At 43.9% G+C, this 134,044-nt stretch overlaps 2 protein-coding genes across 8 annotated transcripts; one reads left to right on the plus strand and one right to left on the minus strand.

The window, feature by feature from the left end:
- Positions 1 to 2,040: 2,040 nt before the first annotated feature.
- On the minus strand, positions 2,041 to 78,524 carry NSD2 (nuclear receptor binding SET domain protein 2). 4 transcript variants are annotated; one of them, XM_083502171.1, is made up of 24 exons: positions 78,160 to 78,369; positions 61,568 to 61,645; positions 60,189 to 60,812; positions 56,869 to 57,034; positions 55,024 to 55,190; positions 53,592 to 54,074; positions 48,503 to 48,647; positions 47,477 to 47,554; positions 46,117 to 46,235; positions 42,352 to 42,433; positions 40,767 to 40,882; positions 25,414 to 25,545; positions 24,802 to 24,925; positions 22,577 to 22,777; positions 18,979 to 19,158; positions 16,786 to 16,942; positions 16,381 to 16,586; positions 13,732 to 13,835; positions 12,052 to 12,321; positions 10,595 to 10,711; positions 8,453 to 8,594; positions 7,717 to 7,823; positions 4,340 to 4,544; positions 2,041 to 3,066 (listed from the first exon to the last, which is right to left on the minus strand). In XM_083502171.1, exons 3-24 carry the CDS (start codon positions 60,780 to 60,782, stop codon positions 2,804 to 2,806), a joined length of 4,158 nt encoding a protein of 1,385 aa, XP_083358297.1. In that variant the 5' UTR covers positions 60,783 to 60,812; positions 61,568 to 61,645; positions 78,160 to 78,369; the 3' UTR covers positions 2,041 to 2,803. The 4 variants fall into 4 exon arrangements, 3 of the variants coding, with proteins under 3 accessions (XP_083358297.1, XP_083358298.1, XP_083358299.1); XM_083502172.1 differs by lacking the exon at positions 78,160 to 78,369 and adding an exon at positions 77,811 to 78,046; XM_083502173.1 differs by lacking the exon at positions 61,568 to 61,645 and having other exon boundaries at positions 78,160 to 78,524.
- A 4,790-nt stretch (positions 78,525 to 83,314) lies between these two features.
- Positions 83,315 to 114,145, plus strand: LETM1 (leucine zipper and EF-hand containing transmembrane protein 1). Of its 4 annotated transcripts, none has more exons than XM_083502188.1 (14): positions 83,315 to 83,533; positions 87,139 to 87,196; positions 88,614 to 89,070; positions 93,269 to 93,412; positions 93,514 to 93,651; positions 95,598 to 95,801; positions 96,138 to 96,257; positions 97,686 to 97,817; positions 98,147 to 98,326; positions 99,495 to 99,647; positions 102,587 to 102,721; positions 104,305 to 104,495; positions 105,907 to 106,045; positions 107,054 to 114,145. In XM_083502188.1, the coding sequence occupies exons 1-14, from the start codon at positions 83,455 to 83,457 to the stop codon at positions 107,201 to 107,203; spliced, it is 2,280 nt and encodes a 759-aa protein (XP_083358314.1). In that variant the 5' UTR covers positions 83,315 to 83,454; the 3' UTR covers positions 107,204 to 114,145. The 4 variants fall into 4 exon arrangements, with proteins under 4 accessions (XP_083358314.1, XP_083358315.1, XP_083358312.1 ...); XM_083502189.1 differs by having other exon boundaries at positions 83,329 to 83,533; positions 99,498 to 99,647; XM_083502186.1 differs by having other exon boundaries at positions 83,341 to 83,533; positions 105,889 to 106,045.
- Positions 114,146 to 134,044: the final 19,899 nt, after the last annotated feature.

A 134,044-nucleotide genomic window follows, 5' to 3' on the forward strand; every position in this document is an offset into this window, starting at 1 on the left:
ATTTTTTTTCTTGTTTTCCTCCTCCAAAAACTTGGTGCGTCTTATGGTCTGGTGCATCTTATAGAATGAAAAATATGGTATATAAGTTTTAGGGTGAGTTCTTTTGGCCGAGATGGATTTGAATGGTGATTTAGACCCTAGTCCAGGGGTCTGCAACCTTTAAGACAAAAAGAGCCACTTGGACCTGTTTCCGAAGAAAAAAAACCCCCGGGAGCCGCAAAACCATTGTGACATTTAAAACAAATATATGTCCGGAGCCGCGATCTGACAGTGGGCGGGAAGGTGACGTTGGGACGGTGTGTGACTAACGCACGCACCGCCCCCATGCGACATCACAGCCAGTACAGCGCCCGCCACAGTGGGGAGTGTTGGGGCACACAATGCGCCTCCTCCCCTTGCTAGTATCCGCCCCGGAGCCGTGGCAAAGGTGTAAAAGAGCCACATGCGGCTCCGGAGCCGCGGGTTGCAGACGCCTGCCCTAGTCTCTAGACCACTGGGTATGGTTTAAACCATGTCCTATGTCCTGCACCCATTGGTTTTTAATTGTGGCCTGTAGTGTATTGGAGTAGTATTTTCTTAAAATTCTTAACAGCAGTTATTCTTAACATTTAATTAGGGTTTTACACAGATGACATGTGCAAAGTATCTAATGGTTCTTTTTTTCAACTTGGTCTGTTTTGAGTGAATGGTACACAATATTGCTACTGCTCATATTCATGTTAGCGGTGGTTCCATCTTGTTTAATTGGCACTTATTTTACTCAGACCTCTCTCTGCTTATGTTAGTAGCTGCTGCTTAACTGTTTTTCTTTTCAGCTGGTGTAACTGTATCGTAAGGAAGACCAGCCTTTCACATGAGGTAGTGACATCCACTTTGCATATTAGTCAGGCAAGCGGGACAAACCATTCCAGGTTCTCCTCCATTCCCTGCAGAAAATGGACCTTCACGGTAGGTCCAACGTAACATTCTGTATTTCTCAAGATCTCAGTCAAAGAATACCAAGAGATTTGTTCATTACAAGACAGCTGTGGTAACCCCAAATTCCGATTGTGCCAAATTAGGGTTATGTCAAATTGTGGCAGCTTAAAACTGGAACACAATGCTCTGAGACAGTCAAACTTCTCGTGTTAAAATTGCCAGTAGATTCATATGCTGACTGCTGGAAGAATCATGGAATTTCATTAAAGAAATGGTTCCCAACGACGCTGATTTGGGAAAACTATGACACTGTTTACAAATGGCATGAACCAAGATGGGCTGTCAACTTCGTTCCTTGCAATTCAGTACAAGGCTGCTCATTCCATGAAGATGAAATGGCCGCAATTTTTATTTGATTTTTTTAAAGGTGGGAGACTAGATACTGTATTTTTCTCTCTATAAGGCGCACCAGACCACAAGACGCACCTAGTTTTTGGAGGAGGAAAACAAGAAAAAAAATATTCTGAATCTCAGAAGCCAGAACAGCAAGAGGGATTGCTGCGCAGTGAAAGCAGCAATCCCTCTTGCTGTTCTGGCTTCTGTGATAGCTGTGCAGCCTGCATTCGCTCCATAAGACGCACACACATTTCCCCTTACTTTTTAGGAGGGAAAAAGCGAGTCTTATAGAGCTAAAAATACGGGATTTTTCTCACTTTAGAATTTAAATAACTAAACAACATTCAAACTGGCAGAGTTAACAGGAAAGGAACCCAATTGTCTGCATCTGCCAAAGGACTGTTGATAACAAAATTTAGAAATGCTAATTAAGAAAAATAAAATAAAATCACTCATGCCACAGGGCAACTATATAACTGCAATGCCACACTCAAAAGAACCCAAAGAATAAATCTAGGGTGGTATGGAAGTTTTACTCAGCCATGTTCATTAATTTCAGAGTCTATTCTAAGGTAGGTCTATTAATCTGAATTGGCCTACCACCCGTATTATTTTAGAAGCTGCTGGTTAACTTCTTTTTCATTATCACCTTGATACAAAAAAACCACTATTTAGCTGCTGAAGACATTCATGGCTTTTAAAAATAAGAGTAAATGAGCATTAGTATGGTTTTTTAAAGGCTTTTATTATGCAAATACAATCTAAAAAAAATGGGCATAGATTTTAATATCAATTTAAATGTGGACTTAGGTCTCGGTATCATTTTCCTTCTTTGAAACTCAACAGGAGACAGTTCTTTCTTTCAAAGCTTTCGTTGTGGTATGCTGCCTGTTTCCATCACGTTCTTGTTCCTTTGCAGAATATTACAATAAAACAAAAATAAAATCCAAAGCAAACCAGACATCCTTCTGGACAAAGCTCAATGCATATGGTTATACTGAGCTCTGTGCCTCTAAACTGTACGACGTCCATATGCCTCACTTAATGCAGGTAATATAGGCAGCTCTACGCACAACGTTTTGCTTTAAAGGCTAATCATGTCTTTCTTAAGCACTATTTAAACACTTGCTGGGTGGTGACTACTATTTCAAAAAGCTATGCATATACGCCTTAATTGGTTGGAAATTAACACACCTCCAACTAGGAAATTCTGGAATGAATTGGTTTTTCACTCCTAACAGTTCAAGTGTTGTCATTATTGCTGAAGAGTAAACCTGGTTTGTCCTGAAAGTGGCTGAACTTTGCATGCCACAGTTCATGATCAGTGCAGAAGCAACAGAACACACTGCTGCAGTTGGCTCAGTGGATTAAAAATGGATCTGCCCCAAACCCAATTCCTGCAGAATATATGTAAAAGACGTGTCCTTCCCTGACCCTATTCACAACTTATCTACAAGACAGCGTTGGCAGCAGGAACTGCAGTTTGTCATTATTTACATTCCTTCCTCTTCCATTTGTTTCTTTGTCTTCGTTTGCACTTCAGCGCGGCCAGTTTTCTAGGGGGTCTCTTCGCCTTCTTTTCAGCAAAATTCTCCCCAATGTGGTCCGAGCAGAACAACTGTCCAGTTAAGTTAGAATCAAGCACTGTCTCGTCTTGATGGTTCTTGCAAAAAGAGTTTGGGCAGAAGTGGCAGAAGGAGACAGAAGGCTTGCCACAAACGTCACAGTGGTGCCAAGGGCACTCCCATTTTCCTGCCAGCAGAAAAAGGGTACAGAGTCAATTCAGAAATAGCTGCATTCTTCTCTCAAATAATCTCAGCAGTGCCAATTGCAGTGGTACCTTGGGTTACGAACTTAATTCGTTCCGGAGCTCCGTTCTTAACCTGATGTGCGCTTTTGCTAATGGGGCCTCCCGCTGGCATGTGATTTCCATTCTCATCCTGGGGCAAAGTTCTCAACCCAAGGTACTACTTCCGGGTTAGCGGAGTTTGCAACCCAAAGTGTTTGTAACCCGAGGTACCACTGCAGATTTTAAAGTTGTGCAACCAAGTTCTCAGCTTGTAAGGCAGTCGCTAAAGCACCCTCCCCCCCTCTCATTCATATACGTGTATTTCACCAAAGCATGGGCAGATAATATCTACTCGGACTTCCTAAAAGGTAATGGCAAAAGATGGTTGGGCTATGATTTCTAGGAATTCACTTGGATCCTGGACACACCATTTCAGTGCCATGGTGGAGCACTCCCTTGGGGGCAGGTATGCCAGGGGCCACAGGTCCATTTTCTCCCTCTCTTTCTGCCACCCCTTTTCTGTTTTTAATCTCCCTTACCACGCGGGTGGCGCTGTGGGTTAAACCACAGAGCCTAGGACTTGCCGATCAGAAGGTCGGCGGTTCAAATCCCTGCGATGGGGTGAGCTCCCGTTGCTCGGTCCCTGCTCCTGCCAACCTAGCAGTTCGAAAGCACATCAAAGTGCAAGTAGATAAATAGGTACCACTCCAGCGGGAAGGTAAACGGCGTTTCTGTGCGCTGATCTGGTTCGCCAGAAGCGGCTCAGTCATTCTGGCCACATGACCCGGAAGCTGTATGCCGGCTCCCTCGGCCAATAAAGCAACCCCAGAGTCTGCCACGACTGGACCTAAAGGTCAGGGGGTCCCTTTACCTTTACCAAGCCATGTATGAGCAGGGCATGAGCCCTGGACTCCCCTGCTCCACCCCCCCCCATCTTCCTGGGAGAAGGACTTCAGCACCACCCTCTCCCCCTTGAAGTCAGCTTGTCAGAGATCATGGCTGGCTCACAAGCTCTGGCCAGCTTCCATACAAGCAACTCCAAACGACATGTTATGAAGGTGTCTTGTTCAAAACAACCAGAGTTTGCGATAAAGTCCAGACTAGGGTGGGTAGTGGTTGAAGAAGCCAGTTTTAAAAGAAAGTGAAAGTAAAGGCTGCTTAAGCTTTCCCTTTGTCCTTTTCAAAAGGAAGACAAGGAGGAGCAGGCCATAGAGTCAAGCCTTCACTTTTACTCACCAAAAGGGCGTTTCACCAAATCAAGGCACGAGAGATGATAAGCCTTGGTACAAGATTTTCGGTCGCATAATACAAGCTGGCCTCCATCACCGCAACGGAAGCAGTAATCCTCCGATTTTTTCCTTGCTTCGTTCTTTGTTTTGCGTCTCCTTGCTCTTCTTTTGGTTTTCTTTCCTTTCTCCTCCGAAGCATTAGAGGATGAATTCTTTTTTAAAAAAGAAGCAGCAGCAAACAGTTCATTGCAGAGTTACAGCTTCCCAAGAGAAATTGCAGAAATCAATACTTGCAAGCCTCGAAACACCTGCCAGCAAAGATCTGGAGCAAAAAGGAAACCCCAGAAGGAGCAGGTTGCTGGACTCAAGCCAGAGCCGCTAAACATTGGACCGCTCTAGCAGTTCAGCCACTTTTCTCAAATATTTTATATTTCTGAGCAGCGTTTGACAAACTAGATGAGGAAGAAGTGACTTAGCAGAAGTATATAAAAGAATGCATGGAGGAAGTGGCCACAGTGAAGTTTTTCTCTTGTCTCTTGCAATACTTGAACTCACGGACCTCTGGCAAAGCTAAATATTGGAAGACTGGCATGTGCTCTCGTGGGAGCCAGTGATGGCCGACTTGGATGGCTTTAAAGGAGGATTAGACAAATTCATGGAGGAAAGGGCTACCAGCAGCTACCAGCCATGATGCTTCTGTTCCAGATCCGCGTTGGAGGTAGTATGCTTTTGAATGGCAGCTGTTGGGCATCTCAGGTGGGCAGGGTACTCCTGTCCAGCTTGCAGGATTTCCAATAAGCATTTAGGTGGGCTACTGGTCCAGTCCAGCAGGCTCATATTATTTTCTTGAACTGGAGGCTAAATACAGATAGGGTCCTGCGACTGAGGTGGGCAAATGTGGCAATGTGGTCAGCGCGGGGCATTCTGAACTTTGCGGAAAATGTGGCAGTTTAGCCACGAGTAGGCTGGAATGAATTTACAAGACCAGACCTTCAAGGTAACTGCTAAATCTGATGATGTATGAAGCGCTCAGCCAAGGATGGGGACTCTCAGGCCCAGGGGCCCAAATGTAGGCCACTCTGTGTTGAGCTTCATGCTCTCTGCAGCCCAGTCCCCCCGAGCCCTGCTCTGTGATCTCCTTAAGTGTCTTTGCCCAGACAGGCTACGTCCTTGAACTGTGGTAATACATTTTGCTTGCCTGCCCCCTTTTAATAATAATAATAATTTATTATTTATACCCCGCCCATCTGGCTGGGTCTCCCCAGCCACCTGGGCGGCTTCCAACAAAGTATTAAAATACAGTGGTCTGTTAAACATTAAAAGCTTCCCTAAACAGGGCCGCCTTCAGATGTCTTCTAAAAGTCTGGTAGTTGTTCTTCTTTTTGACATCTGGTGGGAGGGCGTTCCACAGGGCGGGCACCACTACCAAGAAGGCCCTCTGCCTGGTTCCCTGTAACTTGGCTTCTCGCAGCGAGGGAACCGCCAGAAGGCCCTCGGTACTGGACCTCAGTATCCGGGCAGAACGATGGGGGTGAGATGCTCCTTTTGCCCTGCCCACCACTGGCATGTGACAGGGTGTCCATGAGGGGGGCTGAAGATTTCCCACCTTCTCTAAGCAGCTTGGACTTAGAAAATGCTGATTTCCATACTAGCCCTTCCAAGGACTGGTAGGGATCAGCCAGCCCAAATTAGCATCTAAGCACCACCAGGTAAGGTCACAGAAAGCAGAAACGGACTACCAGAGAAAACACAGAAAAAGCACCAGGTGAACAACTGCCTCCTATCATAAGCTCACTCTCAAGTTTTGGGAAATCTCTGCGCTTTGGGACTTATGGAAGGAGAGCAGAGTGGATAAAAATCAATGTTTTTTTTTTTTTTTTTAAATTGAGTTAAATCGGGGTTTTTAAATGCTTTTGGAAGAAAGGTATTTCTAAAGATAAGTTTTCTATTTAAGTTACATTATAGTCCAGAGGCTATTCATCAGGAAATAAGGATTTGTTTTTAAGTTTTTCATGTGTGCTAAAACTCAGTCTTAAGTTTTTTGTTTAAAAAAAAACCCCACAAGAAAAGTTTAACCACATCAGTTAACAAACATGGATACATATGCTATAATGTTATTGCTTTAGTTAAATAAATTGTTTAAATTGCTATGAAGGAAATGATTATTGGAAGGAGAAAAATAAAGTACCGCAAAAAGTTGTCCAAATATAAACAGTTAACTTATTAAACCTCACAATAATTTCATAATTATCTGTATTTCTAATAGTATAACCAAATCAGTAATTTTTGATAGAACTGTAAAAACTACTCTGAAAATTTATTATTCCAAAAATGAAACCTTCCTCTGGTTGTAAATATTAAGATTATTCCAGCAAGAATGAATCTTTCTGGAATAAATAAATAAATAAATAAACCAAGTCTTGCTAAGTGTGATTTATATCGTGATTTAAATCAAATCCACCCTGAGGGAGAGGGCTGTAGCTTCCAGGAGAAGCATTTGGGCAGAGTCCCTTCGACGGTGTATGGCTATGTTTGGCCAAACTATCTCCTGTCTAGTACGTACCGATCATGTCGACTGCTCTAAATGTCGCCTGTATGTAATGTCACCACATGTAAATTCTGTCTGAAAAGGTCCAAGACTTGCCAATTCCAGATGCTTTGATTGACACATTATAATTGGACCTCCCTGACCCACAGTAAACCGTCCTAATTTGGTGGCCTATCTTCGATTACCCATTTTCGTGGGTGGGACTTGTTGCCGTTTCACGCCAAGTGTAAACCTTTAACAGACAGAACAGCCTTTGTCTTGGGTTTCTCACTGCCTTTAGAGAGGTCGAATCTTTGTTGCGACAAATAGAACGATAAAAGGCTCTTTTATTTTCACTGACCGAGGAACCTAGATTCTTAAGAAGAACTCGGGTAGGGAGTTTTGGCCCTAAGTGAGCACCAATTTCCACATAACATATATGTCACCCTGAGAACTTGGGCTGGGTGAAATAGAAACTAAGTGAAAACATGAATGCATTGTATTCTTTATTCACTCTGCATGTTGTAAACTGTCCTGTGATCTTCGGATGAAGGGCAGCGTACATACCGCATTTTTTGCTCTATAAGGCTCACTTGTTCCCTCCTAAAAAGTAAGGGGAAATGTGTGTGCGTCTTATGGAGCGAATGCAGGCTGCGCAGCTATCCCAGAAGCCAGAACAGCAAGAGGGATTGCTGCTTTCACTGCGCAGCGATCCCTCTTGCTGTTCTGGCTTCTGAGATTCAGAATATTTTTTTTCTTGTTTTCCTCCTCCAAAAACTAGGTGCGTCTTATAGAGCGAAAAATACGGTATTTAACAACAACAACAACAAAACAAAATAATAACAAATAATACATACCTTTGGTCTGTCTCCAAGAAAGCCACTACAGTTTGGAGCACCGCATTTACACGCTGTTTTTTCATTCCCCAGACAGTCAAGATTGTAATTAAAAGTCAATTCTGTCCCTGAGTAAGAAAAAACAAAATAGATTTTTCACTGCAACTTCACACCTTTTCCACCGGAAACCCCCCTCCCATGGCAAAATAGGAGCAACTACAGTATAAGAGATGGAAAGGGGAACTGAAGATAAACAAAAGCAAGAACAACCATGTGATGGTTATTAGGATTTTAACATTGTATTTCAACCTATTCTTTCTTCTCTTGCCTGTTTCTGCTGTTCGTGACCCAGTGCCATATCATATTGATGTTTACATTTTCAAGTTTCACATCCTTACATTTTAGGAAAGTTGTGATCGTACAGCTAAAAAGATCTTAGTTTTTTATCTCGCTTTCTGGGAAACACTGACTGATTTCAAAGGAAATATTTTGTATGCTGTAAAAGTTCTATTCAGAGAGAGAGGGGAGATCAAAAGGCATGCAAGTGATTTACGTCGGTTCCAAAGCAAAGCTTGATCTGCTGTGGGAAGAAGGATCCCCTGTGTACTTCTGGTGACCGAGGCAGGTCCACCACACATGCGGAACTGGTCCCGGCACTGGAGTAAATTAAGAAGCCTGTGAACACTACAGAGGACACTTTTTACACAAGGCTCTGAGCAGCGGAAAACGATTCTGCCGTCCTAACGTTCGTATGTACCTGCCGGGATACTACACACAGCAAACAGTCCTACACGAGTGTCGCCATGTACAGTCCATTTCAGAGTCTCACAATTTGGTTGGCAGCTGTGGTTCATAAACCGGGAATAATTTCCTTTGGGTCCGGCGTCGATTATGCGGTCCTAAAAGTCGGGAATAGAACCAGACGGGATTTGGTTTAACGGCAAAGCAAGCGTTCCGGCAGAGCTAATCATACATGTCGAGTTGAACTTGTAGCTCTTCACGCCAACACAATGCTAAAATAGGCCGGCAAGCTCCCAACGTATCCCTAGTTGTAACTGCACTACATTTGCTGATTCTTCCCAGATTATAAAGAGACAGGAACAGCACCACTGGAAGCATCTTTCAAAAGAAGTCTTGATTTGTGTATCTTTCACATAACTAAAATTGGCGTAAAGGGTAAAGGGACCCCTGACCATTAGTTCCAGTCGTGACCGACTCTGGGGTTGCAGCGCTCATCTCGCTTTACTGGCCAAGGGAGCCGGCGTACAGCTTCCGGGTCGTGTGGCCAGCATGACTAAGCCGCTTCTGGCGAACCAGAGCAGCGCATGGAAATGCCGTTTACCTTCCCGCCAGAGCGGTACCTATTTATTTACTTGCACTCTGATGTGCTTTCGAACTGCTAGGTTGACAGGAGCAGGGACTGAGCAACGGGAGCTCACCCCGTCACGGGGATTCGAACCGCCGACCTTCTGATCGGCAAGTTCTAGGCTCTGTGGTTTAACCCACAGCGCCACCCGCGTCCCTAAAATTGGCATAGCTTTACTCAGTATTAGATTCTTCAAAGATAAATGTAAAAACAGTATACTAATAGTTTTTGAATCCTGTAAGCTACAACGTTCAAAATGATACAGAGCAGGAGATGAAAATGCAGCCAACCTATTGCTTTGCTTGGGAAGGAGGGTCTGGAGAATTTGGCAGGAAGAATTATAATGATAGCGTGTGTTAGTTCACATGTATTAAAGGAAATACTAGAATATCGGGGATATTAGGAGATCTACTCTGTAGACATTTAAAGTCTCCTTTGCTAGGTGGATCAAATGCTGCTTTGCTGTAGTCCATGGGTAGGCAAACTAAGGCCCGGGGGCTGGATCTGGCCCAATCACCTTCTCAATCCGGCCCACGGACGGTCCAGGAATAGGCGCGTTTTTACATGAGTAGAATGTGTGCTTTTGTTTAAAATGCATCTCTGGGTTATTTGTGGGGCATAGGAATTTGTTCACCCACACCCCTCAATATAGTCTGGCCCCCCACAAGGTCTGAGGGACAGTGGACCGGCCCCCTGCTGAAAGTTTGCTGACCCCTGCTGTAGCCTAAGAGGCAGGCACCCCTACAAAACAGCTTGACACCCTCAGGTAAGCTGCTACTTCAGCGGTGCTCTGGACAAGGGAGCCTGAAGTAACTGGCTGCAATAGACACACTCATATCATTTGGGCTAGGAGTCACATAACAGCAGGTTCTGCTCAGGTGACGACCAAAGAGAAGTATTAGTACAGTGGTACCTCGGGTTACTGACTCCGCTAACTTGGAAGTAGTACCTCGGGATGAGAACAGAAATTGTGTAGCAGCGGGAGGGCCCATTAGCTAAAGTGGTACGTCAGGTTAAGAACAGTTTCAGGTTAAGAACGGACCTCCGGAACGAATTAAGTTTGTAACCAGAGGCACCACTGTAGTATACTGCCTTGCATCCACAGATCTCAGGGCAGTTAACAATATAAAATTCCACAGGAGTTCCCCGAACTTCAGAGCATGGGATAACACCCAAAAGTCATATGATTTGGCATTGATATTTGGCTTTTTAAAACTGTATTATAATTTGGAATGTTTTAATGTGGTTTTTATTGGAGTGTTAAAATGGAAATTCAGTATTTTTTAAAAAACATAAAATTGCAATACTAAAAAAACACAAAATACATAAGAAAAATAAGACGAAAAAAACCCTTGAGAATAGCTTGTATACAAGAGCAGCACCAATTCCACAACAAACTCCTGTTTCAGAAGCACCCCGAGGCAGCTTTTGACAAATGGCCAAGCTGCCACTGATCACAATGGTTCACGGTAGTTGTGTTTTTTCTTTTATCTAGGTCAACCATGAGATTCAAATCATTTTAAAATACTATACCTTATCAATAGTAAGCATATAAAAGTGGGTGATATCGTTTTCCTGAGCAAACTTGATTCTTGCCATGCATTCCTCTTCATCAATTAACTCACCAACGTACTCATTCACAAACTCACCCTGAGGAATAGATAATTTTATTTATTACAGTCATACCTCGGGTTGAATACGCTCTGAGTTGCGCTCCGCGGCAACCCGTAAGTAATGGAGCGTGTTACTTCCGGGTTTTGCCGCTTGCGCATGCACTCAAAATGACGTCGCGCGCATGCGCAGAAGTGACGAAAAGTGCCGTGTGTGCGCGCAGACGTGCCGTCGCTGGTTATGTTTGCTTCTAGATGCGAACGGGGCTCCAGAACGGATGCCGTTCGTATCTAGAGGTACCACTGTATTTATTAACAGCATGCCATCCAATAATATATAACGTATCAAAATAAGAATCGTACAAAACCAAAATGTAAAGTACAGCATAAAACTTAACAGAAAAGAACAAAATCATGTATGGTCTTTTTGAAGAAGGGAGATTAAAAAATAAATAAATCTAATGAGTCTTATCCATACCTTGTCTATTCCATCTCATCTCCCTTTTTATCCCCCATTCTCTTTCCTTACGCCATCTTTGCTCCCATATATTTCATTTTATTGATTTATAAAAAATACAAGATAGAAACACAATACATAAGAAAAAAACAAGAACGAACCAAACCAATTAACTCCCCTGCCCCAAACACATTAAAAACCAGTCACAGGCCTGGTTGAAGAGGAATGTTTTCACCTGGCTCCTAAAGGTGTTTAATGGCACCAGATGAACCTCCCTGGAGAGAGCATTCCATAAACAGGGAGCTACCACAGAAAAAGCCCATTTTGAGGCCTATGGCAACCACTGATGCTCTTAGATAATCCTTTCTAGACCTCGTGTCCCCTAGATGTTCTGTATCACAACTCAAGTCAACCCATGGATGATGGAGTCCAAGATATCTGAGGGACACTAGTTTGGGAAGGTGGCCCTAGAGCAGGGGTCTGCAACCTTTAAGACAAAAAGAGCCACTTGGACCCGTTTTCGAAGGGAAAAAAACTGGGAGCCACAAAACCATTGCGACATTTAAAATAAATATATCTCCGGAGCTGCGATCTGACAGCGGGCGGGAAGGTGACGCCGGGATGGTGCGTGACTAACGCATGCACCGCCCCCATGTGACGTCACAGCCAGTACAGTGCCCGCCACAGTGGGGAGTGTCGGGGCACACAATGCGCCTCCTCCCCTTGCTAGTATCCGCCCCGGAGCCGCGGCAAAGGTGTAAAAGAGCCACATGCGGCTCCGGAGCCGCGGGTTGCAGACCCCTGCCCTAGAGGAAGCAAAATACAGAACCCAACGCTACGTGTACAGGGAAGGATTCTTCTTGTTCCAAAGCGAAGCATCACAAGATGCTCCCATGAATGGACCCAGCTCATTTAACGCCTACCTTTTTAATGTCTCTCTTTGCAACCAAGCCCCATCCTTTGCCATCAGTCTTGATGATCTTCGTTTCAGGATACTGGCGCTTGGTAAAACACTGGTTTTGGCAGCGCTCTCCGGCCGGACATACTTGTGGGTGGCATTCATACATTAGCATCCGATTTAGACACTCTGAATCTAAACCACAGGGGTTCTCATCAGAGGGTTTGCAATTGCACTTGGGAATCTCAGAAATGTCAGCAGTGTAAATCTGAACTTTTCCAAAAGGCTTATTTACCTGAATAACATATTAAAAAACAACAACAATGAAGCTATTATTTCTCAAAAAGGCAATCTATAGTCCAACTCTTTTAATCTCTAAAATTAACACACACACCCCAACTAATCTCAGAAGCAGCAGTCAATTCCATTTCAGGCAATCATCAATCAAGATGGCGCTTTGAAATATGACTTTGCTGATTTTTGGTGGGACAGGACTAAAGTGTTTAAATTTCAAACTTGGCATGAATGTTCCCCAGGTGGGAGAAGCACTTTTCATTGGTGCTGACTACCAGTTCAAATTAACCTGTAGGTCTGAAATGTAACTTTGCCTGATTCAAACTGTGCCAGTCTGGAAGCCTCTGAAGATATCATAGCCCCCTTTTGGCGGTACATTGCCAAATCTGGCATAATGAACCCAACCTGCACCAATTTGGCCAGCTCTGACAATACCGTCTCCCAGTTTGGCTTGATAGTTCCAACACACACCAATTCAGATGCCTCTGAAAATATTGTCCCTTGGCTCAGCACAAGGATCCTTGAGGAAGAACCAGCAGTCTTTATGTTTGGATACTAGGTGCCATTTTGAATCTAGATGGCGGACTGAAACATGACTTTGGCGTGACTTCGCTTTAAGTGTCCAAGCTGTGCTGATTTGTATGCCACTGAAGATATTTCCACCCAGTTTGACGTGACTTTGTCAAATTTGGTGTGACAGTTACAACCAGAACCAGCGTGGATGCTTCTGAAGTTAATGTCACCCAACTCAGGACAATGGTTCCTTCCTGAGAGATAGGCAGCAATCTTTGCCTACATTTGGATGCCAGATAGCATGTTGAATCAAGATGGACCAAATAAACCATAATTAAGCATTAGCATCCCTCAGACACAAACTGATTCAGGGCAAGGTGAGGCCTTGCCCCAGGTGAGGGACAGATTAAGAGCCCTCAGTTGGGTCTGTAAACAACCCTAAAACTCACAGATTAACTAGTCATATAAAAATCACATCCATTCCTCAAGAACAATATTGTTTTGGGTAAGGATTTGGTTTGTTCCACCTCCGTTCAAATATGGATTTTAATTACCAACAGGTTTATATATTCTTCTCTAATATTCCAATGAAATTAAAACCATCGATTTATCTGTGAACTTGTTGTCATCCCACATTAGACGGGTAAGGGAACCGAAGAACGGCCTTTTATTTCTTCAGCCTTATGACTGATGCAAGGCTCTTCAAAGTGCCATATTCAGGTCAACTGTGAACAACAAGGGCTTGAAAAATGTTTCCCAGGTGAACATCCATTGGTCCCAGTTCAAAAGGTCTTGGGACACAGCAATAGGCTGCGTGTTAGGATCCTGTCCTAAAGAACAGGTGAACTAAGCTTCCAGGGTGGATCAAATGAACAGCACCTGCCCTTAAGCACCTTACCTTGATGTGTTTGTAAGGGGGAGGTTTGCGCTCATTTTCCTGCGTTTCTTTGGCTTCCCGTTGGAACTTTATCTCTCGGAAGCGGGCTTCAGCTTCTTGCAAAGCTTTAAAAATAAACTATTTGCATGAATAGTAGGAACAAATATTTTATCCACGTGAAAATACCCTACCCTATAACGTATAATGCGCAGGCAGAGATTATGAACATGCCCACTCACAGGATTTGAGGGAAGTGCTTGGATACTTGTACCTCAATTGTTTGATCCAGCAGCACTTCATATTATCTTTGGGGTTGACATCAATGTTAAATGCCAGGTTTCAAATTAAAGAAGCTCCACTATGAGGACTTTTAGGAAGTGGAAAATCAATGCCCAAGACTCTTTTATGTAATATATTTATGTATTTGCCCATTATACCACCACACCTTCAAGAGTTCCTACAGCAATTAATAATGCAGCCTAAAAACATACAACGTAATAGTAAAATCTAATACTTGAAATGAGTAAACAGAACATACAAATGAACCACAGTGAGAGACTTCTCCATACAGTGACCATAAACACATCATTTAACTGCTTGAAAGACAAGATACAGTGGTGCCTCGCAAGACGAAATTAATTCGTTCCGCAAGTTTTTTCTTCTTGCGAGTTTTTCGTCTTGCGAAGCACGGTTTCCCATAGGAATGCATTGAAAATCAATCAATGCGTTCCTATGGAGACCGTCCGCGGACAGAGGGGAAGCGCCGCGCGCCTTCCCCTCTGTCCCCGGACCTGTTTAAAGCAAGGGAAGGGGCAGCGGGGAGAATCGCTTCTCCCCGTTGCCGCCCCTTGGTTCAAAAGGGGTCCGGGGAGAGAGGGGAAGGTGCGCGCCTTCCCCTCTGTCCCCTCTTTTGAAGCAAGGGGCGGAGGGGAGAAGATCGCTTCTCCCCGTTGCCGCCTCTTGGTTCAAAAGGGGTCCGGGGAGAGGGGGGAAGGCGCGCACCCGGAGATTGCGGGGCTGGCAATGGGGAGAAGCGATCTTCTCCCCGCCGCCCCTTGCTTCAAAAGAGGTCCGGGGTGCGGGGGCAAGCTTCGTTTTGCGAAGCAAGCCCATAGGGAAATTCGTCTTGCGAAGCAACTCGAAAACGAAAAAACCTTTCGTCTTGCGAGTTTTTCGTCTCGCGAGGCGTTCGTCTTGTGGGGTACCACTGTATTAGTCTGGCAGTAGGGACCTGCACCTTCAGAAAATTTCTGGCATCCTTAGTGTTTACAGTGCTTTCAGTTATTCAAATTGCATTACATGCATTATCTCAGTAACCCTTACAAGCTTGTAAAGCAGGTGAGTAATCACTATAGTACAGATACAGAGGCTTGAAAATAGAGTGGCTGGACTAAGGTCACCTAGCCACTGTGTGACACTGAAGAAGATTTGACCCAGAGGTTTCTGGGGAATATAGTGTTTCAAGGCATCTTCCGATCATCTCTGCTCATTCTTGTTTCTTCGTTGCTGGATCTGCTGAAGGCCACAGTTGCAGTTACGTTTTGTTTTTTTTTAAAATAATCTCTGTTAATACCATTTCTAAAACAAATATACCCATTTCCTTGGGTGAAAAGCAAGTTATAAAGCTTCTTCAAATGCATTGAAAGCAGAAACAAAGAGAGTTGAAAGCTGACCAATGCAGCCTCAGTCCATTTATAGCATTGTGGTTTGTGGCTGAAGTGCAATGGTGTTTTATTTTAAAAATGGTACTATCACTATACAGCATCTTAAAAAGCAGAGACATCACCTTGCCAACAAAGGCCCGTACAATTAAAGCTATGGTTTTCCCAATAGTGATGTACGGAAGTGAGAGGCTGATCGCCAAAGAATTGATGCTTTTGAATTCTGGTGCTGGAGGAGACTCTTGAGAGTCCCATGGACTGCAAGAAGATCAAACCTCTCCATTCTGAAGGAAATCAGCCCTGAGTGCTGACTGGAAGGACAGATCCTGAAGCTGAGGCTCCAAGACTTTGGCCACCTTATGAGAAGAGAAGACTCCCTGGAAAAGACCCTGATGTTGGGAAAGATGGAGGGCACAAGGAGAAGGGGACGACAGAGGATGAGATGGTTGGACAGTGTTCTCGAAGCTACCAGCATGAGTTTGACTAAACTGCGGGAGGCAGTGGAAGACAGGAGGGCCTGGCGTGCTCTGGTCCATGGGGTCACAAAGAGTCAGACACAACTAAACAACAACAACTATCACATTGTATTACAGTACTCTGCAGGAGTGCCAGCTTGGCTCTGCAATCATGGTGCATGACCCTGGCACAGAAATTTGTGGGTACCTGGCCCCTTCATGGGGAATTTTGTGGGTGCTTCGACACCCAGGTCCCCAGGGAGCTAGAACCTATGGTGCAGTAGAACCTCGGTTCCCGAACACCTCTGTTGTCATACGTTTCGGTTTTCGAACACCGAAAAGCCAGAAGTAAATGCTTCCGTTTTTGAACGTTTTTTGGAACCCAAACATGTGACACGGCTTCCTCTGAGTGCAAGAAGCTCTTGCAACCAATGAGAAGCCGTGCCTCGGTTTTCAAACGTTTTGGAACCTGGATGGGCTTCCGGAACGAATTTCGTTTGAGAACCAAGGTAGGACTGTACTCTGTTTTGAGCTAAATGATTAAATAGGCATACCATTTTTGAAGACTTTTCCAATTCCTTTAATTCCCTGGTACCGACTTCCCCTGTCTCCTTCCATATAGGGAAACACGCGAGCCTGATGCGTCCAGTAATAGTCTTTAGAGCCAAAGAAAAACACAGGAAACTCTCCAATCTCATGCTTCATTTTCTGGATATTTGGAGGGACGTTTTTTGGATGGCAGACTTCTGCAGGCCACCACCTAGCCCAAAAGAAGAAGGGAGAATTTGAGAACCTTGTTCTCTCTGAAGAAAACCAATAAAAGGTTGCTGAATCTCAGCCCCATCATGAATGGGCTCGTACAGGAATTCCCCCTGCTCAAGGAAAGGTTGGGATACAAGCATGCATTAATAAAAATAAAGGCCACTTCAAATAGTCATTCTATTTTTAGAAGTCCAAACCTGTAGTTTCCCAGCTTGACCCAAATAATATCCTGAAAATGGATTTTCTTTCCTGCTTTGCAGTCGTTGCAGTACCAGCTTCCATCCGGCATTTCAATGTTTAAACAATCTGGGTGAAATGCTGCAGGGCAAGATTCACAACATAAAAGGCTTCCCCCTGCAAGAAAAGAAATCCACATTTAAATAGCAATGTACTTGCTGAATGGTCGGCAGCACAAGTCACCTAACGGGAGGAGAAAGGGAGCCTGGGACAACACGCAGTGATCGGCCTGAACGCCTGGCCCCCCAGATGCCTCCGAACGGTGAACGTGATCCTTCAGGGGTAATGCAACTTTGTTTGGAACAGGTTGCACTTCTAATCCGGGGGGGGGGGGGGGAGCACCTTTTCTAGCCTGGGGGGGGGGCCGCACATCTCTTCATGGGGAACCTTCCAAAGGCCACATGGCAGTGGCAGGCAGGCAAGAGCTGCCAATAAAACTGGCTAGTCACTGCAATGGTTCTATTTCTTACGAATGCATTTTTGTCTGTGGAAAGAGGCAGGTTCCACAAACCTTTGTGTATTTGTCACCAATACATGTTTTTAATGTTTGATCGCTTTATTATTATTATTATTACTCTGTTGGGAGCCACCCAGAGTGGCTGGGGAAACTCAGCCAGATGGGTGGGGAATTGTTATTATTATTATTAATAATAATAATAATAATAATAATTACAATCCTCAAACCTTGTTGCTTGCATTTTTAACCATGCGTTTACTATGGTCAACCAACCAATGACAGAACGCGAAGGGTTTTTGTACAAAATCACAACCTCGGTGAAAGAAATTACGTAAAAATGATGAGCTAAAAGTAACAATTATAAGACACCTGAGAGAGACGTATATCTCAATGTAGCTTAGATGTGGTTCTAAGACAGTCACCCATACAGGCATAAACCAGGCCATATACCCCGGTGCACATGACAATGGGCAGGTGTTTTCTTAACTGTCCAGTACTGAGGAGGGACTCTATAGAATCTATGGCAAAGACTGAGGACAAAACCATATTCTAAGAGGATATAGAATCATAGAGTTGGAAGAGACCACAAGGGCCATCGAGTCCAACCCCCTGCCAAGCAGGAAACACCATCAGAGCACTCCTGACATATGGTTGTCAAGCCTCTGCTTAAAGACCTCCAAAGAAGGAGACTCCACCACATATATTATGCCCTCTCTAACCTCAATAAAACTGTAATAAAAGGACATGTGTCTGCGTGCCTTACTGCAAGGGCTCCACACACTGATACATTTAGACATAGAATTGTAGAGTTGAAAGAGACCCCAGGTTTCACCTTGTGCAGGCACGTCCAACTCCCAAGAGACTGTGATCTGCTGTCAGAATAAAAAAACTGGCAGTGATCTACACATTGTCACTGGAGGGAGGAGGAGCATCTGTGGGGTGGGTGGATTGCCCAGAGTTGTTGAACCCAGAGTTGTTGAGCTTCTTCGGGGGGTAGGATTGCCCAGAGTTCTTCAGCTTTTATTTGTTAACTTTTGGTAAACTTTATTTAATCCCACGATCGAGAAGGGTCCCGCCATCTACCAGGATGCCTGACCTAGGGCGACCAACCCCCTGCAATGCAGGAACATGCAAATTCCTGGGTTTAATAATAATAATAATAATAATAATAATAATAATAATAATAATAATAATAATTTATTATTTATACCCCGCCCATCTGGCTGAGTTTCCCCAGCCACTCTGGGAGGCTCCCAACCGAATATTAAAAACAATACAACGTTAAATATTAAAAACTTTCCTAAACAGGGCTGCCTTCAGATGTCTTTTAAAGATAGGATAGCTGCTTATTTCCTTCACATCTGAAGGGTGTTCCACAGGGTGGGTGCCACTACCGAGAAGGCCCTCTGCCTGGTTCCCTGTAACCTCACTTCTCGCAATGAGGGAACCGCCAGAAGGCCCTCGGCGCTGGATTTCAGTGTCTGGGCTGAACGATGGGGGTGCGGTCTCCCCGCACGCACCCTCACAACACACACATTTTGGAATGGCAAAGAAAGTTCTTTAAATAGAATAAGCGAACTTTAAGGAAAGAAAACTTACTGCAGTAATAGCTTCAATATAATCATCTTTTCAAAACTGTGAAATTTAAACGCCCGTTACTTTTATAAGAAAAAAATAAAGACACTCCTTTATTTACCTTTCGAGCATACAAAGCACCAGCTTACATTGACATGCGCGTGATGGCTCTTCCCTTTAGTGGCAATAAAGTGGTTGGTGCAAACTATGCTGCTGGACGTGATCACTGAGCACCCTGCAGCAACGCAACCGTCTCCAGCATGATAAGCCACAGGGCAGCGGATGCAACGCACCATTTTGCCTGGCAGAAACAAAAATAAAATGAAATAAAATGAATAAAATAAAATAAACATGTGCATCACCCTTTAAGAAGATGGACTGAAAACATTGGGGAATCAATGGGAAATTTCATTGCCAATGGCCATGGTTCGCATGGGAAATCTTAGGATGCAGGCCCACTGCACTCGGACAGCGCTCCATCTTAATTTGCACTGATCTGCACCGAATGAGCAAAAGCAAGAACCTCCTTTGCCTTCCCTGCTCCCAAGTCTACCCCAACTACAAGATGAGCAGCCTTTTGGCTAGTAAGGCTGCTCTGGCACTGTGATAGGAATTTTATGGTCTTAGATCTATGGTAATGTTCATAACTGCGCATACATAGATCAACACAGGAAGACCAACCTGGAACCATTTTGATTCCTAAACTGACCAAATCCTTTCTCTGCAGGGTTAAACTGGAAAAGCCTCCCCATTGTCTCTTTCCTCACAAATCCTGTCTCAAGGATATGTCTGTTTGAATAAGGTGTGAGCCTGTGACCTGGCCCAGGAAATAAGTATTTTACCACTACAAAAGAATGGCCAGGCTCCCCAGGCAATCCAATCAAGTAACTTGCCAGACAGGAGATAAACTGTGACAGGAGAAAAACAACATTTTAATTTCTGTGATGTAGGTGGGATGTATCTGAGGGGTGGTCTTAGGTTACACCCCTTCTGTGATGTATGCATGATGTTTCTGGGGGTGGTCTTGATCTAGAGAATGGGAATTTCAAAAGTCTTTATAAGCCCTTGCACAGCATTTTGGGGGGTCCTCTTCCTCTCCTGTGTGTGAGGGGAGACCCTGTTGCAAAAGATCAATAAAGATCAAGCTTACTAGCTGCTTCGCTTCTCAATATTCTCTGGTTGGCCTCTGTTATTTTCTCCTACCAATAGGGAACCTATGTAAGGACTCTATATGGGCTCTTGGATACCCCATAAGGGAAAAGAGCATATTTTTATTTACAACAGCACAGTGATTTCAATGCCCCACCCTAAGACAACCGTATCAGCAAGCAAGCACTAGGGTCTGGGCTTTAGGGTACTGTATTCCTCAACGCCAGCAAACTGATGCAAAACAGAAGTGTGGCAAAACGTTACGGGGTGCATTTCAGGGTGAATGTTGAATGCATGTTATACGTTGTCTAGCGTTTTGTTTGCATCAACTCTCAGGGCTAATCTTGCAAATTTCTCTGTTAACAGAATTAATGCAAAATGTAGGAGACTTGCCCTAAAAATTCAACAAGTTTAAGGAACTGGGCAATTTCTGCTCTAAAAGGTCTTATGTTGCATAAGGCAGTAAAGTGAAACAGGTATCTATATTGAGCATAACTATAAGAAATAAGAGTTTAAAATCCAAGTCTTATTGGTTTTAATGAAGGAGTCATTCATGTGCTGGAATTAATATGACAACTTCTGCATGTTTGCAAAACTAACACAGCTTCTAACCTTCCACCTCCGTTGAATACTTAATGATTTATGGCCTCCCTTCGGAGACTTATCCTTGCCTCATTCCACGCTGACCATTAAAAGGAAAGGATAGCTTGGTTTTGTACTGCTTTGCAAAGTAGAAACTGAGCTCATCTCAACTATTTACCACTCCCCACCGTGCCCCGACAGAATTTCTGTGAGTTTTAAGACCACACATGCAAACTATCGTCAAGTATGTTCAAGATGAGAGAAATAACATTCCACATATGGAAGTTGAAAATTATTTTCGCTCTTCCTTCAGCCTTTTTACGACCATCTTCTCCCCCATTTTATGCCCATCATCCTCACAGTGTCCTGTCCATCAATAAACTGTTCACAGCAATCAGTTATGGGACAGAAAAGTCCCATCAGGACACCAGCCCCAACCTGCGTAATGAGACCGTGCAAATAATGCTCTTTAAATAATATTGCCTAGACAGCATCTTAAAAAGCAGAGACATCACCTTGCCAACAAAGGTCCGTATAGTTAAAGCTATGGTTTTCCCAGTAGTGATGTATGGAAGTGAGAGCTGGACCATAAAGAAGGCTGATCGCCGAAGAATTGATGCTTTTGAATTATGGTGCTGCAGGAGACTCTTGAGAGTCCCATGGACTGCAAGAAGATCAAACCTCTCCATTCTGAAGGAAAACAGCCCTGAGTGCTCACTGGAAGGACAGATCCTGAAGCTGAGGCTCCAAGACTTTGGCCACCTCATGTTGGGACCCTGATGTTGGGAAAGATGGAGGGCTCAAGGAGAAGGGGACGACAGAGGACGAGATGGTTGGACAGTGTTCTCAAAGCTACCGGCATGAGTTTGACCAAACTGCGGGAGGCAGTGGAAGACAGGAGTGTCTGGCATGCTCTGGTCCAGGGGGTCATGAAGAGTCGGACACGACTAAACGACTACAAATATAATGGTTCAGTTCTGACAATCCTCCCAAACCATGGGGCGCTAGTACAATGAGCAGCGACGAGCATGAGACGCCTCTGGGTTCCCCTCTGTGTGTAGGGGAAGATTGGGCACTCAGCTTCTGTTTTATAGCGAAGAACTCATTCCGATGAAATTCATTCGACAAAACAGGACTTATCCACATCCTGGCTTCATTCTTAATGGCCATGTGGAAATTCCCAATACAGCAGAACCTCTACTTATGACCGCCTCTACTTGGGCCCAATCCAAGTTGCGACCACAGCAAACCTGGAAGTAAATGCTTCTGCCATTTGCGCATGCGCAGAAGCAGCTGCCGCCGAATGCGTCTGCGCACAACGGCGCTTCTACCAGCGACCCGGATCGACTTACGGACGAACCTCCAGAACTGATTATGTCCGTAAGTAATAATAATAATAATAATAATTTTTATTTATACCCCGCCCTCCCCAGCCAAGGGCTCCGGGCGGCTAACAAGCAATAATAAAAACAAGTTGAATGAATACAACTTAAAAACAAGATTAAAAAACATTAAAATATTGAAACATTAAAATGCAGCCTCATCACAGGAAGAGAAAGGAAAAAGAAAAAAGAAAGAGGGGGAGGGAATCAATTTTGCTCCAAGCCAAAGGCCAGGCGGAACAACTCTGTCTTACAGCCCCTGTGGAAAGAAATCACATCCTGCAGGGCCCTGGTCACATGAGGCAGAGCATTCCACCAGGAGGAAGCCAGAGTTGAAAAGGCCCTGGCTCTGGTTGAAGCTAATCTAACTTCCTTACGGCCCGGGACCACTAGGGTGTTGAGGTTCCACTGTATATGGAATTTTATCCTAGTACTAGTTATTTCTGAGAGCTTCTGCTGCTGAAATGGAAGCTCTTCATGCTTTTCGGTGAGGGTTCACATGACAAATGGCAGTAGCATCTAGGCTGTGGATAACATGGTGTGTGAATCACCTCTGCGACAGTACTCTAAATATGTAAGGTGGGGGAAGAAACAGAAAATAAATACCTTTGGATACTTTGGGATTTGAAGGGTTAGCAACGTGACAGTTCGCACAACTGTGGAGAGGGCATCGGAAACCCCTGTTCTCAAACACCGTGAGGCGAAACTTTTTCACACAAGCTTCGTGGTAGAATTTTCCGCAGTGGGATACAATACAGCGTTTCACTACTGACTTTTTCTCTTTACACACAAAACATGTGTGAACACCTAATAAAAAGAATTAAAGACAAGTTGAATATTTTTAAACTCTAAAGACTAATACAAAAACACCTTACTTCTACTGGTAATTAATTAAAACATAAGAAATTGAAATTTCTAAATTAAAAAGCCGCCACCACACTTAATAAACATTGTGACTGATTAGTCTTCACAGGTACTTCTTCACTAATGCATCTCCTGTGAATATTTAAGACCAAGATCCTAAATGCCTCTATCAGTGAAGCCAGAGTTTTCACCTTTTATCAGCCACATTTTTTCAGCAAATGCACTATTTATACATCAGTAAGCTACCTGTGGGGCGCAGGTGGCGCTGTGGGTTAAAGCACAGAGTCTAGGACTTGCTGATCAGAAGGTCGGCAGTTTGAATCCCCGCGACGGGGTGAGCTCCCGTTGCTCGGTCCCTGCTCCTGCCAACCTAGCAGTTTGAAAGCATGTCAAAGTGCAAGTAGATAAATAGGTACCACTCCGGCGGGAAGGTAAACGGCGTTTCTGTGCGCTGCTCTTGTTCGCCAGAAGCGGCTTAGTCATGCTGGCCACATGACCCGGAAGCTGTACACTGGCTCCCTCGGGCAATAAAGCGAGATGAATGCTGCAACCCCAGAGTCGGTCACGACTGGACCTAATGGTCAGGGGTCCCTTTACCTTTAAGCTACCTGTATCTTAAGTTTTCTTACATTTCATTGCCCTGCCATGATGTGCAAGCAGGGCTCAATTTCTTACAGATAAAAACATTCCCAATATTATATATAACATGAAGTATATGCACTTTCTGACACCCCACCAAAAGGCAAATGTATCCAATCCCCATGAAAGCCATTATGAGAGAAGACTGGGTGGGCCCTAACCCTGATCAGGGCAAACATTAAATTATAGCTTTCCAAAAGTACATTCAGATTCTAGAACATCTAAAATGGCTCAGGGGATTTAGGCAGGTTTTGTATCCCAAACTGAAAATGCATTTAGCACCGTAATAAAGAAAGGAACACAACGCCTGAAAAGAGTGAGAGAGATGTGATATTCTAATATTGTAAAAAGAGGCCTGCTGGATTGACATGAAAAGCTGGTCTAGTCCAATGTCCTGTTCTCACAGTGGCCAATCAGATGCCAAAGGGAAGTCCGCAAGCAGGAGATGATTGCAACAGTGCACTTTCCACTTGTGATTCGCAGCAACAACAGAGAAAGACATACTGCCTCTGTATACAGTGGTACCTGTATACAACGCCTTGTTACTTGAACAACGTGGAACCCAAACTCTGCAAACCCAGAAGTGTTCCAGTTTGCAAACCTTTTTCGGAAGCCAAACGTGCTCAGTTTTGAGTGCCATGCTTCCATTTTGAGTTACACTGAGGTCTGTCTGTTTTTGCTATTTATTTTTGCGGCTGTGTGTGTGTGTGTGTGTGACTGTGAGGAACCCAGTTCAACTACTGATTGATTGTGTGACTGCAGTACATTGTTTCTTGCTTTCATTTTATGGATCAATGGTCTTGTTACATAGCAAAATTCATGTTAAGTTGCTGTTTTAGGGGTTGCTTTTCTAAGTCTGGAACGGATGAATCCATTTTGCATTAATTTCTATGGGGAAATGCGCCTTGTTTTTGGAACGCTTTGGTTTTGGAACGGACTTCTGGAATGGATTAAGTTTGAGAACCAAGGGACCACTGTACATTTCCACAGGCAGGTTCACACAATCCATCACAGAAGCACCACAAGCAGAAAAAAAGCAACACCGCAAGGTATGTTTACTGAGCAACTTGTTCCTGATTACCCATGCAATTCAACCAAGTCCTAAACTTGCAAGAGAAGGCAAAGCTCTTTCAGATCACTAGCCGAGAAAACCAGAGGAAAGCCTTCCCAATCCCAAATAAGATTTTTTTGCAGGAGAGGGGGGAAAAAAACTTAGAGTGAACTTGATAACGGAAATCTTATCCTCCAGGTAAGCATGGCATTAAAAGATAACAATTTCTTCAAACAAAATATGCAAATATTGCTGGCATGCATGAGCGAAGACTTGCCTGAAGAGCATTCGCTGCAAATAAAGTGTTCCGAGGCCTTTCCAGAGAACCCGGTGCATCTTGCATGAAAAGCACCAAAACACCGTCCTTCACAGAGCAGCAAGTCTCCAGGCTTTTCACAGAGCTATGAGAAGAAGAAAAGTTAAAGAGTTGAAAAAGGGTACAGGATACTGATGAACTGTTTCTGTCCTTCTCAGCTACCTTTCTGAGTTTTATGACATATTTAAAACCATGTTTCTATTCCACAATTTCAATCCTGTATGTATGAGCAAAGGAACAGGAAAACCCTCCTCTCTCCACTCATTAACAACCTTTTTGATCCATCGGTGAGAGCAATTAAAATCTTGCCCAATTCTATTTATGCCTACAGTGCAGTGCATGTTACTGAGATCATTTCAGAGTACAGTCGTACCTCGGAAGTCAAACGGAATCCATTTTGGAAGTCCATTCGGCTGTTGAACGTTTGGCTTCCAAAAATAGTTTGCAAACCGGAACAGTCACTTCCGGGTTTGCGACGTTTGGGAGGCAAAACATTCAGGAACTAAGCTGTTTGACTTCCAAGGTACATAAAACTGCAACCTGTCGCCTACTCAAACAAAATGTCTCCCTTACCTGACAAACATATTCTTTCCTTGTTGCTCCTCCACGGTCCGACTTTTTGTATGACAGAGAGGCTTCTGCAAGACCTTCGTCTGCACTTTCATAAGGAGACTCTGATCTCTCGTCTCCTTGACTGTCTGAAATCTAAAGGAGAATTAATAAAAGGAGGAATACAAAGTCACATTCTTCCAAATACTGTCTGCGCAAGCACTGCAGCTTGCCAGATGCAACAACCCCCTCTCCCCTCCCTGCCCCCATGCTGTTCTAAGGGTTCCCCCAACCTCCCCAGAGCCAGTCAGGGGGCATGAGAGAGGGGAAAGCCCCATTTTGCAAGTGCAAGTCCCGGCACAGGGCTTCCTCTGAAGGGGTGTGTTAGGTGAATCCTGCCCAAACTTTCTTACATTCTCAGTTAACAAACTCCTTTTTTTGTGACAGAAGACCACTGCAAGTATGAGTGTGTGTGGCCCACTGTTATCGAATAGGCTCTACTATAAGCAAAAGGGAAATGGTCCTAAAAAGAAAAAGCATTTATGACATTTCAATGGAACATCTGTCAAATACTCAGTGAGTGAAATGTTTCCTATTCTGACATGGGTGCTTCCTAGTGGATAGGCTGTCAAAGGGTACTTAGAATGGAGCAGGAAAAACCTATTCTAGGAACAAATCCATCATTACTGTTAATAATAATAATAATAATAATAATAATAATTTATATCCTGCCCCCCCCAGCCAAAGCCGGGCTCAGAGCGGCTAACATCAAATGTATAATACACTAACATAAAATCAGACAATCAATTAAAATACATCCTCAAATCAGATCAGGATCAGAATAAAATCCAATCGGATGGCAACCCGCAGATTAGGGTTGGGGACCTTAAATGTTCACCAGGCCCAACTGTTTGTGCTGAACTTATATGGGCCTGTGAGAAAAATTGGGAGGCCACTTTCATGCAAGTTCTTATGAAAGGGGAGAGGGAGTCAGACTGAACCCTGACCAAAGGCCTGGCAGAACAGCTCCATCTTGCAGGCCCTGCGGAAAGATGTCAAGTCCCGCAGGGCCCTAGTCTCTTGTGACAGAGCGTTCCACCAGATTGGAGCCACAGCCGAAAAAGCCCTGGCTCTAGTTGAGGCCAGCCTAACCTCTCTGTAGCCTGGGACCTTCAGGATGTTTTTATTTGAAGACCGTAAGTTCCTCTGTGGGACATACCAGGAGAGGCGGTCCCGTAGGTACAAGGGTCCTAGGCTGTATAGGGCTTTAAAGGTTAGAAACTAGAAACTGGAAGAGAGAAAAGTTCCAAGAGGGTCCTGTCTGCTGAAGGTGACAGCTCTGTGGTTCTGCAAGAAATCCCCTTGTAGATTTAGCAGTGCTTCAGAATCTCTGCCAACAGCACAGAACAATATCCAGTGAAATATCAGTGGACCACGATAGAATCTGGTTCTGAGCCAAGGTAACGAGGAAATGGGAAGTGAGAGGGGAAGCCAAAGAAGCGTTAAGAGTCAGTTGATGGTGCTCGGGAGAAATAAATGCTAAGACATAAATCCAGACAGTTGAATTTGAGATCATGAAATTTAGCTAAATGTGTTTAAAACTTACAACCTGGCTGCATATACAATGTGATTCCAACATGCAAGTGTAGAAACTGATAGAGAGTTCAGAATACAGCTTTCAGAGCTTACGAAGAGCTTTCTCTCAGAGTGAGGACAGCACAGTAACTAAAGTGGCACTCTTTCCCCAGAAGAAAAATTGAATGTGCATTGCCTCAATATAGGACGCTCTCCTTCACTGAGAGTGATATCCTTAACATGCATACTTACAAACTTTGCAGAATTCAGATTTTCTTCGTGGTTATTTGACAAGTACAAAATCTACATAACCCTAAAAATTCTAGGAATTCTCTTGCACAATATTATTGTGAACTCCAAAATTATTTGCTAAATCTGCTGCATATTAGCTAACACACTAAAAAGTACTTTCTCCAGTTCATTGTACGTGGCAGATAATGTATTTGTGCTCGGTTTTAACTGCTGTTCCTCTCTTCCTTATTGTTTTTATGAAAATGCCATTTTAAATGTTATAAGCTGTCCTAAATGGTCTTTTCCATCAAGAGGGTAGGATATAAATGCTTAAATTAACATACATAAACACAAGCAGACAACAATATCAATAACTGGGTTAATAGCTAGTCTCAGCCAAGAAGGTTGAGGGTTTTAATTCCTCCAAGACACCTCCAAAATTTTGTCCCACCAAAATGCTTACATTGTTCCAGTTTCCTATATTAGTTTGTATGCTTTGTCATCATTATTTTAAATTGCACTGCCTGGAGATATAAAGGTCTAGAATATAAATTACAAAATAAAATAAAATAAACAAGTTAACTTTATTTACACAATTTATATACCACTTTTCCAGTAAGTTTCCACATATAATGGAACGTATTTTAGGCTTTTCGTGGTTTTACCCCTCTGCAGAGTTGGGGGAGTCTTGTGAAATGGGGCCCACCTCCCAAAGACTGATAAATTCCTAAGGGCTCTGGGATATTTTTTGGCAGCTATGGTTGGAATAGCTGCTGAAACCCTAGTGGCCCTCGGGTATTACTTGGGTGCTTGCCATTGATTGCTCCCGAGTGCCCTCTTTTGCTGAGCAGAATCCACGCAACATCTTGATACACACCGGAACGGAGGGCAATGAAGCAAGCAGGAATACAGCCGGGTCACAAGTGGGAAAAGGCTCACGACAGTCTGGCTGAAGTGAGAGGCTATTATCAGTCCACTCTGAGTTAGTGATGAAAGTGTAGAAACCGTTCTCTCTCTCCCCCCCCCCCCCAATTGCACCCTTTCAGTGTTGTCCGGAGGAGCTTTCCAATGTGGTGTAGGACCTTTTGAAATATGGCCCAGGGAAGATAGCAGAACCAGTGGTAGAAAGCTGTGCTGCATTTGCAAGATGCTCCGAGGATAGTTGCCTGTATCCATCAAGACTTGGGCTCCACAATTAAAGAGGCGTCAATCGTGGAAGTGTCTGATTTGGTTTTTTGGAATGATTTTTGAGTTAGTGGAGCTTGAGGATGTGGACAAGGTTCCTGGGCGAGTCGGTCAACCACTTGTATACTTGACTCTTGCCATCCATTGCTTATTTTGTCTAGCAGGGAGTCGGTCCACGAGGGCTGTAAATGTCTGATGGAGGCAGCAGTCTCAGCTTCTTTAAAGTAAGCCATTATTATATTGCCCCTGAAGAAATCTAGCCTATAAGACAGTGGTGAACATTCCCTTCCTGGCCAAGGAGATCAAAAGATCAGTACACCAGTAATAAAAAGATTTGGATTACACTAATCTCACTTTGGGGATTTTTAGTTGGGTTTCAGGGCTAGTTTTGGGGCAGAAACTATGCTTGGCATGACGTTTGTTGAGAAAAAGACAAGAGGACTGCTTCCTTATTGATTCTCCTGGACCTTTCAGCGGCTTTTGATACAGTCAGCCTTCCGTATATAGCTTTCTACATTACGTCTGGGAGACAGGAGGCACTACTTGATTGTTCTGCTCCTTTTGGGATAGCCATTTCCAGAAGACAGTGCTGGGGGGTTATTGCTGGATCCCCTGGCAGTAGTGCTTTGATGTTCAGCAGGGTTCTGTTCTTTAACCCATGCTGTTTAGCATCTCCATGAAATACGAGGTCATCTGGAGATCTGTTCTGAGGTGTCACCAGTATGCAAATGACACTCAGCTTTAATCTCTCTCTTTCATCAGATGCTGGAAATGCTGTGGTTGTCCTGAAGCAGAGCTTGGGCATGGGTTGGATGAACTGGCTAGATAAGGGTGAATAAACCAAGTTCCAATTGAGATAAAAACAATGTCTTGTTTGTTGGTGGCTCATTCATCCAACCATCCAAGTGAATGATGTCCAGTCTTTTCTAGATGGAGGTGCCATCTAGGGGTGCTTAGTAAAGCACTGATGTTGGAAGCTCAAGTAACATCTGCAGCTTGAAGTATCTTTTAGCAGCTTCAACTGATGCACCAACTGTAACCTTGTCTGGATCGAGTTGGCTTGACCACAATTCCCCACAATCTAGTAACCTACCACTTACCATAGCAATGTATTGTATGTAAGGCTGCCTATAAAAGTAAGTCTCTAGAAACTGTGCTTTGTCAGCTGTGATGGCTTCCAGTCCATTTCTGGGCCCAAAATGAAATACTGGCTTTCATCTTTAAATCCCTAAATGGTTTGGGCTGAGGTTAACTGAAAGACCACCTTCTCCCATATTTAGCTACACAAACCTTAAGGTCCTCTTTGGAGACCCTGCTTGGGGTTCATCTTCCTCGCCCCAAATGACTTAAGGCAGGTTAGCAGCAGGAAGAGGTTGGTTTTGGTAATGGCTATACGCCGTGGTCTAAACCACTTTTCCACCTTTGCACGAAGTGTACAAAGAAATGTATTAAGGGAAGGCATTATTTACACAACACTACCATGTAAACGGTATGTAGCGGATGGAACTAGGGACACGGGTGGCGCTGTGGTCTAAACCACTGAGCCTAGGGCTTGCCAATCGGAAGGTTGGCGGTTTGAATCCCCACGACGGGGTGAGCTCCCGTTGCTGGTCCCAGCTCCTGACCACCTAGCAGTTTGAAAGCATGTCAAAGTGCAAGTAGATAAACAGGTACTGCTCCGGCGGGAAGGTAAACAGCGTTTCCGTGCGCTGCTCTGCTTTCGCCAGAAGCAGCTTAGTCATGCTGGCCACATGACCCGGAAAAACTGTCTGCGGACAAACAGCGGCTCCCTCGGCCAGTTAAGAGAGATGAGCGCCGCAACCCCAGAGTCGTTCGCGACTGAACTTAACTGTCAGGGGTCCTTTACCTTTTTTTAATACCAGTTAATAGTACACAGCCTTTTCAGGGAAGCTAGCCTGGCACAGTCTGTGTGGCCATTCTGGCCCCAGCTGAAGATCTATCTGTTTACTCATGCCTTCCAAAAAAATTGTGTGCTCTAGGCCTCTCAGTTTTTAATTAAATAATAATAATCTTGAGGGTGCTGTGTGCAAATGTTTTTTCTGTATTTGTTTCGCGTTGATTTTATGCTTTACGTTTTATATTTACATTATTTCTATTGTAAGTTGCACAGCATACAAAAGCTGGAGAGATAGAGAGATGATAAATAGATATAGTAATAGTGGTGTACATAGAATAAAAATAAGAACGTGCACTTCATGGGCTTCCAGTTGTTTTTATGACCCAATTCAAAGTGCTAGCATTAACCTATAAAATCTGAAAATGGTCTGGAGCCAGATAACTGAAAGAGACCACTTGTCCCCAGTATGTACCTGTTCAGATGCTTAAGTCATCATCAAAGCCTTGCACCCCCTACTCTCTGAAATTAGACATCTTTTTTGGTGATAATATTCAGACTTCTTACGCCTCAGGGTGGTTTGATGTAATCTCAACTCCCTTCCTTAAAAGTAAGTAAGAGCTTTCATTTTAAGAAGGCTTTTGTTGTTAGGGCTAGGCGTGATTTTTATATCATTTTATTGTTACACTGATGCAATCTGGATTTAAAAAATAATATTTAATTCCACAGTATTTAAATTATGCTATATTGCAATGCTAAGCCTTATAGTTAGCCATCTTGAATTTCTGGCACGAAGCAAAGGGCAGCACATATATGGTTTAAATAAACTGTTTATTGTGTAAACAATCCTCTTTTTACTTTCAAGTGTCATCTCCGAAAGTCTACTGAATGTACTGCAAACGTAATATAAGATTTGGGCTAATGTAGGAGAACAGTGAGGGACGCGGGTGGCTCTGTGGGTTAAACCACAGAGCCTAGAACTTGCCGATCAGAAGGTTGGTGGTTCGAATCCCCACGACGGAGTGAGCTCCCGTTGCTCAGTCCCTGCTCCTGCCAACCTAGCAATTCGAAAGCACGTCCAAGTGCAAGTAGATATATAGGTACTGCTCCGGCCGGAAGGTAAACGGCGTTTCCATGCGCTGCTCTGGTTCACCAGAAGCGGCTTAGTCATGCTGGCCACATAACCCGGAAGCTGTACGCCGGCTCCCTCAGCCAATAAAGCGAGATGAGCACCGCAACCCCAGAGTCAGCCACCACTGGACCTAATGGTCAGGGGTCCCTTTACCGTTTACCTTTAGGAGAACAGTGAATATGACAAACAAGTACTGTTAAATTTTTGAAACCTTTTAAACACGCCTGGACAGACAAAGCAGCCAGCTCTAGTTGCACACGGCTAGTCATACTACTGGTTCCTGAACTGAAGATACACAACTTCACCCACATTAAGAGTTCGCTGCCAACTGGACTAGCACTAAGAGGATACAAAGTGCTGTCCAAAAGCATACGCATGAACCGAAGCCTGCATCCAAGCTATACCCATTTCCACGTCTGCTAGGGTAAAAGAAACAACAAAACATGCCAGAACTACAGTGGTGCCTTGCATGACGAAATTAATCCGTTCCGCGAGTCTCTTCGTCTAGCGTTTTTTTCGTCTTGCGAAGCAACCCTATTAGCGGCTTAACGGATTAGCGCTATTAGCGGCTATTAGCGGCTTAGAAAAGGGGGCGGGGCGGGAAAAAATCGGAACACTTGCAAGACGTTTTCGTCTTGCAAAGCAAGCCCATAGGGAAAATCGTCTTGCGAAGCAGCTCGAAAACGGAAAACCCTTTCGTCTAGCGGGTTTTCCGTCTTGCGAGGCATTTGTCTTGCGGGGCACCACGGCACCATGATTTTTCGCTCTATAAGACGCACCAGACCACAAGATGCACCTAATTCTTGGAGGAGGAAAACAAGAAAAAAAATATTCTGAATCTCAGAAGCCAGAACAGCAAGAGGGATCGCTGCGCAGTGAAAGCAGCAATCCCTCTTGCTGTTCTGGCTTCCGGGATAGCTGTGCAGCTTGCATTCGCTCCATAAAACGCACACACATTTCCCCTTACTTTTTAGGAGGGAAAAAGTGAGTCTTATAGAGCAAAAAATACGGTAAATAAAAATTAATGTCTAGTATGAATTTAAAATACAGCACCAGGAATTTATGGTACGCATTTGGAATATCTTAAACTATAGGAATTGGGAAATTTCCAGTTTGAATCTCACCTCACTGGGTGGTTTTGGACAGAGAAATGGCCCTATACCCAGCTTTCATATTTAAATCTCCAAAAAGCCTGTCATATAATGAAATACATCAAGAGAATTTTTATAAGCTAGGCCTTTGCATTTGCACAGCCTTATCGATCTCTGGAGCCAGCCAGGCTCTGAAGCAAATGTCAGAACTGTAGCGTCAACTGTAGACCATTTTAAATATACGACAGCTGGCTTTAGGATATATATAATAGCTTTCGTTATTGTTAGTAATTCAGTATTTCATATGCAATTCAACCTACAGTGAAAAGAGCATAATGGCAAAGTAATATTATAGAGATTTTAGAAATTTATAATCTCTAAATTAGGAGCCAGAAAACATTTTAATCTGCAACTATAGGAACCTAGGAATCTCCATTATACCGAGTCAGACCATTGGGTCCATCTAGGGTTTCAAAGCAAGATTATCTCCCAGACCTACCTGGAGATACCAGGGATTGAACCCAGCATGCAAAGCAGCAGGTGATCTATACTAAGCTACGACCCTTCCTATAAAACCTATGTTTAAAACCACAGAACAACAGAGATAGTTATTCCAAACAACCTGTACTAACAAACTAGGCTCCTCACCTAACCTTACCGGCCAGCCACACTCCCGGTAAATATCAATACCCTATCCAGTAGCTTTTTGCTTATGCATTAAATGCCAAGATGCATTTAATGTCTTTCTTTGGCCAGCACATTTGGTCATTAGAAAAAGAGTACTACAGAGGTGAAACCACAAAGTTCACAAAGTGAACTGAAATCTGAGGAACGGAGAGCAGAGGCAAAGTGGAGGCATTTAGGGAAACATAAGGGGAGGAATGAAGAATCACATCAGCCTGCCTGGGCATTTGGCGAAAGGGGCTACAATTATTACTATAGAAAGAAGGCTACAAAATTGACACTTGGGACACTCACAGAAGCTTTGTTGGTTCTTATTCATATTTATTGCTGGATGATGTATGTGCAGGAAAGAAAAGTACAGTACGTGTTAGATAACAAACAAGTTTTAGCATGTTGGAGAAACACACATAACTGTGCATGCACGTAACACTCATTTGGCATTTCCTATTAATATAGGAAATGATGTGGTACAGACTACTTTTCTAAAATAAGTTATCATACAAAATAATTTTCTAGCTGATCTAAAAGCAATTGGCTGATTTTACCATGAAGGTTTGCAGTCAAAACACAACTAAAATGTCATTTACAATTTGGATGCAAGATGGCATCCCTCCTACGGGATATATTGAACCATAGAACTTGAAACTCTCATTTTTCGGACACTAATGGTGCTGTTTAGCCAATGGAATTATTCAGCTTTTGCCCTTGACAACGTTTGACGCCCTGTCCCCAGGAACCTAATCCTCATATAAGATAAGATCTACCCATATAACACAAAGACAACTGTTGAAGCCGAAGGGGTTTAATGGCTTATCTTGTCAAATTCCATGTGGTATACTTTGCTACAGACAAGAATTATGTTGGCTTGAAGAGGATAGGAATATCTGAATATACCTTAAAAAAAATGAACTGCCAAATATTTTCTTTGCTCAAGATATTCAGGAAAGGAATTCTCAAAAAAACCACACCGTTCACTTTCAAGACAAAATTTAACAAGCCTTGCTGTTCACATAAAAATTGGTAGAATACACAAGATCACTATATGCTGCTGATAAAGCAAAGCAACCCAGGAGCAAGGCAAAGAAAAATATCTGTTTAGTCTGATAACCTCAAAAAGGTCATGGGAATCAAGAGGTTCACATTGCCTATTTGCAGTGCTTGTGAAACTTAACAATAGCACAGTGTATCACAACACCCAATGCAGTCGACACCTGCAAATTAGCGTATTTTTTGCACCATAACACTCACTTATCTCCTCCTAAAAGGTAAGGGGAAATATCTGTGCGTGTTATGGAGGGAATGCCTACGGGTGGCATGCCTACGGATTTTCCTCCTCTAAAAACTACGTGCATGTTATGGTCGGGTGCGTGTTATAGAGCGAAAAATACGATACCCATTTTTGAATACAGTGCCCAATACAACCCTAGGACCTTATGGTGAAGGGCAGGTGAGAAATCAAATTAACAACAGGAAGGAAGGTAGCAAGTAACTCCTGCTTTATTGATAGGAAATCTGTATTATCTGCCTAGGTGAACTATTACCTAACAGACCTAACAAGAATGAGGAAACAGATGCAAAAGTGCTAGACTGGCACAATATTCCCTTGTAATAGGGCAACTCTAGAGGCAGGCAGCCTAGAATTGATACTAACACAAGTAAGCTTCTCAATCAGACATACTTTCCGTCTTTGGAAGCCTAACCCAGAAACATGTTGAAAATTATTTTCTTTTCCTTTGTCCCCTAAAAATGAATTGCATTCTTGAGCATTCCTGCTGCTGGTGAACACTGTCTCCTGCCTGCTCAGATTTATTTCTAATGGTTTTGAAGTAGGAATGGGAGAGCGGGATGATCCAGGAGCCTTGCTCACTATGTACCACCATGGAAGCTAGCCAGAAGGAGGAGCTGCTGACCTGCTTTTCAGCTGTGCGGCAACCCCCACCGCAGGGAGAAATTGAGTCACAGCAACTAACAGGGAAGGAGGAGGAGCTGAGACAAACGGCCTCCCCCTCCCCGTCTGAGCAGCAGTGTATCACTCGGGCACAAAACGACCAGCCCTTCAAGGAGCAGATCTTGGTTTTGCAAGGAAACAGTTCAAAGCTTGCAATGAACCATGTTGGCCAAGCTTTCCCAGCTCAGGAACGATCGTAGCTGTCATACCGACTGCAATTCTAGCCACGGAGGCCACCTTGGCCACCAGCGACAGAGCTGGGTACGGAAGTACCCCCAGGCCGTGAACCTGCTCCTTCAGGGGGAGTGCAAGCCATCCAGGGCAGGCAACTGACTAATTTCTCCGACATGGGAACCACTCACCAACAGTGCCTCTGTCTTCTCAGGATTCAAAGCTCAGCTTGTTCTTCCTCATCTACTTCACCATTGCATCCAAGTATTAGTCCAAGGGCTGCCTGGCCTCTCCCGATTCAGATGTTATGGAGAAACAAGAGCTGAGTGTCATCAGCATACTGGTGGCACCTTGACCCCAAACTCCTCATGACTCCTCCCCAACAGCTTCGGACAGATATTCAATGGCACTTAAAGGAACTCTCCTACTGCTACTCTGCACCCAATTCTCATTCAAGAACACACAACGGACTACAGTATCAAAAGCCGGCAAGAGATCAAGAACCAGGAGGAAAGTCGTGCTCCTCCCATCTTGCTCTGGCCAGCACTGAACCCACACTGGAATGGATATTAATAGTCTGTGTCACCCAAGAATGCTTGCAGCTGCTCCCCCACAACCCTCTCCATCACCTTCACCCAAAAGGAGGTATTTGTAAGGGCGGATAATTGCAAACAATGTGCAATTTCCATTTCTGCAACAGTCAAAGAGATTAAATGCACTACTGGGGCAGGAGAACTGTCCTGGGAATCCCTTCTCCTTCTCTCCTTCCCTTGCTGTGCTTTCCAGGAATTGAATAGCAGGAAGCATTGTCTTCTTTCCTGGTTTTCCACTGCTGTTTGTTGCTGAAGGTTACTGCATGGGGGAGGGGTGAAGCAGCGAGGAGCAAAAATCATTTTAAAATCAATTTGCTGCATGGGTTCCATTGAAGTTTTGTTCAAAGTGAAAGGTTCTGCTGCTGCAAAATGTTTTGAGAACCACTAGCCTAAAACCTAACTGATGAAATGGAGCTCACGGAGAAAAGTTCTAACAGTATAAGAAACTTCTCTTCAGTAGTTTTAGAGATGCCGTACAGCTTTCAATGAACACATGATAACCTAGTGACCAGGCACTACGGGAAATAATTCAACCTTCTAAAGCCCAGAAAGAATAAGACCATGAAATGGAGCAGAACCAAGAGAGGGTAGGCACAGATAAGCCCTTTCTTCCCAAATGGACATAAATTCACATTAATTCACAAGAACAGAATCCTCATTTTGCCACTCAAGGGTGATAGGGCTTCTAGCACAGGTACATTTAAAAATAGCAAGGATTTCAAATATTCAGGTTGGGCATTTCCTTCACCAATTACCAAAAAGTAATACCCAACCCATGATTGTGAATTTATCTATAAAGACACATCTTTCAAGTTACACAGTCTAGATTCTAGGCTGTCATCTTCAGAGGGAAGAGACAGGAACTGCAGATCCTGCAAATTCGAAGTTGTTAGACCAAGAGTTCATGGCGTCATAGATACACGTTTCTCTTTTTCAAAAGACTAGCACTGAGTATCTCTGGCTCATTAGTTCAGGGCAAAGGAGGGACACATTACTTGGATGGGAAGCGGTCAGGAGCCGCACTCCTATATACAAGTGCCAGATCTGAATACAAAGCGATGTTCCATGGTAACATAGATGTATATTTAACTGTACTCAACTTTGCTCTTCCATTTTATCCATAGCTGTCTTTATGAAAAAGCTCTGAAACACACTTTATCTTATCATGACTGCATAACAAGGGAAAACCAACCAACCAACCAAACTCAGAAATTTCAGAATGCAAAAAATAAAAAAATGCAGAGTTGAATAGCGAGCCCTATATTGCACCTATTCAAAGCCTCAAACATTAAAATGCAGTTTGCATCCCAATAATTGCATATATGCAATTTGCAGACTGCAAGGGTGTTTTTTGTGTATTTTCAAGAAACGCAAGTATACCTCTATGCTGGGATGTTTCCTCTCTGCTTTTATCATCTTCCAGAGGAAGGAGCTGCAGTTGCACACTTTATGCTCCCCACTTAACAGCTGATGGGTGGGGAAGGGATACCAAGGGCTCGCTAAAATCTAGCAGTTGGACTTATATGGTCTGTGATCCAGGGGTTGCCCACAGGACAGAATGCTTTACTGTGGTTTGTCCATTGATTTCCACATTCCAGAAGGCACCCTGGCTTCCTTACTCACAAGTGCTGCCACCTCAGGGCTCCCCTGAACCCTGTGTGTACATCTTCACACATTAGGAAACTGATTGACGGGTTTATGCATTTCAAATGGTAATGTATGTCCTAACCAAAGATCCAGAAATGCCATGGGTACCTCTTTTGCCAAGGGCCATTTTAAAGAGATTTCTGTTAATTAAGGCTTTGCCCCGTCAAATCAGTTCTGTAGCTCCTACAGTGCCCTTCCGTCTAGAAAAGGACTTAGATCATGTACTTTATCACCAGTGTCCAGAAGAGACTGCTACACGCATTCTAACATAATCCCAATTATATTGTACTATGCGGATTCTGATGGTAAACTACCCTGACAGCCAACCTTGGTTAAAAAGCAAAGTATAAAAATAAATCTCACTATGTTTAGCGTACGGCCACACTTTTGTAGTGAAGTAGGCCATGAGCAAGTATACTGTCCTTTGGTATAGGCAGAGCAGGACGGAAATTCACATACACAAATGTAAAATTTTAACAGCTTGGAAAGAGCTTTGGCTAGTGCCCACAGAACAATGATAGACAAGGACTATACAAGCTGTGGGAAGAATGAGGAACACTGTTCTCAGAAGCCAGTGCACATGAGAGTGGGAAGCTGGAGTAGATGTCAAGGGGCCTACAATGTTAGCCAAAGCTGAAGCCTATCTGCAAAATGTGTTAAGACTGTCCTGCAGAAACTCCAGGACTTCCAAAACCCCTTCTATAAGAGATCTTACTAGACCCACCCAACCTGCTGATGAATCCTTTCTTGCAATCCCACGAACTATTGGTCACAGAACAAGCCAGAAATGTACCAAAGACGTGTTTGGAGTAATCATGGGTTAGGGGGAGGTTCTTTTCAACCTCCAAGCGGTTAAATGCTTATACTTTTGATTCTAGTGCATGACAGAGCCACGAGGATGTTGGAATCTGAGAACCATGGTCTCCTCAGCACTGTGCAGCAATAAGGAACATCCCTATCTGCTGCTCACAGAACTTTATGCTAGCCTAGGAGATATAAAGAAATGGAGGAAAGGTGTTTATGAAATCAACTGGCCAATCTGCCCTTAGTTGTTTGACTGTCTCTTACTACTTCTCCTAATGAAAAAAGTATCAGTGGATTGCTAAACAGAGAAGAAAAAGTCACATCACCACTTACCCAACCTTGGTCACTACTCTAAGGATATTCTCTGGAATTCAGAAACCAATGGATTGGTGTTTGTTCATTAAGTATTTAGGGCCACTGCTTGCAGGACCCCAGAAGAGCAGAAGGCCTTCATTTAGGAGAGATTGTGACAATGATCTTTGCTGTCTGTCTACATGATGCAACACAACGTCCCTCCATTTGCCTTGAGAAGTACTAACAAGCTGCCACCACAATCTCCCTCAGCTTCAGGAAATTGTCATTATAGAATCCCTGTGAGACCGAGCAGTTTCCTTCTCAAAACTACTTCCCCAGCTACCAAGCCAGGAATCCATGATCATCTAGGCTAGGTTATTCTCATCTCAAATAGGTGACATATCCAGCACTGGAGTAATTGAACTGATCATGGAACTGATCAGATCTTCAGACATTTCACCTGTAGGGCCACTGCGAGCTGCTGTGTCTCCCAGAATAATTTGTACCCCCACAAACTTCAGTATGCCTGAAGTGTAGGCTCTTTCAAATGCCCAAAGGGAAAAGGAGTCAGAGGAAGGGAAGGTGCAATCGAAAACCATGCCAGATGTAGTTCAGTCAACCAAGTCTATATGAGTATTTTTCAGACCTTCAGACTTGCTACACTGAAAATGCTACCTGGCACTGTGACACTGAAGATAGTTTTCCTGTCCAAAAGGAGGGCCTGGACACCAAGAGCTGAGTGGGGGATACGAAGCAACCAGAGCCAGCCCAGACTCCAGCTAAGAGAGGCTTAAAGTTGCACGGCCCAAACTGAATATTAGTTCAGTGCGTTTATAGAATTATCTAAAAATAATGACTTGGATCCAAACAGTACACTTCTACATGTCTGCTGAGAAATAGGTTCCCGCCTGATCCAGCAACAACCTGAGCCCTACCCCACCTTGTTCAAGAGCAACAATCCAAATCCAAAGGAACGTTTTAGGAATCGCAGGGATGAGGAGGGAAGCTTCTGTTACTTCTCTCAGGAGCCATATTCATTATCCAGACATAGGATCAGAGTTGGAAGGACCCCCCGAGGATAATCTAGTCAAACCCCCTGCAGTGCAGGAATATGCAGCTATCCCTTATGAGATCAAAACGGCAACCTTGGTGTTATCAGCACCGTGCTATCCCGGCTGGTTACACCGTGTCTGTATTTACAGCAAATTGCAACCATACATGCAATCTGTGATTTACATTGTTGCAACAATAATTACACAGCTTTCTGTGTAGCTGAAATAAACTATAATCTTGGAACAGAGTGTTTAACTTTTTATAGAGATTATTCAATCTATGTACACTTACACTGTTGTATACATTGTGATACATACCTTAGTTATTCCAATTAGTTCCATAAAACATGGATATAAACACAAGATGGCATAAATATATGATACTATTTAATGCGAAATTATGTAACAATTTACCAGAATAAGATGCATTTGGAAGTAAAGCAGTTCCTTAGTTGGCTGGTTTTTTTTTCCTCCTTCGGGTTAGCTTTGAGTATATCTTATACGCCAACATGCAAACGTATTCTAAAATGTTCAGAGAAGTTGCCAAACTTTGATTTTGCAATTTTTACACAGCATTTTAACTTGCGTTAGTCCTACTACAGCTTGAATTGTATGTACATTCGAAGTGTTATCTACTGACTTGGAAGCTTGGAGTATGCTCTTCCGGGTGCTTTTCAATTCATTCTTCTACCTTTAATAGTTTTAAAGCAACACAGAGTTCTACACAGAAGGGGCTGACCAAGGAAGAAAGTCACGATAATCATGGGTGGCACAGAGTTATCCAGAGTGCTATTTCAGGAGACACTGTGCATGTGATAGGAGCATCTCTTCCCGAGCATTTGGGTATCAGGAATGCTTTTGTTGGACGCATCTGAGATGAAGTTTCTTTCTGAGCCAGATATTCACCAGCCCTTCCTCCTCTCCCTGCCTTGCACAGCTCAGTCTACCAGTGTGTAGCAAGAAGAGAGGCGGTGAAGTGCAGGAGAGGTGTTCACAGAACAGAAATGCCTCGCTCTAAATTTCATCGCCTTGTTTTATGTGGATTTTGTGAATGGTTTTTTAAAAAAGAAGTTATGGTGTTTTATCTGAACGCCACTATTCATTCATATTTTTACCTCGTTCTCAGTTAAGGAAGCAGAAGGAGATGAAGTTTTGCTATAGGCAAGATCTGACGATTCTGCTGCTGAAGCCCGATTTCGCTTCTTCAGGGGTTTGCATGCATCTGAAAGACCTGTCATTGCGGCAAAATAATTTGTTTACAAGGTGAACTTGGAATTCTAACGCATTTTCTCGAATTCTGTAGATAACCTCCCCTCAAATGTGTGGGAACCTTTTGCACCGGACTTTTTAAACTACCGCAGTACTGAACTGTAGAGCACTTTCAAAAGGCACTCATAGTTAAGAAACACTTCGGTTAAACAAGTCTGCACATTTGTCACTTGTTAATTAATTTGTATTCTATGGAACGTGGAACAGCACGTATTGGATTTTCCTCAATTTGTCCATTAAGTAGAAACTGGGGTTTAAAAAATACTAGCAAATTTGTTTTCAAGGATAAAATAGTTTCAAAAACAACCTCATGGTGGGAGTAGTTATGATGAAACATGCCACACTACAACAGCCAGATTTCTTTTTTAAGCAACAATCCTATACATTCTTACCTTGAAGCATGTTCCATGAGCACAGTGGGGCTTACTTCTGAGCTCACATTTCTAGGATTGCACTGTCACGGAAGTGTATCTAGACCAATAGCTTTTAGAGACTGGTTCTCTACCTCCCAGGGACGCGGGTGGTGCTGTGCGTTAAACCACAGAGCCTAGGACTTGCCGATCAGAAGGTCGGTGGTTCGAATCCCCATGACGGGGTGAGCTCCCATTGCTCAGTCCCTGCCCCTGCCAACCTAGTAGTTTGAAAGCACATCAAAGTGCAAGTAGATAAATTGGTAACACTCCGGCGGGAAGGTAAATGGCATTTCTGTGTGCTGCTCTGGTTCGCCAGAAGCGGCTTAGTCATGCTGGCCACATGACCCGGAAGCTGTACGCCGGCTCCCTCGGCCAATAAAGCGAGCTGAGTGCCACAACCCCAGAGTAGGCCACGAGTGGACCTAATGGTCAGGGGTCCCTTTACCTCTCTACCTCCCACTCCTCATCACTGCTCTGTCGAACTAAATCTACCAAAACGGCATGGAAAAACGCAATGCTAATTGAATGACAAAGGTCTGAATTTGAATTCTAAGAACTGCAAGCAGAACAGGTTTCCGGTCTCGTAAAAGCTGTTTCAGGGGGTCAGGGTCTCTCCAATACGGCGTCTGGTGTGGCGTAGCACCGTAGATGCAAGGGGCCAAATGGGCAGTAAGATCCCACTTTGTGTAAACACAACTGGTCTCTGTTCATTACCAAGTGCGCCACCAGGTCCAAGCCAAATAATCCTGTGGCATGTTAAAAACTAGCCCATAGAATGACTGAGGGGTGGGGTTCACTGTACTATACTTTACCAGGTATGTCTAATGAATCCCATTCTTCACAATATTAGAAGAAGATATGGGCCAACAACAGCAATACAGGAAAACAACAACTCATGCCAGCATTCAAACAAAGCCACACTTTTCCATCAAACTAGGGAGTTGGCAATCTTCAACAACTGGAATTTATAAGAATTTAATTGAAAATGTTACATCAAAGCTTGTTCTGACCACATTACCTGACTGGTTCTTTTGTGAAGAAGAGGTTTCTGTGACTTTAGCTGAGTTTGTTTTTGCTGTTTTGTCATTGCTTGTCTCCCTCTGTTACGAAATAAAAGTAAAAATGAAATGAAATGAAAAAATAAAAAACCTAATCTGGATAAATGTGGACATTACCAGGCAAATGTCTTTGTAATACAAAACTACAGAAGATACTACAAAGGTAAAAAAAAACCCCACATCCATCTCATTTATATGGAATCTCTTGAAGGTGAGAAACTATCAGTCAAAACGATCATTTATTAGTATTATTAAAGGTGTATTAGTATTATACAAACCTGTTGCAGGCATGGTCTATCCAGAACTCAGTATTTTTGTAACCATAAATCTGACTGGTGCTTATATCAAGGGTTTCTATAATGAATTTTAGAAGGTGCTAAACTGTGTTTTGACTAAGTCAAGTTGATAAAAGTATGAAATGTTCCATTTATGCATGAAATTACATTGTGTTCACTAAGTTAAGGCCACCCAATTCTATTCTCAATGAAGACTGGTTTTTTTAAAAAACCATGTTATAACCACATGCTTTGATTTCATAAAAAGGGGACAAAGCGAGTATTGTGGCAGAGACTGCATCGCAAAAAGGTGCTCACTTATTTCCAGTGTATGGTTGCCAGATTGTGAAGAGCAAAAAAGAGGATGCTATGATGACTCTCATTTTAAATATGCCTACTGGTCATGTTCTGCGGATACCTGATTATCGTCTTCCAGAGCAAATACTCTATTCCGAATTTAAAAATAGAAAGTGTAATGCTGGTGGTCAACAAAAGAGGTTTAAAGACTGTCTCAAGGCAATTTTTTTAAAAAGTAGTATAAACACCCATAATTGGGAAACATTTGCCTGAGAGCGCTCCAACTGGAGAACAAACAGCCTTTACCAAAGGTGTAATGGGCTTTGAAGACACTCGAACTCAGGATGCAAGGGAGAAATGTGCTAAGAGAAAGCCATTACTTGGCAAATCCACACTGTGATCAACTCCCGCCCGGAAACCTATGTCCCCTCTGTGGAAGGACGTATGGATCCAGGATTGGCCTCCACAGTCACTTACAGACTCATTGTTAAAACCGTGTTTATGGAAGACAATCTTACTTGGCTACGAGTGATCGCCAAAGAAAGAAGAATAGAATCTGCGATATATTGCTGAGGGGGGCAGGAGAAGAGAAGAAGAAAGCATGAGAAGAGAACAAGAAAGCAAGTCTTCAACCAGCGTTAAAAAAATGCTTCCAGTAGCACCTTAGAGACCAACTAAGTTTGTTATTGGTATGAGCACACAAAAGCTCATACCAATAACAAACTTAGTTGGTCTCTAAGGTGCTACTGGAAGCATTTTTTTTTATTTTGTTTCGACTACGACAGACCAACACGGCTACCTACCTGTAACTTCAACCATCAGTTACGTCTATGTCTCATCCAGAAAGTATAGCCAGAGACGTTTTGGCAAATTTAAAAAAATCCACCCGGACATAAATTTTACCCCTGAGAAAGAGAATGTGTCCTGGAAAAAGAGGACACATGGACACCCTAATCCAGTGTAAAGAACAGCACAAAACTGAAACCAAAGGAAAGAATTTCCCTCTCTCACACACCGACAGAAACACCAAGACGTTGCAATGTTATCCACGATGCTGCACTACCAGGGACAGTATGATGTTCTTAATGTGGCTGGTTACAGAGGCTGCTTCAGCCCATTCAAAGCCCTGGAGGGCTCCCTGCCTGCAGCCGCACCATCCGTCAGCGAAGGCTAGGAAGCACTGAGCTCGCTCAACCTGTACTTCCCCTTGCCACCTCCAAGTATGGCAAGCTCACAGCAGCAGCTCCTGAAGGGGTTAGGGCTGGAGTTCTTCCCTGGACAGGGGAGGAGCAGGGAAAGACTGGTGGCTAAAAAATAAAATAAAAAATGGGTTAAGCAAGGGGGCAAAAGCCAGTTTGTTCTAGGCTTTCCTTCCTATTGGGATTCTTGTGGAATGGAGCCCTTCAGCATTCTGAAGAGGCAGAGGCAGCTGGCCTCTTGGAAGACAAAACACTTACAAGCAAGGCTCTTAAGATTTGCGGGCTGTTTTCCCAACATTATGCAACAAATCTTTTATATTGCTTTACTGGGCAAATCATAGACACAAGCTGCTGCTGGAGCAAAGTGACCAACAGCATTTTTTAAAAGAAAGACAGTTGCACTTGTTGAAAAGGACAAGCTGGTGTTGAAAAGCTCCATAGTCAAGAAAATGAGGGCTATCCATCAGTTCCTAAACCTTCTTCTCCCCTTCCAATTGTTCAGAACGCTGTTAGACAGGAACGGAATCCTCAAATTCCAAACAAGCAGAACACCCCCCCACACACCCAATTTGCACTCTTGAAAGATGTCTGAATCAAGCCTTAAATATACTAAGTTATAAGTTTATGGTCTAAAAGATTCTTCCATGAATGATTAACACTGAAATTCTGAGTACACATTCAGGTAAGAGTCTCATTTGTTTAAGATTAAGCTTTACTTACGTAAAGTGTAACTTAACCAACAGTTCTGCAAATTCTGGGCTACCTTGAGTAAGAACAACAAAGCCCACCTCATGCATTTTTTCAATTTATGTGCAAATATCTCCATCATGAACAAGAACTGAGAAATTGCTGCACTCATAGAATCAAAGAGCAGAAAGTCAATGCACTCTAATCCAAACCGAGAAAACACCAGCCCCACAATCAACAGGAGCCCACAGAAACCTACTTTATTGTATACTGATTTCTGATACTGAATTGCACAACACTGAAAGCAATTTTAAGCATGCATGTCTTACCCTCAAAATTTGTTTTTAAAGGTTGTTATAAAATATATCCCATGATCTATGTATTAAAGATGGCCACTGGTGTTCACATGACTGTAGTGTACAATTACATTTTGCATAGCAAAATATTTCAGAAAGTTGCCCTATTGCTCTGCACTGCACAAACTGGGATGCATTCAGAGAAGAGCAACGAAGATGGTCAGAGGTATGAGAAAGGGTTAAAAGATCTGGGTATGTTTAGCCTGGAGAAGACATTATTAAAAAACTGAAAGGCCATCACACAGAAAAGGGCAAAGATGCGTTCTCTTCTGCCAAAAGGCAGGACTAGATCTAATGAGCTTAAGTTCCAGGAGAGCTAATTTTGGTTGAACATTATTAGCAAGTGAGCGTTTAAACCCAATGTGGAAATGGTGTGTGGTCTAGCTATGCTCGTTCTTTCTCACTTATTGGTGTCCATCTTAATTCTGGAATTGAGGCCTATTAAAATTCAGTGTTTCTGCCCCTTTGCTCATTGTGAAGGGTAGTTAGATATGCAAATAGGTCTCAGGTGGAAAGAGGATTAGTGCTCCAGGAATGCTGCATTAAAAAAGCAGCGATGGCTCTCTAAAGCAGCGATATTCCTATATAGTGTTCCTGAGGAAAAGAGCCATGTGAGTTATTTGTTTTCCCAAATACAGCCCATTATTTCCCCCCCTGGCTTCCTGACACCTTTCCCACTTACTTGGCAAAAAGGTCCAGGAAGAGTCACATTCAATGATGCATATGACATCCTAGAGGATGTATTCAAATACACCCCAAACTTGTCTTCTAAATTCATTCTGAGTAACCACTTCATAGCTAATGCATTTGTTTGCAGTGAAGTAGAACATTATAGAAACTCTGAAAAACTGAAACATATAATCAAGCCTGGTGCTATTATAATGTACCAAACAAGCCAACAATGTAGTTACCTTTAGGTAATTCTTCTTATCCATCCTGAGCCTTTTCCTAGGAAATTCCTGAAGTTCAAAATCTTCTTTAGGTTTCCTTGTCCTCTTTATTGGTTTCCTTTTATTTCCATGTAAGTTACCTTGGAGCAGGGGGATGGGGGGAAACTTACATGAAAAAGATCTAAAGCTCATTTAGAAAGTATCTTGAACTCATCTAGTTTTCATCAGTTTTAATATGCTTTATTAACCCTTAAAAGCCTGGGGCTTGGAAGTCCTGTTTCTAAAACTAGTTTTACAGTACAAATCTTTCAGGGCTAAGCTTCTTATCAAAACACACCACATGGTTATTGCGCAAGTTAACATTCGTTTCCTTGTTTCAAGCAATTTACCAATGGACCCGCAATTTGAAGTCTTACTCTTGGTTTAAAATAATTTCTTCCGGGAATTAAGGTCTTATACAATAGAAGGCTTCAGTTACCCCTGTCTGTGAGATCACTAGTGCCATTTCTCCCACAATTTGGCAGACGTATAGCAATATATGTAGCATGTGAATTTATTTTGTACGAAGGCCAAGAAAACCCCGTTTTAAATGTTCTGTCTCAATCAAAGCCTAGAAGAACAGATGCCATCAACACCCTGAATGTTTACATATTGAGGGGAGATGAAGTAGTCAAATTCCATGTTACAGAGAGGTAGCTCCAAGACAAAAGGATCAGCAGCCAAACTATGTTTCAACAGCTCTGCTCTGGTGTAAAGACTTACTTTAAAAAAAGGCAAACTTCTTAGCAGTCTGAATCTATATGGAAAAAGTAATAGTAATGAACTTCATCTCAGCTGCTTTCCCCATCTCAGCAGAAGTGCCTTGAGGAGCAGCTGCTTCATGTAACAGTCCAAACTTAAACTTCAGAACATAATATGATATCCTGTAACAAATGCTAATAAACTATTTTTTTTTAACAGCTACAGATAACTGTCCAGACATGATTCATGTCAATTAGGAAGCTTAAAAATACCACAGCCAGCAGTAATTATATACTACGCCACTGCTTTCTGAACATAATATATTGGCATAATCTATACTGGCATACAATGGTGATCATTTGCAGACTGCTAAAAACATGCCCAAGCATGAAATACATATTGTATAGATATGAAGTAAGCTATAGTCATTTTGATTATTTTGTAGGACGAAGCTATCAGGAAGTTGAACAAAATTCAGCACTACAGCACTCAAGTATTTAATTCGGGAGCCATAAAAATTCTGAAGCCAAAGGAACACAACATCTGAGAGAAAAACGATGATTTGTGAGCAATTACATAAAAGGCAGACTTAAGAATTACTCATAATGAATTAATAGTACACAGCACAGATTTCAATTACTTCTGGATCTTGATCTCCTTTTAGGGGATTCTTGAAACACTTTACGCTTGGCCTCGCCCATATTCTTCTGTGACGAACCTTTAGAGATACAGAATGTTGTGCAGTGTTGTTTGTTTGTGTTTGTTTGTTTTAAAATAGACATCCATTATTTTACACATTAAGACAAAGCTGTTAACTTTCCCACAAGATGTTATTTCATACACAGATAACAAAACTGACTGCACTTTTTATACATTTTTTTCCAAAACTGACAAACCTGTCAAACACACCTTCATTCCACTCATTGCCCAAAGCAGCAACCTGATGGCTTAAAATTTCCATAATAATCTAATGAAGTTAATATGCTAAATATTTATTACTTTATTACTACTGCTACTACTTTTACTGAGAAAGATCACTAATATAATTCCCTCCCTTTCTCCTTCAGGTTTATTAATTATTCCAAAGAACTTTTAGTACTATATCGGGATATTGAGCGAAGTGTTAATATCAACCAACCAACCAAAATGCCTTGCAGGCTGTGATGCTATTCTAGAAGACCAGCACAGTGCTCAATTGGTCATTTATAATTTGGAAACATGCATTTCTGATGTTTATGCATGTGTCAACAGTTTCACTTATTATAAAGGGAAATAAAATTACAAATGACAACTGTAATTTTAAGAAGTCTGATTATGTTTAATGATAACATTTAAATGCTAAGGTTATTTCTCCTCATTTCCACCATTCTCACTTTGCTAACAGTGAGGCAGCTGCTTATAGACAGGAAAGGAATGAGAAACCAGCAATATCTAAACAGTAGTTTTACACAGAAAAACTCCGCAGAACAATGACCAAGAAATGCAGACATTATTGACTTTTATTGTAAAGACTGCATTCACGGCTATCATCACGACACACCAAAATTAGAAGTGGAGAACAGCAAAGTCTGCCCGCCCCCCTACAAGTCTCAAGCTGTGTGCTTAGGTTAACACCACCACATATATTAAACTTAGTTAGAGTATACTAGCACAGTTTTACGTTTACCAGTGTCTTCTTCAGATTTAGGAGAGGTCACTATGGCAAATTTTGTGTTATAGCGTGCTTTCTGTTTTTCACTAAGCATGTTCCACTGTGATTCCAGCAGCTCTTCAATTTCGTCACTTGAGGCATCTGGATGTTCAGCAATCACCTGAACAAACATAATACTTGTTCAAAGTAGGAATTAAAACATATACATAGTTAAAACTAACACTCTGCATCTAAAAGTAATAAAGTAGAGATTAAGGTTCCTTTTCATACTGTGGGATCCAGAAGGCAAAGTATTTATTTGTATGCGTTTCTGTATGCTTATTAGCATAATTTAGTAATCTGAACTGGCTTTACATTAATTTGAATATTTTATTGTGCTTGCTGTTATTTTTCCATTTGTGTACAAAGGTTTTTGAGTTTATTTTATAAGGAAAAGTGGAGCATTTTTTTTCTAAACAGGTAAATATGATCTGTAATTATGAAGTGGAAAACTTCTGATCTGGCACAGCATCTGTGATCCTCCAGGTGTTGTTAGACCCAAGTCCCATCTGTCTCAGCCAAAACAGTCAATGGTCAAGGAGGATGGGAGCTGTAGTCCAGCAACATGTGGAAGGCCACCATGGCCTGGGGTCAAGAAACTGAGCTATGAGTCAGGAAGTCCCCGGTTTGAGTCCTGTCTCTGCCATGAATTCTCTGCTCTCTCACCCTTTCTTCATCGTCTCACGGAAGAACAGAGCAAAAAGCCACCTTCAACTTAGCCTTTTCTGGGCAATGCTGCAGGCATTCAGTTCATTCAGTCGCTCAGGCAATTCCTCCTTGCTTGCCCTTGCTTACAGATTTTCGCCCTGTGCTTTATTTAATGCTGGGGGAATCACACTGCTAGGCCACCCTGCTGAGCAGCTGCATGCTTGGTGCCACTGCTGAGAGCACTTCAGTCAACCCATGAGTATAGGAGGGAGGGGTCAGCCCAGCAACTACAAGATCTGTGATGTTGCAGCAGGAAATGCTAACCCAGCCCAAGAACTGCCAGCAGCTACATGCTCGGGGGGGGGGCATTGCAGCTGACAGCAGCTTGCTCAGCATCCACAGAGGGGGAGTTAGGAGAGCTGTTCACCACCACCCTGAGACTGGTGATGTACTAGCTTCTTCAGAAAAAAGTGTAACTCCATCTAGAGCAGGACACATCCCACTCATCCGGTCTAGGTAACCACCCACAAATAGTTCCTCAGTTTTGTCCGGATTGAGCTTAAGTTTATTGGCTTTCACCCAGTCCATTACTAAGGCAAGACACTGATTCAGCACACCTGCTGCTACACCTGCAGCCGTAAAGAACTAAAGCTGTGCAGCACCAGCATATTGCTGACGGCACACTCCAAAATGGCGGATGATCCCATTCAGTGGTTTCATATACATTTTAAACAGCATGGGGGATAAAATCAAACCCTGGCTTCTCAACACTGAAGGTTCCACAGGGTCGTACAAAACTCCCTGAGTGGTCGTCCAGTTAGCAAAGCAATGCCACCCACTCCCAACAGCCTCTCCACAAAAAAGCCATGGTAAATGGTATCAAAAGCTGTCAAAAAATCAACAGGGCACACCAAAAGAAGGCAAGAGGACAACCAAGGCAGATAATTTTCCATTTTCTCCCAGAGCTTTGAACATGACACCAAGTGATTGACAAACCAGTAACCCCGCCCAGCAGTCAAAATGACCCATGGAGGGTGAGCAAGTTCCCTCAGATAGATCCAGTTCCCCATCCCTGACATAATCTTTGTGGACTATAATCCAGTTCATCAGAAGCCTGAAGTGTCATCCTAATTTGCAGGGGCACACATCATTCCATATAGGCATAATAAGCCACCACTATATAGTTATTTAAAAGCAGATTCCATAACATTCCATGAAGACATGGGATATATTTAAGGAAATATCAAATGTCCAGGGTTGTCACCTTTTGTTTCAATATATGTTATCAAGATGGTCTGCTGGGGGATTTCTTATGGAACATGCCAACTATTTTGTCAATTTAAGGGAGGATGAGGAAACTGCCTGCCTGCGGGGGGCAGGTGCCCAAATTTTACCTGTGAGGCAGTCCCCCCCATCATCTGACATCACTGCCCTGACTCCCACCATCAGATGAAACACTCCAAATCTCAACTCAGGAAATGCTGAAAGCTTTATTGATAAAATCAGCACAGTCTCAGCATCAGCTCTAAGTGTATGGTTCAATGATCCACAAGTAGGAGTTTTTGGATACACCGCTAGACATAAGCAAAGGCATCCCAACAATGGACTCGCCCCTCCTGCTCTGGTCCCAAATGAGAAGACTCTGCTTGCAAGCGGGTGCTCCTGATGGGGAGGGGCATGTCTGCTGGGAGGGGCACTGGCGATGGGACCTGTGTTGAACTCTCCAGCTCTCATCACACCTCCAATTCAACCAGCTCCACTCATACTCCAACTACCTATTGGGCTACCTGGGAATTTGGCTCTGAAGAGATGGAGAAGGAACTGGCCCAGTTCATGCTGCCTCCCCGAGATTGGCGCCTGGCAACGGCAGTGCAGGACTCTCTTACTACCTGAACTTTCCCCCACTGTCAGCTGTGGGGTCCTCTTCCCCTTCCTGAGAAAGATCCTGCCATCCCCACTCCATCCCAGCTGAAACTACAGGACCCATGATGGCTGGGAGGACTGATGGGTGAGAGAAATGGAAAGGGACGTGTTTCTCTTTAGCACAACTTTTCACATGGCGAATCTGCATCTGCTGCCAAAGGGGGCATTTCCCTCACTGATTTGGGAGGGGGTTCTGTACAAATATACATGGAGTCCTCTGCTAAAACAATAAAGGGAAACCCCCTCTTTCAGCAGGGGATTCCGACGCATAGCCCCTCCCTGAATCAGGACTTCCTACTAAAATGATGCCCCCACCCCCATCATTTTAGCAGAGGATCCCATGCAAACCTACATGGGACCCTCTGTTAAAACAACTGTGGTAGGGAGAGAGAAACCAGTGTTCGAACCCCCCCCCCAATTGTTCTAGGAGCATTTTGCAACAGGGAATTTCACTGGTGCAAGCAGTTTCTGAGCTCTGGGCACAGTACTGCATCTACAATTTCAGATTAAAACTGCAGAGTGGAAGGAAAGGAGGACCTTTTACTGCCTCCCCACTTCCAGTCACTCTCTGAAGACTGGGTAAGAGACCCTCTTAAGAATATTAGGGAGGTGGGCAGGGGAAGGACTAGACCATGTGAAAAATGAACATGATATTTTAGCTGCTGTTCATTCATTTTCAACTTTGTAGTCTTCTTATAAAAAAACATGCCTAGACATTCCATTGTTGCACCCATAATCTAGGCTCCTAGCTTTCATATCTCAGTTTCTAACACTGTCAGAAACTATTCAATTGTTCAAAACGTAAAAATAAAATGACAAAATTATAGATATTTAATCTAGTGAACAATTCTTGCGATAGACTGATTTTTGTTCTTTGATATGTAAAAATCTACAGCACAAATGACAGTGATAATGGCCTGGTTTGTACTATGGTTGAAGACAGAGAAGGTGAATCTCAGGCTAATGCAGCCCTTTAGTCTCCTCTATCCAGTCCTTGGGACCTAGGCCACTGTCCTTTGCCAGGCTACACCCTTCACTGCCTTTACTTCACTCCCTCCTCAACTGCTGGAATGTGTACTTGAACTGTGAGGCCTTTTGCTTGCGCGGAGACAAGAGGATGGAGGAATGGAGAGGGGGTTGAAACATTTGGCTTTTGTGTGGCTGGAATGCAACCTATTGTGCAAAAGGTGAAAGTCTGCCTACTTTTGACTCTGGCCTCACCCACTTTTGGCTCTGGCTGCATACACTCATGAAGATTTCAAAACGTTACCCACAAAGAAATGTGGTCCTAACATTGAAAAAGGTTCCCCCACTGTGAACAAACCTGGCCAGTCTGGCTTGCCTAATCATCCAAACCTGGGCTTGTAGTTTGTTTCTCTCTAAACCAACCATAAATGGTGAGGTCTTTTTCAGACTTGCCACACCTTGTCATGATATCCAAAAGCTGCAGCTAATCGTAAATATGTTGTAACAAGCCAACTTCAAGCCACTGATTATGAAGGTGGCTTGCGCCAACTTTCCACGATTAAGGTTAACCACAGTTCAGGGTTCGGGTGACACACTAAACTGTGATTAATCAAAACAAAAGTGGAAGTTCTTTGCAACTGCGCCAAGCTCTCTTAACAGCTGTACTCATGTTGCCTCAGATACTTTTGGCCTTTGCCTGGAAAATTTTGGTGTATGTTTCACTTACTAAAATACCACTAAAAGGTGCTCATTTTCAATTTATGATTCTCTCTTCATCACCAGGAGTACTCTGCTACCAAGACCACCGTTTCTATACACACAAACATAAGATTCAAGCACATATCCCCCTTTCCCTCAAAGCATCTGCCAAGGTAATGATTGAGGCTGCAAAATACACACAGGGCTTAACCTTTCATCTATGCTGTTTTCCCACCCTAAATCTGCCCTCCAAACTGAACTGCCCCACCAGAGAAAACTCAGAACTATCAATGTATTTCAAATAGGTGGAGGGGGGCGGGGAGACAGACAGACAAACAGACACTGGGTCAGAGATGAACAACCCTTTAAGTCTGTATACAGAATAGTGGTTGAAGTGAGGATGAGATCTGAACTGGTTTACATAATCTACCTTGACCACAACACTGAAGAAATGTTCGCAGTTCCACCCTCAATAACCAAGACTTCTGTTTTGATTTAAAAGCCCATTTACGCATAATGCTGCTTTGGGGATCAAATGCTTCTAGGCCATCACAAGTCACTCTCTCAGTTTAAACTATTTCACATATTTGATGGCAGGAGAAAATAAGTTAACCCCGTGCATTATGCTTGATCTCCTCTGAGGAAAGATGGGGTATATTAATATGTTTCTGTATGCACACATGTGTGCATGTGTGTATATTTATGAGAGAACAGAGAGAGTTCATGTATTAAGAGTGCTTGTGGCACCTCTGGGACACTATCACAAGGAAAACAGATATGCATATGAATAAAGCTTCGTAATACAAGTTCTGAAGGCAAATGCACAAACCTCATCTCTGTGCTTCTGACAAAAAACCAAGAACTGAGAAACTGCATCTCCCTTTCTGTTTCGTGGGGTGTACGCAACAACTTTTTTCCTAGCAACAGGAGAGCCTGTGCTCCTTTTGGCTTCTCTGCCTTCAAGGACTTTTTCAGGGGTGATATTCTTAACTGGTTCAATGCCTTCGTCTGATTCATTCAATGCAAGCAGTTTTGCTCTCCTCCTCCTCTTGGTAGGAATATCAGATTCTTTCTTTGATTTCAAAGTCTGAGAAATGTCTTCATCTGTGTAAATTTTATCCATTTCCTCCAGAGACTTCACAGCAAGACCTGCTTCTTTGGCCACTTGAGGATTGAGAAGAGGTCTTCCCCTAACATAAATGAAGGTGTACTTGACTTTTCGTTCCTCTGCTGTCAGGGACAATGCATCTTTTGCTTGCTTAACACCCATCTCCCACTGGGGGCGTAGTTTTCCTGAAACAGGTTTTAACATCTGCAGAGAAGCACACCAACAAGAGAATGAAACGAAAACCTTACCTGTAGGGATCATGAAAAATGTCGGTCTCCTATTAATATTTTCAAATGAAGCTTTTACTCCCAAAATGTAAAAAAAAAAGCTACTAAACAAGGGATGCTGAATTGTGCAGGGAACAATGACTTGGAAAGAAATGTGCCATGGCTGAAGCAGTAACACACCCAATAACAACATGACATACGAAGTAACATGGCTGAGCTATGGCATTATGCTAAAACTGTAAATGTGACAACATGAGGACGGGCCTTTTCTGTGGTGGCACCTGTAGAATGCCCTCGAGAGAGAGGCTCACCTCGTGTCATCATTGCATATCTTTAGGAGCCAGGTGAAAACAATCCTCTTTATTCTATAGCCTGTTATTATGATGTGTAAATTATGTTACTAATGTTGTACACTACCCTGGGATCTTTGGATAAAGGACGGTATATAAACTGAAATGAGGGACGCGGATGGCGCTGTGGGTTAAACCACAGAACCTAGGACTTGCCGATCAGAAGGTCGGTGGTTCAAATCCCCATGACGGGGTGAGCTCCCGTTGCTCAGTCCCTGCTCCTGCCCCCTAGCAGTTTGAAAGCACATCAAAGTGCAAATACATAAATAGGTACCGCTCCGGTGGGAAGGTAAATGGCGTTTCCGTGTGCTGCTCTGGTTCGCCAGAAGCAGCTTAGTCATGCTGGCCATATGACCCAGAAGCTGTCTGTGGACAAACGCCGGCTCCCTTGGCCAATAAAGCGAGATGAGTGCCGCAACCCCAGAGTTGGTCACGACTGGACCTAATGGTCAGGGGTCCCTTTACAAATAAATTTATAAATTGAAATAAATAAATACACATGCATGCAGTGGCACATGTGAACATTCAAGCAAATAACTGAACAACTATGTTAATACATAACACATTAATATTTACCTTTATCTTCTCTGCTTTGGTAAGGGAATGCTTTGCACTTTCCTGGCACAATTGCTCAAATTGCTCTTCTCCTTTGAAAGGTACAAGACTCTTCTCAAATACCCAGGCTCGTTCTGGGGCATCTCCAAAGAATTGAACATGATATTGGCGAAAGCTCTTCTTTTGTCCTGAAAAAGGTAGCAGGCACACTTATATAATTATTTTGTCACCTAGAAATATTAATATAAACATACATAAATGTAAAAACACATTTAACGAAAAATGGAAAAAGGATTAACCTTTGTTTCTTTCAGGCTCTGATCTCTTAATATATAGGTTTAGATTCTTTTTTTAAAAAAATCATGAACTCTGTTATGTCACACACATGCAGAGAGAGACAGAGAGAGAGAGAGGGAGAGGGAGAGGGAAACGTTTGGAAATATAAATTAGTTTTAACTGGACAGTTTAAAGAAATAGGGCATTACTCAATGCAGTCCTTTGAAAAAGGCCTTGCAAAAGTCAATATTATTACTAATCTCAAACAGTTAATTTTTTTCAGAAGCATTCAGTAGTGAGGGTCTAAAGATTGAAAAATAGCAACCATGACACACATGAAGTTACAGCTTGGCCAAGACAATCTCACCATGTAAACAGCTACATAACTGGGTTCTATTATACTATTGGGAGAACTTCCACCTACACTGGATCACAGGAAGGTGCAGTGGCAAGGTTTATAGCAGGCATAGGCAAACTCGGCCCTCCAGATGTTTTGGGACTACAATTCCCACTACCCGATCACTGGTCCTGTTAGGTAGGGATCATGAGAGTTGTAGTCCCAAAACATCTGGAGGGCCGAGTTTGCTGATGCCTGGTTTATAGGGTATGGTTGAAAGAAGGGGGCAGGTCAGAGACTATGTGAGTCTTTCCCAACCTGGTGCTCTCTATGTTTGTACTACAACTGGGCATGATGGCTGGGGTTGATAGCTGTTAAGTCCAAAACATATGGAGGACTCTTGGCTGAGCTATGGTATCATGCTAAATCTGAAAATTAGCAAAACAAATCAAAAACACTGTCCCTATATCTTGTCTGCAACAAGCTTATAAGTCTTGTTTTGTGATTTAACTGTGGAAATTGCATGAGCGGAAAAGAAAACCAATACAAATAGTCGCCTAGAAGAGATTGACTCAGAAGAACTCAAATTATTTTTCTTAGTAGACAAAAAGCATGACACCAACTGTTTAATTCTTATCTATAGAGTCAGTAAAGTATACAATAAATCAATGAGTAGTAAATGATCAGTTCAATACACTACGATCAAAATATCTGTAATAATCTTATTCAAATTACAACACTACAGTGGTGCCTCGCAAGACGAAAATAATCCGTTCCGCGAGTCTCTTCGTCTAGTGGTTTTTTCGTCTTGCGAAGCAACCCTATTAGCGGCTTAGCGCTGTTAGCAGTTTAGCGGTTATTAAAGGCTTAGCGGCTAAAAGGCTATTAGCGGCTTAGAAAAAGGGGGGGGGAGGCGGAAAAAAATCGGAACACTCGCAAGACGTTTTCGTCTTGTGAAGCAAGCCCATAGGGAAATTCGTCTTGCGAAGCAGCTCAAAAACGGAAAACCCTTTCGTCTAGCGGGTTTTCCGTCTTGCGAGGCATTCGTCTTGCGGGGCACCACTGTATTCACATTTATTTTAGCTATTTCTCTAATACAAAGCTTAGTACAACTTGTAAAGCTTACATCTTTGTTTATTTAAGCCAACAGAGACACATAAAATATCCCAGTTTACTGGTGGCTTTCCTTTTAGTTTTGGGGCCTAACATAGAAATAGCTGCAAATGCAAAACTACCAAAGACAGAGGACATACCATTTAGTTTTGTGAAGTTGTAAAGAAGAGGATCAGTTGAAATCATGCACGGCCACCAGGGATAGCCAGATACTTTGGACCATACCAAGTCTCCTACATTGTACTTCAATACATGAGCTTTGTCATCTTTTCCAAGTAGTAAAGAAGAATCTTCTTTAGCAGGAATCTTTTTAGAGAAAGAAAAAGGCATTTACAAATTCTAGCAACTTGATCAAACAAAAATATTTTCATATTTGAGTGCGCAGGGAATGAAGAATGTTCCATAAATCACGCTTAATTGGTAACAATACACCGTGTGCCTGGAGCATTGCAAATGAATGGTAACTTTAACTGGAATGTTCATGAAAACGTTTAGCCATATGAACTAAGTTTGGGTCACAGATCCACAGCTAAAGGGATACAACTATCAGGGCACCCATCGTACTTTTGCAAGGCTATGAACTTTCTGTTATTTGGTAACAGGGAAAATATATTACTTCGAAATGAAGAGTGAACTCCAATTTTAAAGGAACAAGGGAGCCTCAGCTTCTCTGGAAGTAAAAGGAGTTGAAGCGACAGCTACCGAAAGCCACAACTGGTATTAATTGTTGCTTTAGAGCCCCTAGATATTACTGTTATTGGAATTTTCAGGAACACAAGTCTCAGTACCACTTCACACATAATGTGTCAAAAAGCATATACTTGCCATTTCATGTGCAGTGGGGAGCAATGGCTGAGTCCTGACTTTCTGACATATGCACCAATAAAATTCATATCTGCTGTACAGACACATGACGTTTTTAGGCACATGCATAAAACAGGTTGAGGATATATTATCAGTGTTTATGCGATTCAACCCTGTATTCATTTTACAAAATCGAGTTTCTAGCTCCAAGGCCGTGATCACAGTGTGTGTTTGTGGACCATTCTAGAAAGGTCAAGGAACTTTCTTTCTGGTCAGTCTTCCAAAATAATTTCATACACCACATGCAAAGGCTGCAAGGACTCCCAAGAAACCTTTGTGATTCAAGCTGTCAAGAGAATTAAATGGTAGCAAACAAACAATTTTTCCATATGCTGTATCAGAAAGCCAGTACTATTTAAGGCTAGTTTATACATCCAATAATATTAACTCATAAAGCTCCTCTTGCATTGTACTACTTGAGGCTGCAGGTGCACACATGGAGAGGAGCATACATGAAAGGTAAAGCACAGGTACCTTAAATTGGACTCTGAATAAAGTAGGTGGACGTATGATTCTTCCAAAATTGTTATAACATGGGCAGTCATGGATGTACCAGTCAAAATGCTGGAAGCTGTGTTATCCACTTACTGGACGTTCTGAGTCATCTTTAAGGAATGTCCCACATATAACACATTACAGTAATCCAACTAGGAGACTACCAGAGTGTGAATCATCGTGACTATCCATGTCCAGGAATGGCTGCAGTTACTGCTAAAAGACCCTCTGAACCACATAGGACATTGACTATTTTAGATTAAGAAATACATGAAAACTTTATACCTGCCATTTCAGGGAGAGTACAACTTCAGAGAAACCTGATTAGAGTCTGATTGGCAGGTGGGTATGGGTTTTTGGTGGAAAATGTCATAGCTGGCCAAAAGTGGCCCGCGGATTAGAAGTTATCTGTAGCACATGGAGGTTCTTATTGATCAGAGGTAAATGGGCCCCTCTGGTACTTTACTAACATCTTGCAGGACTGCATATTGAAAGGACAACTTAGCTTCTAGCTGGCTTCCGATTATTACACCTACTTAAGGCAAAATAAGTAACTCAAAAAAGAAACACAACAATACTGACACCTCCTTTTTTTTACTCCTAAGTTTATTTTTAGGGACATGGGTGGTGCTGTGGGTTAAACCACAGAGACTAGGACTTGCCAATCAGAAGGTTGGCGGTTCGAATCCCCGCGACGGGGTGAGCTCCCGTTGCTCGGTCCCTGCTCCTGCCAACTTAGCAGTTCGAAAGCATGTCAAAGTGCAAGTAGATAAATAGGTACCGCTCCGGCAGGAAGGTAAACGGTGTTTCCGTGCGCTGCTCTGGTTCGTCAGAAGCGGCTTAGTCGTGCTGGCCACATGACCCGGAAGCTGTACGCCGGCTCCCTCGGCCAATAAAGCAAGATGAGCGCCGCAACCCCAGAGTCGGCCACGACTGGACCTAATGGTTAGGGTCCCTTTACCTTTACGTTTATTTTCCCTGGTCTCTTGCTGGGACATTCATACACTTTGAGTGAAAGGTACTTGGCACCTAACTGTACAAACAATGACCCTAGAGAGCTATCCCTTCAATACAGCAAATACAACTTTTAAAAAAATTCAAGGGCAGCATAGGCAGAAGCCCAGCTGAGAAAAATTATCTCCTTCACATCCATGAAACACATTCTTTACGGATCATAAAGCGCTATACCAAAGTTGCTTGGTATAGCCTTGTTACCTTTTTAATTAATAACCAAGTGCTTCAGAATGAGTGTGTGTGAGATGCTAGATTCATTTTGCATTCGGTTGCACAAAGTCTGAACAGCAAAATGTCTCAGTAAAACGGTCCATCTAAACATAGGTAGCTAAACCAAGATGGTTGGGGCTGAAGGAGATTTTAACTGGAGGGCACCATGTTGGCTAGCTACCCAGGTAGGGTAGGAGATATAGAAGTATAATCAGCCGTACCAACAGGCTAAAAAATAGCTTCTATCCGTGGGGTGTTAGGCTGTTGAACGGAAAATAGCATAGAGCAATTGCCTTGAAAGGGGGGGGGGTGTTGTTCAATAAGCACAAAGAGTGGCATGAGATTGAGGGGGGGAGAGACTCGTTTAATTTCATTGTACACAGGTTGTACAATGACAATAAAGGTATTATTATTGTTATTGTTTATGATGATGATGTTGCTTTGGTGCATCAAAGTTAATACAAATAGTCCCTCTTCAATAGCCTGTCAACTGGAATCGTTTCATCATCATCATCAAAATGAAGATGAAAAATTTGTTTTCATAATTATGATTCAAAACTGGACCTTAATGGTCCATTATCATTAAATACATTATTAAAACTTCCCCTATTATTAGATTGTCTGTCTCAAGTTCACTCTGGGGAGCGCCAGAGAAGGGGAAGGATGAAATGGACTCAAATGAGTGAAGCATGGGGATGGCATGTCTATTCTCTCCAACTTCATTTGCTAGACTTATTAATAGACTCTGAAGCTCAGAACCTTGTAGGAGCCATCAGCTGCTACCTGACTGATCAGTTAGGAAAAAACAGGTCAAACATTGGTAACTTTGGCTGACACGAGTTACCCAAAGAGCAGAGGTAGCAAATAAATTCTGTACCTTCTCATCAGAGGAACTAGATGTGTTTGATGCCAATGCCGCTTCAACAAAACCCTGTTCAAGTAAGGAATCATATTTGATGCTTCTTTTTCTATTTCTCCTTTCCTTATTTGCTGGCTTCTGCTCATTTTCCTCTGCCTGAGACACATCTATTCCATTGTCACCACAAATTGAAGATTCAAATAGAGGCTTTCCATTCATGTAGGTTTTAGTGATTTTCAGTTTAATCTCTGGAGAACCATTCTTGACAGGTGTAGTGTTAGGTGGAGTTGCAGGTTCTTTTATATCCTCAGACTCAAAGCGCAGCTTGGTGTCTTGTGTTGCCGATTCTCCATTAAACACACGAGAAGTGAGATCTTTCAGTTTGTTCGCAGGAATAAATGGGAGAGCATCGTGGCCATTATATTTCGGCATAACGTCCTCCTGTAGTGTAGCAGAAAGGTGTGTTTTGCCCAGGTAAACAGAACACTCACGATTCACTTCACAGTTCTGTGTTTTCCCTGTAGGATTTCCAAGGATCTCTGGTACTTGCTTCATTTTAATGTGGTTGACCCTTTTTTTGGCTAGAAGCAGAGAGCTACTTTTGAAATCCATTCAGTCAAAAGGATTTCCAGTTTTGTACCGCTGCATTAAAACAGAAGAAAAAGAAAGGAAGAACCATTAGTATTAGAATATTTATTTATTTTGAATGCTGCTTTGGTGTATATTACTTAATATAATTTAGAGCACGCGGTCAGAAACTTACCCAGGCAACATCCCCACTCAAGCAAGTCGGCATTCTATTTACCAGAGGCTCTTTTTACTATATTTATACCAGGTTTATATCATTTTGAGGGCAAACTAGTTTAGAGCATTAACACTTCCAATTTTAAAACTATATGATCACCAATACCATTACTGTTCATTAGATTATCCTTAGGAAGTCATTATCTGGATCTTGAAATCTGGCAAGCACTGGTTCTCATGTGTCAATAAAGGTGAGTAGGGTTCAGAATTCATCAATGGCTGAACAAGAGACACCATTCACTTCAAAGCTGCAAATCTGAGGGCTTTGCCAAACCCCTCTCCCCCATTAGCTCCACCAAACAAGACAATTAAGTGCTGTAAGAGAAATGCCAGACTCTAGAAAGGGGTTGTGATGTCTTGTGCCCCTACATGGCTGCATTTGCCTGCTTTTCACCCACCTCATTAATTTAGTCAGTCAGTCAGTCAGTCGACTGCAATGCAGATCATATGCTCCAAATCATTGTTTAAACAAACAGATCTCAAAGGAAGAAATTTAAAATGTGCATCTAAACTTAAACCAGTCAACGCACCAGGAACCAATGGTTTTGCTGGAGCTTTGTATTTAGAAATTCAGAATATTCTATTGCCTCTACCTGGAAAACTCTTTAATGAAGTTAAGGAAGGGGGACAGATTCCATCGTCCTGGAAACGAACCAGAATCATAGTGTTACCTAAACCAAACAAAGATAAAGAACAGGTTGACTCATAGACGGATAAAGCATGCAGGGGTTTGGTTCCGGTGGTTAAACCACAGAGCCTAGGACTTGCCAGTCAGAAGGTTGGCGGTTCGAATCCCCGTGATGGGGTGAGCTCCCACTGCTCAGTCCCTGCTCCTGCCAGCCTAGCAGTTCGAAAGCACATAAAGTGCAAGTAGATAAATAGGTACCACTCCAGCGGGAAGGTAAACGGCGTTTCCATGCACTGCTCTGGTTCACCAGAAGCAGCTTAGTCATGCTGGCCACATGACCCAGAAGCTGTACGCCGGCTCCCTTGGCCAATAAAGCAAGATGAGCGCCACAACCCCAGAGTCGGTCACAACTGGACCTAATGGTCAGGGGTCCCTTTACCTTATATGCAAAAACACATATACTCAAACCATGGGAACCACCCCATCAGGCGGCTTCCAGAGGCAGGCATGGAGAACCTTGCTGAAAAGTTCTTTTTGTGTCAGGCGTTTCTGCCTTGCTTGGCAAGCAAGGCCCTCTCCATGCCTCAACCCTGGAGGCCCTGGGGTGTTCTCGTGAGATCTTGTGGGAGCACCCTGCACCCCTCGTCTAAACAAGGTTGCTTCCCAAACAAGGCAGAAAGCTTAAAATCTCTTTTTGCACTGGGTTGGAATTGCGCAAGTTAAATACGATTGTACTGTGTTTCCAATTAACACTGATGCTAAATTGTTCAAATGTTCTTATAGAACATCCTTCAAATTTAGACCAAAATACATACAATTAGAGCAAACTGGTTTTATTAAAACATGATTAACTGCTAATTCCTTCAGCCACATGTTAAATGTAATTCATCATACTAATCTTAAAGAGTCAAAGGCACTTTGTGTTGTTTGATGTGACAAAGGCCTTTGACAAATTGGAGTGGATTCTCTTTTAAGGTCTTAGAATTTATGGGAATTGACAAGTTATTCAAATATAAAGATATTTATATAAAAATAGCCAGACATGCATCAGAGCTAACAGATAGGACTCTGATGCTTTTCAAGCAAATAAAGGAACAAAACATGGCTGTCCATTGCTGCCGATGTTATTAGGCAACGTTTCCATTGCCAAGGCAAACACGTCACACAATAATCCTAATGCTACTGATGGTGAAACACATTAGCTAATTTATTTGCAGATGACATTGTGTTAATGATCTTGAACCTAAATGAAGTTATGCCACATGTAATGAATGTAATTAAAGAATATGGATATATAGCAGCTCTTTAACTGAAGGAAACGAATTGGCAAATATGCAAGAATAAATAAATACCTAGGTGTAGATATCCCCCAACACTGAAATTTAACATTTCTATTTCATTTACAACTGTTAATCCAGCAAATAAAATAACAGCTAAAAGAATAGGACAGTTATTCACTTTCTTGGCTTGTAAGGATAGCAGCAATTAAAATGATTATATGCCCAGTCAGCATATCGTGCAAATGATGAATTATTCTATTTTTATTATAATTTCAAAAAATCACCAATACTTATTAATAGTACACACTGAGATCAAGGAAAAAATCATTCTTGCATCTATAAATTCAGACAAAAAGAGGGTATCAAAAACCATGCTGAACAATGCTGCACATTCTTATGAACGTGGGGCTACCTTTGAAGGTGACTCAGAATCTACATCTAATCCAGAATGCAGCAGCTAGACTGCTGACTTGGAGCAGCCAACAGGACCATATAACACCGGTCCTAAAGGATCTACATTGGCTCCCAGTCCGTTTCCGAGCACAATTCAAAGTGTTAGTGTTGACCTTTAAAGCCCTAAATGGCTTCGGCTCTGTATACCTGAAGGAGCGTCTCCACCCCGATTGTTAAGCACAGACAGAGATCCAGCTCCGAGGGCCTTCTGGTGATTCCCTCGCTATGAGAGGTGAAGTTATACGGCAAGAGACTGCGATCTACTCACAGAGTGAAAAACTGATCTACCCCCTTTTTTGCGGTTCAGGTCAAGGTTGTTGAGCTTTTTTTTAGGGAGGAGGGAGGCCCTGTTTTCTGGGGGTGCAGGACAAAAATGATCACGATCTGTTAGACGTACCTGTTATAGGGTACCAGACAGAGGGCCTTCTAAGTAGTGGCACCTACCCTGTGGAACACCTTCCCATTAGATATTAAAGAGATGACTTTTGGAGGACATCTAAACACAGCCCTGCATACAGAAGTTTTAAATGTTTAATGCTTTATTGTGTTTTTATATTTTGCTGGAAGCCGCCTTGAGAGGGTAAAATATAAATATATTATTCTTATTCTTATTATTCTTATCAATGTATTAAGCATACAATAAACAGGAATACGCATTCCAGGATTACCATTATACCACAATGCATCTCACATAAAAATATATAATTTCAATACTAAAAAGTAATACAAAAAGAATGTTGATAACAATGGAAATGGCTGGAAAAGCCAGACAGAACTTGAGAGGGCCTCAGTATTTAATTCATCCATCTCAAAAAACTAAATCAGTTAAGACTCCCTTTTTAAAACAAGACATGCTTCTTTGGGGGTGGGGGGGGGATTGTAAATATAGATATAGATATAGATATACGGTAGATATATAGATATAGATATAGATAGAGTATATCCAATGTCAAAGATTTTTATATTGGTAATAACCCCAAATCAGGCGATCTACTACATTTAGAACTTAAACATACTTGGTTCCAAATCAATCATGCAAAAATACCACTTCGTACTTTAGAAATGTTTGTAATTTCAACAGGAAACAATAGCAAATAACTTCTGTCAGAAACTTATAAATTCTTAATTGAAGAATACATGGGATACATATACCAGTTCAGAAACAACCTGGGAACCAGCAAATGAATATTAAAGATGAACCGTGGAATGTCATGTAGAAAAACACTCAAATCAGTGTCAGCTAGAATTAAAGCAGATTCCATTAAAATGATACAGTGGTGCCTCGCAAGACGAAATTAATTCGTTCCGCAAGTTTTTTCTTCTTGCGAGTTTTTCGTCTTGCGATGCACGGTTTCCCATAGGAATGCATTGAAAATCAATTAATGCGTTCCTAGGGAAACCGCCTTCAGACCAGGTCCGGGGACAGTCTGTCCCCCGACCTCTTCTGAAGGCTGGGGGGGGGGACAAGGGCTTTTCTTCCCACCCCCAGCCTTCAGAAGGCTGTTCTGAAGGCTGGCGCTGGGAAGAAAAGCCCTTCTTCCCACCTCCCGCCCCGCAAGCACCGGGGACAGGAGGGCTTTGCTGCCGCCCGCCAGCATTTTAAAAGCCCCTGCTGTCCCGGGGCGATTTTAAAATGCTGGCGGGCGGGAGCGAAGCCTCCGCTGTCCCAGGGAGATTTTAAAATGCTGGCGGGCGGGAGCGAACGCTTCGCTGCCGACCCCCAGCATTTTAAGATCGCCCGGGGCAGGCGGGGGGGAAGGCAGGCGGGGGGGGGGAGCAAAGACTTTTGCCCCCCGCCGGCCTTCAGAAGAGGTCCTCTTCTGAAGGCTGGCTGTGGGCGAAAGTCTTTGCTCCCGACCGCCAGCATTTCCCTATGGGCTTTCGTCTTGCGATGCAAGCCCATAGGGAAATTCGTCTTGCGAAGCGCCTCCAAAACAGAAAACCCTTTCGTCTTGCGGGTTTTCCGTCTTGCGAGGCATTCGTCTTGCGGGGTACCACTGTACTTTGCTGGTATCTTACTGAATAAATTCAAACATAACCTTGATGTGTTGGAGAAAATGCATTGAAAGAGGAATGTTTTACTGTATGTGGTGGTCCTGCAAAGTATTATTGAATTTTTGGTCAGAACGGGTGGGAGAGTGGGCTACTGGTTTGTTCTTGTTTTTATTATGTATTATGTGTTTTTTATCTTGTAGTTTTATATACTGTCCTGAGATCTACAGATTAATGGTGGTATACAAAAATTTTGTGTCAACTTTGGCTGACTTCCCTCATGAAAAATTGATCCTATAAAATTACAGCACAAAGAAAAAGTGCAGAAGCTGATGAATTTATTGAATATATGTCTATGTCAAAAAATATTTCCTATCTCCCTTCAACTCAATGAACATTATGGACGCCTGGAAACTGAATAATAATGAAATGGACTTGCATACTGAAATGTAATTATCAACTTTATAACTTCTCTGGCTTGTCCTCTTCATGTTTTATAAAAAACTAACAAACATTTTTTATAAATTATTGAGTAAGCTTTACAATGTGTAACAATTCAAAGCTATATTTAAAAAATTTAAAAAATGTCCAGTAGCACCTTAAAGGTAAAGGGACCCCCGTGTCCCTAAGTAGCACCTTAGAGACCAACTAAGTCTCTAAGGGACGCGGGTGGCACTGTGGTCTAAACCACAGAGCCTAGGGCTTGCCGATCAGAAGATCGGCGGTTCGAACCCCTGCGGTGGGGTGAGTTCCCGTTTTTGGTCCCAGCTCCTGCCCACTTAGCAGTTCAAAAGCACGTCAAGTGCAAGTAGATAAATAGGTACCGCTCCGGTGGGAAGGTAAACGGCGTTTCCGTTCACTGCTCTGATTTGCCAGAAGCAGCTTAGTCATGCTGGCCACATGACTTGGAAGCTGTCTGCAGACAAACGCCGGTTCCCTCGGCCAGTAAAGCGAGATGAGAGCCGCAACCCCAGAGTCGTTTGCAACTGGACTTAACAGTCAGGGATCCCTTTACCTTTAAGTTTCTTCTTGGTATGAGCTTTTGTGTGCATGCACACTTCTGGTGTATCTGAAGAAGTGTGCATGCACACAAAAGCTCATACCAAGAACTTAGTTGGTCTCTAAGGTGCTACTGGACAATATCTATCTATCTCTCTACTGCGTCAGATCAACACGGCTACCTACCTGAATTCAAAGCTAATTCTGCAAGTAAGCTATTAACCATTATATGCTCTATGATGTGGCTTTTACAATGAGGTAGGTGTTAATTCAGGGACCACCAACTGCGGCCACAGGTACCAAGGAGCCCGCAAAGGCTTTCTTTGATGCCCCCAGGATAAACAACAACCCTCAGATTCCCAACTTTCACTTTATTTAAAAAGTAACTTTATAGAAATTTTAGAACATGAAATGAGGCAAAATGTACAGGTACAACGCTTCTTACTTTCTGTGAGAAATTAAGCCTGTTGCACCCTTTCAGTCTTTTACTTTGTGCCCCACCCTCATTTTTTTGCCCCCTCCTGGAAAATTTCCTGCATACATCCAAGTGTGTGAGGGGGAAATGTACATGCAGTCTCATAAGTATGTATGCACACAAGCAAGAGCGAGCGAGCGAATGTGTGTGCGAGTGCGAGACAGACAAACAAAGATGCATGGAAGTATGGTGTGGGGCACATTCCCCCATCCCCCAGTACTGGGGAATGCTCTGTTACTAGATAGCAACAGCATTGTGTGTGAAATCAATACTGTGTGATCTCCGCAATTAGTACCAGCACAACATACCGTATATACTCGAGTATAAGCCGACCCGAATATAAGCCAAGGCACCTAATTTTACCACAAAAAACTGGGAAAACTTATTGACTCGAGTATAAGCCTAGGGCGGGAAATGCAGCAGCTACTGGTAAATTAGGCAAGGATTATGTAACAAGTTGTACTGGTGAGAAGCTACACAGTCAAGTGAAAACAGGTTGAAAAACGGAAAAGCAAGATCTGCATTCTAAAACAACATCTGGTACAATTTCTACACAAAGAGAAGTTGCTGCCTTGTTTCTTCCCTGAATCCAGTCTCTTATTCATAAGAAAAAACCCAGAGCAGCTTACCTTGGATTCTGTCTCATTTGCAAACAGTTTCAGCAACATTAAGAAAGAAGAGACATGCACTCAGCCTGGTGCAGGCAGTGAAAATGAGCTAACTATGAGGTGTTCCACAGCCAGTCCCTAGACAGCTACTGCATTTTGTTATCAATTAACTGCTGAGGGACCTGTTGCCTGATCCTTCCAAAATCCATTTTGCAATTTTAAGAGGTATGGACTATGAAAAGTTTCCCTTCAAAGATCTGTGGAGGCTGTTCATGAGAAATCATTTGAAAGGACACAGCTGCCTCTGCCGCTCGCAAGAGTAAGAGTTGGGAGAGGCTCCTTTCAAGTATAAGCCGAGGGGGGCTTTTTCAGCATAAAAAATGTGCTGAAAAAGTTGGCTTATACACAAGTATATACGGTAATCGCAATCTTAATGTGGCAGGTCAACTTTTCAGGGTTTGGTGGGTTAAGAAACACGTTATTGTGTCACGACACCTACAGCAGCCATATCGCATGATGCTAAACTTCAATGGCAGCCATTTTGTGACTGGTGCCCACAGCACTTTCTAAAAATTCAAAATATGCCTGCTGGTTCAAAGAGGTCTGGGACTCCTGTACTGAAATTACAGAAAAGGCACACGGATCCTTAATTTTTCACGTTGCTAACTGTTCCTTTCCCACCTCAAGTTAGAAATGAAGTAGTAGACAAAATGTAACAAGCCTGGTCTTTAGCACAGTACCCTGATCATGTTCCTCATGTTGCAGTGACCCCCTGAGAAGTCCCTACCCCATTATTTGTGGGGCCCCTCAGATGTCCTTACCCCATGCAGAGATTATGTAAGGTACTTGACTCTGGTGTCCACTGCCTAATACAGAACCTACAGAGACACTTGGTGGCAGATGTATCTCGATAATCCTTCATCTTCTGCTGCTTCCACCCGGGCTTCTCACACATTCGCGGCCAAGATATAAAACCAAAGGACCAACAGTGAGATAGGAGTCTTTGTGGGTCTGAGGTTGAGCAACTTCATTCAGGAGGGAATTAAGGCACAACTGGCTTGACTGTCTCAAGAGATGGCAAAGCACTGATTCTCCAGAATCTCTGCCTGGCATAGTAACATAATTTCCCCTCAAGATTTTTTTTTTTTTAAGGTTACTTACTACAAGTGGGATAACCTATTTCAAAGAACTACACACCTTTTCTCTTCAACAGGAGAAATGTAACCCAGCAGACCTCCTTAATACAGAAACTCAGGTGGCAAGAAGTATAATCTGCTACCACATAGCAAATTCAGAGCACACTGAGGTATCACATCCAACAAAGACTGAAACAACTGCACTCTGGACACTGCAAGCTCCACTGCCCCAGAAATTGGTCAATCAAGAACCTGAGGCTAACCTGCAGAACACAGTCCCTACGAAAAAAGAGCACAAGAGACAGCTGTGAGGACCCAAGTAGAACCATGGGCACAGCCTCTACTTACTCAGAAAGAACCAAGCAATGTCCTGGGAGTGCAGGAATGTAAAAAGACTATAGAAGCTCTACTGTGAGTTCCAGAAGCAGCCATCAATAAAACTGATTGACAATATCAACCTAGGGCTGCCAGAACATTGTTGTCCAATTGGAGAACCACCACCAGTCTACTGAACATTTCAACAACAACAACACTCCCCAAAAAGATCTCTTCAGCTTATTAGAAATTAGGAGCTGCCTGTATCATTGCAGATTCTCCCATCACTTCTGCTGTTGGGTGGTCTGTGAATGTAGCTTCCCAGCTGCTGCCCTCTCTGGGACACAGAGTCACTGAAGTAGGGTCCTTGGAAGCCATTACATCAAGCAAGGGTATAACACATGGGTAGGCAAACTAAGGCCTAGGGACGAACTCACCTGTCCCCATATCCTTCTCTTTGCAGATTTGCTGGGGTTCCACATCCCTTCCCTAGCGGTGAGTATTGGATAAAACGAGAGCAGAGAGCGGATCCTCCAGACCTTCCCCCCGCTGCCTGGGCTCTTTGCCCCCCACTCTGCACTCTCAGATGTGGAGGAGCCCCACTCCCACGAGGAACTGATAGTCTGGCTTTTGCATTTCAGCTTCCATCCCCCCAAGATCCGGCCCAATCGCCTTCTAAATCTGGCCTGCGGACAGTAGGCAAACTAAGGCCCAGGGGCCGGATCCAGCCCAATCGCCATCTAAATCTGGCCCGCAGACGGTCCGGAAATCAGTGTGTTTTTACATGAGTAGAATGTGTCCTTTTATTTAAAATGCATCTCTGGGTTATTTGTGGGGCATAGGAATTCGTCCACCCCCCCAAAAAAAATACAGTCCGGCCCCCCACAAGGTTTGAGGGGCAGTGGACCAGCCCCCTGCTGAAAAAGTTTGCTGACCCCCTGGTATAACACAAATGTCCTTGAAGTGAATCCAACAGCTATACAGGACGTCTGGGAGGAAAACCATTCCTGCACAAGGAAAAGGGGCAGGAGCAGTGCCTCACATCTGACTGAATCTCGCAGAATGAAGAGAGATCTGCTCCCCCGATCAACTACCACCATCCTACAGAACAGGGCCTGCCCAATACATTTCGGCACCTGAAGCAAACCACAAAATGGTGGTTCCCCACCAGGGAACAGTGTTAGAAACTCAGGTATATGAGCTTGGCCCCAAATGGCTCCTTAAAACCAAGGTTACAGTCGCCAAATCAGAATGTCTATCGTTTCCATTTTGAGGTACAACCGCTCCAAAGTCGTTTTCAAATGATGGGCTAACTGTGACTGATTATCAGTTAAACATCTGGCTTAGTTCAGATGACAACTTTGAGCTAGGTTAAGAGCTTTGAGAATTTAAAGAAGTTACTTGACCAAGGGACAGTCCAACATCTTTCTCTTAATGGCGACTGCTCCTGCTCAGGATGCACAGAAAAAGGCAATTACCGGTTCCTGAAATTCATTCTGACTGTGCTGATAAAATATAACTGATAGAATTCTACAGGATATGGTAGTATGTGAAAACAGCCCAGATCCAATGATCCCCCAATGGTGGACATGTCAGGCGCCTTCCTGACACCCAAGCCTCTTCACTTGGTCACAAATGGCCAATAGTCAGTTGCAAAATGCTAATTTTGAACACTGCCAGGGAAGGAGGAGTGAAGATCTATATGTTAACAAGGGGGAAGAAAGATCTACTTTGGGATCTGATGCCCCAAGGATCCTGCTCCCCTAGGCAGTCTCCTCACCTTGCTTTATGGGTGGGCCAGGCCTGCTACAGAAACAGCACTAGAGCGAAAGACAGACAAAAGGAAAATATACAGGAGGGATTTTTTTTTTTAAGGCGGCAATGTAAGAGGAAGAGTCAACAAGATAGTGGAGGGAGTAAAGAGCAGGGAAAAGAAGTGAGAACTACAACAGAATGACAGGAAAAGGCTAACCCAGGGGTCAGTGAACTTTTGCAGCAGGGGGTTGGTCCACTGTCCCTCAGACCTTGTGGGGGGCCAGACTATATGGGGGGCACACATTCTACTCATGTAAAAACACGCTGATTCCAGGACCGTCTGCGGGCCAGATTTAGATGGCGATTGGGCTGGATCCGGCCCCTGGGCCTTAGTTTGCCTACCCATGGGATAACCAGACACCCATGCCAAACAAAGGGGGGGGGGGACAGCAAACACTACTGAAAATGCTTGCTACACACTCACACAAGAAAGCCAAATGCTGCTAAAAATCCAAGCACACACCACAGAACAGAAAAAGGGGGAAAGGAGACACCAAATGCTACTCACTAATGAGAAATCAATGCAGAGGGAGCAACAAACACTACTCACTAAAGCTTTCAAGCCAAAGAGAAAGAGCTCTACTGAGAAGATAAAGTAGAAAAATTAAGAATAAGCCAGCCTGAGGAGCCTTCGAGAGAGAAAAGCAGACAAATGATAGTTGAAGGCAGGCTTGAGCTTGCTTTGCAAAGGCAAAACAAACTTATTTTATTCAATAAATACACATGGGGAAAGAATAAGTGTAATGAAATGAAATGAAAAATAAAAAGATTAGCAATGAAACATTATTAGTAAAAAAAACGTAAGGGGGATGGAGATTGCCACACTTAATATTATAAAACATTAAGACAACATTGAAGTATAATTCAAAAAGTAAGCAAGAAGTGGATTACACTGGAACAAGAAATAGCGCAAAGGAATTTATGGGTCCTGCCCTTTTGCATTTTCAACTCACTGTTACAACCATTAAATAACCATTATACTGTAGGCATGCTGAAGATCTAGAAAAAATGTCAGTACTGGCTATTCCTTACTTGCTCATCTCTGATACCACCAAGTTACTATCAGCAGGTGATGGATATGAATTTGCATAACAGCATCCTATCATTGGGGTGGGGGAGATTCTTCGGCTGTAGAGCTTTTACAATAACAGCCCAATTTCTCTGGAGCAAACATTGGGAACTCAGGTCTGAATTGGCTGCAGGCTCACTAATTTCAACATTTATTAGCTGATCAAGCCCTAAAGGCTCAAGGTAATAATAGAATAAAAGTTATAGCTGATCCTAGGGCATAAGGGTAGGGGGTTAGTTTTTATTCTCTACACTAAACTCCTGAAAATCTCTACTGGGCCTTCATTGGAATTTAAGGGTAATTGGGGAAAAAATATATTTGCAGATAAATTTGGTAGCTGGCATCTTCACTGCACAAAAATGGAAAACATTAAAGGATTAAAATCTTGGCTCCAATAGTTTTTTTAAAATCATATACGTCTTAATGTTGGACCTAAATTTCAATAAAAATGTATAAATACAAAAGCAAACAAACAAAAATCCCAAAAATTATACCAGCTGATGTTTCCAGTCTGTTTTTGGGTATGCACTCCCTACATAAGGAACAGTAGATGTGAGGCCGAGGCCAGCTGTGCTTTCTCCAGATAGTCTGGTTTGCCAGTTGCAGTCCTAAGGCTAAAGGCACCCCTAGCCACTTGAGGTCACCTGATTCAGAAAAAGCCCTAAATTGCATACCTGGCAGCTCTGTACAAAACAAGCTGCAACTCTCCATCCACATCAGTGGTCTTCCCAAACAATACTTTATCTTATCTGGATAAAACTGACAGTAGTTTTAACTTTTTGCCTGCCTCCTAGGGATTAGCATTAGATAATCCATGTAATTAGTGATCTGCAAACCTTTGGATGACCTCTCTTGGAAGTTTCATGTAGGAATTTAAAAAGTATGGGAGACTGGTTGGAATCCTGAGGCACCACAAAAGCCAATAGCCTTTGGGTGTTAAAAGTAGTCAATTAACACTATCTTCTAAACATGGCATAGTCAACCTCGGCCCTCCAGATGTTTTTGGCCTACAGCTCCCATGATCCCTATCTAACAGGACCAGTGGTCAGGGATGATGAGAATTGTAGTCCCAAAACATCTGGAGGGCCAAGGCTGCCTATGCCTGTTCTAAACCTCCCCACTCCAAAAAGGAGGGCTATATGCTGTAACACAGCCTCTCTCAACATTGGATCCCCAGATGTTGTTGGACTATAACTCCCAGCATGGCTAGTGGTCAGGGATGGGGCAAGATGTCCAAGAACATCTGATCGAGAAAGGCTGCTGTAGTCTATGTTGACTGTCAAGAAGGAAATTTATTTGTAACATTCATTAGGCAAAACCTTGTTAATACCCCCATTGAGAAAACACTGGTGCCCTGCATAAGATACTATTCTCATCTTAAAACTATGGACACCTGTATTCTCACAGACATGGAGGGATGTGCAAAACACATCAGCTAAAGCAAGCTCAGGAATGGTTTTTCCCATGAGCAATGATGAAAATAGCTCCTATTGCTCACTTTATAGGATGCATTCCTGTGCATGCCTGCTTGAGAGTATAGGCAACTCCCAATTTACGCAGGACTTATGTTGGAAGGCTCTGCACATTTATGTGAAACGCTATTGGAAAAGCCTGCAAACACCCTCTAAACCCTTGAAAAAACCAGCAGCACTTACCAGATGCCAAACCTCGCCACAATTGCTCCCTCCAAACCATTTTGCTCAAACTCAAACTCTCCAGTTCTCAACGGTCGATGCAAGGGCTCCTGGGGTTGCAATTGCAAAGGCTTGTGGGGATTGCTAGGCACTGTTTTTGCAACTTTTTCACGCTTTCTAGGCTCTTTTAGGGCCTTTTTAAAGTCACTTCTGGGTTCTGCCCAGTTGCGCGTAAATCTGACACATGTAATTTGGTTGTTGCCTATAACCTCAATTAAAATGAATGAGATATACATCTGGATAAACAAGCATATATGATTGCTGTGAGAAAAGCATTTGTGAGGGCCAACTGTAGCACAGTATAATGGTGGGTAGATATAGTGAAATTGATAACACAGAAGCAGGTAGGTCATATCGCAAATGCAGAATTCATAAAAATAGAAAAGGTAAGCTACTTAGGTGAAAAGTGGTTGCGTGTAGAACCAAATTTGTAGACTATACATTAAAGACCTTGCACTGAAAATCAGAAGGCTTTAGCTTTTATACACAGGCCCACCAAGAGCCTGGTTCAGGGGGTACTGGTGTAGCGGGTTGCAAATTAGAAGGATCTGGAGCGCAGGCATTCATTAAGAACCCTTTGAATACATGCCTACTTTTTTGTTTAATGGGGCTTACTCCTAGAAGTAGGTGCAGGATTGCAGTCTTGGCTTTGCTAGGAAGGGGCGCAAGAATGAAAATATCAGTATCAAGGCAAAATAAGAACATAAAGTTGTTTTATAAAAGAGGTGTATATAAAATCAAATAAAAATTTTAACAGAACTTTTTTTTTTAATGAGCAATTAGGAAGAATACTGCCTTTCCTCACTTCCCCAATAACTCATCTTAGGAATAAATGCCCACAACAAACTGAGAGTAAGCTCAGGTGAATACAAGTGGACCTTATGCACCCTGCTAAACATACAATAATCAGGCCAGATTAATATAGGTTAGCCTTGAAGCGGAACTGTGCTAATATGGGGAGAGATGAGAAGAAAAACATGACCCTTCATAGTACAAAGATGCCTCACTCTGGTAAGGGAGCCAAATTTTGACGCCAATGATACAAATACTAGGGTCCCTTTTGCAGCCATTTTATACCTCCTATATTTTCACAGCAGACATGTGGTGTAGCTTAGATTGAGCTAGCAACTTGAGGGAAGCGAGCAAAAACAGTGAGTTAAATGAGTTCAAAATGTGAACCTGCACGTGCTCAGAGTATTTTGTTGATGTAGCAATCAAAGCATGGAGGGTGGAGTGATACATGCTTAATTGGCTTTGTGCATGTTTTTTTATTACTAATGGCTCATCACTTTTTTTGCCTATGAACGTTATATTACATTTCTGAACAATTAAATGTCTATTTTTTTACTATTTTTAAATTTAAAAACATTATCAAGTTGCCTAAATGTTTTGTTGTTGTTTTTATTCTTAAGTTCCTTGTAAGATTTAGGCTTGGCGTTGTAGAACAGGATCCTTGTGCCTTTAACAGCTGTGTGGCGGGCAGAAATTAAACTGGGTAAGCCTTTGATAATTACTGGGAAAACTTTACCTGTTGATAAAAAGGTAAAGGGACCCCTGACCATTAGGTCCAGTCGTGACGCTCATCTCGCTTTATTGGCCATGTGGGTCATGTGGCCAGCATGACTAAGCCGCTTCTGACGAACCAGAGCAGCGCACGGAAACACCGTTTACCTTCCCGCTGGAGTGGTACCTATTTATCTACTTGCACTTTCGAACTGCTAGGATGGCAGGAGCAAGGACCTAGCAACGGGAGCTCACCCCGTCGTGGGGATTTGAACCACCGACCTTCTGATCCGCAAGTCCTAGACTCTGTGGTTTAATCCACAGCGCCACCCGCGTCCCTTTACCTGTTGATAGGTGATAGGTAAAGGACCCCTGAACGGTTAAGTCCAGTCAAAGGCAACTATAGGGTTGCGGCGCTCATCTCGCTTTCAGGCCAAGGTAGTTGGCGTTTGTCTGCAGACATGTGGCTAGCATGACTAAACCGCATCTGCCGCAATGGAACACCATGATGGAAACCAGAGTGCACGGAAACGTCGTTTACCTTCCCACTGCTTGCACTTTGACATGCTTTTGAACTGCTAGGTTGGCAGGAGCTGGGACTGAACAATAGAAGCTCACCCCGTCGTGGGGATTCGAACCACCCACCTTCTGATCAGCAAGCCCAAGAGACTCAGTGGTTTAGACCCCAGTGCCACCCGCATCCCTGTTGATATTGTGCATCTCAGATATCTTATTACCCGTGAAGACCCCTGACATTTTAGGGGTGCTCACCTGCAAAAGGGGGCACAAGTTTTCATGAGACATGAAATGCAAGCAAATGTGTCTCTTTTGCAAGTGCAGCAGAGGACTGAATCAACATACAGCATACTGCTGGCATCGCTGATGGGTGGGATAGCTCAATTGGCAGGGTGTGAGACACTTAATCTCAGGGTTTGAAGCCCACATTGAGCAAAAAGATTGCAGGGGTCCAACTAGATGACCCTCATCGCCCCTTCCAACTCTACTATTCTATGATTAGAAATGGAATTGTAAAATCTTATTGGAGCAGTGATGAGAGCAAAGAAAAAATCCATTAGATTCTGGACACAAACTGTTAGGTTTCTTATGCTCAGCTGTGGGTTCTTTTGGACAAAAGACTTCTTTTAAATCCAGCTTCAAGCCTTGGGCAGGGTGGAGTGGAGAACACTGCTTTGCTTGGACAGGTAGATGACAAAATAAACTGCAAAAGGCATTTGGAACTTTGCTCAGATTACTGGGATCTTCAGGGTGGCTCAGGAGAAGAGTTCCACATTATTTAAGAGGCCCTCATGTTTCATAATACATGGTGATTGGCACAAGGTCACTCAGTGAGCACCAAAGTCCTCGTTGCCATTGGTTCTTAACTCAGTTGGGCTTACTTCTTTTTATACATACATAGGATTGTACTATGTACCAATGACTGCTGCTCTGAGGCAGCACCAGACTATTTTTAAAGAAATTGTTTTTGTTATTTAAACATGCATTGATTTTTGTATAAAATCATGGGAATAGTGATAAATGATAGCCATTATAAATCAGTTTATACAGCTAAAGCAAGAAGAGACCAATCAAACAAAATCAATTGCCAAGTACCAATGAAGGAATCAAATCCAATCCTTTGTAAGCAAAACAACACCTGAGTTCTAATGTTTCACATTTTTGTTAAACAGACCAGTTTAATATGCTCTACAAAAGAACTGTATAAAGAATGCCACACTTTTAAAGCAGAGAGGTGTTAGTTATATGCTCTAGTTTTAAAAGTCCTTTTGATTTTCCATCCCCATCACATTTTAGCAATTACACACCCCTCCTTTGTCATGTTTTCATTGTGAACTCACGGGAGCATGATGCACTTTATGGGCAATCCTCAGGTCAGCTCATAAGTTTACTGAATACCATCTAACAGCTGCACAGCAAATGCTGTCTTTCAAGAGACTGAAGAACCAATCTATTAATGCACTGTACATTAAAGCAATTTAACATTACAAAGATTCAGCAAGTGTGCACCTCTGATGCCTTCAATGGAGTCTATTTCCCCACTTCCATGCCTCTTAATTAGGTGACCCAAAAGCCCTAGGTTTCAATACCCTAGGAAGTCAGTCTCTCTGATCAATTGCCCCAGACTGGCTTGCGCATCCCTAGGAATGCAGAAACTCATGCACGTGGCAACGCGAAATAAAAGAGCGATCTATTATTGGCTTTTAATTCCCTAGCAAAAAAAGATCTGGAACGTTTCAGTCCTAGGAGATGCAAGACCGTGTGGCCCCCTCTGGGGGAAAAAAAACCCAGCAGCTGCTGCGTTGTGAAGTAGCCCCAGAGGCGTCCTTTGCAATCCCATTTCCCCAGTGGAGCTGCGACCCAGGCTTTTCCTTCTTGCCAGAAGGACATCGGGCCAAGCTGGCGGTGTGCGGGCGGGCGGGGTTTGGTTGGTGGGTGGTCAGGAGAAAAGGTCTTCCCAGGCCAATCGGCCCCCTTCACAGCCAGGCTTAAGCCGAAGAGGGAGCGCGCCCTAGGAGGGCTTATTGCATCCCTTTCCCATACGCCGAGCAGCAGGGCTGGCGCACCGCATCCCCAACCGCACAGCGCTCCCTTGGTGGGGAATGAATCAAACATGGCTTCCTTCCCTGCCCATACGTTCCCGGAGTTGCATCCTCGCCCGCTCCCTCTCGCAGCCCAGGCAAGAAGCGGCGGCGGCGGCAGCAGCTGCTGCCTCCGGCCAAGGGAAGCCCTCGAGCGGGCGACCCCACAACCGGGTCCCGAGGCCGAGGGAGGAGAAAAGCCTCCCAGCCCGCCCCGGCCCCCGTCCTCCCCCGAGACCCTCCCAACTCCGGGCCCCGTTTCCACTTCTGACCCTTTCTTCCCGAGTTACGTCTCCCGCAGAGGCGGAGCAGGAAGGCGCCCCGACCCCGGTGGGGTGGCGGGGAAGCGCCTGCAGGGGCGGCCGGCCCCGAGGGGCGTCTTTCTGGGGTGGGGGGGTGCGAGGGGGCGCCGGAACCCCCCGAGGCCGGGAAGGAGAGGAGGCGCCTGAGGTGGAAAAAGCGGCTCCGTGCCTCGGGCGAGGGAAGCCCGCCTCGGAAGGAGGCAGGCGGGACGCGGAGACCCCCCCCCCGCGAGACGGGCGCGCGGGAAAGAACGGCAGGCGCGCCCCCGCCCCGCAACCCCTGAGGGGAGGCCGGCCCGGCCGCCCTCCCGCCACTGACCTGCTGCTGAGGCGTTCTGAGGCGGGGGCCTCGCTCTTTCTCTCGGCCGCCTCGTCTCTCCCTGGGCGGTGGGCTCCTTCTTCCCCGGCCGCCCCCTCCTCCCCCGAGCAAGCGAGAGAGCGAACGGGCCGCCGACAGACCGAGCGAGCGAGCGAGCGTCCCCTTCGGTCTCCGCCTCCTGCGCCTCACCGCCGCCGCCCCCCCCCCCGCAGCCCAAAACCAGCGCGAAAAATGCGCCGCTCTGATTGGCCGGCGCCGCCTTCGCGCCGCAACTCCCGAAGCGGTTCATTCAAACCAGCCGCGCAAGCCGGAGGGGAGGGGCGCGCACGCGGCGCCCTCGGGTGGGAGGGAGGGGGACCCGATTCGGAGGCAGGACGCGAGCGAGCGAGCGAGGAGGAGAATCGCGCCCTTCCTTTATATATCCGTACACACCCACAAGGCTCTTAGTTGACGAAAACCGTAGCAAAATCCATTTTAAATCATAATATTATAGATATAAATAGATAGGCACTGTAACATAAGAAACCATAACAAAATCCGTTTTATATGGAGCCCTCCATAAGGTTCCAGAGCCTTTCGCAGCATTAAAACGGTATTCACAAGAACATAAAAACGGATTGGGGGGGGGGTTAACGTGTTTATTATCCCCCTTAGTTTCAATGCATCTATGTGGGGTGGATTCGATTCGTTGGTTGGTTGCAAGTTGCTTTGGGTTGCTTTAGGCAAGAGAAACCAATTTAAATAACAACAACAGCATCCTTAGAAAAAAATAGTATTAAGATAGCATTCATTATAAGCAGCAGAAAAGGAGTTGCTTGATTAATGGTGCAAGCCTAGAGTTGGAAGGGACCCTGAGGGTCATCTAGTCCAACCCCCAGCAAGGCAGGAATCTCAGCTAAAGCTAAAGCATCCATGACAGATGGCCATCCAATCTCTTCTTAAAAACTTCCAAGGCAGGAGAGTCCAGTTCATCAGCTCCAGAGGGAGTCAGTTCTACTGTTCAACAGCTCTTACTGACCGAAGTTCTTCCTGATGTTTAGGAGGAAATTCCTTTCTTGTAACTTGAATCCATTGAAAGGAGAAAACAAGCTTGCTCCATCTTCTGTAATGGATGCTGAGGAATGGTGCAAGGAACGCCATGGGAAGAAGGCTCAGGGGCAGGGGCAAAACTAGGTTTTATTTCACCTGGCCAAAGACCCAGTTTGGCACCGCACACAGGCTGGGAGCCTCAATGGTGCCCCTTTGCAGGCTTCACCTGGGGCTAAAATCCCAGCAAGCCTCCTGTTATGTACTGAGTTGAATAGGATCCAAAATGCAGCAGTCTGATTGGTCCTAGAACAATAGGATTCAGAATGCAGCAGTCTGATTGGTCCTAGAATAATGCAGCAGTATGATTGGTCTGCAGGAGCCACCCAATCCAGCTCCAGGTGGAAGTGAATCCACAACCTGATTGGCCTACAGGAGAATCCCAGAATTAGCCAGTCATGTGCAGCCTAATGTATATAAAGCAGATATTGTGGGGGAACTTCCATTCTTCCTCAACACCATGAGCTGAATAAAAAGCATGAAATCCACTCTCGACTCCAAGTATATTTCACCTCCCCACCCCCAATAGCTACAGCTCTGCCCGGGAAGCGGTGGTGGGACAAAAATTGAGTAGTCAGAAGGAAAAGAGGGAGAAGACTTGGAAGAGGTGTTGAAAGCTGCAGAGGTAACAGGGATTGGTGAGCCAGGAAAGTCGAGAGAGAATGGAGAAGTCCTGAATAGGAGGCTGAAGCAGGTGAGTGGCAGGAGGGAGGTTAAGAGGCAGAGGTGAGTCTGGCTGGTAAACAGTCAGGGGTGTCTCCCCCTCCTGCTGCAACAAGCTACCCTCCCCCTGACTCCCAGAACCAGCAGAGGCATGAAATGGGCAGAGCAAAGACAGGCTACACAAAGACACCAGTCTCTGATTGCTTGGGGAAAGCCCTGGAGAGGAGACATATTGGAATAATTTATGGTCCTCCTCCTTAACTTCCTCCCCTATGATCCCTAATAGAAAAGCTTCCGGTTTTGGGGGGAATGTGTACTTAAGAAGTTTCTTCAGTTCATTATATATTAAATCCCTTTTTTTCATCTTTTCACACTCCCACCACATGTGGTAGAGATCCCCATCTTTTACTTTACATTTCTAACAGGCTTTATTACTCAATTTATACATTTTGGCCAATTTAACTGGGGTGATATACCACCGGTACATCATTTTCCCTAAATTTTCTCTTAAGGTGGAGCATGCTGTAAATTTCATACCTATGTTCCATAATTTAACCCATTTGTCATATTCAATCTTATAGCCAAAATAGACCACCCACTTTATCATAACTTTACTAACTCGTCCTTATTTTGTGATTTTAAATCTCTGCTGGGGTTCTCACCAAAGAGTACTTGCACCAAACTTGGATCTTGACATCCAGGAATTAATTCTGAATATGCCTATTTGTTCCCTGCCAGCCAACAGCATGTCTGCAAAATGGAGACACAGATGGGCCTTGGACGTAGTGTATATTGATTCCAGTAACCCTCTGGACAAAATAAAAAAATTCCTTCCAGTAGCACCTTAAAGACCAACTAAGTTAGTTCTTGGTATGAGCTTTCATGTGCATGCACACTTCTTCAGATACACAGTGTGCATGCACACGAAAGCTCATACCAAGAACTAACTTAGTTGGTCTTTAAGGTGCTACTGGAGGGAATTTTTTTATTTTGACTATGGCAGACCAACACGGCTACCTACCTGTAACTGAAACCTCTGGACAAAGTCCCCCATGATATTCTAACAGAGAATCTGGTAAAATGTGGGCCAGACAAAATAACTGTTAGGTGGATTTGTAGCTGGTTGACTGACACCAAACTGGGAGGGGTAGTTAATGCCACAGAAGACAGCACCGGGATTCAATATCAACTTAACAGATTGGAGAACTGGGCCAAAACGATCAAAATGAATTTCAGTGAGGATGAATGTAAGCTTCTAGCTGAACATGAGCCAACAAGTGTGATGCAGCAGCGAAAAAGGAAAAAGAAAAGAAGCTAATGCTATTCTAGACTGCATCAACTGTAATGTCCAGATCCTGGTAAGTCATAGGTCTACTCTATTCTGTCTTGGTCAACCACACCTGGAGTACTGTTCTGGAAGCCACAATAAGGAAGGGTGTTGACAAGCTGAAATGTGTGCAAATGAGGGCAACCAGGATGATCAGGGGTCTGGAAACCAAGCCTTGTGAGGAAAGGTTGAGGGAGTTGGGTATGTTTAGCCTGGAAAAGAGGAGGTTGAGAGGAGAAATGACAGCCATTTAAAATTTTTAAAGATAAAAGCTTGTTTTCCCCTGCTTGAGGGCAGGACTCAAATCAATGGCTTCAAGCTACAAGAAATGAGATTCCAACTAAACATCAGGAATAACTGACAGCAAGAGCTGTTTGACAGTGGAACAAACTCCCATGGGAGGTGGTTGACTCCTTCCTTGGGAAGTTTTTAAGCAGGGGTTGGATGACCCTTTGTCATGGATGCTTTAGCTGATATTTCTGCATGGGGTTGGGCTAGTTGTCTCTCCCGATCCCTTCCAACTCTACAGTTCTATGGTTTGCCCAGCATGATTAATTTACTTTAAGTAGATGCTCTGAACTGGATGAGGTTTACTGCTAGGTGGATTTGTAGCCGACCAACTAACGAAACCCAAGGATTGCTTACTTATGGTTCCTTGTCATCCTGGGGTGGAAAAGTGGCAAGTGGAGCGCCACATGGTTTTTTGTCCTAGGCCAGTTGTAGTTCAATGCAGGGCTTTTCCCCCCAGCCAGAACTAAATGAAACAGCTTTGGCACCTCTCAGGTGGGCGCCTGAAATATACTCAGAGTCGAGAGTGGATTTCATGCTCTTTATTCAGCTCATAGTGGTGAGGAGGGAATGGAAGTTCCCCCAAAGTATCTGCTTTATATACATTATTTACACAATGGGCTGCACGTGATTGGTTAATTCTGGAATTCTCCTGTAGGCCAATCAGGTTGTGGATTCACTTCCATCTGGAGCTGGATTGGGTGGTTCCTGCAGACCAATCAGACTGCTGCATTGTTCTAGGACCAATCAGACTGCTGCATTTTGGATCCTATTCAACTCAGTACATAACAGCGCCATTCCCATTATAAGAGGCACCTCTTTTTTCTAGAAAAATAGCACTGGGTGTAGAGGTCAAAGTGCTGGAATCGGATCTGGGAGAGCCCTGGGTTCAAATGTTCCCTTGAAGCTCGCTGGGTGTGACGTGGTGTGACATCCACTGCCTCTTTCGGCCTAGTCTGTATCACAGGGTCATTGTTGTGAAGCTAAACACGGGCTACACCCAAGAATTACCAGCAATAGAATGGCAGATGAAGATGATGGATTTTTCGGAGCTAGCCGACCTAACTGGAAGAGTCTGCCACCAGAAGGAGTATCAGGAAGAGTGGATTAAATTTAATGATTATTTAGTTAAATATGTTAAGTTAAATTATCTGAAAACAGCTTGCAGATACTTAATTGGCTTAGGATTTTATGTTAAGGGATGAATATGTTTAATTTCATAATAATCTAAGGATGTTAATGTTTAAGTTAAATTTTATATGAACTGTGATTTGGAAAACCGTTAAAAGGATATGCAATGAAATTCAACCAAGGGGAAGTGAGGAAGTCACCTAAAAATGTTAAGTGTAATTTTCAATAAAGCTATGACTTATGTTTGTTTGTTTACAATGTTGTGAAAACCATGTGCTACACGGAGGAAAAGGAGGCTACAAATGTAATAATAATACAGTAATCCTAACATAACGCAGTAACAAACAAAACAATGACCCCCCCCCCCGGAGTTTCCTGCCGCCCTTACGTTTAGGCGGGGAGAGGCATCCCGTTGCAGCCGCCTCTATAAATTTTCCCGCTCCCCGTGAGGAAGCCGCCGCTTTCCCTCAAGGGATGAGGTAAAAAAACAAAAATGGCGCCCGGAGCCGCCCCGGAGGCTCCAGGCGCGGCCTCGGGCTCAGCGTATCAGGAGCCGGCGGCTCCAATTGGCCACTCGGCCGTCCAACGGGATTCCGCGGGAATCGCTTCGAGCCGCCGGGCTCCGCTTCCCGGCGTGCGCCGCTTCTCCCCTCCCTCGGAAGACTCCCTCTCCCAGCATGCACCTGGCTCCGTCTCCACCCCGCGCGGGCGGCTCCTGAGGAGAAAAGTGGCCCGGCGAGGCGAGCGAGCGGACGCGGCTCTCTAGGCCGGACCGGCAGCCTCGTCCTGCGGGTGGAGAGATGGCGTTCGTGCTGCTGGCGCGCTGCGGCCGGAGCGCCTGCTCCGTCCCCAGGCGCCTCCGCTGGGAGCCCGAGGCCGGTGAGGGCGGCGTCGGACCGGGGAGCGGGAGAAGGAAAGCGGTGGGGACAGCCAGGCCTGGCGCCGGTGGGGCGGGCCTGGGGTATGGGGGGGCTCCGTGAGGGGGAGCGTCTGCAACAAGTCAGCCTTAGAGCTCCCTCAGCATGGCTTCGAGAAGGCCCTGAGCCTCCGGCGCCGGTAACCGTTCCGGATGTTGAGGAACTACAACTCCCATCATCCCCCACTGCCGGCCGTGATAGCTAGGAATCATGGGAGTCGTAGTCCAACAACCACCAGGGACCCATAGTTTGGAAAGGCTGCTGTCACAGCGTGTTTGTTTATTTGTTTACTTACTTCTTGGATTTATATCCCACCGTTTTCTCCGAGGAGCTTCCGTGGTTTGCTCCCTCTTACTCATTTAATCCCCGCTACAAGAACAACCAACCCTGTGAGGAGGTAGAGTTGAGTTGACAGGCAGTGACAGGCTGCCAAGGTCACCCCAGTGAGCTTTCATGCCTGAGCGTGATTTGAACTCTGGTCTCTTGTGTCTCCAGAGAGCTGCTGCCAGAGTGTGGCTGATTGCCCCGCACTGCCTTTATATCCCAAAGAGCTGGAGGTGGAGTTGGGTGGTTCTGCCCGCAGACTGTCTCACAAGAGTGGTGCATGCTCTGGTTATCTCCCATTTGGACTACTGCAATGCACTCTATGTGGGGCTACCTTTGAAGGTGACCTGGAAACTACAACTAATCCAGAATGCGGCAGCCAGACTGGTGACTGGGAGCGGCCGCCGAGACCATATAACACCGGTCCTTAAAGACCTGCATTGGCTCCCAGTATGTTTCCCAGCACAATTCAAAGTGTTGGTGCTGACTTTTAAATCCCTAAACGGCCAGCCTTGTTCCTGTGCCTTCATTCTCTTTAAAGCCCTAAATGGCCTCGGCCCAGTATACCTGAAGGAGCGTCTCCACCCCCATTGTTTAGCTCGGACACTGAGGTCCACCTCCAAGGGCCTTCTGGCAGTTCCCTCACTGCAAGAAGTGAGATTACAGGAAACCAGGCAGAGGGCCTTCACGGTAGTGGCACCTGCCCTGTGGAACATCCTCCCATCATATGTTAAGGAAATAAACAACCATCTGACTTTGAGAAGACATCTGAAGGCAGCCCTGTTTAGGGAAGTTTTTAATGTTTGAAGTTTTAATCTGTTTTTACTCCTCTGTTGGAAGCTGCCTGGAGTGGTTGGGGAAACCAAGCCAGATGGGCGTAGTATTAATAATAATAATGATAATGATAATAATAATTCACCTCCTTCCTTCCTCACCACCACCCTGTGAGATAGAGTTAGGTTGAGAGGCAGCGACTGGTCCCCAAGTTTACCTAGAGAGCTTCATGGTTGAGTGGGGGGATTTGAGCCCTGGTCCTAGTCTGCCACTAATCACTCTGCCACCACTGGCTCTCCAGAGTGCCTGGAACTGGGCAATAGAGGTTTATGACCTGACTCTGCATTAAGATGGCTTTAGGTGCAATGCATTATTGTGCAATATTGCAATATTAATATCTCTTGATGTGATTGGTGGAATGTGTTGCCATCTTCAGCTTAGGTTATTGGTATAGTGCATATTATACAGGTCTTTGCTTGTGGGATAGTTTGCTTTCTGTTGTGCCTTTATGCAGGTGAGAAGGAATGGTGATGCACCCTGGAGTTAATATTGAGTCTGGTGTTCTAGTACAATTCAGGTTGCTGTGATGTCCAAAAATAGCCATGTAGGGATCAAATAAGTAAAATAATAGCATGAAGCAAAGCCTTGGAATGCTTCTAGGCTTAACGTTATGAAGGTTATTGACACTCTGAATTTGAGCACCAGTCAATTGCAGTTTCACTGTTTCATTCCCAGTCCCCATGCTAGCAGCTGCTAGTCTAGGTAAGTCGTGAGTCTCATAGGAGGCATGTTCTCTTTAAGGAGGTACACACCTTGGGCTGCAGTCATTATTCAGAAGCTTAAAGACGAATTTCATTATGAAGCCATTGGAATAGAGGTCCCCAGCCTAATGATTGCATCTGGAGGGTGCAAGATGGAGCTGGTGGACTGGCATGGCACTAGTTAATCCTCTATTCACTGTTCTAAGTGCAGCTTCTTTATGAAACCTTTGAAAATATGATTCAATGACTCCTTCAGGTGAAGTGTTCAGTGAACTTTGATCTGGGGACCATTAAACTGATGGATGTATAAAATATATCTCAAAGATTACTGGGAACAGACTTCTGAATGTACATACTACGTGGTGTAATTAATGTCTGAGACCTATAGAACTAATCTTTGTGATGTGACTTAGTGTCTGGTGATAATTAGGTGGAAAAGTGTCTAGGCTATGCATTTAGTCATTCATGATACAGAAATGTTATCACTTCAACACGATATCCTTTTGAAGACTTTAAAGATATCTGCAACAATGAAGGCTACAAACGTATTTATTTTTAAACAGTAGAAAACTTCAGACACTCTCGTGCCTTTCTGTTTACTCTAGGCTTTGTGTGAGGTGCCAAATCTCAGGTGAAACATGGCACATGTGCAGTTGCGGAGTATTCCTAGTGTGACTAATCCCCAGATCTAATTTAGAAGCATTTCTGTCTCCTGCCTTTTCCTTATACTAACAGTTGTATGCCATACACTGGCTTTGTTTGATTACATTTTGTTGTGGTCTGCATATTTTTCTTATTAGTTTTATTGTGTGTGTTTTCAGCTTTAATAAGATAATCACTTGTTTTCTTTCTAAAATCCCCTTAGAATCTTATTGCTAATCTTATCTTGTATGTGCTTCTTAAGTAGCCTTAAGTGCTTCTAAGAATGGTCCCTTATCCACTAATGACTATGCCTTAAGTATTGCAAGGTGTAACTGTAGACTGACATTAAAAAACAAATTGCAAAATAAATAATAATTAAAATACAAATAATTATTTTATACAAAAAAATTATTTTAAATACAAATAAAGCAGAGCACATCTCAGTACAAGTGTGTATCATTCATATATTAAAACTACATATAAAGACAATACATACAGTTGCCTAACCACAGGTATTTAAATAATTATCCACATATATAGTTTTAAAATTAATATTTGAACGACATAAAGTATAGCTTCTAGAAACATAAAATGTATAATGTTTTGGAGAGTGAGAGGCACTACAGTGCAGCTTATTTAACATTTTGCAATTGGTGGGGTGATTTTGTTCTGTTTGTTGATTCTAGTTTATAATCTTGAATGTGAAATGAATTCTTGAATTTTGACAACTTGGTTTTAGTTCTATTGAAAATTTTTATAGGAAAGAGAGTGTACAAGTTAAAAATTAAATGAAATCAAACTGAATCATTTGCTGCTGTTATTGCTGGGCTTTGAGACTTACGATATAGTTTTATTTGAATAATCTGCTTTCTTTGCTCATCACCCAGTCTCCTGAAGGCTTCTTGTAACCTGTCCTGAGCATACAACATATTAATGTTTCTGTTTGCAGTGATCTAGTAGTATTGAACAAAGATATTTTGATGTTGGTGCCGCTACAAATGGTCAGTGTATTGTATTGCAATCTACTGGTTTACAGACTCTTTTTTATTTTATTTTTTACTTCTAGGTCATTTGGAAAACCGTGCTTGTTTTAGCTGTGCATCCCTGCGGCTAATAAATCATACGTAAGTAAACATATTCAGAAGATCACTTTCCCTCAATGGGATGCTGATCATAAATAATCCAAAGTAACTGAGTTTCCCCAATAGTTCAAAAAGTTAGAGATTAGTTTGTTTTCCTCATAACGTATGAGGAAACAAATTAATCATGCAGACATCCACAGTAGAAATGATTACAGGCGTCCCCCTACTTACACGTGGGTTATGTTCCCAGACTCCACTTGTATACGTGAAGTCGCGTAAAGTGGTGAGAGTGGTGTTGAGAGAGGCTGGGAAGCGGCTCTCTCAGCAGATTCCACCCACCTTCCCTGGGCAGCAATGTGCTGTTCTACTCGTGCGCCCTGCCTGCCTCTGGTGACTGGAAAATTGAATTGGGGGCAGGTGGCTCCTGTGGCCCATCACCATTGCGAGGCCTTTCGGCGTTCTCCCTGTTAGTCTTGGAAGCATAGCTGTCAACCGTCCCTTATTTGGCGGGAAAGTCCCTTATCCCAGCGCTGTGTCCCGCTGCTGTCCCTTATTGATGATGTCCCTTAAACTTCCTGGGTTTCAAAGGAAGCAGCTCCTCTCCCTCCCTCTCTGCCGCCAGGGAGGAGGGAGGCTCCAACTATGTTGCTTGGCTGCGTTGCTCACCCAATAAGGAGTCTAAGAATGACTGGGGGGTGGAGCTTGCATACCTTGTGCCGATCAAATCGGTCACATTGCCTGGGGACTCGCCTTTGCTCAGCGCTTCCCAGCGGAGAGGTGACGGTGGTTTTCCTTGCTGCATCCCCTTTGCCGGGTTGCTGCGCTGTGGAAACCACTGCTTGAGGCTTCGTTTGGCTGCTGGCTGGGCTTTCTGCCTTTGGCTCAGAGGGGCTCAGAAGTTGAACATACCTGTGCTTGGAAAATCTCTTATTTTGGCTGCTGATCCCTTATTTTCAAGGCTGCTGGTCCCTTATTTTCAAATCTGTAAGTTGACAGCTATGCTTGGAAGTTGCTGGACATGGTTTCTTATCTAGTTTCTCCCCCACCCCCAAGAAATAATGTTGCTGCCTGCTTGCGGGGCGGCAGAGGAGAGGGCAATGGAGGGCGGAGGGACTCTCAGATCCTGAGTGAGTGAGGGTGGCAAGATACTTGGAGCGGCCATGCAAGCTGTTTTCCCCTGCTCTCCATTTCTTCTACTCTTTTCGTGCCATTTTGGCAGCATATCCTGGTTCAAATCAGTTACTTTGTGGCAGCATGCATAAATGCAGTTGCACGTCAGAGGGCCTTTAAGGTGTAGTGGAAAGAGTGTTGGGTTTATATCTCCACTCATACAAATCATTTTGGATGGTCCTTCATATCACTATCTTAGTTTTGTATACTCATAGGGTAAAGGTAATTGCGAAGAATTGTGGAGTACGATGTGCCATGTAAATACAAGCACTCGCTTCTTTTTTTACAGGACAGCTCATTTTAAATATTGCACTCGTGCCTCTCCTGTTTACGTTTGCTTTGCAAAAGGGGATTACAATCGGACTGAAGGATCAGGACAAAGGCACTTTACAGCTTTGAGATCGTTTGACCTGTGGTCACCGACTGCTAACGGAGGTGTTTTGGGGCCATGTTATCTTCCAGTACGACAGTGGCATTCTTCACAACCCCGTTATGATGACTCCGTGGTAGAAAAGTCGCTTAAGTCTCTCAAGGATAAAAATAAGAAACTGGAAGAAGGGGGCCCAATTTATAGCCCAACAGTAGAAGAAAGCATAGTTAAAAAATCTATAGGACAGAGAATTGTTGATGAACTGAAGCACTACTATCATGGCTTTCGATTGTTGTGGATTGATACAAAAATTGCTGCAAGGATGCTCTGGAGAATTCTTCATGGCAGCACTTTATCCCGCCGAGAACGGAGACAGGTACTGAATCCATTGTATTGTTTCGGTGATTCAATTTTAGATCTCTTAAAAGCTGAGTTAACAGATTTATTGTTTATACAGAGTGACATTAGCAATATATTATTGAAACATTTTTGCCAGTAAATGCACATCACCTTGAATATCACTGGTTGAAATAATTAATAATAATAATATTTATTAATATTTATACCCTGCCCATCTGGGTTTCCCCAGCCACTCTGGGCGGCTTCCAACAAAATATTAAAATACAGTTGTACCTCTGGATGCGAACGCAACCCGTGTCTGCGTGGGTCGCGATTCGCCGCTTCCGCGCATGCGCGTGACGTCATTTTGAGCGTCTGCGGATGTGCGAGGGGTGAAACCTGGAAGTAGCGCGTTCCATTGCTTCCGGGTCGCCACAGAGTGCAACCCGAAAATGCTCAACCCGAAGCTACTTCAACCGCCAGAAGGCTCTCGGCGCTGGACCTCATGTCCAGGCAGAACAATGGGGGTGGAGACGCTCCTTCAGGTATACTGGACCGAGGCTGCTTATGCATTTCCCCCCTTAAATGGCTGTACAAAACATCATGAACATTTGTTGAAGTGTTTGGTTTTTCTGTGTACTGTACAAAGTAGCTTCTGTGTGCATTTAAATGGAGCAGAACATCGCTTGCATATTCTTACCCAGAAAAGTGTGCACAGTTTTTCTACCCCGTGGTAGAAAAATATTGAGTGACCAGTGTCCTTAAGCTACTTGCACTCAGTGGTGTACAGGTAACTCACAGCTTACATGAGGGTTCAGTTCTAGGGGTCCAAAAGACAGGAACTCCCAAACTGCCCCTCCACAAGGCAGAGGGCTGTTTACTGGGCTCAGGGACGGTCATGGGAGGACCCTGGGAAGCTTCCACACAAGTGAAATCAGTGTAAACTGCAAGTTATCTGTATATTCTTTAGCTGTGCTACTCCACATAATGCTTTTCAGAAGTGAGCCCTGTTCAGTTCAATGGGACTTCCTACCAGGTAAGTTGGTATAGGATTGCTGCTTCAATTGCTGTACATTTTTACATATCGAAAAACAAAAATCAAGTCTACTGCAATAATTGTTCACTAGATTAAATATCTATAATTTTTTAGTTTTATTTTCATGTTCTGAACAATTGAATAGTTTTAGACAGTGTTAGAAACTGAGAAATGAAAGCTAGGATCTAAGTGGTACTTTAAATGTAGGTTATGGACGTAACAATGAATGTCTGGATGTGCTTTTTTGTCATAGCATACAGTTGTTGAGGCACTATCACTTCTCATTTTGCAGATTTAGGCTTAAGATTCCACATTTTCATATCAACACATCATTCAGTATTTACCGTATTTTTCGCCCTATAGGACGCACTTTTTCCCCTCCAAAAATGAAGGGGAAATCTGTGTGCGTCCTATGGGGCGAATACAGGCTTCCGCTGAAGCTTGGAGAGCGAGAGGGGTCGGTGCGCACTGACCCCTCTCGCTCTCCAGGATTCAGGAAGCTATCAGCAAGCCTGGAGAGCTCTGCGGAAGTTCCTGCAGGGCTCCCCACACTGCGGGAGCAGCCTGCCACCCGGCGCGCGGGGCGCCCTGAAGCAGAGCGCCCCGCGCGCCGGGCAGACATCGGCCAGCCCCACAAGCTCGGGGGACAGTGGGGAGGCGCAGCGCCGCCATCCCGCTGTTCCCCGACCTGGTTTTTTTTTGGGGGGGGGGGAAATAAAGGGAATTTTTTCCCCTTTATTTCCCTCCAAAAAAATTAGGTGCGTCCTATGGGATGGAGTGTCCTATGGGACAAAAAATACGGTAAACATCATACAGTACAAGGGAAACCTCTAATAGTGTTTAATAGTGTTTGTTGGGAGCTCCATCATCAAGTGTTCCCTTATATGGCTCAGCCACGGAGAACCTGTGACTCTCCAGATGTTGGACTTCAGCTCCCAGCTGGCATGGCCAGAGTTCAGGGATGATGGAAGCTATAATCTGACAACATCTGACTAGTCACAAGTTCTGTATCTTTGACACTGGTTCTCTTGCTTTTACTGTTGTAAAGAAAATTGCTATGCGTTGATTTCTTTAACACTGTTAACAGGTAACAGTGCTTTTTTGTGCATCCATTCTAGTGACTCGCTCTTGTTTTTTACCTCTTATTAGCAGTAATAGCAAACTAAAGTTAACAGTTGAACGATTTGTATTTTTCTTTCTTTCAATATATACAACCTATGCATACACCTAAAGTACAGTGGTGCCCCGCAAGACGAATGCCTCGCAAGACGGAAAACACTCTAGACGAAAGGGTTTTCCGTTTTTGAGTTGCTTCGCAGGACGAATTTCCCTATGGGCTTGCTTCGCAAGACGAAAATGTCTTGCGAGTCTTGAGATTTTTTTTCGCTCCCCCCCTTTTTCTAAGCCGCTAATAGCCTTTTAGCAGCTAAGCCGATAAGCCTTTAATAGCCGCTAAATCGCTAATAGCGCTAAGCCGCTAAGCCGCTAATAGGGTTGCTTCGCAAGACAAAAAAACCGCTAGACGAAGACACTCGTGGAACGGATTAATTTCGTCTTGCGAGGCACCACTGTATATACAGTGGTACCTCGGGTTACATACGCTTCAGGTTACATATGCTTCAGGTTACATACGCTTCAGGTTACAGACTCTGCTAACCCAGAAATATTACCTCGGGTTAAGAACTTTGCTTCAGGATGAGAACAGAAATCGTGCTCCGGCGGCAGCAGGAGGCCCCATTAGCTAAAGTGGTGCTTCAGGTTAAGAACAGTTTCAGGTTAAGTACGGACCTCCAGAACGAATTAAGTACTTAACCCGAGGTACCACTGTAGTGATTTAAAAGATGTTGGGGTTAGGCTAAAATACATTTAAAATTACTATTTAATTTTTTTTAAAAAACACATTTCATATAATGGCTTCAACCCAAGTTGCATTTCTGTTTGTGCAAGGAGGAGCAAGTTCCCCTTCCATCTACAGCCCCCTCCAACACCTGTATTTATTTATTATTATCTATGGTGCTTATATCCTACCCTTTTCTCCAAGGAGTTCAAGGTGATGTATATGGTTCTCTCCCTCCTCTTTTAATCTCCAGAACAACCCTGTGAGGTAGGTTAGGCTGAGAGAGAGTGAATGGCCCAAGGCCACCCACTGAGCTTCATGACCAACTGGGGATTTCAACCCTGGTCTTCCAGGTCATGGGCCAACACTAACCGCTATACAACGCTGCACCATTCCCAGGGATTCCCCATCTCTCAGTAGTAGATTTTTAGGGAGCGCCAGAGGATAGTCTGGTTGTGTGATTCTATCTCTGTTTCATTTCTAGAAGGGAAGCTAGCATCCAAACCACTATGTCCACAAGAGTTTAAAGAATCTAAGGACCCTATTGAGTTGATCTATAAAATAACTAGGGCTGAATGACACCAGCTTTTCAATTTTGAGATGTATCACCAGGTAAACATCACAATATAGTGATATATCGTGATGTTGAAAAGGAAGGAGCATTGAACCTGAAACCACCAGAACTCTCTCTGCCCCCAGTACATGGAAGCAAGGAGCATTGGCCCCCGGCCCTGTGAGGCACTGGGGTGAAACTGCTGTAGCTCCCTCGGCTGCCAGCGCCCAGAGCAGGGAGGAAAGAGGCAGCCAAAGAAGGCACTATTGCCCTCAGACTGGTCCAGGGCTAATATTAACTAGTGTTAACTAATGTCAAACTGAAAGATTGACTATATAGAGCTCAGTGCTTAAAAGTTCAATGTGTTTATTAGTTGCCTCCTTTCTCTAACTTTTACAATTGTAAATTTCTTCATTTTACTTACTCAAAGCCATAGATAAAATAGTTGTATTCAGTAATAACTACCACACCACTGCTTCAACTATTGTAGTTGAAATATATATGTAAGAGACTTTACAGCAGAAGCAAAAAGCGAACATTTCAATTTGTAAATTAAGGAGAAAGGAGTCTGGTTTAAAATGAAAGCTGATTGGAATGTAACAGTGTTAAAGCAAGGAGTGCAAAAATATTACCTTGCAATTCAGTTCATTATCTTCTAACAAATTGATGTTAAGATGCTTTTTCTATATACCAAAAGTTGTTGGAATATGATGCAGAATACAAATAAATATCATACTATGGATGACATGCTATGTCAGATTGACTTGTTTTTATGGTTACTAATCTCCTTACTTATTTGTTGCTTACAGTTCCTTCGGATATGTGCTGATCTCTTTCGGTTGGTCCCTTTCCTAGTCTTTCTTGTTGTTCCTTTCATGGAATTCCTGCTTCCCGTAGCTGTAAAGCTGTTCCCCAATATGCTCCCTTCAACATTTGAGACAAAGTCTAAGAAGGTAACTAAAATATGAATCAGCAGTTGTGGCAAAACAGATGTTCTGATTGATTAAATTCCTTTTCTTCTGTCATGGAACCCAATTTGTTATTTACTTCTTAGGAAGAGAGATTGAAGAAAGAGCTTAGAGTGAAGCTTGAACTGGCTAAATTTCTTCAAGATACCATTGAAGAGATCGCCTTAAAAAATAAAGCAGCCAAAGGGAATGTTACCAAAGACTTTTCCACCTTCTTTCAAAAGGTAAAATATTTCTTTTTTTACTGATGGTGTATTAGTGAAATGGGACTTCACCACCTTTTTTCTCCCTGCAGCCGCTTCAAAATTTACTCCAGGGGGTTTCCACAACATTAGATTTCACTCATACTTCGCCTTTCTGCATTAAGCACCCAAGGTGTTGAACAACAGTAATATATAATGCAGTATAGAAGTTAATGTCAAAAAGCCACATACAACCACAATTAAAAACACTAATTGAAAGCAAGTGTAGGTGTGTAAGAAGAGCAGCCAATCAAAAATCAGAAGCAGAAAAACAAATCACTCTGGCGGTCTAAAAATTTGCCCAGACAAGAAGGCCTCCATTTGCTGGTGGGAGTTTAATGCAAGTGAAAGGCACTAAACATGCCTCCTTAGGAGAGAGTTTCAAACCCTAGGCATGACTACTGGAAAGGTACTGTACTTTCTTGTATCCTTGCAAAACGTATTTTATGCCATTAGAGATGGTAGTCAGGCTTGAAGCCTGTTGAATCGCACCAAATTATTTCTTTAAATTTTTCCAATGGGAGTTTTTGGTGGGTTGACTTGCTCCTCATCCAAAAGTTTTAGGTTCAGAGTTTGACAACCATTTGTCCTCCTCCTTAGAGCTATCTCTGCTGAATCCCTCTTCATTTCCAGTGGATTCAGCTATCAGACCTCCAAGGCAGTTGGTTGTGGTTTCTGGTCACCAGAAGTGATTTACTCTGTGGGGAAGATTAATGACATTAGCTTCCTGGCAGCAGGGGTGCTGCTGTTTACTGAGAGAAGGGGAGGTCTGCTTCAGGGCGCCCTGCGCGCCGGGCGGCAGGCTGCTATCCGCAGCATGGAGAGCCCAGCGGGAGTTCCCGCAGGGCTCCCCACGCTGCGGATGTCTGCCTGGCGCGTGGGGCGCTCTGCTTCAGGGGGCTCGTAGCGCCAGGCGGCAGGCTGCTATCCGCAGCGTGGGGAGCCCTCCGGGAGTTCCCGTAGGGCTCCCCACGCTGCGGATAGCTTCCTGAAGCTTGGAGAGCGAGAGGGGTCGGTGCGCACCGACCCCTCTCGCTCTCCAAGCTTCAGCGAAAGCCTGTATTTGCCCCATAGGACGCACACAGGTTTCCCCTTCATTTTTGGAGGGGAAAAAGTGCGTCCTATAGGGCGAAAAATACAGTAAATGAAAATGGTAGACATTTAAAAGAGAATTGCAGGATAGGGGACCCAAATACTTTGAACTGCTACAGGTTACTTAAAAAATAGATAGCTTCAGATTTTTAAAAATGTAAAGAGCACATATAGTGTTCTTCCATGCATAAGCCCCCATTTTCAAAACTGTTGAAATACAGCTTGTCCAGTCTGGTTAACAACCAGTTTAAGATGACAACACTGCTTCATTCAGTACAGCCTTCTAGCTTATGGCCTGACCCACTCAAATGTGTGCTTGCCTTTGTCCAGCTACAGAACGTTCAGACTGGAGTTGGGGTTGTCAGTGATCGCCACCTGCATTGCACCTCCTATTCTCGGTGTATCAAAAATCTAGCAGCAGTAGCGAATAACCCTTTTCCTTTTGTTTAGAGGCTTTTAAGCAGAGGTCGGGTAACAACCTACCATGGATGTTGTAGCTGTGAACTTCCTGCTTTGGCATGAATTGGTCAAGGAGGGTGGGAAACCTAAGACCTGTGTTCTCTGGGCCTGCTCTGCATCCTCCTCAAGCGCCTGGCTGGGATGCGTACTTGAATGGTGGCAATTCTTCTTGCTTGTCTGATAGAGAGAGTTATATGTAGGTGCTATGGCCGTTGCTTCAAAGGAAAACTGAATTTTTCACTTGATTCCAAATTACATAAGTGTGGAGTCATGAGACTGGGACTTATCCCATATGTTATTAAAGAACTGCACATTTCTTAAATAAAAGTTGAGGGAATGTAGCTTTAAGTCTTATAACATGTGTTTTCTACTTTCAGATCCGTGAAACTGGTGAAAGACCAAGCAATGAAGAAATTTTGCGATTCTCTAAACTATTTGAAGATGAGCTAACCCTTGATAATCTCACAAGACCTCAGTTGGTTGCTCTCTGTAAACTGTTAGAACTTCAGTCAATCGGGACAAATAATTTTCTACGTTTTCAGCTAATAATGAGGTTGAGATCTATAAAAGCAGATGATAAAGTAAGAGAATTCCCTTTTGCTACAAATTTTCCAGTTGCTTCTGTTGTTTCTAATGGCTTTTAAAATTACTTTAAGCAACTGCATTGTGGAATGCAGAATTTCATTCATCTGGGAATGTTGGGTCATTTCACAATTAGACTTGCTATGGGGCAGCTATAGTCTTACCACAAAACATAGAACAGTTGATTAGAACATACTTGGCAGCCCTTGTTTGGCGCTAAACCGAATTCCATCCTGTAATGATATCCTGCTTTGTTGTAATGATTGTATTATTAGGTGACAAAGATAATTTCTTCACAGGGATGAGTATAGTTATTGATATTTGTGTCTGTCTAGCTGATCGCTGAGGAAAATGTGGATAGCCTGACGGTTAAAGAGCTACAAGCAGCATGTCGTGCAAGAGGCATGAGAGCACTTGGCGTAACAGAAGACCGTTTGAGGGATCAGCTTAAGCAGGTACTGATGAAGAAAGAAGGGACATGAGCTTTTGATCACCCAAAAGCAGCTCGTGCTGTGTGTGTTTTGGCATTGCCTCTTGGTCCTTCATTTATGATTCGAGGACCCGCCTCCTGCTCATGAATAATAAAGACACGTGGACACAGTATATAAGGTTAATGGGCTAGAAAAGGCCACAACTTTATTGATTACAGCATGTGAGAGGTATTGGCTTAAGCATTGGACAACAGCAAATTTTGACTCCACCCACTCGGAGAGGGGTGAGTCTGTCTAGGGTTAACCACCAGTAGGGGGAGCCTGTTGATGCAAATACAACTATAAGCTCTCCCCTGATGTCACCGGGGGTTGTGCCATGGCCTCCAGACACGCAGGGCACCGGACAGGATCCACGACCGCCTGATTCCTTTAACGGAATACCCATAAGTGAAGGGATAGGCGATGGCCACACCCTGCCCTTCCACACACCAACAACACATTCCAATGGCTAACCGCCAAATACTGAGAAAGTTGTGACGATTGCTACGAGGTAGGCGAAAAAACCAAGAGGCCGGTGCCAATTTGCCAATTGGGGGAAAACTCCTACCAGGCCCCCCGGACAACCAAGGCGACCAACCATAGGTCCATAGCAAGGTCAAGCGAGAAGCACTAAAGGGAGTGGTGGGTGGGTGAAGAATTTTGGCAGCGCAATGGCGGGGAAAGCTGGCACGGCTGCATTTGAGCGGCTAAACTACGCCCCCGAGCTGCCACCCGATTGGGTGCCGTTCCGGGAGGGGGGGGTGGCACGCCAGCGACAATGGCAGGCAGGGGCCGGAACGCCCCCTGCGCATCGCGGGAATCTGTTCCCGGTCACAATCCCTCCCTTCCGGGAGGAGGAGAGGTTGTACCAGAAGTAATGCATTTAGCATTAAACCTAGAAATGTATACTCTATTCTGACCAAACTAAGCTTCCTAGAGCAAAGGCCTTCCAACACTTCCAGAGTTGACGCCTGAGCCACATAGCCACAAGAGGGCCGTGAAAATTAGTGTCCCAAGCTTTTTAGGCTCGTCTACCCATTGGTTGCCAGATGTGAACTATGTTGTCATTTTTTCTGCTCTCCTAACCCACTGTCATACCTTTCCAACCCTCCTAGTACTGTGATGTCCACAATCTTTGCATTGAGCAGGTATGTTGCTATGAGGCAAATATACTTGCCGCAAACTCATATCAGTGTCCCACACTGAGAGTTGTTTACCTAGGAAAGACTATCTGTTATCAGATATCTGTTTAACATGATATTCTCCTGCTCCAAATCCTTGATGAGCAGCACTTTTATTCAGAAGTTCACTAGCAGTTGAAAAATAAATGGATTAAGGTTGATTTACCCAGTTCATAAGTGTTTTGGAGTGCAGAAAGATGTACTGTTCTAATACTTTATCTTTTAATTGCAGTGGTTAGACTTGCATCTGAACCAGGAAATCCCAACTTCACTGCTTATTTTATCCAGAGCTATGTACCTTCCAGATACTCTTTCACCAGCTGACCAGCTTAAAACGACCCTGCAAACACTACCTGAAAGTGTGGTATGTCTTATTTAAATTGCAACTACGTTCTGTTAACACCATTAAATCTAAAATCTTTGTTCCTTAGGGGGCTTTCTCTGCTACAGCCAGTATATTCACTGTAGTATAATTCTAGTGCTGGGGATGGCCCATTTTGCACTTTTAAGTATTACTCTTCTTGCACCCTGTGTGAGTGAGCAGCATAGGATTGGTGGGAGCTTTCTTACATTGTAGAATGCAGAAGTAAACAGCTAGACCAGACTGCTAGTACTAAGTTTATTCTTCTGTTAAAATTCCTATAGAACAGTGTAAAATCTGGAAAGTTGATTGGTTAATTATTTTTGTTTTAGGCCAAAGAAGCTCAAGTTAAAGCGGCAGAGGTGGAAGGAGAAAAGTTGGACAATAAAGCCAGACTGGAGGCAACCCTTCAGGAGGAAGAAGCTATTAGGAAAGAAAACCAAGAAAAAGAATTGGAAAGGCTGTCAGAAGCTGCTGAGAAGGCCAAAGAGACTCTTCAGGTCGCTGAAAGGGTAGGCTCTTTAAAAAGGCACCAGTGTTGGTTTTAAACGCTTTACTCCATCCTTATTTAAAATTGACTTTTTCCCAATCTCCCTTAACTGTCTGTGAAGTTGATTTTGCACTTCTTCCAAATGGGCAACTTTCAAATACATAATAAATACATATAATAAATGCAGTAATAAATACATATGATGGTCACGTTGCAAAGGGGCACTTGGATGCATACATTTTTTTCTGCAACTGTTTCAGAAGCTTAATCACACAGATCAGGGGTTTGATATGTAAAAGTAGGGGGAAGTTGTAAGCTTGCACTGGTTACAGGATAGTTTTAAGCACTTCTTATGCTGAACTCCCAACTGTTTTTTAATTTTAAAAAAATTGGTTCACTATAAGGGCTCTGATTTTTAGTATCACAATTCTGCACAAACCTTCTATAATCCTTTGTGAAAGTGGAAAATGTATGGTTTCTACCCCCCCCCAAAAAAAAAGATTGAAAGGAGTTTAGTGTTATAGGAGCTGCTGCCTGTAGAGTCTCTTGCTACATACAGTGGTACCTCGGGTGAAGTACTTAATTCGTTCCGGAGGTCCGTACTTAACCTGAAACTGTTCTTAACCTGAAGACCACTTTAGCTAATGGGGCCTCCTTCTGCTGCTGTGCTGCCGGAGCATGATTTCTGTTCTCATCCTGAAGCAAAGTTCTTAACTTGAAGCACTATTTCTGGGTTAGCGGAGTCTGTAACCTGAAACGTATGTAACCTGAAGCGTATGTAATCCGAGGTACCACTGTATTGCCTTTCCAATAATGATCATTATATTGCACAGACAGAAGCAACCTGGCCCCAATCAAAAGCTGCTGGCAGAATTCTTTCCCCTCTCTCTCAGCAAAAATTATATCATTGGGAGGGGCATCAACCTGTACCACTACCCAGTGGAGCAAGAACTCCTCCTCTTTCCTGCCCTTTCAACTACCCTGCAAATGCAAACATGAAGGTGAAATGAAATTAGTCCCACTCACCAGCCAGAGACAACAACTGATATAATTCCTTCTCTCCCCATGAAGAACATGTGTTGGAACTGTCAAATGCCATGCATAGAGCTTCAAAGGTGGAACTTGGGGTCGTGTTCAAAATGTGTTTTTAAATTCCGGGTTTCATACGATGTTGTCACTTTGTGTTTTAGAAGGAGGTGGATGCAATAGATCTTGATACTTCAGCTGTGCATATAAAGGAGAGCAAGATAGCTGTGGATACCGAACAAGAACTGGCAAAGGTGGACTTGACCCTGCATTCAGAGACTTTGAAAGATACAGCACCCGTATTGGAGGGCATCAAGGTGAATAGTGGGCAAGGCTGAGAGTGAATATACTGCAACGCACCACAATACTTTCCACGTTGGGCTGTTGCAAGATTAACTCTCATCCAAGAAACTCAATAGATTTTGTGGAAGAGCTGCTGTTTTGTTTTTTTAATTACAGGTGTTTTTCATTTGTAGAACATTGTAAGTGGCTGAAACCTGGGGACATAGTTAGCTACTGTGCAGGTGACAGTAAATCAGGACTACGTTTTGGGTCTCCTGTGTAAATTATGCAATGAACAGTGCCTCTGGGGTGGATGTTAATTCTGTCTAAATTAGGTAATGCATCCAGTTATGAAAGATGCAGATTCACACTAAGTGTACGCCTGTATATACCAATATTCAGTTAAGATTGCTTCCGTTCAGAGCTCCATGTATGTTTCATGGTGCCCAAGATCTCTTGCATTTTGGGGTTGCTTTGAAAGATCATTTTGGTGGAGGTTGCAGAGCTGCACTGCACTTGAAACAAGTTTAAAATTCTCCAAACTGTCCATTAAGAAAAGTTATAGGTACAGGCTCTCTACTGTCTATATTAGGGATAGGAACCTGTAGTCCTTCATGAGTTCCTGGACTGTTATCTCCCATCATTTCTGCTCATTGGGAGTCCAACAAGGCCCACACATTCTAAGCTATAGATTTTGGGAAGCCTCTTTGCTCAATAACTGGTTAAAATAATTAAAATAAGGTGGTTAGGCTACTTCCAAACCTGAGTGGTTGGGAGACTCTTTCAATTCCTTCCACTAGTCTTAATATTCCCCAGTGAAGAGTATATTGACTTGAAAGAGATCTTCATTTGGTATTTTTCATTTAGATTCTTCAGCACCCACTTAAAAAAACAACAACAATTGTGGTTTTATTGGATAATCCTGCCAGCTTGTCTCTGTTTCAACAATAGCAAGAATTTACACTTCCTTGAAATGTACTATCTGGGTAGTAGATATGGAAGATTTGACATGGAGGTTTCTGTATCATATTCTTAACTAGATTGATTAGCTTTTTCTAATATTTATAAATTAATCACAGTGCATAATATATATTTGCTCTTGTTGTGTAGTAATCTTGTATAGTATAGTTTAGCATTCTGTATAGCGTACTTCATGGGTAGCCAACTTGGGCCCGGAGGCTGTTGGAGATTGTGGTTCTTCTGAAGGTCATGTGAACCTAGTTATGGCATAAAAGTGACCCTATCAACTAGTTTGCAATTAACTTGTGGTACATTTTCCAAAAAGAGTTGGCCACCACTGGTGTACTTCATAGCTTATAATTTAGTAATTGTGTACCTCTTGCATAGAAGTAGTCGTAAGAACATGGATGTCTACTTATTAGTTCTTGTTATTTTCATGCTGCAAAGTTTGAAGCATGGCTGTCGTGGCTATGTGTTAAGGTTAGGAATGCTTTTTTTATTTCTGGAACATTGAAAACTTGAACTTTAAAAGCACCTACTAGAAGTAGTAAAATGGCTTATGAGCAATGTCATTTCTGTTAAATTCCAAACTCTGATGTGCCCAATAGTTGTCTTAGACCCAAGTCTGTGTTTCTCAAAGTTGGGCCTCTAGCTGATGTCAGACTACAACTCCCATCATCCCTAGCTAGCAGGGCCAACTGGAGACCCAACTTTGAGAAACACTGGTCTAAGTCATCCTCCTGTGATGCCACTTGGCCTGGAAACTTTTATAAGCGTGTAAGAATTCTAGGATTCCCCCCCCCCTCTATTTTAGGCTTTAGTATTTTGATGAAATTTCTTACTGGAAAACTTAATGTGCCTCTTTCTCCACAAGCACTATCCTTTACTTTTTCTAGCAAATTTCCATCTTCTCCTCTTTCTCAGCCCCCCAGAAGCAGGCTTAGTTATGTTAGGCAGTGCGGAGAAAAATAAGTACTGACAAGAAAAAGGCACAACACAATTGCTGCCTTTTCTCTCTTGCAAGTATTAAAAAATCTTGTAGAAGATTGTTTCATGGAGTCAGAAACTATATACAGATCTTTGGACTTCCCCTTTTGCCCAGAGAGGACTTGGCCAGTGATTGTGCATTCTCTGGTTTTCATCTCAACCAATAGTAATTGCTTTTGAAACCCTCTGGGAGTGTAAAGGAAACTTGTATGTTGGACTTTATGCATGAGCCACATATGAAACTGTTACCCAAGAAAACCTGCAAGGTATCTCCAGAAGATTTTGTAACGATGGCTTCCACCTTCCTCAACTAACAGCTACATCATACGTTACATGAACAACTTTTGCAGTCCAGATAAGAGAGCAGGTACACTGTTGAAAGGGCAAGTGGTCCATGCAGGTGATAGATGCAACTTATGTCGCACATATAAAACAATATCTAGACATACAAGGGGAAAATAGCCTTTTTGTCCCCATTTCATACCTTTCTGAATCCTGTTCAGCACGGAGATAAACCATGCTGGCTTGTAAAGTGGGTGCTGTCTGATAGACATGGAAAAACTATGTCATGGTGGTGCTTTTTCAACAGAGCCTGCCACCTAAGCACATAACTTCTCTCTATTTTGGTTGGACAAGATGATTGCACATCTCACAGCTTGCACTGTGTCTGTTGCATTTGCGACGGGTAGAAGTTTGGGAGTCTGGGTTGATTTTTCACTCAGCCTGCATATACTGCATTAAGCAATCCTATTAATTAGGGGTCTAGTTATTTTAAGATCATTTAACAGCTCTAATATAGGACAGGTAATTATAATCCTGTGCTATTAGTATCATTCTTTACCTATACACATCTTGATGATCAGAAAGTTCTGGATTTCCCATGGAATTACACTTATTTTATTTTTTTATTAAAAAGGTAAAATAAAGATTTTGAAAACATAAGAGTAGTTCCAACCGTTTTCTGAAAGGGACACTCTCTTTATAACAATGATTTCATTTCTCTCCCTCCCCCAATTTTTTTTTTTAGGGCGAAGAAATAACCAAAGAAGAGATTGACTTGTTAAGTGATGCTTGTAGTAAACTGAAGGAACAAAAGAAATCGCTAACAAAGGAAAAGGAGGAGCTTGAGGAGCTCAGAGATGATGTGCAGGAATATAGTGAGGTATGAATTTTGAGAGTGTCCTTGGCCGTGTCATCACAGGGCTGCCGTGGTGGGCATGGCCACTCAGTAAACCCCTCTCTCACAGAATGCAGACTAGTGAGGCTGAAAGACAAATAACTTTTCCAAGAACCTGAGTACAAGCCAGAAGAGGTATGAAACCCCATAGCTTTTTGAAGCCACATAATAGGAAGATTGTCACAAATCGATCTCTTTAAGGCCACACCAGACCCCCCTTCCTTGAATCCACCAGCTGCTGTGATAGAGAAAAGGGTACCCATGGTGGTGGCCAGCTGCTTCTTGTTGCTCCATGTTGACAGAGCCCTTACTTCTGAGTAAACGTACTGTTAACAACATGGCACAGGAGGGGCCTTGTCAGGTAAGTAGTTGCACTTCCCCGTCTTCTTTGCATTCCCTTGCCTGGTTCCCACAGCTGAAGGGTTCCAAGTGTGATTTTGCTCCAGCAAGGCAGGATGACATCTCTTCTCCCCATCCCACCCTGCAAGGATGCTTTCCCCAAACCATCCCCCCAAATACCTAATGTCATGTGTGACGGAAGGTGTGGGGTGGGTACTGACATGGCTTCAAAGGAAGACTTGGGAAATTAAAAGTTAACTCCTGAATGCTGCATTTCTGGAGCAAAGTGAACTCTCTCTACCCATTACCTCTGCCCAATAGCAACAGATTCTCCCCACATTTCCATTCTAGCAGTGGTTTCAAGGAAAACCACATCTCCATCCCAGTGCTGCTCCATAGCTGTCAACTTACAGATTTGAAAATAAGGGACCAGCAGCCTGGAAAATAAGGGATCAGCAGCCAAAATAAGGGATTTTCCAAGCACAGGTAGGTTCGACTTCTGAGCCCCTCCGAGCCAAAGGCAGAAAGCCCAGCCAGCAGCCAAACAAAGCCTCAAGCGGTGGTTCCCACAGCGCAGCAACCCGGCAAAGGGGATGCAGCAAGGAAAACCACCGTCACCTCTCCGCTGGGAAGCGCTGAGCAAAGGCAACGCGGCCGATTTGATCGGCACAAGGCATGCAAGCTCCACCCCCCCAATCGTTCTTAGACTCCTTATTGGGTGAGCAACGCAGCCAAGCAACACAGTTGGAGCCTCCCTCCTCCCTGGCAGGGAGGGAGAGGAGCTGCTTCCTTTGAAACCCGGGAAATTTAAGGAACATTATCAATAAGGGACAGCAGCGGGACACGGCACTGGGATAAGGGAATTTCCCGCCAAGTAAGGGACGGTTGACAGCTATGTGCTGCTCCTGAAACCTAGAGGTTCAAAGAGCAGTGCAGGGCTGTACTGCATGTTGAGTTCCCAACAGATAGGGCTCCAAAGCATATCACCTGGTGTGATTGACAAGCGAGGGGATGCTTAAGTGGAGAACTACGTAGCCATTCAACAAGATACTTTAAAAAGCAGCCCCCAGGAATAGGAATACTGTATTTAAAAAGTATACCTAACTCTCTTTTGTCTTACCATACCCTTGATATTCTGCAGTTGTCTTTTGGGTGTACATGCAGCAGATACCTCTGATTTTTGCTAAATACTATGGTTTTATGAACCATGTTTTTTCTTTGATCCTCAGGATTTGCAAGAGATCAAGGAGTTGTCTAAGGAGGGAGAAGAAGAAATAGTTGAAGAGTCTAAAGCAAGCAAGAGATTGACTAAAAGGGTGAACCGAATGATTGGACAGATTGACAAAATTATCACGGAGTTGGAGACAGAACAAAAAGTGGTGGATGGACAGCTGGAGAGTAGTGCTAGCCCTCCCATTGGGTAAGTGTCAGGTGCTACAAGTAGGGGGTTGTTCTTGTGAATATGGGTTGATTCCTTTGCAGAAGGAAGTGCCTCTCAGACTTTTTCAATCTGAACTCTTGCGTATCAGTTCCAAAATATTGACATGGATAATTTATTCTAATCATAACATAAATAGTGAATGAGACCAAGTACATGCTTATTACAAAACATATACAAAACCATATAATACCAAATTTTATTTCCACTTTAATTTATTGATCTGATTATTCCACTGAAAGCATTGACTCCTATGATTTTGTCTAATCTTTTAAAGTCATCTGAGTCGAATCTGTCCACGTTCAGTCCCATTAGATGAGCCCAGGTCATGTGAGAGGGACTCCAATATCACCAGAGAGGGAGAAAAACAAATTCTATCCACTCTTCCATGCATAATTTTCTACACTTGTGTAATTTTGCCTCTTCCTGACCTTTTCTCTAAACTAAAAATCCCCAAATGCTTTAACTTTTCCTGACTGGGGAGCTATCCCCTTAATAATTTTGGTTGCCTTTGGAACCTTGTACAGCTCCAAAACATGGAATTGCCCACAGTATTCAAAGGGCGGTTGCCCCATAGATTTTTTAATGGCATGATGATGTCATCAAAATATCAGCCCATATTTTCTACCTGCTTTATCTAGATTTGCCCTTTCTGGGAGAAATCTGATGGTTTGTTTTTTTTTAAAAAAACCAACCTTTGCCAATGACCTAGCTGCAATAAGTCGACACCTGTTTACAATATTATGCCCTTGTCTGGAATCAACTCGTTGAAATATTAGGAAGCGTTAGTTTTGGTCCTGGATCCCTGTAATTCATATACTAATAACTCCCACTAAATAAGTAAAAGTAATTTATGATGCTATTCTTGAGCTAAATTTTAATAATCCCAATCAAAATTACTACAAGACAAATGTAAGGGATGATATGTCATCAAACAAGTAATTATTAAGTAATTATTAGTAAATTATCACTAGTCCTCAAGCATCTCAGTAATCACTGGCGTTCCTTGAGGTTTAGCAAGACTTCTCTTAAGACTGGTCCTTAGCAGGAGTTAGACCTTAACATTTCGTGAAATATAGTAGTGGGCAAGCTGTTTTCTCCTCCAAAGGGGATTTGTTGGGTACATGTTTCTAAAGTCCTGAAGCAGAATACTTGTTAGGGTTATAAGAAAAAGAGGGAGGCTGTACTGCCTTTTTCTGAAAAAGCAAGTTGCCTCATAGGTTCTGTAGTAGCATGTCTTGGTTTATTTCAGTTTTTTTAAATCAAGTTGAATATAAATGTGCCTTCCCTGGTTTTCAGTATGGAATATGGCTAGTGCCATATAGTTTGTTTGTTTTTTTGAAAACCCCTTGTAGTAACTACTTGCTGTATACAGGTTGTGTTTCCCATTTAGGGAGAATATCATCAGTATCAATGAGCTTATCAATGTGATGAAACAGATTCAGAAGATACCAGAAAGCAAACTAAACAGGCTTGCCCAAGCACTAGATGAAAATAAAGATGGAAAGATTGACATAGATGATGTTTCCAAGGTGAGTCTGCTGAAGAATGTAACCTGTTTTGTTTAATGTTTGTTATTTGTGTTGTTTAAACAATTTGTTTTAACAAATTTAAGACTTAGAAGAAGAAAAAAAAACCTCCCTTAAATTAACCGACCTTAGAATGAAACCAGTTTGGCTTAAGTTGTGGTCCATTCTATGGTTTGGTTAAATTGTAAAGATGTGATATAGATTCAGAGCTTAAAAACAAAAGTCTAATTGATGTTGAATAATATACAAGTTCCAGTAGTGATGTATGGAAGTGAGAGCTGGACCATAAAGAAGGCTGATCGCCGAAGAATTGATGCTTTTGAATTATGGTGCTGGAGGAGACTCTTGAGAGTCCCATGGACTGAAAGAAGATCAAACCTCTCCATTCTTAAGGAAATCAGCCCTGAGTGCTGACTGGAAGGACAGATCGTGAAGCTGAGGCTCCAGTACTTTGGCCACCTCATGAGAAGAGAAGACTCCCTGGAGAAGACCCTGATGTTGGGAAAGATGGAGGGCACAAGGAGAAGGGGACAACAGAGGACGAGATGGTTGGACAGTGTTCTCGAAGCTACCAGCATGAGTTTGACTAAACTGCGGGAGGCAGTGGAAGACAGAGGTGCCTGGCGTGCTCTGGTCCATGGGGTCACGAAGAGTCGGACACGACTAAACGACTAAACAACAACAACACTATACAAGTTTATAAAATCAGAGCAGTATCAAAACAATTCTCAGTCTTCTCTTCTCCAGGCTAAACGTACCCAGCCTCCTTGATATAAACTGTATTGTAATTTATACAGACTCATGTCAACAACAATCTTACTTCTTTGGAAAATACCACACTGTCCTTTTCGATTCATCACACTATTTTGAAATTGTGTTGTGGTTGACATTACAAATCATTTTTGGCATATATGCTTCAGTTATTTTCCTCCTTAATTGTAGAGTTTCATAAAAATTGTGAATAAAGCACAATGTAACTTATGAATTTAACATATGTTTCTATTTGCATAGGTGGTAGAACTCATCGACAAAGAAGATATTGATATTTCTACCAACCAAGTTGCAGAGATCATGTCACTGTTGCAGAAAGAGGAAAAACTAGAAGAAAAAGAGAAAATTAAAGAAAAGACTGAGAAGGAAGCTCTAGAAGTCAAGAATTAATGAATTAGTCTTCAATTTGATTTCAAGGCTGAAGTGGAACATCTTATGTTACCTTGTCCAGCACCTCCTATCTGTGAGATGATGAACATTATTGATATATAGGTTAATCAGGAAATAATAAGAAGTTGGGTAGGCAGAATGAAACTTTTCCCTGATCAAACATGGGCAATTTATCATTCCAGGAAGATGAGAGCAGTCTTGGTCTTTAAATAATGTATTCCTCCTTGTGGAATTTTGTGTACTCTTTGGTATTCTGTAGTGATTCAGTACATTTTATTGTCCCCAGATCATGATACAAATTAGGAATTTCCTTGCATTGTGCAAGGAATTTACATTTTTTTGTTAAATAATATTACGTATACTTGGCATGCAGTTTGTCTTCTGTACTTGGCAAAGAGGTGAAATTCTGTGCAGCAAAATTAGCAGTATATAAACCATCCAAAAATATCTTAAATTCCCATTATTATTTTTTAATGAAGCTTCAAAAGGGCTTATATAGCAAACACATTAGTTCTGAAAGTGCTGTCATTGTGTTGGCCTAGCGCATCCTCCAAAGTTACACTTTTAGAACTTTAGAAATTTTTAACATGCTCAGATGCTTTAAAAAAACCCCAGCTTCTCAACACTAAATAATGTACATGCAGAAAATTAAATATAAGGGGGATTGCAGCAATATCCCACTCAGTTCCTTGCTCTGCTTTAATTTTTCCCATACTTCTGCTACACTCTCTCTGGTCTCCCCCCCCCCCCCCCCCGTTGCAATTTGTAATAGGAAATCCTATCAGACTTCTGTCATTTTTAAAAGCCACAGGGCAACCAGCAATCTCAGCAGCTGCATTTCTCCAGATCCCTACACACCCTCTTCCCTGTGGATCTGAAGGCTACGTAAGGGACACATAGGTAGAGAGAGGGGAGCGCCCTGAAAGCTTTGATGCCTTGACTGAAGGCAGTCACCCAAGCCACCCCTCACTCACTTCCTTAAAGCTGCCTTTAACCCTAGCAATTAAAAGACTTCTTGATGAAGTAAACTGCATTTTTTTTGAATTAAAACGAGGAGGAAACCAGACTTTTAAACATTTAAACATTTTGAAAGTGCAGCTCTGTATGTGTGTCTTATTTATGTGTAAAGGAAGTGTCCATTTGTGTTGATTATTTTTGTTCATTGGAAATTGTGAATGTCACATCTCTGTGCGTGGAACATCAGCACAGATCCGAAATGACTGACCCAGTTAATTAGGAACATGGTACAAAAATAACCTTTTCACTGCATACTTCAGGTTTTCATTTGACCTTTTTTGTTACCATCTCGAGTCATTTAGTAGTAGCAGTTAATTGAGCTGGATATGAACACTGTTTTGGTAACTCAAGCTTTAAAATATTCACATTGGCTTTTCTTTGTTTTCCAATGAGGCTAAGGATGCTGTGAAGCCAATTTCCCAGGAAGCAATTCATAATGAAATCAATGACATTTAGTTTGAGTAGCTGGCTTTTTGAGATGTAGTGCAAAGGGCTGCATCTGCAACTCAAAGGACTGCTAAGCTGCGGATTCCTTGTTGTATTGGATTAAACATTCTTTTTTGTAACCAGTAGTCCAAGGGGGAAAAAATATTTGTCACCTTTCATAAATTGTAGTTGTGGTATTTATGGGTGGCAAATATTTTTGACTGTCTGCTGATGGAAGAAGGTTATCCATAGCAAGGTGGGGAGGCAACTCCTGCAAATCTGACCCATTTCTCTGGAGGGAATTTTCAGGGAAGGAGGGAGGGAGGTAGAATTGAACTACTTGGCTTCCCTGTCTAGCCAACTAATTTTCTTCCACCAGTGAATGAACAACATTGGCCCTGTGGTTCCAGAACTTGAGAAATAAGTTGCATGAAAAAAGTGTTCAGTTCGGGAATTTTTTTCTATATAGATGTCAAGATATTCAATAATGTCAGTTCATCATCTGACAGCCCACCTAAGTCCAAATTTATTGCCAACGTCCTGTTTCTATCTGTGTCCTTTCAATTCCCATTGATTACAGTTGACTTCATACAGGTACCAAAGATATTCTGCAAGTGCTTGCTTTCACTTTTGGCAACTTCTCTGTTACAATTCCTTTAAATTTAAATTGCAGGTAGTTTTCTGCCAGGACTGCTGAAGTAATACTTTGCTGCCGTAAAAATCTCGGGTTTTTTGTGAATGTCAAGCACAGTGCGGGGAAAAAAGCATGTGGTGGAATTTGGATTTGAAATGATACACTTCTGTAGAAAGTTAAAATTCTCACGTTCTGCATGACGGACCATGATGTTTACTGAATTGCTTTTAGCGGCAATGTTCTTGGGGCAGATTGGCAAAAGGGATCAAAGGTGTGTGGTATACATGTGCAATTTGGATTAAAAGATGACTCATGCAGTGGGTAGCATAGTAGATGGCTGAATATTTATTAAAACAATTGCACTTTATGACCCATGAATTTGTTGTGCCAGCAAAATTTGTTAATAGGGCACTTGTGTATTTGTATCTCTGCATTATTGCAGAAGATGTTGGAATCGAATGTCAGGCTGTAGATTTATAATTTAGAATGTGAGTGAGATGTTAAAGCAGCCACACAAAATTTGTTGTCTGCATGCATAATATCAGTAACTTCAGATTGGGAAGGTGTCCACGGTGGACTTCCATATCCTGTTAGTAAAAGACAACAACAATACCCAATAGTGACAGTTTAGCTCCCTGGTCTTGATTTTGAATGAGCTTCCATCAGACTACCTAATTTGGTCTTGATTGGGCTTGAATGTGAACTTCATTTGTTTACACTCAGTTCTGTTCTGAGTGAAGACGCTGTTGTACTCCTTGTGATATCAACCACTTGAAGGCCCTCCCCACTCTACCCAAAACCAGGCAACAATGGAAACAAAATGCAGTTGGTAGGATCCACTTGAGGCATCAGACTGTTGATGTGGCTGTGCAAGAACAGCCTGTATATAAGCATTGATGGGTGGGAGGACCTATATCACACCTAAATCGTTGCACTCAAGGTGCTGGCACCACAGTGCCAAACATCTATTGGGAGTCTTGGACTGAGTCACAACCCTCCCTCTTGCAATTATGGGGAAGGGAGTAGCTGCGTCTGGAAGGGATTGCAGCTGAGGCTCTGCATTGCGAGGTCCACCTGAAGCTCAGAGGGTGTTCAGACTCCTCTTAGGAAAGGCGCGAGTGTTTCCCCACTGGGAAATTTACTTTTACCCCACTTTTAAAGTTCTGTGCCATCCATAATGCCCAGTAATTTCCTCTCTTTAAATGGGACTGGAGGAAAACGAGCTGGCTTTAAAGCCTTGTGTACTAGTGGTGGACTGCTGTGCTAAATTTCTGAGAATTCTTAAGAGTTGCAAGTTTTATTTAGAGCTGTACTTTTGAACAACAGGGGAGGAAACCATAGCCAAGTACTTTGAGATATTCCTGGGGTGTTCTTTGCCAGTTGTTCCACTATATTTAGACTTAGGATACCAGAAAGGGCATTTGTAGTGCAAGGTGTTTTTGTACCTGTGATTTGATATAGTAGTGTTTGTTTCTTATGAGGTCTGAAAGTAAAATGCACAAGCTATTTATTTTAAAAAAATTGCAAACCCCTTTCTCATGGAAAATTGTAACCCAGGATTCTAATTCAGGGCTGATAAGTGGGAACTTTCATGTTTCTGTATGAGATTGCTGTTCATTGCACAGCATCTATGGGTTGCATCCAACTCTGTTTTACTCAGAATATACCCACTGAAATTAATCTACTTAAGTCAGTCCTATTAGGGTTTCAGTGGGTCTTCTCTGAGCCTGACTAATGTTGGGTACAATCCCATATCTGGAATAATCATGTGAACATTTTTAGGTTCCAAATATATTTTTCTACAGAAATGAATTTGCCGTGTGCTGCTCTTGGATACAGTCATACGTAGTGATTGGTCCCGGTTGTTTGTATTGCACCAATTGTTTGAGGGGAGAGACGAGTCTCAGGTTCACAAAACGGATGAAATTCGTTCCCTCTGATGGTCTTGATTGATCATCGTGTTAGGAGTTGGCAAATAATTATCTTCTTCCCCTCTCCCACTCAAATTAATTTAGTGATTAGATGGAGTAGCTTAGTTTTCTTGAATAGCCAGGAGTCCGTTTCCCCCCTGTAGTACACATTGTGGTATGAAATGCCTAAGCTGTCTCATGAGACAAGACCAGAGGTGGTCAACTGGCAATGCTTGGACAAGATTAAGCCCCCAAAACCAATTTGTCTGGTACCTAGCATTTTAATCAAGAGGAGGTAAATATTTTGTCCACAATTTGCCCTTTAAGGAATAAAAAGTTTGTTCAAAGTGGTGTTGGGTGGGAGAGAGAGGGAGAGTAGATTACTGTATTTTTCGCTCTATAGGACGCACTTTTCCCCCTCCAAAAATGAAGGGGAAATGTGTGTGCGTCCTATGGAGCGAATGCAGGCTCCTTGGCTTCAGCGATAGCAACGCGAAGCCTCCGAAGCGCAGAGGGAGCGCTCCCACCGCGCTCCTGAGGCTTCGGGTTGCCTTCACTGAAGCCTGGAGAGTGAGAGGGGTCAGTGCGCACTGACCCCTCTTGCTCTCCAGGCCTCCAAGGTAGCCACCTGAAGCCTCCAGAGCGGAGGCTTCGGGTGAACGCACAAAACACACCTTGTTTTAGAGGGGGAGATTTTTTCCCCCTTGTTCTCGCCCTCTAAAACAAGGTGCGTCCTATGGTCGGCTGCCTCCTATAGAGCGAAAAATACGGTACATTTTAATGTTGCTTCTTGGGTGTCACATAGTTTGTGCCATTTAAAAAAATGTAAGCTCTGCCCTGGGAATGCTTATTGGAAGGCAGTTTATGCTGCTTCATTATAATTGTATATAATACAAATTCATAAAGCTACCTTATACCAGGTCAGACCATTGATTCTTCCAGGTTAGTATTGCCTACACCAGGGCTAGCCAATGTAGTGCCCTCCATTTGTTTTGGTCTTCATGTTGGCTACCCCAGATCTACTGGGCACCGTCCCGTCCTGAAAAATGCACTTCGCACATAGGACTGCCATACTTTATCTTCTTAAAACCAGAGTTGTTTGCTAAAATAAGTCATATTTGAGGGAATACTATAATACCCTTTCTTCATGGAAGGTAGTTCTATGAGCCGATTCCTATTTTACATTTACCTAGCTTGGTAGAGCTCTTATGTCAAGTCACACGAACGTTTGCTTGTTCCTCTGACGTGCTTGAAAGCAGCAACTGGGAAAGGATCGGACTTGCATTTTCAAATATTATGAAGATACGTGCACTTAGTTTTGCACACGCCTCTCCCTTTTAAGATTTGATGGGAAGTGTACACATTTGAGAACTTGTAGTCTGGTACAGATATCTAAATGTAGACACTGAACTGACCCAAACCAAATACCAGTGATCAGCTGTAGCCATCCTTCACAGTATAGAATGGTGATCAACGTTTCTGCCTTTAGGGAACACTTTCCCAAACTGATTTGGCAGTCAAGAACTGCCTTAGGTTTGTGGACTTTCTCTCCTCTCTATCTTCCTGTTGGCTTCTGCTGTAGTCTTGCATGTACCATCTGCCCTAATGAAAAGGCCTCAAATGAAAAGGCCAATAGCGGTGGGGAAGTCTTTTGGAGACTCTTCTCCACCAACATTGATCTTTATATTGAGGGATCCGTGACAAGTTCCAGAGAAGTCCTAGAGTTCCCTGGGACCTGGTTTGAAAATGCCATGAGATGGGACTGAACGAAGGAACAGATGCCACAAAAACAGCCGATGTGTCTCTTTCCGCTTGTGCTTTTGAAATTCCAGGGTTGGGAGTAAGAGGAGAGAACCATCTTGCCACTTGATTCAGTGAACATGCACACACAAAATTTGGCTTAAAGGGTCTTGAGGAGCTGATTTCTCCTAGTTTTTCTAAATTGTTTACTGTTAAACTGAGAACGAGGGCGGCAGAGAGTCTTGCATTTCATATCAGGATGGCTTAGGCAATGCCTATATAGATGCTGGCTTGTACATCATCTTTGAGGGACAGTTTGATGGTGGATCCAGTTTGGGGTCATAAGGTTCCAGCTCTTATTACTTCCGTTATATCTTGGTGTATGTCTTGGGATTGCAAAATATATATTTTCTTAAAACCATAGCTATTGACAAGGGATGCAAGTTTAGGCTGCTGCGACGTGTACATAGAGGTCCTTGTGTGGTTCAAAAGGAAATACTGGCCTTGCTTTGGGAAGTATACTGCACTCCATTGTGTGTGATACTGACGCAGACACACACAACTTGCAAAAATCCCCAAAAGACTTTATTTTGATGCATGCAAATCCTTGGAAAAGCATAGTTTTCTCTAAATAGTAGATGCTCATATCCTGTTAAAAGAGTATTCTGGAAAGCAAAGCAGCCTGGCAAAACAGGCTAGCAGGCAGGCACCACTAGAGCTGGGAAGGCCTGGAAAAAAACCTGGAACAATTGGGGGAAAAGCCCAGGTTTTCCAACGGCTTTGAAAAAAAGCCCCTTTTTCCAGTTTTTTTTCCAGGCCTTCCCATTTCTAGGTACCACACTAGCATATAAGGATTTCGCATTAATCATGAGAATTGCCCTGTTGTTTTTTCTAGAATGCAGATATACTGTCTCTGGAAAAGAGACTTGTGCCACCATGATGCAAGATACATGTGTAATTAAATCTAAATGTGCAATGCTAGTGATGTTTTTGTGCTTTGATGTGTATAAAAGAACTTTTCTACCTTTTTACGGTTAAATTATTACACAAAGCCCAGACATTATGAAATAAAAGTATACTTATTCCACCTTTAAATGTTGGATTATTTATTAACAAAAGAACAAATCTGTCAATACTTGTCGATCACTGCAAACAGAATACATTGCTTGCTTCTTAATGTGCAGCAAAATAAAACTGGTTAAAGTTTTTGATGTACGCATTTTGCTTTTTTAAAAAAAATGTTAATTTTTTTCATGACGTTTTCCCCAAATGATCTGGAGTTAAGGTTGGGCAATTTTGCTGATGACATGGAATGCTTCAGGGATTCTTAGACCGAGGTAAAGTTCTCAAACCAAGACACTATTTCCGGTTTTGCGGAGTTTGTAAACCAAATTGTTCTTAAACTGAGGTACCACTGTATGGTTCTTTGTAACCAAGTGTAAAGTATTGCACATGTTGAGAGTGGGGAATACAGTTGTACCTTGGATGCCAAACGCCTTGCGAGTTGAATGTTTTGGCTTCCAATTGGCTGCAGGAGCTTTCAGTAGCCAATTGGAAGCCACGCCTTGATTTCCGAACATTTTGGAAGTCAAATGGACTCCCGGAACGGATTCCATTTGCTTTCCGAGGTACGAATGTACCGTATTTTTCGCACCATAGGACGCACTTTTTCCCTCCTAAAAAGCAAGGGAAAATGTGTGTGCGTCCTATGGAACGAATGCAGGGGGGAGGCAGGCGGGAAAAGCCCCCAAGAGCCGCACACAAGCTCCATGCGCTCTTGCGGGCTTTTCCACAGGAGGGAGAAGGGACTGACTGGCGGCATCAGTCCCTTCTCCCACCTCCCAGAAAAGCCAGAAGAAGCCACAATCTCTTTAAAGGGGTTGCACGGCTTCTGCGAGAGGTGAGGAAATCCCCCCACCCTCCCAGAAAAGCCAGGAGAAGCCGTGCAGCCCTTTTAAAGTGCGCACGGCTTCTGCCGGTTTTGCGGGAGGTGAGGGAATTCCCCCACCTCCCAGAAAAGCCAGGAGAAGCCACAATCTCTTTAAAGGGTTGCGCAGGGAGGGAGAGGCTGCACGGGGCTAAAGGGGAGCCAAAACAGCGAGCAGAATCCATCCCGCTCGCTGCCTTGGCTTGATCCATAGCTGCGCGCAACCCCTCCGCCAAGGAGAGGCTGCACGGGGCTATGGATTCTTTAGCCCCACACAGCCTCTTCCGGGAGGGAGAGGCTGCACGGGGCTAAAGGGGAAGCCAAAACAGCGAGCAGAATCCATCCCGCTCGCTGCCTTGGCTTGATCCATAGCTGCGCGCAACCCCTCCGCCAAGGAGAGGCTGCACGGGGCTAAAGGGGAAGCCAAAACAGTGAGTGGGATCCATCCCGCTCGCTGCCTTGGCTTGTTCCATAGCTGCACGCAACCGCTGCTCTTTGGGGCTGGGGGGGGAAGATTTTTTTTCTTGAATTCCCCCCCAAAAAAACTGGGTGCGCCCTATGGTCCGGTGCGCCCTATGGTGCGAAAAATACGGTAACTTCATATGTTTGCATAAAAGCTCTAAACTTGGAATGACTGACTAATAATAATAATAATAATAATAATAATAAATTTGATTTATACCCTGCCAGAGCCGGGCTCAGGGTGGCTAACACCAGTAAAATTACAATAAAAACATAATAGGATTCCCCCCCAAAAAATACAGTTTAAAATGCAGCCTCATTTTAAAAGTAGCCCATAGATCAAAACCATAAGGGGAGGGAAACATAAGGGTCACACTGAGTCCAAACCAAAGGCCAGGCGGAACAGCTCTGTTTTGCAGGCCCTGCGGAAAGATGTCAAGTCTCGCAGGGCCCTAGTCTCTTGTGAGACTGAAAGGGGGGGGGGCGCTAGGATGCCGGGGTGGAAAGGGCCAGGAATGGCTGGAGCCCTGAACGTCACTCTGACCTCGATGCACTAGGCTACATTCCAATCACGCAAAAGGAGAGCGGTTTCTACACCTCCACGTGTTTCCATCTCTCCATGTAGATGCGTTTCAGCCAGCCAAAGGCATTGGAAGAGGGGGCAAGGTCTCTCTCTGGCCTTTAAGGGCCATATTTGGCCCCCGGGCTAAAGGTTCTGTCCCCCTGCTCTAGAAAAAGTCACTAGTGGCAGTCTCAGGTGCAATACTCCTAAATCTGTAAGGTAAAGAACCCCTGACAGTTAAGTCCAGTCGCGAACGACTCTGGGGTTGCGGCACTCATCTCGCTTTACTGGCTGAGGGAGCCGACGTTTGTCCGCAGGCAGTTTTTCCGGGTCGTGACCAGCATGACTTTGGTGAAACTGGAGCAGCGCACGGAAACGCCGTTTACCTTCCCACCGGAGTGGTACCTATTTATCTACTTGCACTTTGACGTGCTTTCGAACTGCTAGGTTGGCAGGAGCAGGGACCGAGCAACAGGAGCTCACCTCGTTGCACAGATTCGAACCACCGACCTTCCAATCAGCAAGCCCTAGGCTCTGTAGTTTAGACCATAGCACCACCCGCTGTCAAGGGGGAATCTAACATACCATGTGGCAAGATCTTCCTGTATAAAATTCAAAAGTATTGATTTATGGATCAGTCCAAGACTCCAAACTGTGCCCTACCCTAGCACTCTGCTGCGGGCACCAAAATATTTTAATTTTCTTTTGATTCCCCCCACTTCCTTATATGTTTTTTTAGCACTGACATTCTGTTGTCTAGTTCTTCTGCACAGGTTAACTTTTGCTTGAAGCTGATACATCTGGACAGATTTCTTACCTTCACTAGATGGCACTGCAGTGCTTTAGGAGTCGAATGAACAGACGTATTTATAGTGCCTGACACACAAAACAAATGTAATGGAAGCAACATTTCCCACTCTGTTGAGCTGCTTGCCAAGAGATTTACACAAATAGGCTGCTCAAACGCTGATACAGGCAACCTTCAGAGCAGCGGTGTCCTTGTTCTTTGACGCCCTTTTTTTCACAGGAACCAATTTTGTCAGAAAAAAACAGCTGTTAAGAAATTGTGGGACGCCGGCAAGACACCCTTGATGAAACTTGCTTTCTTTATTGTGTCATCCTTCTCTGGGGTGGCTTGAGATGAAGGGTGGGTTAAAACTATTTTAAATTTTAAAAATGGAAATAAAACTCTTGCCAACTTGAGACTCCTGAAGGACTGGGCCTCTGTTGGTTAAATACTTTGCTGTGCTGGTCTCTCGATTTTCCAGTTCTCAAAATGGAGTCTCAGCAACTAACCATTTCAGTTCCAGGGCACATCCACTTTCATTTCACTGTGTGGTAGGTGTAAATCTCATTTGAGTGTCAGAGCTACAACGTCTCTTTCAAATCCACAATGAGTTGTACCAGCATCAAGAGCCTGAAAACACCAGAGTTAATCTTGAATTTTCTGTTTAAATTATCTTCTCCTTCCCCTTTTCGTAAAGATGCATACCAAACATAACCACATTTCTTAATTAGGATGTAGGCTGTTTTTGTGTCAGATGAATTCGGAGTAGGTTGCAATCCAGAATGCAAAATAAACTCTTCAATTACCCAATCTAATAATCATCAATCAATTTCAGCAGCCCCAAAGCAACTGTTCCAATTGCCCCCTGCCCCCACTGCTTGAGTGAATTGTGTGTTGCTGGATTTTGCTACAAGATTTTCAGGTATCCAGGTTGCAGCTTTATTTTTATATTGTTTTAAGATCCACAGACCGTACGGCCAATGTTCTCTGCCGTTTTTCTTTTTTTTAAAGGCGATTCTACTTAATATGCTTGTCAAATTTAGTGATGCAGCCTTCCACTCAGTGATACTTGCTGCTTCAATCAAAGCTATTTTAGCATGTCTGATTCAAAGCTGACTCAAGTCACAGAAATTGCCTACCCATTTTGTTTTATAACTTTCCTTCCAGGAGGGCTAGAATATTTTAAAAACAAACAAGCTCCAAGTGTGGGTTCCCTTGCAGGCTGGGCTTGGTTGCAATTGCATCATTATAATCCAGTCACTCATCCATCCAGACTGTTTGCACTTTTAAATGTTCCAACATTAAAAAAGAAAGGAAAGACAATCGCATATGAAATAATATGCAAAGTAGAGCAGGTGCTCCTGTCTTTAATATAAACTTAGGTTTTTCCAACCCTCTCGAGCTCAGGTAAGACATGCACACTAGAGATACGTCATATTGTGGAGCCCCACCTGTATGTACAAATAGCAATATCTCTTTTCTTGATATTTATCATAGGTAGGCAAACTAAGGCCCGGGGGCTGGATCCAGTCCAACCGCCTTCTAAATCCGGCCCACGGACGGTCCAGGAATCAGCGTGTTCTTAGCTGTCAACTTACAGATTTGAAAATAAGGGACCAGCTGCCTCAAAAATAAGGGATCAGCAGCCAAAATAAAGGATTTTCCAGGCACAGGCAGGTTCAGCTTCTGAGACCCTCTGAGCCAAAGGCAAAAAGCCCAGCCAGCAGCCAAACGAAGCCTCAAGCAGTGGTTCCCACAGCGCAGCAACCCGGCAAAGGGGATGCAGCAAGGAAAACTACCGTCACCTCTCCGCTGGGAAGCGCTGAGCAAAGGTGAGTCCCCAGGCAACACAGCCAATTTGATCAGCACAAGGAATGCAAGCTCCACCCCCAGTCGTTCTTAGACTCCTTATTGGGTGAGCAACGCAGCCAAGCAACACAGCTGGAGCCTCCCTCCTCCCTGGCTGGCAGGGAGGGAGGGAGAGGAGTTGCTTCCTTTGAAACCCGGGAAATTTAAGGGACATCATCAATAAGGGACAGCAGCGGGACACAGCGCTGGGATAAGGGACTTTCTCGCCAAATAAGGGACGGTTGACAGCTATGGTTCTACATGAGTAGAATCTGTCCTTTTGTTTAAAATGCATCTCTGGGTTATTTGTGGGGCATAGGAATTTGGTTTTTGATTTGTTTTTTCAAACTATAGTCTGGCTCCCCACAAGGTCTGAGGGACAGTGGACCGGCCCCCTGCTGAAAAAGTTTGCAGACTCCTGATGTAGATATTGATACGGCCGAAATAGTCCATTCACAAGAGGGAGACTCGAGGGCCGTGAGGTGTGCAGAAGTACAAAAATATTTTTTGGGGGGGACGGGACCCAATGGGGAATAAACTCCGGAACAGCCTGATGAAATTTGAACAAGCCCAGTGGACATGGAGTGCCAACTGATAATTCGAGGGGGGAAAGGGGGCAGAAAACCGGGGAGGGGGGGCAATTGAGTGGCGAATCCTTGGAGACGTAGTATGCTGTGGATATTACGGCAGGCTTTTTAAATCACCAGCTCCACCTGTATTTCTATTTGGATTCAATCCACAGTGGAAGATTGGTTTAAATTTTAATGTCCTTGAGGTTCCAGATGGCTTTTAATAATGCCAACGTCATGTAAGTATGCTGGGGGTAAAAACCTGGAAGGTATTTATTCTGTTGCCTGATTTCTCCTTTAATAATCTCTACAGCTCGATGAATCTGCCTTATCCCACCTTCAGGTATAAACAGGTCCCTCAAGAAGCACTTGAATTGACAGAACTAAATATTCAACAGAAGCTGGACTGCCCCACTGATGCTCCGAATAATGTTTTTAAGCATCTTGGTCCGTCACTGCTGATTCCTCGATAGCTCATTCATGGGCCAAGAAAAAGTAGCTTTCTGAAGACACCCCCTGAGGGCAGACCATTGAAAAAGCGCAGTGGCATTTTGTCATTCCTGAACATGGTTCTTTGTCATATTACGGTCAGGACATAAATCTTCAAAGTGGTAATTGCTTTGCCATATTCCTTTTAATTATGTAATGAGCTTTTTGCTCCCTTCAGAAACAATATTATCATTATCATTATTGACTGACTGACTGACTGAGTGAGTGAGTGATTGATTGATTGATTGATTGATTGATTGAATTTATATATTGTCCTGTACCTGGAGGTCTCAGGGTATAAAAAGATCACAGTATATATAATAAAAATAAAAGCAATACCCAATAATACCGTCCCCCAAAAGAGCCACATTTTAAAAGGGTATGGGATGTTGATCAGGTCAGCCAGTATATGCTATGCTATGCTATTATATTATATTATATTATATTATATTATATTATATTATATTATATTATATTATATTATATTATATTATAAATTATTTCCCATCCCATCAGTTTGTTCCAGCTCTCTGAACAGTTTTGTCCTCCTCCTCCTCATTATTTATTACTTTCATCAGTCACTGTTTCTTGCCAAAGGCAACTCAGAGTGAACTACAACCTATTTTGACAATTTATGTCAAAAGAAGAAGAAGTATACAAGCTTACGGACCATGCTTGGTTTGAGTACCCAGTCTACTAGTATTTATATCTGATACCGTGTTTTGTTTTGCAAATTGCTTTGAAACTTTGGTGCCAAATCAATTGTGAATCTAATATTTATCTGAAACAGTTATTCTGTCAAGAACTGGATAAACAAAGTTCTCCCATAGGAAAGAGGGCCGGCTACTTGCGGGATAAATGTTTGAATGGGGATCTTCAGTGAGATGTTCTGCAAACAGCACAGACCCTCTTTTTCTTATGCCTGCAACTGCTTCTTTCCCAAGCTAAACAACCGAAAAAAAGTGCTTCTCCACCTCGCTTTAAACACGAGGCGCAAGTGAATGCTGAAATGAAAATGGGACAGGACCTGTTAAACCTCTGTTAACGGAAAAATCCGAGGGCTCACTTGGACAAAAACAAAGACACCAACCAGGATAACTTGGAGCAAAACAGCAGCCTGTAGGCTTGGCCTTTATTGATCTGTTGCAACAGGGTGCTCCCCTCACCTGCAGGGGAGAGGAGGGACCCAGAAAAATGGTGTGCAAGGCCTTATAAAGACTTTTGAAATTGCCACCCTGTAGATCAAGACCACCCCCAGAAACATCATACCTACATCACAGAAGGGGTGTAACCTAAGACCACCCCTCAGATACATCATACCTACATCACAAAAAAGGCGGTCTAAAACAGAAATTTGAATATTGTTTTTCTCCTGTCCTTGTTTATCTCCTGTCTGGCAGGTTACTTAATTGGATTGCCTGGGGAGCCTGGCCAGTCTTTTGTACAGTGATGCCCCGCAAGACGAATGCCTCGCAAGACGAAAAACCCGCTAGACGAAAGGGTTTTCCGTTTTTGAGCTGCTTCACAAGACGATTTTCCCTATGGGCTTGCTTTGCAATAGGGTTGCTTCGCAAGACGAAAAAACCGCTAGACGAAGAGACTCGCGGAACGGATTAATTTCGTCTTGCGAGGCACCACTGTAGTGATAAATACTTAGTTCCTGGGCCAGGTCACAGGCTCACACCCTATTCAAACACAAACATACCCTTCTGACAGGATTTGTGAAGGAAAAGACAATGGGGAGGCTTTTCCAGTTTGACCTTGCAGAGAAAACATTTGCTCAGTTTAGGAATCAAAATGGTTCCAGGTTGGCCTTCCTGTGCTGATCTATGTATGTGCTTGGTTGGTACACTTAGGAACATTACCATAGATCTAAGACCATAAAATTCCTATCACACCTCAGAGTATGCGACCATGTGAAGTTTCTACATACGCGTTTGTGTTGTGTGGTGGCTAAAAGAGAGAGAAAATTTGTTAAGCATTACTCACCCTGCTCTCGGGTGAATGTGCCCCAGGTCAAACAACAGAATGTAAACCTGAAGTAAATGTTTGCTGATGGTTTTTTAAGAACCAGCTATCAAGCTGGGAGGAACACAGGTTTCTGCTTGTTGCCATCTAACTCTTCAGTTCTTATGTGTACATGTGCGGCAGGCCCTATTTTTAACTATTCTGAACCCCCGGGCGGTTTGATCCTGTCATTAGGCAAAGGTTCAAAGGGCGGGATCTTTTTTTTTCACGTGTTCTGGTTCTGCCTCCCCAAATATTTGATCCCTCAAAATAACTGGGTGCGGGCTCTGATATTTCTGCAGTGCATGGGTGGCAAGAAACAACAGGCCTTTAACATTTTAATGTTGGCGTTGCTTTTCATCAGAATTTCAGAAAGTTGCTGACATGCACACACCCTGCATGTGTTGTGTTCATACATGTCCTAATTAAAACAAAACAAAACAAAGGTTTCCACAGCAGAAGGGTCCTTTTAAGGCAGTATTTATCATAGAGAATCCTGATGCAAGTTAAAATATCATCGACTGCGGTGGAGTGTTTAGCATACCTTTCAAAGTATTCCCTATATAAAAAGGATGGCCGTCTTCAATTTCATTTTTTTTTAAAAAAATTATTAAAGATTTTCTTGTTTTACAGAAGTATGTGTAATGTCTCTCGTATTTTTTCCATGTAACATTTTTACAAATCAGTTTCATTTCTTGAGACCTTGGGGGGGGGAAGGGGCGGAAGATGGGTGGGGTGGGGTCGGGTGGCGATGCTTCTATTTTGCTTAATGTATGTAGGGTTTGGTGTCAGCGTTGCTCGTGCTGTTCATTTGTGTTTCTTTGGTGGTGAGAGAGGTTGGGGTTGGCCTAGGGTGTGGTTGTTCGTTTGTGATTGGCTGTGGTGATCTTTGTTTTCACGTGTGAGTGGGGTGGGTGGGTGTTTTGGATTAGATTAGCCTTATTGATTTGTATGCTGTTGGTGGATTATTGTTGGGCTGTGTATGTGATAAAGGGGAGCCATACCGGGGTAAAGGCGTCTTCTTCTGTTTGCCTCCATGTCAGTTTCAGTTTATTGGTTATTTTTTCTAGTAGGGCTGTTTCCCATACGATTTGGTCCCATTGGTCCATGCTTACTCCTGACAGGTCTCTCCAGTGTCTGGTTATGGTGTTTCTGGTTGCTGAAAGCAGGTGGGTTATGAGTTCTTTGTGGTGTAAATGGGCATTGTTGTCTTGGAAGATGTTTAGTAGGGCCAGTCCAGTTCCGTCTTGCACTGCCCACAAGTTGCTTATCCCAGCAAATTCATGGCAAATTCGTGGACAGGATGATAGCCAACGAACTGAAGGTCGATCTAGATAAGACTGAGATACTGTTTGTGGGTGGTTCCTCTGTTCAAATGAGTTACACGTGTGTTCTGGACAGGAACGTGTGCACAGCTTGTGGGCAGGGGCGAAATGAGAAGGTGCTGTGTCCCCATCCCCATCCAGGCCTTGCTTACTAGGGTCACACAGTGGTGGCTTCTGGTGAGATTTCATGAGATCTCATGGAACTCTTGGAAGATCTCACAAGATCTCACTGGAAGAACCCACTTCTCATTGTCCTTGCTTCTCTGACTGTGGTATTCTTGGATTCAACATGTTCTCACGTATATTCCAGGGTGTCTGAAACCAAGACAAGCATTTTGGTTTGGTATTAGCAGCCTAAACCCTTTGGCTAAAGTACAATTTTGAAAATTGCTTTAAACACTGGTGTTTATTGACGTGTGAAATTATGTTTAGCAGACCTCTGTTTGGGCTAATGTGCTATTGGAAGCCAAAATACTTTAGTCTAAAATGTTTAATGCTCCACGAGCCATGCTTATAGGAATCCAGAAGAGTTCTTTCCTGCTAATCCCTTGGAATTCCACCCTAAACCAACTACAAGCTGATGAGCAGAGCGGTCTTTCCCTCTTTGTTCTTGAAAGGCCGGGGGGAAATACTGCTGAGCTCACCGCATATTCTGTTGGTCTGAGCTGAATCGACTTGTTATTTCTATTTCCACTTGAGCTGTCTTCCCACACTGTCAAACTTGCAAGATGGTCAAATAGCCTAAAGCTATTTCAAAGGACTTTACCCTAGAAAAGGTATTTGTCACACTAATTTTTTGTTGTTGTTGTTTAGTCGTTTAGTCGTGTCCGACTCTTTGTGACCCCCTGGACCAGAGCACGCCAGGCACTCCTGCCTTCCACTGCCTCCCGCAGTTTGGTCAAACTCATGCTGGTAGCTTTGAGAACACTCTCCAATCATCTTGTCTTCTGTCGTCCCCTTCTCCTTGTGCCCTCCATCTTTCCCAACATCAGGGTCTTTTCCAGGGAGTCTTCTCTTCTCATGAGGTGGCCAAAGTATTGGAGCCTCAGCTTCAGGATCTGTCCTTCCAGTGAGCACTCAGGGCTGATTTCCTTCAGAATGGAGAGGTTTGATCTTCTTGCAGTCCATGGGACTCTCCAGAGTCTCCTCCAGCACCATAATTCAAAAGCATCACTTCTTTGGCGATCAGCCTTCTTTATGGTCCAGCTCTCACTTTCATACATCACTACTGGAAAAACCATAGCTTTTACTATACGGACCTTTGTTGGTAAGGTGATGTCTCTACTTTTTAATGTTACACTCATTAATATCTCCCAAAGACTACCCTAAAGACTAGGCTGGAGCTACCCAAATATTTTCTGCCATTGCAGAGTCTGACGCTGTGTACTCAGGCATAGTTAGGACAATGTTTTCAGAAGGCTGCATGTTTGATCAACACAGGCCCAGTTTGCATTTTGTAGCAACAGAGGCTGCTCTTCATTGGAAGTGGCTTCCAACATAGGTCAGCTGATTTCTTCCGCAGGGCCAGCATGCCCATAATCAAAGTAAGGCAGTATCCACAGGGTGGCAGCCTCTGGACAACTCGGAAGGGAGCTGTGGCCCCTCACAGCTGCCAGAAAGGCTGTGGAGGAGAAAGTGGGTTTTGCCCAGGGCGGCAAGACATCCTGGGCCAGCCTTGTTCCTGTGCCTTCATTCTCTTTAAAGCCCTAAATGGCCTCGGCCCAGAATACCTAAAGGAGTGTCTTCACCCCCGTCGTTCAGCCTGGCCACTGAGGCTCAGCGCCAAGGGCCTTCTGGCGGTTCCCTCACTGCAAGAAGTGAAGTTACAGGGAACCAGGCAGAGGGCCTTCTCGGTAGTGGCACCTGCCCTGTGGAACACCCTCCCACCAGATGTCAAGGAAATAAACAACTACCTGACTTTGAGAAGACATCTGAAGGCAGCCCTGTTTAGGGAAGTTTTCAATGTCTGATGTTTTATTGTATTTTTTATATTTTGTTGGAAGCCGCCCAGAGTGGCTGGGGAAACCCAGCCAGATGGGTGGGGTATAAATGATAAATTATTATTATTATCATACCCTCCAAAGCTCCTGTGCCCCGTTAAAAAGAAAAACACAACACTCAATTTCTCCACAATTTCCTCACGCACACCATTTTTGTTAATTTAGCCATGCAGGCAGTATCCCATATTGTACTAATCTTCCAAAGTTGGGCGGAAATTTGTCAAGCACCATTGCAAAATGAGCTTTGTGTGAGGCTCACTCTAACTTTTCAGGTGTGCTGCTGGGTGCAATGCTATGAGAGGTTTTGAAAGAAGATGAGCAAAGAGGAAGGGTCTAAGAAGCGGGCAAAAGTCCCTTCTTACCAGAAAGGTGAGTGCGGGTGGGGTGAGGAGGCGAAATTGCGCTGTGGAGGGAATGGCCCAGAGGGCATCGTGTTCAGGGTCTCTCAAAGCTAGCCGGGGGCTGTGGCAAGCACCCTGAAAGCCTGATTCCTCTTCTAGTGCAGAAGTCCTAAGGAAGGCTACAGAGTCTGTTAAGTTGTGGCTGAACATATCAGACGACCCAGCGATTCTTCAAACAGCTCTTGTTTATTCACAGGCCAGAACAGAACTGAACTGAAGGGTTCAGCCAGCCTGCTTATATAGAGCTCCACTAGAACGCAACAGTAACCATTTTCTGTAACTATCCAATCACTGAACGTCACTTTCAATCCCTTATTTGCATATGTGGACCTGAGTGAAAACTATCTACAGTATCCCCCTGCTGGCCCAGGGTGAGAACTTTAGTACATAACATGGTCAGCGACGGTGGAGTGGTTTGTGGAGTGGTTTTCAGCTTCAGCAGTCACCCTCTTTGCAATCAAATCCTGACAGGTCCTCTTGGGTCCGGCCAGCACATGTCACAAGCCTCCTCTCCTGTGATTTCTGCAGGAACTGTCCGCTGTACCAAGGCAGCTTACAGGCTTGTCAGGAATTTTCCCAGAAGTGTTACCTTGCTGCAATTGCAGTTTGCCTCCAGCAACCTTCAAATCTGCATACTAAACAGATTATTTGCTGAAAGCATCAATACGCGTTGCCACATTATGAAGCCAGCAGGATCCGATGTCGAAAGGTTCACTGATGCAAGAATGTAAGTTTAGGATGCATGCAGAGATGGGAAAACGTATTATCTTGTTGCATGGAAAGGGAACTTCCAGTTTCGCTGTGAATGCTGTTTTCAGGATGGAAGCGACAGCTGTCAACGGAGAACTCCAGGATTTTAGCATAGATACGAATGGGCAACAGTGTCTTTCCACCCTAGCCAAAACAAAAGCAAAAGCTGGCAGCCAATAGAGGGTTTTGAGCTTTTTATAACTGAGGTGCAGATTTTCTTTTCTTTTTTAGTTTAAATGTTTTTAAATGGTCTATCAGTTTCAGTCTACTATCTGTATATTGCAGCAGTGTGCAACCTATTCCATCAAGTCCTTATGGACTTTCCTGAATACAAAATAAATGTCAGCTCGAACATTTGATTAGATTAATTGGCACAAACATAGAACTATATACCGTATATATATGAATTAAGTGTAAACTAAGGCCCCTCTTAAGCCAGTGTTCTGAAGTTCAGAAAAGAGAACTGCCAACAATTGCCAATCAGTAATATCTTTAAAACGAACACATGCATTTGACCCAAAATGCAGTTATTTTAGGCTGAGGAGGAAGAAGAGGTCTTGTTCACAGATTTGAAAGCTGTCAAAGGACCAACTGAAGGGCTGGGTGGTCCAAGTTGAAAGATAAAGAACTCTAGGAAGGAAAAGCATCAGTAGGCCTGAAGTTGCCCATCCACATTTAAAGCAGCACATAGGCACTGGTCAGTTTTCAGCACTACGGGGAAGATGGACTGTATTTCTGTTTAAATTATGCTGTTTCTAAATTAGCATATACAAATACTCTGCAAGTCGATGTCCTCTGCTTTTGGCAATGTAGTAAACTCACAGAATGATGGTAAAACAACCAAGTACAGTGGTGCCCCGCAAGACGAATGCCTCGCAAGACGGAAAACTCGCTAGACGAAAGAGTTTTCTGTTTTGGAGGTGCTTCGCAAAACGAATCTCCTATGGGCTTGCTTCGCAAGACGATAATGTCTTGCGAGTTCCTGCAGGTTTTTTCCCCTTTCCCCCCCTTTTTCTAAGCCGCTAAGCCGCTTATCAGCTGATCCGATAAGCCGATAAGCTGCTAAAAGCCGCTAAAAGCACTAATAGCGCTAATCCGCTAATCCGTCAATGGGCTTGCTTCGCAAGACGAAAAAACCGCTAGACGAAGAAAATCACAGAACGGATTCTTTTCGTCTTGCGAGGCACCACTGTAGAATGTAGATGTTAAAATATCTCTAATTAGAGGATTTATGGAGCAGCTGAAGTTTCTGCAAAGATTGCAAGGGACAGATTTTCACAAAGCCGGAAAATGAGGAAGACCATGTTTTATGAATAAAACCATGCAATTCCAGTAACTTCCAACATCCCTGAGAGGAATAGGGGCCACTCTTGTTGGGCTGGGATATCAGCCCTGTAGCCCAGTGGCGTAGCGTGGGGGGTGCCAGGGGTGCCGGCCGCACTGGGCGCAACATCTGGGGGGGTGCGAGTCCAGAGGGAAGGGACAAGCAATCGAGGCTTGTTTGCGGTGGGGGGTCGTCGTCTCCGTTTGGCCGGCCCCCCTCGAGGAAGCGGGAACCTCTCCAAGGCGCAGCGCGCCGTCGGTGTAGGGAAAAGAGCCGCACAGCCGCAGCAGCAAAGCCGGGAGGAGGAGGAGGAGGAGGTGGAGGCGCCGCCTGCCGCAGGATCCGATCCGAGCCTGCTAATCGCTTGCTGGGAATTAAGCGGCTCAAAGAGGCAAAGGAAGAGGTGGAGCCGCTGGCCCGGCCGGGAGGAAGCTGGAGAAAGCAGCGCGAGGTTGGGTAGGTGCGCCCTGGCTGGCTACCCGCCTCCCGGGCTCAGTGCCTCCATGACCCCTCCAGCGGCGATGGGAGAGATGGGGGGGGGGGTCTGGAGCAGCCCCGGCTGGCCTGCTCCTGCTTCTCCCCCGCCTCCTTCCCGTTGCCGGCGCCTTGATCTCATCCAGATCAGGGACGAAACACGCCCATCCTTTGCTACTCCTTGTCGGGTCACTGCTTCATTTCTCCAGGGAGAGAGAGAGGAGAGGAGAGGTGCCGGGGATTGCCAAGCGCGCATGACGCAAAGGGCCTGCCCATGTGCAGGCTGAGCTCCGCATGGCGGGGGTGGAGGGAGGCGCTCTGCACATGCTTAGGAGGCGCTCGCGAGTGGCGTAGCGTGGGGGTGCAGGGGAGGCCAGCTGCACCGGGGGCAACATCTGGGGGTTAGGGTTAGGGGGCGCAAATCCACAGGTTAGGGGGCGCAAATCCATGGGTTAGGGGACGTAAATTACTTGCCTTGCCCCGGGTGCTGACAACCCACGCTACGCCACTGCTGTAGCCTGTGGTCTGTCCACAACATCTGGTTGACCATTGTGATAAAAGGATGCTAGACCGGATTGACCACTAGCCTAATCCAACATCTTGTGCTTTTACAATCTTTCCCATGTGAAGATGAAAAGATTCCCTCTTTTATAATATGATGATGGATTGCTTTATTCCCCATTTCCACACCTTCAACACTACTAATGGGCATAGTTTTAAAACATCCCTTGTTCAAAATATTCTAATTTTGATGCATCTAGCGGTACCTCTGGTTGCAAACGGGATCCGTTCCCGAGGGCCGTTCGCAACATGAAAAGAGCGCAACCCGCAGCGGCGCGTCTGCGCACGCATGGGTTGCGATTTGACGCTTCTGCACGTGCGCGAGTGGAGAAACCCTTTCTGGTACTTCCGGGTCACCGTGGGATGTGACCTGAAAGAACGTAACATGAAGCAAACGTAACATGAGGTACAGTGGTACCTCGGGTTAAGTACTTAATTCATTCCGGAGGTCCGTTCTTAACCTGAAACTGTTCTTAACCTGAAGCACCACTTTAGATAATGGGGCCTCCTGCTGCCGCCGTGCCACTGGAGCACGATTTCTGTTCTCATCTTGAAGCAAAGTTCTTAACCTGAGGTAATATTTCTGGGTTAGCAGAGTCTGTAACCTGAAGCGTATGTAACCTGAAGCGTCTGTAACCCAAGGTACCACTGTATGACTGTACATGCAGGGGCGTAGGAAGAGGGGTGCAGAGGGCGCGGTGTACCCTGGGTGTCACCCTGATGGGGGGGTGACAAAATGGCGGGCGGCACTCGTCACCACGAGGCCTGCAGTGTGCACGAGCCACGTGTCTTCGGGCCTGCAGGCTCCACTGTCTACCCGCTGCCTCTCCCCCAGCTGTAGGGTGTCTGAGGCCCCGCTGCACGCACCATCTCCTCCCTATGGGCGCCATGCGTCCCGTGGCACCCATAGGGACAGCACAGGATGACACAGCACGGGGTGCGCAGCGTCCATAGGGACGCGGTGCACCGCGGCGCCCATGGGGACAGCATGGGATGCCGAGCGCCTCGTTCTGTCCCTATGGACACAGTGCCCCACCCCTATGGGTGGTTCATCCCACCCCTGGGGCTTCCTCGGCCACTGCTGCAGTCTCATATTGTGCTGCCCTACAACTTTTATGTCAGATCCACACCATATATTTAAAACACATCCAAAGCACGTTTAAAGCACATTGGTGCTGGAGGAGACTCTTGAGAGTCCCATGGACTGCAAGAAGATCAAACCTCTCCATTCTGAAGGAAATCAGCCCTGAGTGCTCACTGGAAGGACAGATCCTGAAGCTGAGGCTCCAGTACTTTGGCCACCTCATGAGAAGAGAAGACTCCCTGGAAAAGACCCTGATGTTGGGAAAGATGGAGGGCACAAGGAAAAAGGGGACAGAGGGCGAGATGGCTGGACAGTGTTCTCGAAGCTACAAATGTGAGTCTGACCAAACTGCGGGAAGCAGTGGAAGACAGGAGGGCCTGGCGTGTTCTGGTCCATGGGGTCACGAAGAGGCGGACATGACTAAACGACTAAACAACAACAACACTTCCCCCAAAGTTTCCCCCTCACAGAGCCACAATTGCTAGCATCCTTAACAAACTACAATTCCCAGGACTTGGGGTGTGTGTGTATGTGTGTGTGCCATGTTTTATGTGTATGGCGTGGACCTCACTGTCTTCTCGTCCTTCAGCCCTAAACATCTTCCCTTGCAGGAGGAGCAGAGTAGGTAAGTCAAACCAGAGCAGGGGTCAGCAACCTTTTTCAGCTGTGGGCCGGTCCACTGTCCTTCAGACCTTGTGGGGGGGGGGGGCTGGACTATATTTTTTTTGGGGGGGAAATGAACAAATTCCTATACCCCACAAATAACCCAGAGAGGTATTTTAAATAAAAGGACACATTCTGCTCATGTAAAAACATGCTGATTCCTGAACAGTTCACGGGCTGGATTTAGAAGGCGATTGGGCTGGATCTTGGGGGGATGGAAGCTGAAATGCAAAAGTCAGACTATCAGTTCCTCGTGGGGGTAGGGCTCTTCCACATCTGAGAGTGCAGAGTGGGGGGCAAAGAGCCCGGGCAGCGGGGGGGGGGCAAGTCTGAGGGATCCACTCCCTGCTCTCGTTTTATCCAATACTCACCATTAGGGAAGGGATGTGGAACCCCAGCAAATCTGCAAAGAGAAGGACATGGGGACAGGTGAGTTCGTCCCTGAGCCCCTGGCAAGGCTATTCCAAGAGTTTTCAAAGTCCTACTACAGGGGAGGGACACCCAAGGCCTTGGGGGCCAATTCTGGCCTCCTGCCCCCAGAACATGGCTCCCCAGGGAAGGTGCCCCTCCTGCTGACAACTGCCCCCCCGCCTTGCCCCACAGCCCAGCCCCCTGCTTCCTCCATCGGACCCCACAAAACGGGGTGGTCGCTGGGGGGGGGGGTTGGGTTTCCAGACGCTGGCCCAGATGAACCTTGGGTCGGATCAAGCCATCTGGCTCTGCGCATCTTTTGACTAGCTGCCCCCCCAGCCCATTCCTGCCCTCCCCTGTCCCAAAAAGGAGGGCCACCGTGGCGCTTGGCCACTCATGATGGAGATGTCGTACTGGGGGGGGGAAGAGAAAGGGTTAATAGGCTGACCAATAAGAAAGCCCAGGGGCGGAGCCTAACTGTGCTTAAGGCTCAACACAGGGCTTTGGGCAGTTAGTTCAGTTGGTTTCTTGTGGGTGGGAGTCAGAGAGAGTTAGAGACAGAGAGAGTGAATCGGATTACAGTGTTTCAAAGTATTTAAAACTTGTTTGCATTCACAATAAACTGAAATCTTTGTTAGTACGTTGCAACCTGACTGAGTCTGAATATATTACTGGGGAAACCTGGTTGGTGGCCATGGAAGAGATAAGCCGCGGTGGTGCATGGTCAATAATCTGTGGGGCTCTGTGCAAATGCCACAGCCACTTGCTCACCTGACACCATGGGCTGCTCCAGGCCTTGCAGGGGGGCCACCCTGTTGCTGCGGCCCATCAGTATACCTGAAGGAGCGTCTCCACCCCCATCGTTCTGCCCGGATGCTGAGGTCCAGCGCCGAGGGCCTTCTGGCAGTTCCCTCATTGCGAGAAGCAAAGCTACAGGGAACCAGGCACAGGGCCTTCTCGGTAGTGGCGCCCGCCCTGTGGAACGCCCTCCCACCAGATGTCAAGGAAATAAACAACTACTTGACATTCAGAAGACATCTTAAGGCAGCCCTGTTCAGGGAAGTTTTAAATGTGTGATATTTTAGTGTATTTTTGGTTTCTGTGGAAGCCGCCCAGAGTGGCTGGGGAAACCCAGCCAGATGGGCGGGGTACAAATAATAAATTATTATTATTATTATTATTATTATTATTATTATTATTATTATTAATTATTATTTGGTGTCTTAAGCACCTGAACCTAGAAGAGACGAGCAGAGAGAGCGACTGAGAAGCCAGCAGTCCCAGTTCTTGGGGGGTGTTTGTGTGTGAGGAGGGGCGTCTGGCCCAATTCCTTCCATCTCTCTGCGGTTCAGTGATCTGAAAGGGCTTCACCAGAGCTGGAAAGAGGCAGCCCAGAGCACGAAGGGCTGGCAGAGAGAGGAAGGAGCCCCCAAGTGCTCTGGGTTCAAGAGCTCCAGCCCAGAGGAAAGAGAAGCATTGCCAGCTGTTAAAGGGCTGCTCTGCCTCATCGTCTTAGGACAGCCCTGACCCCTAGGAGGGTCCTCCAAGCCTCAAGGGGTCCCAGAAGAGGAGCAGAACATGAGGAAGGGGGTGGAGTCTTCCTTGGAGCCAGAGAGAGCCCCAGGAAGGGGGAGAAGGCCGAGGTTGTAGGGCAGCTGGAGAGATGCAAAACGGAGCCAGGCAGAGGTGTAGCGGTTGGAGGGCTGGACTAGCAGGACCTGGGAGAGCAGGGTTCGAATCCCCACTCAGCCATGAAGCTCCCTGGTGGACCTTGGGCCAGCCTAGCCTACTTTGAGGGCTGCTGGGAAGACAACAATTGGTGGCAGGGAGAACCGTGAAGGCCACTTTGAGCTCCTGGGAGGGAAGTGGGCTAGGAGTGTCCTAGTAAATGTAAATGATGAGAGGGGAGAGAAGAGGGGAAGGCAGGGAAAGAGTGTGGAGGAGCTGAGCTCTTTGGAGAAGACTGGCCGGGTTGATTTCCAGAGAGCTAAGACTGTGCAGGAGACCCCACGACTCACCCCCACCCCCACCCCCAGGAGATCAAGAGAAAGCAGAGGAATGCTACTTACAGTCTGCACATTTTGTTCACGGAAAATTCCCACCCTCCTCTTTAAACTAGCTGTCTATCTACCCACCCAAGCCTAACTCTGACCACAACCCTGCCCTAAGCCTAAGCCTAACCCCTGCCCTAATCCTACCACTAACTACTTCTCTATGCACAAAATATATACAAAATATATTCAAAATGTGCACAAATGCACACAAAATAAAAATGTAAAATAAAAAAATTGAATACAGTGGTACCTTGGGTTAGGTACTTAATTCGTTCCGGAGGTCCGTACTTAACCTGAAACTGTACTTAACCTGAAGCACCACTTTAGCTAATGGGGCCTCCTGCTGCTGCCGCACCGCCAGAGCATGATTTCTGTTCTCATCCTGAAGCAAAGTTCTTAACCTGAAGCACTATTTCTGGGTTAGCGGAGTCTGTAACCTGAAGCATATGTAACCTGAAGCATATGTAATCCGAGGTACCACTGTAGAAAAAACCAAAAAGTAAAATAAGTGTTAAAATAAAAAAGTAAAATAATAAAATAAAAATAAATAAAATCAAATGAATCAAATAAAAGTAATAAATCAAATAACAATCAAATGAACACCTCTCCTTATCATCTCCAACCACCACCACCTCTCTCTACTACTCAACTCGCCTCACTGCTAACCCACAATGGCCGCCTGCAAGTCAATGGCTTTTAAGGGAGAAGAAAGAGATGTCACAAAGGAGGGCAGGTCCTTGTCACCGTGGCAAGGATGATGAAGGGTCTGGAAACCAAGCCTGATGAGGAATGGTTGAGGCAGTTGGAAACCAAGCCTGAGGAACAGTTGAGGCAGTTGGAAACCAAGCCTGAGGAACAGTTGAGGCAGTTGGAAACCAAGCCTGATGAGGAATGGTTGAGGCAGCTGGGTATCTTTAGCCTGGAGAAGAGGAGACTGAGAGGAGAGAGGAGAGGAGAGCTATCTTCCAATATCTGAGGGCTGCAAGAGGGAGCAAGCTTGTTTTCTGCTGCTCCAGAGGGGAGGGCAGGAGAGGAGATTTGGACTAAACATTAGGAAGAACTTTCTGATGGTAAGACTCTCTGGGATGGTGGTGGACTTTCCTTCTTGGAGGCTTTTAAGCAGAGGTGGGATGCCAATCTGCGAGGGATTCAGCCGCAATTTGGGGAGCGCATAGCACTGGCCTACTTTAAAGGGTTGTTGTAACCACACAAGGCTGCTGAGCATCCGAAAGTGCCTGACAAATGTTGAGCCTTCCATTTCATTGTGGGGAACAGCTGCAGCGCATCAGGAGGCGTCCCTCAATTTCCGTTTCTTCTCTCTCCTGCAGCCAAAGGGGCCGGGCTGGATTACCAAATAGGCAGAGTAGGCACTGCCCTATGGGCCCCACACTCTTTAGGGGTCCCACAACAATGGAT

This window comes from Podarcis liolepis (assembly GCF_965112155.1).
Source record: "Podarcis liolepis genome assembly, chromosome: 5".
NCBI classification, from domain to species: domain Eukaryota; kingdom Metazoa; phylum Chordata; class Lepidosauria; order Squamata; family Lacertidae; genus Podarcis; species Podarcis liolepis.

What these genes read in the sequence shown, in the direction of transcription:
- NSD2 (XM_083502173.1), bottom strand. Translation starts at nt 60,782, where the DNA reads ATGGATTTCAAAAGTAGCTCTCTGCTTCTAGCCAAAAAAAGGGTCAAC. An exon ending in CCCCTTACAAACACATCAAG is followed by an intron (nt 12,322 to 13,731) that starts GTAAGGTGCTTA and finishes TATGTTATTCAG; the next exon opens with GTAAATAAGCCTTTTGGAAA. An exon ending in TTTGGTGAAACGCCCTTTTG is followed by an intron (nt 3,067 to 4,339) that starts GTGAGTAAAAGT and finishes TTCTGCTGGCAG; the next exon opens with GAAAATGGGAGTGCCCTTGG.
- LETM1 (XM_083502186.1), top strand. Translation starts at nt 83,455, where the DNA reads ATGGCGTTCGTGCTGCTGGCGCGCTGCGGCCGGAGCGCCTGCTCCGTC. An exon ending in CTCTTCAGGTCGCTGAAAGG is followed by an intron (nt 98,327 to 99,494) that starts GTAGGCTCTTTA and finishes TTTGTGTTTTAG; the next exon opens with AAGGAGGTGGATGCAATAGA. An exon ending in ATGTGCAGGAATATAGTGAG is followed by an intron (nt 102,722 to 104,304) that starts GTATGAATTTTG and finishes TTTGATCCTCAG; the next exon opens with GATTTGCAAGAGATCAAGGA.